Raw genomic sequence first — 144,179 nt, 5'->3', positions numbered from 1 at the left:
ATAAAGAAGACAGAGGAACCAAATAGACACAATAAAAAATGATAAAGGGGATATCACCACCAATCCCACAGAAATACACACTACCATCAAAAAATACTATAAACACTTCTACACAAATAAACTAGAAAATCTAGAAGAAATGAATAAATTCCTGGACGCATACACCCTCCCAAGACTAAACCAGGAAGAAACTGAATCTCTGAATAGACTGACAACAGGTTCTGAAATTGAGGCAATAATTAATAGCCTACCAACTGAAAAAAATCCAGGACCAGATGGATTCACAGCCGAATTCTACCACAGGTACAAAGAGGAACTGGTACCATTCCTTCTGCAACTATTCCAATCAATAGAAAAAGAGGGAATCCTCCGAACTCATTTTATGAGGCTAGCATCATCCTGATACCAAAGCCTGGTAAAGATACAACACAAAAAAGAGAATTTTAGGCCAATATCCCTGATGAACATCAATGCAGAAATCCTCAATAAAGTACTGGCAAATCTAATCCAGCAGCACATCAAAAAGCTTATTCACCACGATCAAGTCAACTTCATCCCTGGGATGCAATCCTGGTTCAACATATGCAAATCAATAAACGTAATCCATCACATAAACAAAACCAATGACAAAAACCACATGATTATCTCAATAGATGCAGAAAAGGCCTTCAACAAAATTCAGCAGCCCTTCATGCTAAAAACTCTCAATAAACTAAGTATTAATAGAACGTATCTCAAAATAATAAGAGCTATTTATGACAAACCCACAGCCAATATCATACTGAATGGGCAAAAGCTGGAAGGATTCCCTTTGAAAACTGGCACAAGACAAGGATCCCTTCTCTCACCACTCCTATTCAACATAGTGTTGGAAGTTCTGACTAGGGTAATCAGGAAGAGAAAGAAATAAAGGGTATTCGATTTGGAAAAGTGGAAGACAAATTGTCCCTGTTTGCAGATGACATGATTGTACATTTAGAAAACCCCATTGTCTCAGCCCAAAATCTCCTTAAGCTGATAATCAACTTCAGCAAAGTCTCAAAATACAAAATCAATGTGCAAAACTCACAAGCAGTCCTATACACCAATAATAGACAAATGGAGAGCCAAATCATGAGTTAGCTCCCATTCACAATTACTACAAAGAGAATAAAATACCTAGGAATCCAACTTACAAGGGATGTGAAGGATCTCTTCAAGGAGTACTACAAACCTCTTCTCAGCAAAACAAAAGAGGACACAAACAAATGGAAGAACATTCCATGCTCATGGATAAGAAGAATCAATATTGTGAAAATAGTCATACTGCTCAAGGTAATTTATAGATTCAATGCTATCAAACTACCATGGACTTTCTTCACAAAATTGGAAAAAAAACTACTTTAAAGTTCATATGGAGCCAAAAAAGATCCTGCATAGCCAAGACAATCCTAAGCAAAAAGAACAAAGCTGGTGGTATCGTGCTACCTGACTTCAAACTATACTACAAGGCTACAATAACCAAAATCGCATGGTACTGCTACCAAAAACAGATATATAGGCCAATGGAACAGAACAGAGGCCTCAGAAATAACACCACACATCTACACCCATCTGATCTTTGACAAACCTGACAAAAGCAAGCAATGGGGAAAGGATTCCCTATTTAATAAATGGTGCTAGGAAAATTGGCTAGCCATATGTAGAAAGCTGAAACTGGAACCCTTCCTTACACCTTTTACAAAAATTAATTCAAGATGGATTAAAGACTTAAATGTACACCATAAAAACCCTAGAAGAAAACCAAGGCAATACCATTCAGGACATAGGTATGGGCAAAGACTTCATGACTAAAACAGCAAAGCAATGGCAACAAAAGCCAAAATAGACATATGGGATCTAATTAAACTAAAGAGCTTCTGCATAGCAAAAGAAACTATCATCAGAGTGAACAGGCAACCTACAGAATGGGAGACAATCTTTGTAATCGACCCATCTGACAAAAGGCTAATATTCCAGAGTCTACAAGGAACTTAAACAGATTTACAAGAAAACAAACAAACACTCTCATCAAAAAGTGGACAAAGGATATGAACAGACACTTCTCAAAAGAAGACATTCGTGTGACCAATATACATATGAAAAAGTGCTCATCATCACTGGTCATTAGAGAAATGCAAATCAAAACCACAATGAGATACCATCTCATGCCAGTTAGAATGGCGATCATTAAAAAGTCAGGAACCAACAGATGTTGGAGAGGATGTTGAGAAATAGGAACTCTTTTACAGTGTTGGTGGGAGTGTAAATTAGTTCAACCATTGTGGAAGACAGTGTAGTGATTCCTCAAACTAGAAATACCATTTGACCTAGCGATCCCATTACTGGGTATACAGCCAAAGGATTATAAATCATGGTACTATAAAGACACCTGCACATGTATGTTTATTGTGGCACTATTCACAGTAGCAAAGACTTGGAACCAACCCAAATGTCCACCAATGACAGACTGGATTAAGAAAATGTGGCACATATACACCATGGAATACCATGCAGCTATAAAAAAGAATGAGTTCATGTCCTTTTGCAGGGACATGGATAAGCTGGAAACCATCATTCTAAGCAAACTATCACAAGGACATAAAACCAAACACTGTGTGTTCCCACTCATAGGTGGGAGTTGAACAACGAGAACACATGGACACAGAGCGGGGACTATCACACACTGGGGCCTGTTGGGGGGTGGGGGCTGGGGGAGGGATAGCATTAGGAGAAATACCTAATGTAAATGACGAGTTGATGGGTGCAGCAAATCAACATGGCACATGTATACCTATGTAATCTGCACGTTGTGCACATATACCCTAGAGCTTAAAGTATAATAAAAAAGAAAAAACCAATTTATTAAAATATAACACATATACAGAAAGCAATACAAATCATAAACCTACAGCTCCATGAATTATCACAAATTGAAACACCACTGCAATCAGCACACAGATAAAGAATAAGAATATTATTAGTATTCAGGATGTTCTCCTTGTTTACATTTCTAGTCACTATCCCTGCAAAAGTAGCCACTATTCTAATTTTTACACCATAAATAGGTTTTGACTATGCTTGAACTTTGATAAATGGGGTCATATGTTACGTATTCTTTTTTTCATCTGGTTTCTTTCACTTAACATTATGTTTGTGGGATTCATCTATACAGATTGTGTGTATATATAGTTCATTTATTCTCACTGCTCTACAAGTATTTCGGTTGTGAATATACCGTATTTATTAGTTCCATTGTGCATTTGAGTAATTTTCACTACAAAAATGAGGCTGCTATGAACATTTTTGTACATATCCTATGATAAATTTGCATATGATTATGCATAAATGGAAGTAGAATTGCTGGATCATGAGGTACACAGATGTTCAGCTTTTGTTGATATTGTTTTCCAGTTTGTAAAGTAATTGTACCAACTTATATTTCTACAGCCAGAATTTGCACTGTGCCACATTCTAGCTAAAACTTGGTTGGCCTTTGTGAGTTTAGTCAATATTGTAGGTGAGTAGTGGTATCTCATTGTAGTTTTTATTGTCCTTTTCTTGATTACTGATGAAGTTGAATACCTTTGTATATGTATATTGACCATTTCTGAAGTACCTAATTTTTCTATTATTTGTTTATGTTGATTTGCAGTTGTACTTTAAGTAGTCTGAATATGAGTTCTCTGTTGAATATAGGAATGGGAAATATCTTCTTTAACTTTGTAGGACATATTTTATTTTAAGTAGTGTGTCTTTGATAAGAAGTTCTTACTTTTCAAATTTTAATTTTATCATTTTAAGGGGTTAGCGCCTTTTTGCCTTTAAGAATGCTTTGCCTACTCCAAGGCCTGGAAATATTCTCATATTTTTTTCTTCTAAAAGTATGATTGTTTTACCTTTCACATACAAGTTTCCAATCCATTTGGAATTTATTTTTAGGTATGGCATGACATATGGGTCAAAATTAATTTGTCTTATGTGCCTATCAACTGACCTAGAACCATTTATTGAATGGTTTCTCCATTTTCTCCATTGTATTCCCATGTCTTGTTTGTCATTAATCAGGTGATAGTCTATGTGTGAGTCTGTCTCTGGGCTCTATTCTGTTCAACTGGTCAATTTGTCTCTCTTTGCATTAATAACGTACCATCTTATTGTCTTAATCTCTCCAGGCTGCTATAACAGAATATCATAAACTAGCTAGGTTTTAAACAAAACAAACTTATTTCTCACAATTCTGCAGGCTGAGAAGTCCAAGATCGAGGAGCCAATAAGTTCAGTGTCTGATGAGGGCTGCTTTTTGGTTTATAGATAGTACTGTATTGCTGTGTCCTCACATAGAGAAAGAGGAAGGCAGCTCTTTGAGGCCTTTTCTATAAAAGCACTAAGTCCATTTATAAAAGCCCTGCCCCCATGACCAAATCACCACCCAGAGGGCCCACGTCCTCATACCATCACATTGGTGATTAGGTTTTAACACATGAATTTAGGGCATTGTTGCTGTATAGAAATGCAGCTGATTTTTGTGCATTAAATTTATTTCCCGAGACTTTCCTGAATCCGTTTATCAGGTCTAGGAGCCTTTTGGAGGAATTTTTAGGGTTTTCTGGGTATAAGATTATGTTGTCAGCAAATGGAGATAATTTGACTTCCTCTTTTCCAATTTGGATGCGTTTTATTTCTTTCTCCTGCCTGATTGCTCTGGCCAGGTCTTCCAGTATTGTGTTGAATGGGAGTGGTGAGAGTAGGCATCCTTGTCTTTTTCCAGTTCTTAGGGGGAATGCTAAGCATTAATTAATTAGTTAATTAATTGAGTCCCATTTCTCTATTTTTGTTTTTGTTGCATTTGCTTTTGAGGTCTTAGTCATAAATTATTTGGTTAGGCCAATGTCCAGAAGAATTTTTTCCTACGTTTTCTTCTCTGATTTTTATACTCTCAGGCTTTACACTTAGTGTTTCAATCCATCTTCAGTTAATTTTTGTGTATGGTGATATATTGGGTCCAGTTTCATTCTTCTACATGGCAAGTCAGTTTTCCCAGCACCAGTTACTGAATAGGGTATCCCTTCCTCATTGTTTATTTTTGTCAGCTTTGTAAAATATCAGTTTGTTGTAGCTATGGGGCTTTATTTCTGAGTTCTCTATTCTGTTCCATTGAACTATGTATCCATCTTTGTACCAGTACCATGCAGTTTTGGTTACTACAGTCACATAGTATAAAGTCAGGTAATGTGATGCCTCTGGCTTTATTCTTTTTTGCTTAGGACCATTTTGACTGTTTGGGCTCATTTTTGGTTCCATATGAATTTTAGAATTGTTTTTTCTAATTGTGTGAAAAATGACTACAGTAATTGAATCTGTAAACTGCTTTGAGAAGTGTGGTCATTTCAATGATATTTATTTTTCCTATTCGTGAGCATTAGATGTTTTTCCATTTGTTTGTGTCATCTACGATTTCTTTCCTCAGTGTTTCATAATTCTTATTGTAGAGATCTTTCACTTCCTCAGTTACATGTATTCCTAGGTAATTTTTTGTGTGCACACAGAAAAAGCATTTGATGAAATATAACCTTTCATTATGATTTTTTTTTTAGAAAACCCTCAACAAACTAGACCTCAAAGGAACATACCTCAAAATAATAAGAGCCATCTCTGACAAACCCACAGCCAACACCATACAGAATGGACAAGAGAATGCTTTCTCCATTGCAAGAGAAAGTTTTGCTCTGGAGTTCCGCAGATTTTGAAGCACGTGTTACTTCTCAGGGCCCAGCTTTTGCAGCAGGCACAGCTATTCCAGTGCCAAGCTCCTGCAGTAAGCCCATGGTGGCCAGCAGCACCTAGCAGCTTTCAGCTTTCCTCAGTATCCCCCAAGGTGGTTTTGTAGCAGTGTGACTCGGGTGAGACATTTCCCTGCTACCAGCTTTCCCCAGTAGCACAGAGTGTGAATTTCCAGCAGTTGTTACCAGTGCAGCGCCATGAGCACTTTTCTGGCGTTTTGTGAGCCACAGTCATGCCCATGGTCTGGCTATCAGCCTACCAGGACCTCTTCATTGTCTAATATTTAAAAGATTTCACTAGCAAAGTCATGGGGGTTGGGGATTTTCTTTGTAAGAAAGTTGTCCTTTAATTTTTGTGTTTTTTTTTTTTGCAATAATTTCACACTTACAGAAAAGTTGAAATACAGTACAGAAAGTTTTCATATACCCTTGATTCAGCTTTCCTTAAAATTAACATTTCTCATAACCAGAGTAAAATTATCAACACCAAGAAATTAACATTGGTATGATATTATTAACTAAATCACAGACCTCATTCAAATTTCATTAGTTTTTCTATTAGTGTCCTTTGTCCCAAGATCCATTTAAGATCTCACAATGTATTTAGCTGTCTCTTTAGTCTCCTCCAGTCTGTGACAGTTCCTTAGTCTTTCCTTGTCTTTCAGGATCTTGACACTTCAAGAATTCTGGGAAGGTATTTTATAATATGTCCTTTAGTTTGAGTCTGTCTGATGTTTTCTCATGATTAGATGAAAGTTATGCAAAAATACCACACAAGCGATGCATTCTTCTCTGTGAATGATAACTGGGGTGCCTGGCATCAATAGGCCCATCCTGGCAATGTTATCCTTGATCATTTAGTTAAGGTGGTATCTGCAGGATTTATCCACTTTAAAGTGACTATTTTTTTTCTTTTGAAATTAATAAATATACCAGGGGAGAGTCTTTGAGGCTATATGAATATTCTATTTCTCTCTAAATTTATACTCATTAATTTTAGCATACATTGCTGGATCATCCTGTAAAAATTTATTACTATAGAATTTACCTAATACTGATTTTCTACTTCCCTCATTTTTCCTGCATTAATTGGAATTTAGAGTTGTGATTTCTCACTCATTTATTTACTTACTCAGTTATTTGTTTATTTATATCAGTATAGATATTTATTTTATTCTATGGGTGATAATCCAATACTCTTACTTTTTTTTTTCTCTCAAATTGTTCCCCTTTTGGTCATTTCTCTGCCTTCTGACATGTCCCATTTGTTTTTGAGCACCTTCTTACTTTCTGGCACAAGAAGATATTCTACGTTCATTTTGTAGTTTTGTGATCCCAGACCTGTAGTCAAACATTTCTCCAAGTAGCCTTGATTCCTTTTATTGGAGATTGATATGACAGGATAGCTGGCTAACACCTTGAGTGACAGACCCTGAGCAGAGTATCTAGCTGAGTCATGCTAGTCTCCTAATCCATGGAAGCTGTGCAATACCATATTTGAATTGTTTTAAAGCCTGTGGATGGTAATAACTTGTTACAAAGCAAGATAAAACTGATACACCCTTTTTTTCCCGAAGACATTCAATTTTGATATGCCATTCCTCTGCTTTTAGAGCCTTAATAACTTCTCATTGTCTTAATGATAAAATCCAACTCAATTAAAAACTTGCAAGGCCCTCTTCGGCCCTAGTCACCTCCCTAGCCCCATTGCTTATGAATCCAATGCTCTCACTCCATTCCAGACAGACTGAAATACTTGGATGGCCCTGATGATACCATGTTCTCCTGCCTTCCTTGCTTTCACTTCATGTCTCAGTTTAAACTTTAATTTGCTAGGAAGTCTTTTACAAGTGCCCCAAGACTGGATGAGGCTACTGTTCTCCTGGCTTTCAGAGAATCTTGTTTAGTACTTAGCACAGTAATTCAGATGTCTGTGCCTGACTGTCTTCCTGAGTATACAGCACTCTCTTTGAGGGCATGATTTTTATTTTAATTTTTATTTTTTAAATCTTACCCACCATTATCCTTCCCCAGGGTCTATGCCAGTGTGGACTGAGTGAAGGGGTAAATGAGAAAATGAACAGCGTAATACCTTATGAATTCAGGAAAAGCTGAATCTTCGTGTGTTTGTTCCAGTGCAGACAGGCTTGGCTTTGAATACCATCCAGTTCCATGATTCTCTCAGCTGAATTATTATTTTTTTGTGCTTTAACAAATAGGGATAGTCATAGTGTTTACGGTATGCAGTTGTTCTGAGGAGAAATTAGGAAAAGGTATGCAGTTACACAGTGCCACGCACAACTCTAAATTCCAATTAAAAAATGTAGGAAAAATGAGGGAAGTAGAAAAATGCACATGAAATGTTCACTATTAGCTTTACTGCAGTTTTTTCTTGGTAGTGATCATTTCATGCATGCCTACATGTGGGCTACAAGGGGACCAGTTATCGTTTTTATGTGCTCAGCAGGATTTGTTTTTTCTTTTGCTCTCTTCCTAGTGAGGAAAAAGAAACTTAGTGGCAGTTGGCATGCTGCCAGCTGAGCATTTGCTGCTCTGAGTTTCGTTTCTTTTCTTTCCTAGAGTCTCTGAAGTCAGGGATCTTTTAAGAAACTTCTGTCTCCAAACCGTAGCTGCTCGATAAATCAGACAGAACAGTTAATCCTCAATTTAAGCCTGATCCAACTCTTAGAAACAGGTAAGCGACTTTTTAATTGAAACATAATATTTGTACATATTTATGGGGTATGTGTGATATTTTGATACAAGCATACAATGTGTAATGATCAAATCAGGATCATTGGGAAATCCATCGCCTCAATAATTTATCATTTCTTTGTGTTGGGAACATTCCAAATGTTCTCTTCTAGCTGTTTCAAAATAGACAATAAATTATTGTTAACTATAGTTACCCTATTGTACTATGAACACGAGAACTTATTCCTTCTATGTAGCTGTATTTTTGTACCTATTAACCAACCTCTTTTCATCATCCCCTTCCTCTGACTTTCCCAACCTCTGGTAACCTCCAGTCTACTCTCTGCCTCCATGAAATCAACTTTTTTTTAAAGCTTCCACGTGTAAGTGAGAATATCACAGGTAAGTGACTTCTTGCCATCCAGTGTTTCCTAGCTGTGTGTGAAGAAAAAGCTTGCTTTCTTTTTTTCTAAAAACGAGCTTCAGAGTGGAATTGCTGCTAATGATCATACTTTGCTCTTTCATTTGTCTTTTATTTTAATGAAAATTTCACACACAGATAACTAGAGAGTATAAATGATCCATCCTGTAATCTGATATAGTTTTACCCGATTTTAAAAATGATTGGCTTTTTAAATTAGAATAGTTTTCTTTTACTTAAAAACAAAAACATTACAAATAAAGTTGAAGAAATCTATGACTCTCTACTATACATTGTTTTCTTTTGAGACAGAGTCTCACTCTATTGCCCAGGCTGCAGAGCAGTGTTGCGATGTCGGCTCACTGCAACCTCAGCCTCCCGGGTCCAAGGGATTCTTGTGCCTCAGCCTGCCAAGTACCTGGGATTACAGGTGTGCACCACCATGCCTGGCTAATTTTTGTATTTTTAGTAGAGACGGGGTTTCACCATGTTAGCCAGGCTGGTCTTGAACTCCTGTCCTCAAGTGATCTGCCATCCTCGGGCTCCCAAAGTGCTGGGATTACAGGTGTGAGCCACCGCACCCAACCTCTCCTATATTCTTTACTCTTCTTTTTATTTCCAGAGGGCAACATTATCTAGACTTTGGTATAAATTATTGTCATAATTGTTTTTATGGTTTTCTGTATGTATGTGTATATGTATCTAAATATGATCTCTAGTATTACTGTGTTAAAATTACTTGTTTTTCCATCCTGGCTAACCTGGTGAAACCCCATCTCTACTAAAAAAATACAAAAAACTAGCCGGGCGAGGTGGCGGGCGCCTATAGTCCCAGCTACTCGGGAGGCTGAGGCAGGAGAATGGTGTAAACCCGGGAGACGGAGCTTGCAGTGAGCTGAGATCCGGCCACTGCACTCCAGCCCGGGCGACAGAGCGAGACTCCATCTCAAAAAAAAAAAAAAAAAAAAATTACTTCTGTTTTTATATACCAGCAAAAATGATTTTATACAATAATTTAAAAAATTAAGAGACATATTAATTTTATTTTTATTGATACATGATACATTACATATTTATGGGGTGCAGGTGATATTTGGTGATGCACTTAGAATGTGTAATGATCAAGTCAGGGTATTTGTGGTTTCCATCACTTTGAGTATTTATTATTGCCACGTGTTGGGAACAAGCCAAGTCTTCTAGCTACTGAAATACACAATACATTGTTTTTGACGATAGTCACTCTGTTGTCGACTAATAGAACTTCTACCTTTTATTTAACTGTATATTTGTACTCATTAACCGACATCTCTTCATCTGTTCTTCCTAGACACCCACCCACCCTTCCTAGCCTCCGGTATTTATCATTATACTCTCCACATTTATAATATCAACATTTTTAGCTTCTGCATATGAGTGAGAATGTGTGATATTTCCTGTGCCTAGGTTATTTCACTTAATATTCTCCAGTTCCACCCATGTTGCTGCAAATGACATGATTTTACTGTTTTTATAGCTAAATAGTATTCCATTGTGTAATATACCACATTTTCTTTATCCATCGACTTATGGACAGTTAGGTTGATTCCATATCTTTTCTATCATTAATAGAATTCACAACAGAAAGGTTGCTGTGATAAACCTGAGAGATACTAGAAGGAATTTTAACATATTGACCATATTAAACAATATTTAACATATTGATTGTATTCAGCTATCTTTTACAATGTGGTGTACAGACCCTAAAATAGCTCCTAATTGTCCCTGTCCTATTTTTTTTTTAATACTCATGTCCATGTATAATCCCCTCTTGCCTGTGGATGGAACCTGTGACTTAACTGTAACATATAGAATTTGGCAAATGTGATATGTTAAGATTATAATATCCGCTATGCTAGGAGATTCTCTCCCTTGCTAGTTTCAATGAAGTAAGTGGTCATGTTAGGGAGACCCATTGGCAAGGAATTAAGGGTGACTTCAGGCCAATAACCAACTGAGAACTGAGGACAGCCTCTGATCATCGGCTAGCAAGAAATAGAGTTCTCATATCTACAACCATAAGGAACTGAATTCTGCTAACAACCATAGGAGCTTGGAAGCATGGCCTTCTCCCATTAAACATAAACATTCTGCAGCTGTGGCTAGCACTTTGCTACAGTTTCGTGGAAGATTCTGAAGTAGAGAACCAAACTAAGTAATGGCTGGATTTCTGACCCAGAGAAACTGTGAGACTATAAATGTGTTTTGTTTTAAGCCTCTAAATGAATGGGAAATTGCTATGCAGTAATAGATAAATAGCACAATAAATTAGTCAATACTATTACTTTATCTGTAGATGCTTTAGGGTTTTCCACATATAAGGTAATATCATCTGTGAGTAGAGATGATTTTACTTCGTTTATCATTCAGGTATCTTTTTCACTTTCTTTTTTATTTTGGCCTACTTGTTCTGGCTAGGACATTCAGTATTATGTTGAATAGAAGTGGTAAAAGTGGATAATCTTGTCTTGTACGTGATCTTAGAGGAAAAGCTGTCAGTTTTTCACTGCAGAATAGGATGTTAACTGTGGACTATTTATACATGGATTTACTATGTTGAGGTAATTTCCTTCTGCTCCTGATTTTTTAAGTGGGTTTTTTGTTGTTGTTGTTGTTTTTTAAACATGGAAAGGTTTGGGTTTTGTCAAATGTCTTTTCTGTATCTATTGAGATGACCAATTTGTATTAGTCAATGTTCTTCAGAGAAACTGAACCAACATTAAAAAAAAAAAAAAACAAAAAAAGACTAAGGAAATTTGTTATGGGAGTTGGATCACATGACTTTGGAGGCAGAGCAGTCTCACTATCTGCCACCTGCAGGATATAAAACCAGGAAAGCTGGTGGTGTAATTCAGTCTGAATCCAAATGTCTGAGAACTAGTGGAGCCAGTGGTGGAACTCCCAATCTGAACCCAAAGTCCTGGGAACTGGGAAAGCTGGTGGTGTAAGTCCCAGAATCCGAATGTCTGAGAACCGTGGTGGCCTCAAGATATTTTTAAATTCCCCTTTGGATTTCTTTTTGATCCACTGCTTATTCTAGAGGGTGTAGTTTAATTCTCACATCCTTGTTAATTTTCTAGATTTTCTGCTATTGATTTCTAGTTTCATTACATGGTTATGAGGAAAGATACTTGATATGGTTTCAATCTTCTTAGATTTGTTAAGACTTGTTTTTTGACCTAACATCTATCCTGGAGAACTCTTCTATAATACATGTGAGAAGAATGTGTATTTTGTTGTTGCTGGGTGGAATGCCCTGTATATGCCTTATTAGGTCCATTGGGACTATGGTGTTCAAGTTCTCTGTTTTGCTATTGATCTTCTGTTTGGATATTTTATAATGGATAAATTATTGTAACCGGGCTATCGAAATCTCCTTCTCTTATTGTGTTGCTGTTTCTACCTTCAATTCTTTCAGTGTTTGCTTCATTTATTTAGGTGCTCTGATGTTGGATGAACATATATTTATAACTGTTATATCTTTCTGGCGAATTGACCTTTTTATTATTATATGATGTTCTTCATAGCCTCTTATGACAGGTTTTGATTTACTGTCTATTTTGTGTGGGATAAGGACACACACCCGTTGAGGGTTACCTTGCAGTTCTTGCAGTTACTATTTCAAAGATGCCCTTATTATCACTTGATTTTCATCGTATGTGTGTTCTTAAGTCTAAGTGAGTTCTTGGAGACAGCATATTGTTGTATTTTATCATGACGTGCTTTGACTCAGTATTACCCTTCTTTCTTTCTTTCCTTTTTTTTTTTTTTTTGGTTTGCTAATATTTTGCTGAGGATCATACCATCTATATTTATAAAAGAGTGGCCTGTAATTCTTGTTGCTTATAACACCATTAACTGGTTTTGGTATCTAAGTTATTCTCTGGAAGAACATGTGTAAGATTGTGTATTATATATTCTTCAAAATTTGGTCGAATTCAGCAGCTAGACTCTGATCCTTGAGTTTTCTTGGGGAAGTCTTAAATTAATTATGAATTTAGTTTTATAAAATAGCTATGAGACAGTCAAATTTTGTATTTACTTTTATGTCAGCTTTGCTAAGTTGTATTTTTCTAGAAATTTGTCCACTTAATTAATTTATTCTTAAGTTTATTTTTACAAAGTTGTTTATCTTCAGACCATTTTATAGTTTATCATTTATTGCACCTGTACCGATATTTTCTCTTATGTTTTTGATTTTAGGACATTCCTTCCCTTTTTTCCCTTTGTCAATGTCAGCAGTGTTTTACAAATTTTGTTAATCCTTTTGAAAACTGGGTTTTGGTTTTGTTAATCTTCTCTATTGTATACTTGATTTGTCCATTAATATTTCTGTCCATTATTTTCGCTTTTATTTTTATTATTTCTTTCTACTTACTTTGAGTTTAATTGGTATTTTTTCTGATTTTTTGAAGTGAAGGTTTATATAATTAATTTTCAGCCTTTCTTCATTTCTAATACATATGTTTAAGCTTATGTGATGTTTGTAACATTTTGTCTTCATTCTATAAGTTTTAACAAGAATATTTTATCATTTAATTAAATTTCATTATAATTTCTTATTTGAATAATGGATTATTTCAAAATATGTTTTTTATTTTCCAACGTATGAGGGGATCTACTAGTTATCTTCTTGTTAAAAAAATGCTGGCTTATACTGTTTGTTCAATATTATAGTACTTTGAAATGTTTTGAGACTTGTTTACTTTTTAAGGTTTGTAGAATATCTCTTCTATACTCTTTTTCTTTTATTCTTGTTTTCTGGTTTCATATATCTCAACGAATTTTACTATATCCTTTAATCCCTTTTGCCCTTTTCTCTTTTGATTCTCTTTTTGTCTCAATACTTCAGTTGGTAAATTTTCTTCTAATTCTTTATGCCTACTTGCAGTTAAATGTTTTCACTTAATTATTAATTTCAGATATATATTTTTACATATAGAATCTCTTTTTGACTTTTTATTGTATTCATTTTACTGTAAATCATTCAATCTTACCTTTTAGCCGTTTGAACATATTAAACATAGTAATTTAAACATCTCTATGGGTAACTCCAGTATAAGTAAGGGTTTGTTTCTAGTGTGTGCTCTTTCCTCTTGGTTTTCTATCATGTTGTTTCATTTACCGCGAAACATGAATGTGTTTATGATGAATGAGAGTCACTGAATAGTTAAAAAATCATAGAGATATTTTGAAGCTGGAAGAATGTTCTTTTCATCCAGACAAGATTTATTTTGTTTCTGCCGTGCAGCTGTGGACACTAGCAACTCTCATTTACTTTAATTCAATTCATGATTGAGAATACTGAAGTATGAAATTAACTTTGTCTGCTTCCAGTTCATACTTACTTCTTCTCTGTAGCTCTTTTCTTAAATTTTTTAAAAAAATTTATTTCAATAGCACTTGGAGTATAAATGGTTTTTTGTTACATGGATGAATTATATAGTGGTGAATTCTGAGATTTTAGTGCGTCCATTATGCAAGTAGTGTACATTGTATCTAATATGTAGTTTTTTTAATCCCTAGCTTCTCTTCCATCCTCTCCTTTCTGAGTCTCTAAAGTCTATTATATCAGTTGTATGCCTTTGTGTACTCATAGCTTAGCTCCCACTTATAAGTGAGAGCATATGGTTTTTGGTTTTCCCTGTAGCTCTTTAGAATCCCAAACTGTAGCCTAAGGGAAAGGTTTCCCAGGTACTCTCCCTATTGCACTCCAAAGTATGATTTTTTTCTCCCTAACTCTATGAGTCTAGCAAATGCTTTGCTTAACTTTTCAGCACCACAAATGCCTTTTCTGAATCTGACAGATGCACGTCAGAAATGTGCTCCCAAATGCCTAGCTTATCTCTCTTTATATAACTTCTCCAAATCTTTGCCAATAGCTATATATCTTAACTACCTTGTTTGCTCTTTAGAGCTTTGTGACACATTTTTTTTATAGTTTATCTTGCTTTTCCAGTTTTTTTAATTGAAATAATTGTTGTGATGACCAATAGTCTATTATGCTGCTGTAAGACTTCTATAGCTGTTATCTTCTTTCATATTTGTTTCTTTATGTGCTTTTTTTTTTTTGCATGAATTCCTAGGCTCCATTTTCTAATTCATACATTGGCAAATGATGAATGTGATATGATGATGATGGCCTCTGTTCCAGCCATATGCTTTTTAAAAGAAAATTTTATTGGAACACAGTCATGCTCTCTTGTTTACATATTATCTATGACTTCTTTTGTATTACAGTGGCAAAGTTGAGTAATTGTGGAAGAGACCTTATGGCCTACAAAGGCTAAAATATTTACTATCTTGTTCATTATGAAAAAGTTTGCTGACTTTTATTCAGATTTATTTTTTCTTTATTCTTTAACTTTCTGAAGTCTGTCAATTGATTTAAAAATTTTAATGACTTTTCCTTTCTAAATTATATATTTTTATATCTAACATTATTGTGCCATTTCTATATTTTTTGCCTTAACCAAATAATATGTTTTAATTGAGTCAGTGAAAAAAGAACTTACTGAAAGTAGAAGTGGAAAGCTAAACTATAAGCTACTATATTATATAAGCTTCTCAACCTATAATTGTTTTCCCATTAGATCTAGAACAATGGAAGTGACAACAAGATTGACATGGAATGATGAAAATCATCTGCGCAAGCTGCTTGGAAATGTTTCTTTGAGTCTTCTCTATAAGTCTAGTGTTCATGGAGGTAGCATTGAAGATATGGTTCAAAGATGCAGCCATCAGGGATATACTATAACAATGACTTACATTAATGAAAATATGATTGTAGCCTTTGTGCTTGGAAATTATATTAATTTACGTGAAAGTTCGACAGAGCCAAATGATTCCCTGTGGTTTTCACTTCAAAAGAAAAATGACACCACTGAAATAGAAACATTATTCTTAAATACAGCACCAAAAATTATTGATAAACAACTGGTGTGTCGTTTATCGGAAAATGATATTTTCATTATACGTCCAGATAATAAAATTTATCTAGATAGAATGATGATAAAAAACTTGAAACTAAGGTTTTATGGCCACCTTCAATTTTTGGAGTGCGAAGTTTTTCGAGTTGAAGGTACGTAAAATTAGATAGTCCTACATCTCCCATTATGATTCTAATCTTTGTGTTTGGTAGGTAATAATTGATCTACAAGAGCAAGGAAAGTGAGAGGAACAGTTAGATTCATGCCAATTTATACTCTTTGATAAATTCTGAAATGAAATGTGGGGAAGGAACATAAAGATTATGAGGTTTTTATCCAGAACATATAGGCTGCTTTGAGAAGAGCAAGTTGAGAAATATATGTGCAGAGACAGAGATGACAAAGGAGTTGGAGATGTGGAGAGAGAGAGATCTTATCATCAGAGCTGGTCTGTTTTGATGTATGACCCAAAGATCAGACCCTTATAACATATGACCCTTAGAACTTCCAGGTGTAATTATGTGAGAGCTTCCAGAGCAAGTTAATGTGCAGAGAGGATAATTTTTTCTCCTCTTCCTCTCATTATGTTGCCAACCCTGACTCCTAATTGAGCAGCTCAGCCCTGGGTTATACAAGCAAACTCAATGTCTTATTTCAAAAGTAGATTTGGCCATATTTAACCAGACAAGTTTTAAAAACTTATTATGCTATGTTTATTTCCTATAGGAACTAAGTATAACCTAGACTACACAAAGAGGATAATGAAAGCCAGAGAGTAAGTTGGATTCTTGGGCTATCTATTAATGATTTTATTTAGACCAGTTGTATAAAGAATGCTGACAAATTAGTAGTAAAGATAAAACTCATGCCACTGGAATGATTAAAAAAAAAGAGTTATAATGTTATTGGCATAAAATAACAAAACCACTACCAACTATGAAACTTTAAATATCTGCCTGATGACATTGACCAATTTGACTTCATTTCCACTTCAGACCAAAATTTTTCAGGTAGAGTCTGGATAACCATTTTAGATAATTTCTCTGAATCCTTTCCTTGAGAAACAGCTTTTGAGAATCCTCAGTAAGTGTCAAAAACAAACTCTCTTTTTAAATTTATAGATAGCTACATTGCATATATTTTATTTTGATTTCTCCTTAATGTATTTTTAGTGAAAATAATAATTTATCTTCAATGTTACTGATATTTCTCATTACATTCATGTGATCTAAGACTAATAGTTGAAAAATTGTTTGGTTGCTGGTTAATATTTAACTTTAGTCAGATGTAAAATAATGCATTTTCTTTAAGCACAAAATGTATAACTTTAGATATTTCCAATCATATTATAGAAGAGCCCATTATCAATATAATAATTAAGTATTGAAAAAATACCCTTCTCAGGAAGAGAAAGAAGCTCTAGGTGACTTGTAGTGTTCTTTACGGTATTCTTTATTGGCTGTTCTTATGCTGTATTTAACCACTATATTTTAACAGGCACAGAAATAAGCTTCTAGCAGACATCAGAGCCTACAAGCCCTATGCAGACTTGGTTTCAGAAATTCGTATTCTTTTGGTGGGTCCAGTTGGGTCTGGAAAGTCCAGTTTTTTCAATTCAGTCAAGTCTGTTTTTCATGGCCATGTGACCGGCCAAGCCATAGTGGGGTCTGATACCACCAGCATTACTGAATGGGTAAGTTATTTCCCTGAGGATTTTATTTTATAGATTACAATTACTATATTGTTTATGTCTTTGCCTTTTTCTCTCAGGGCAATCCTAATATACAATTAAATGCTAAATCAAATGGCAAATAGAAGTAAAATTTTAATCGGAATCACCTCCATTGTGCTATATTATATAAAGAAGCTTTCAAATTTTATGGAAGGAAGAAGCAGTTACATAAAGAATACTTTTTAGTATTTGTGTAAAAAACAACACAAATTAAAAAACCCTATGAAAATATTTGGCCATTATATTTGATGTTCATTTTACTCATGTACCACATGATTTTACCTGGTTTAAAATGTTTTTCTTTTTTGTAGTAAAATAATGAGAATTATGTAAGATAATTTTTTTTTAAATTACATAAGACCATTTTCTAAGACATGGTCATGAAAAGCAAAATAGTATTTCACTTTGGTGGGTCAACTTTGAAGGAGAACTTGAAGTGTAAATCTATGCTCTTACAAAACCTATCTTATGTACAAAAAGATATACATAAGGAAATAAATAGTAATATAGATATCTTACTTGTCACTCTAAAGAACTACAAATTATGATGCAACACTTGTCTAGAAAATTCTTTCTGGTTTATGCTTTTCAATGTTATCATGCACATGCTATCAAACAAAAAAATAAGAAAGGGAAAGAATAGAAAATTTTAGAATCAGGCTTTTTAAATGATTACTACAAATTAATATTGTCATTTGTTAGGTGACAATATTATGCTGTGTATTATCAACATGCTGTGTGTTATCAATGCAAAATTTAGCATAATATGAGACTGCATAATAAGACAGTAATGGTTCATTTTAGCTTTTGTGTTACATCAATAACTGAAAGAATTTTCTAGGACTTTCAAGAATTACATCTTATTACTTGATGTTGGCCAGATACTATGCTCTGGAGTGGCTTTATTTTAATCTATCAGTGTAGTCTCAGAAGCCATGGCAAAGTACAGCAACACAAATTAAATTAATTAAGCATTGATTGAAATGTCTCTGTTTGCTAAATATTTACTCAGAAATAGAGACCTAAATACAAATAATGCTTGGTCCTGTTGCCCAGAGATCTCAGAGACCAATGCAGATAATAAATATGTATCATTCATTGTGATATATGCTATAATAGAGGTACTACTCAAGGCAAAATTTCTCTTTCTTCCTTTTAAGTTTTAAATTCCAAAGGTCTTATTTTAAGAGAAGCTGTAGACACTGAATTCCAATGAAATGCAAATGTTATTAAAATTGAAGAAATATAGCGCAGACTTTTATGAGGGAAATAGAATATTTTATTGCCTAAAGACACTTTCCTTTGAATAATTGAAGTTATAAAGGAAGCAAATCAATGGGTAAGGAAACTATGAAGATGCATATTGGTGCTCCTGAAATTTTACCATGTACTTTAACTCTAATGCTTAGTGTAATTTCTTTCATGTTGAGGCACTGGTAAGTCCTATTCTCCTAGATAAAAATCTTCAGTGGGATTACGCCTATGCGTTTCATGGCCCAATGAGAGCTTTTGACTTTATTACAGACCACAATAGGTCATAGAGGGTTCTCTCCCTTCTGGTTTGAGTGATACTACACCCTTGCCAGAACCACAGATGGAAACATTGTAATTAAAGTGTCTCTGAGAAATCCTTTCCTTTGCAATTCTTCCTAAATCTTCCATATTTTCTTGTGTATGTTGAAAGTATATCTGACCAACAAATAAAATACTTTCAGAATTCTTCTAAAAAATATCCTTGCCATAAGATTGAATGTGTTTATCTAGGAAAGAAAGTTCTGCTGTGCTTCTCAAAGTGAGATTTGTGGACCCCTTGGGTTCCCAGTTATATTTTAAGGGTATCTCTGAGTTCAAAACTATTTTTAGAATTATTCTAAGTTTTTTTTTTGTCTTTCCTAGTGTCTTGACACTTGAATTAATTATACAACATAGTTTTACCTGTTAGCACATTAATATGAATCAAACGGTGGCACCAAACACTACTACTAGTCACTGTATTTCTCCCAATTATTGCACTTACAGGAAAAGAATGCCAGTTTTACTCCTTCATGAATAGTAACAGTTACTGGTTTTATTTAAACTCTACTTTGGAATACACATCATTTTGATATTCAGTATGATAACATGGGAAGTTCTCATAAAGTACTTCTAATGCATATTGAAATTTAGCAGTTGTCTTTAGAAAAAGCACTGGAGCAACTGAGTTGTTAACTGAACTTTTTTTTTATGTGACGTCACTTTTACTGGACAGAACAGACTTACTTATTCATACTTGGATATTTGGCAGGTATCTTAATGAAAATGGTCAAAGCGACCCTGCTAATCAAAGACAAAAACAAAAACTGACAGTGTCTGTTGCCAATAACAAAATTTGAGCTTTTGAGAAAAATCAAAGTTAGAGAAACTTATATCCACTATTCTGAGCCTGACAGCTTTTCAACACTTAAGACTTATCCAATGAGATTAATGGTGGTATTAACAAATGTGATGTTTTAATATTGTATGATGAAATGTGTCAACGTTAGGAAGATCTGGATAACCCAGTGAACCAATGTTTTAAAATGTTCAATAAATTAGGTTAAAAAATCATGCGTGAGTAAAAGATATATTCAAAATATAAGACGAACCAATGGATTTAATGTAGCAGCATATAAAAATGTCGCAGATTCCACTTGCAACTAACCTTTAAGAAGTTATTACTTGTTGAGCTTTGCTATATTATGTTGAGGAATATTCACAATTACCTGAAAGCTATACAGTGAAATATTACCTCCTTTTCATAGTATACATACGTGTGAGAGGCTGTATTTTCTTCACATACATCAATTGAAACAACATATCAAGAGACTGAATCGGAGCCACATATGAGATTACAGTTACATTCTTTAATCCAGACTTTAAAGGGAATTATAATAATAAACCAATGACACTGTTTTATGTAAATTTTAAAAAATGCTTTTTAAGTAAAAAATGTTATTTGATAAACATGTGACAGGTTTATAATTGAATTTTTAATGATTAAAATAACATTTAAGAGGAGGAGGGGCAGAGCAAGATGGTCACATAGGTCTCTCCAGCAATCATTCCTCCACTGAAACATCAATTTGAATAACTATTAACACAAAAAAAATCACCTCAGGAAACCAGGTGAAAGATTACAGTATCTAATTCTAGCACAATAATAATAAAAGATACATTGAAGAGGGTAGGAAAAACAGTTTTACGTCATCTGCATCACCCCCCTCAATCCCAGGCAGCATAGTGTGGAGAGAACTGTCATCTGCTTGGGGGAAAAGAGGGAGTTGAGCACAGGACTTTGCCTGGACTCCAATATCAGGCCTACTATAGTCATATCGAGCACTGGATAGAACTTCATGGCCCCAGACTTTAGGCTGTTATTTGACAGTTGAGCCTCTAGCCCCATGCTGGTGCCAAAGTAAGACCATGTGGCCCTAGGCTTCAAGCTTGCATGGTGGACTCAGTCCCTGGACCCCACCATGGATGGATTATTAGTGGCCCAACCTCTGAACAGCACTTAATGACAGGGATGCCACAGTGGCCCTGAGCTTTAGGCATGCTTCGGTGCTGCACCAGTCACAGTGGTCCCAGGCTTTGGGACTACGCGAGGCAGCGTGCCCAGAATTTTTGGATAGGCTGATTGTTGAAGGACTTTTCCAGACAAAGGCAACCTGCAAAGATTGGAATAAGTACCTACTTCCAGAGATGTTTATACATTGACACATGGTCACAAGAGTCAAGAACAATCAGGGTAATATGACATCATTAAAGAGAGAAAATAATGTACCAGTGACCAATCCTAAAGAAATGGAGATGTATGAACCTCCTGAAGAATTCAAAATAATTATTTTAAGGAAGCACAGCAAACTTCAAGAAAATACAGAGAAACAATTTAACAAAATGAGAAAAATGATGAGTGAACAGAATAAGAAATTTAATAGAAAGGTTGTAATAATTATAAAAAATTAAACAATTTTCAGAGATAAAAAATACAGTGGGTGAAATGAGAAATGAAATAGAGACCATCAACAGCAGAATTGATCAAGTAAGAGTCTGTGAACTTAAAGGTAGGTTATTTGAAAATATAGATAGAGGAGAAAAAAACAAAATGAAAAGGAATGAAGAAAGCTTATGAGATTTATGGAACAGCATCAAAAGAACAAATATTCAAGTTATAGGAGCTAAAGGAGACAAGAAATTAAAAGTAATAGATGTCTTAAGTAAATAAATAGTAGCAAAAAAACTTTTCAAACCTGGAGGATGATGTAAATATCCAGGTAAAGCTGAGAGAAAAGTCCCCAGTCAGATTTAATCCAAAGAAGATTAACCCAAGACATATTAAAATCGAACTGTAAAATATCAAAGACAAAGAGAGGATTCTGAGAACAGGAAGATAAAGAAAGCAAATAACATATTAGAGAGTTTTAATATGACTAGCAGTAGACTTGTCAGCAGAAACTATACAGGCCAAGAGAGAGTGGGATGAAATATTCAAAGTCCTGAAAGAAAAAACAAACAAACAAACAAACACATCCATTGAGAATATTATACCCAGTAAAGCTATCCTTCAGAAATAAAGGATATAAAAAAATTTTCCTGGATGAACAAAAGCTGAGGGAGTTCATTACAATTAGACCTGTCTACTAAACTCTTGCTAAAGTGAGTTTTTCAAGCTGAAAGAAAAGGATGCTTATAAGTAATATAAAAATATCTGAAAGTATAAAACTCACTGGTAAAACTACATGGTAAAATTCAGAATACTCATACTATAATGATGGCGTGTAAATCACTTATATCTTCAATATGAAGTTTAAAAGACAAAACTACTAAAATAATAATAGCTATAATATTTTGTTAAAGGACATGCAACATGGAAAGATGTAAATTGTGGCATCAAAGATGCAAACTGTGGGGAGGAGTGGAGTAAAAATCTGGAGTGTTTTTTTTTTTTTTCTATCTAAGTGGAGCTGTTATTAACTTAATATAACCAGTTATAATTTTTTTTTGTAAGCATCATGATTAACCACAAAACAAATACTGATAGCAGATACATAAAATATAAAAAGCAAGGAGTCAAAACATACCATTATATATATGTGTGTGTGTATATATATATATATATACACATGCATGTTTTACATGATAAATTACATATAATTTTCCTTTTTAATTAAAAAAGAAACATTAAAATTTTTTCAGTTTTAATTTCCAACATTTTAAATATCCATAGATATAACCCACATAAATAACAGATCTTTGGGATTCTCAATAACTTTTAAGAGTCTAAAGGGGTCCTGAGACCAAACTGTTTGCGGACCATGATATTCAAATATTAACCAATCTCTTTTCTTCTTATTGTCCTGTCTTGAATGCTGGGTGATGAATGAAACTTTACACTTAATATATATATTTTTAACAGTATAGGATCTATTCTGTTAAAGATGGAAAAAATGGAAAATCTCTGCCATTTATGTTGTGTGACACCATGGGACTAGATGGGGCAGAGGGAGCAGGACTGTGCATGGATGACATTCCCTACATCTTAAAAGGCTGTATACCAGACAGATATCAGGTAAGATTTCTTCAGTATCCAAAACATTTCAGATCAGTTTCTTCAGTATTTTTCATTGAATTTTTAACCTCATAAGGCAATTTCAACTGCCATAATGTGGTTTCAACATCAATCAACACTATTCTACTTTAAATGAATAAGAATTCATATTAAAAAAAGTAGACTGACTACTGTTCTTTTCTGTAACATTGAAAAATAAAGCCAAAAGGCAGGATTCTATTTATTCACATTCTAGTAAAAGATCAAGGAGATAGTGTGCTTTTATTACTCTTTACAATAATGTAAACTAATAATAGTCACTTAATCCCTTGCACTTTTTGGGTTACATAGACAAAATATTGGAACAAGTAACCACTTTGTGTTGAAATGTGATTTTATACTGTAAATGCTTAGATTTCACTACTAAATACCTAGATTCAAAATTTGGCTCTGCTACTAGCAGATGTGTACCCATAAGTAAGTTACATACTTCTCTCTCTTAGTTTTTTTTTTTTTTTTTTTTAGGTGTGCAATGTTGGCATTAATGGTGTCCATCTCATAGGGTGGCTAAGAAGATTAAATGAGATGATATAGTCTAAGTTCTCAAAAAAGCCAACAATGATTGTTATCTTTCTTTTAGGTGTTGGGTATCAGCCTCAATTTCTAAAGAAGACTCTCTTTTGCCTCCCAATTTTGCTGAATTGAAAACCTTACCTATGTATTCATTTATTCATTCAAAAACCATTTATTATAAACCATATTTGTGCCAAACTCTAAGCCAGTTACTGAAAACACATAGTTCAATAACAACACAATCCTTATCCTCCAGGAGTTCATAATGCAGTCAGGGAAAAGGAGACACACAGATAAAGAGAGCGGGGATACAGCGAAGACATTGGAGAAATCAGGAGCATACTAACACCTTAATTTTTCACAGCAGGGAACCAGTCAATTCAGTCCAACACTGAAATATATAGCTTAATAACTACCTGTTTCCAAACTCTTGTTTCATAATCTATTTCCTTAATCTTAGAAAGATTATTGTCTTGTGGTAAGAAGACATTAACTTCAAAGTTGGTATTTCTTTTATTTCACTTTAGTTTGTTTTTCTTCTATAAAATCAAAATAAATTACAGTCTTTTAATTTAAATAGCATTTGCAACATATTTTTCTTTCTTTTATTCTCTCTATCCAGTTCATTTAAGCATGCAAAATGCTTAGAGAGGAGTTTTAAGTTGTATTTAACAAATGTTAATGGTGTTTATTTCAGGATAGGATTTGATGTTAGCTTTCCCAAAATATTCTTTATACTTTCCTGCAATACTTACAATGGATGATTATCATTTTTACCACAGCAATAAATTGTTTTTTTTTTTTTTTTTTTCCTGCGAGAGAGATATAATGGCATTATGCTCAGTGGGAAGGGAGTAAAGAGGCGGGTGCTACTAATTTGGGGAAAGAATTGCTGGGGAGGAGAGAGATAAGTAGTTACAGTATTAGAAGCATTAATTGTCTCTTTAAGGATTAAACAGAAATTCTCTGAATTCTGAATGTTACCTTATGTTTTTATAACAGTTTAATCCCCGTAAACCAATTACACCTGAGCATTCTACTTTTATCACCTCTCCATCTCTGAAGGACAGGATTCACTGTGTGGCTTATGTCTTAGACATCAACTCTATTGACAATCTCTCCTCTAAAATGTTGGCAAAATTCAAGCAAGTTCACAAAGAAGTATTAAACTGTGGTGAGTGTCACTCATCGTACTTATCCAAAAAAATTTACTTTGATATAATTATAGATTTGCCAGAAGTTGCAAAGAGATTACAGAGATTTCCCATGTACCTTTCATCCAATTTCCCTGTCACAGGTAGAGATCATTCACAGGCATGACTGAAGAAAGACCCCAAATCCTAATTTTCAGTCTTTAAAGAATAGACTAACCATCCTTTTTTTCTTTTTTCGTGTGTGATTTTCCTGAGGCGTTAGATAGGGAAGTCACCTCTTCACACTATGTGGCTACACCAGGAAGACTGAATCCGGGAAACTGATTGCTAACAATGTGTGTTTATAGTTCTATGTCATCTTATCACATGTGTAAGTTTATGTACCCATCTGTGCAACCAACTATTACATCACTTCATAGATTTCCCCCATGGCACCCACTATTCCTCCACCATCCTTAACTCTTGGCAACCACTAATATTTTCTTCATTTCCATAATTTTGTCATTTTGTGAATGTTATAAAAATGGAATCATACAGTATGTCACCTTTTGAGACTGGATTTTTTGACTCAGCCTAATATCCTTTGACATCCATCCAAGATTTTGTATGTATTTATTGTTCATTAAAAAAATTGTATAGTATTCCATGGTATAGATACCCCACAGTTTCACCATGCTCTATCAAAAAAATATTCCAGTTTTTAGCTACTGCAAATAAAACTCCTATGAATATTAGTGTTCAGGTTTTTTGTGGACATGTTTTTATTCCTCTGGGATAAGTCTCCAGAAATGTAATGCTGGGTCATATAGTAACTGTATTTTTAACTTTGAAAGAGATCACCAAGCTACATTCTAGAGGGACTGTACCATTTTACAATCCCACCAGCAATACATGAGAGATCTGATTTTTCTGCATTCTTAGTAGTATTTGCTATTGTTGCTATTAGAAAATTGTTAACGCTTCTGATAGATGTATACTGATATTTCATCAGGTTCTCAATTTGCATTGCTTAATGACTAATGACATTGAATATCTCCTCATGTGCTTATTTGCCTTCTGTATAGCTTGTTCAGTGAAATGTCTCTTCACGTCTTTTGACTATTTTCTGATTGGATTATTTGTGTTTTTTAGAACTTGAATTTTGAAAGATCTGTAAATCCTAAATATGAGTCAATTGTAAGATATATCATTTGCAAATAGTTTCTCTCAGTCTGCAGTTGTCTTACTATTATGACGATTTCTAGCCCTGCCATATCTCATCTCTCTTTTTGGAACTCTGGAACATGAATTCTAGATATTTTGTTATAGTCTCACTGTTTATTTATTTATTTTTATATCTATTTGCTCTTTATTTTTCAGAGTGGGTAATTTCTATTGTTATATCTTTAAATTCATTTGTTCATTACTTTGTCCTCTCCATTCTGCTTTTGAGCATATCTATTGTTTTTCCTATCTTGGGTATAATATTCTTTTAGTTCTAAAATTTCTATTTGATTCTTTTTCATATCTTCTGTTTCTTTGCTGAGACATTCCACTTCCTGCATTTGCTTCAAGCATGTTCCTACTTGGTTCTTAAGCATTTTTATGATGGTTGCTTTAGAATCCTTGCCAAATAATTCTAACATCTTTGTCATCTAATTAGGGTCAGGATCTTCTGATTAGCTTTTCTCATTCAAGTTGAGAATTTCCTGGGTTTTGATGTGACAAATGATCTTTAATTGTGTCTTTGATATTTTATTCTGTGACTCTGGATCTTACATCTTGTGTTTTCGCAGACATATTCTGATACTGGTAGGACGGAAAGTACAGGTTTCCCATGAGTCCTTGTTTGACATCCCTAGAGAAAGGGCACTTTCTTACTGCGCCCCACATAGGATCCCCTGACATCACAGGGCTAGAAGCCTCCTTGCATCTAAGGTTAATGAAGGCTAGAGTTCTAGCTTCTCATTTGTTCTCCTCTGACACTGCCAGAGAGGGAGAAGAGCACCTCATTGCCGCTGATTTGGTGGAAGTCTAGGATCCCCAAGTAGCCTCCCTTGACACCATCATGACAGACCTTGTTAGTATAGTGCAGGTATAAATGTGCTGGCTCCCTACATTTTTTTTTCCTCTCTGATACTACCTTGGCTAAGGACGAAGGTTGGGAAAGGGAAGGACATATCCATGGATCTGGCTAAGTGATTTCTGTGGTGTTTGGCTCAGGTAGTGTGGCTATTTTCTGAAAGTTCTCTGTCTTGCTACACTGCCCTTTTTCTTATGCTTTGACTAGATGGAACAGGTTTTACTTTACTTTTTTTTTTCGTGTTGCTGGCTCTAATTGGCATTTTTCAGTTGTGAGTGTCTCTAAAAGCCAATCTAGGACATATGAAGTAAAAAGAAAACCTAGAGAACTCATCTGTGTATTGTTTCTTGGATCTCAAGGTTTCTAGCCAAATTGCATCCTCTGCACTTTTCAATCTTTATGTTTGATTTATGTATAATGTCCAGAGATTTTAGCCATATTTAGTGTAAAGAAGAAGGAAAAGTGTGTCTACTCCATTTGATTCAGAACTGGAAGTACTCTCACTGAAGTTTGAAAATATTTTCATATAAAGAATTGTTGGGGCATTTATACTCCAAAGCCTCATCACTTACTTTATCAGTATAAATATCACATATTTAGGTTCCGAAAAGTGCTATGCAGTTTAATGTATAGAGCATGGTCTTGGTTAAGTGAACCACATTTTTAAATAGTAGTAAACTTTGACCTTGAGGAAGGTAACTGAATTTCACTGAACTTTAGTCTTCTGTTCTTATAAAATGGGGATAAGTTTTGCATCTGAACTTAACAAACCATCTAACAAATGTCTGAGTAGTGAACATTAGATATACACAATGTAAATATATAAGCTTATATAATCACTTAACAGCTTTAAAATTATGGAGGGTTTGGGGTAAAAGAGAAATGCTAAGTTTTAAAATGAGTTTTCAAGGACGTATGGCAATACATTATGCTTGGCATGCTGGATGGCAATGCTTAATGCAACTAACTGTGCCGACTTAGGACCTCTTAAAGGACATTGTATTAATTTTGAAAGAGAAGAATTACATTGTAACAGAGGTTGAAAAAAATTATAGGTATCAATTGAGAACTGCCCTCTACCAGAACCTAGGTATTAATTGGCCAACTTTGCTAGTTATTCCTCTGAAACCTGAATGATGAGGAAGTAGTAAAAGAAATCATTTAGATTTCGGTAGGAAGAAGGTACTAAAAACTCTGTTAAAAGAGTTCTGGGAGTTTTCTTGACAGGCATTTGAAATTAATCTTATATTTTCCTCATAAGCAGTTGTTAGCATAGTAGAATTTTGATTCGTTTAGAAGTCAAGTGTGATTTACTAATTCAATCCCTGTGGTTTGAGGGAGAAAGGCATAGGTCCTTATTAGAACTGTGAAATCAGTACAGTTTGCTCTCACAAATGCTCATACACAACCCTCCTCACTCCCTCTTTTTCTTGTGGTTCTTTTTAGTCCCCAAAGTCCAGCAACCCCCTTTTTTCCCCTTGGCCAATTTAAAACAAACTAGTTGAATGGAATAGTAGATAATTGCAATTTAGTATGAATTTAGTTGCATTGAAAAATGCTGTCTCATGTTGGAAAAAAAGACCAAAGATCATTTCTCCGCTAGAAAAGCTTCAGGCTCCATATTGAGATGTGTTGGTGATATTTCATTCTTCAGCTCTCAAAATCACATCACCCTATAGAGTTGCTTTCACACGTATTTAATAACTTGTTGATACATTGCTATTTATGGTATAAAATAACTGATTTATCTATTTGATATAGGTGTAGCACATGTAGCCTTGCTTACTAAAGTGGATGATTGCAGTGAGATTCTTCAAGACAACTTTTTAAACCTGAGTAGATCTATGACTTCTCAAAGGCAGGTAAAGAATGCTGATCATAACCAGATACTATTGTAATAGTACCACAATCATACTTGTGTGTGGGGGGGTGTGTGTGTGTCTGTATGTGTATATATGCTCACACAACGTATTTGCAGGGAAATGAAGAATGGAATCAATTGCTTGATTAATTCAAATTTATATCACACTTAAAACTGCAATGATCTGAATTATTAGTATGTTCCCAAGATAACTTATTAAGCCATTGCTTTTTGGGTTTCTTTCTTAAATTGTATTTAAAATTGGTCAAATTTCAAATATTAAATACAAGATGTAAGTATTTTTTAAATATACTTTCCACAGGTCATGAATGTCCATAAAATGCTAGGCATTCCTATTTCCAGTATTTTGATGGTTGGAAATTATGCTTCAGATTTGGAACTGGACCCCATGAATGATATTCTGATCCTCTCTGCACTGAGGCAGATGCTGCGGGCTGCAGATGATTTCTTAGAAGATTTGCCTCTTGAGGAAACTGGTAATCTGGTCCTTTTCTCTCCCTCTCATAAATCACTGGTACCTTTTGAAAAATCTTAAGTTATACATCAGTTATTAGATGGCTGGGGCCCATCTGCATGCCCTAGTCCTGAAAGTTGCATTAGGATATGTGCTTAATTTCCACTCTTGTTTGTTTCATTTTCAGGTGCAATTGAGAGAGTGTTACAGCCCTGCATTTGATATAAGTTGCCTTGATTCTGACATTTGGCCCAGCCTGTATTGGTGTGCCTCAATGAGAGTCAATCTCTATTGACAGCCTCCTTCAGATTTTGCTTTTGTTCATTTTGCCTTCTGTCCTTGGAACAGTCGTATCTCAAGTTCAAAGGCCAAACCTGAGAAGCAGTGGGCTAAGATAGGTCCTACCACAAACCACCCCTCCATATTTCTGTACCATTTACAATTCAGTTTTCAGTGACACCTTTTTAAACCACTCCAGGAAAAATGAGATATGCTTTTATTTATTCTTCTATAACACTCTATATAGAGCTATGTGAGTACTAATCACATTGAATAATAGTTATAAAATTATTGTGTGGACATCTGCTTTCTTAAATAGATTGTGAGTTCTTTGAGAAACAGTGTGGATTTTACTTATCTATGTATTCACAGAACTTAGCACAGTGCCTGGTAATGAGCAAGCATACTTACCATTACTTTTCCCTCCCACCCTCTCCAACATCACATTCACTTTAAATTTTTCTCTATATAGAAAGGAAAACTAGCCTGGACAATATGTGGGATTGTAAACTAGTTCAACCATTATGGAAAACAGTATGGCGATTCCTCAAGGATCTAGAACTAGATGTACCATATGACCCAGCCATCCCATTACTGGGTATATACCCAAAGGATTATAAATCATGCTGCTATAAAGACACATGCACACGTATGTTTATTGCAGCACTATTCACAATAGCAAAGACTTGGAATCAACCCAAATGTCCATCAGTGACAGATTGGATTAAGAAAATGTGGCACATATACACCATGGAATACTGTGCAGCCATAACAAAGGATGAGTTCATGTCCTTTGCAGGGACATGGATGAAGCTGGAAACCATCATTCTCAGCAAACTAACACAAGAACAGAAAACCAAACACTGCATGTTCTCACTCATAAGTGGGAGTTGAACAATATGAACACATGGACACAGGGGAGTGGAACACCACACATCAGGGCCTGTTGGGGCGTGGGGGGCTTGGGAATGGATAGCTTTAGGAGAAATACCTAATGTAGATGATAGGTTGACCACCATGGCACGTGTATACCTATCTAACAAACCTGCATGTTCTGCATATGTACCTCAGAACTTAAAGAATAATAATAATAAAAAAAGTAAAATAAAATATTAATGGCCTTCAAAGAAAAAAAAAAAGGCAAGAAACAATAGATACTGGCTAGGCTGTGGCAAAATAGGAATGCTTTTACGCTGTTGGTGGGAATGCAAATTAGTTCAATCATTATGGAAGACAGTATGGTGATTCCTCAAGGATCTAGAACCAGAAATAACATTTGATCCAGCAATCTCATTACTGGGTATATACCCAAAGGATTACAAACCATTCTACTATGAAAACACATGCACATGTATGTTTACTGCAGTACTATTTACAATAGCAAAGTCACAGAACCAACCCAAATGCCCATCAATGATAGACTGAATAAAGAAAATGTGGTACATATACACCATGGAATACTATACAGCCATAAAAAGGAATGAGATCATGTCCTTTGCAGGAACATGGATGAACTTGGAAGCTACCCTCAGCAAACTAGCACAGGAACAGAAAACCACACACCTCATGTTTTCATGAGTTTCTTATGTCCAGTTATGGAATATTTTCTAAAGCCAAGCTGCAAGTGAAGTTGTGCTCAAGTGAATGAATGTTCAGGAGACACAATTCAGTGGAAGAAATTAACTCTTTAAAAAAGACCTAGGAATAGGAGAACCATGGAAATTGAGGAGTAGGCCTGCAAGTAGATACTGGGAACAAAATTAGAGAGGCAACCAGAAAAAGTCATTTTAGGCTCATCAGTGTTGTGCCTGTTGCAGAGTAACATACCAATACACCAAAACAGCAGGTGTTGCAGTAGAGAAAGAGTTTAATAATTGAATGGCAGCAAATTGAGGAAGGTTGAGGAAACCTCAAATCTACCTCCCTGCTGGGTCTCAGTTTAGGGTTTTTAAGAGAAAGGCAGGTAAGGGGGTGAAGGTCTGGAGCTGCTGATTGGTTGGGGAATAGGGAATGAAATGAAACATACAGAGATGAAAACTGGATTTTTTTTTTTTTTTTTTTTTTTTTGCTGAGGCAGTTCCATGGAGAGGGTCATCAGACTGACTGGTGTCAGCAGACCCATGGGATTCCAGGATCTGGAAAAAGTTTTAGAAAGAAACTTGATGTTTCTTAATGTTACATATATTATCTTATAGAAATAACTAAGGGAAGTTAGTGCCTTGTGACCACGTCTATGTGACTTTTAGGCAGAAAGAAACTATAAGGAAAGGAGCTAACAGTCATGCTATAAGTAGCAGTAAGGAATTGGCTTAAAGGGCAAGCTGGTTAGTACTTAGCTGTGCTTTTATTCAAAGTCTACCTTTTATTTAGTGGTTAATGTTTGCTGTTCATTAGGATGGTTTCACAGTTACCATACAAATGTGGAAGCAACAGGTCCAAAAAGTAGGGCATGATTTTCTCCATGTAATCCAGGGAAAAACCAAGCCTTGGCCATTGTTGGCTGGGAGACTGAAGGTGATTGAAGGCTAACCATCATCCTCACCAACTTTTGGATCATAATTCACCCATTCCTTTGGTGGAGCCTGAAAAAAATCTGGGCAGAATGTAAGACTTTTTATTTTGTTTAAAGGGGTAACAGAGTGTGCCCTTATGAAGGAGATGGAGACCCTGCAAGGAAGAGAAGGAGTAAAGGAGAGATCAAGAAAGAGAAACAATGAGGAACATTTAATTTGACCCAACATCCTTTAGGAGCATAAATGTTGACACTAAGTTCTCCTTTTTGTGCTAAAATGGACAGTATTAGCAAAATGACTGTCAGACCTCTGAGCCAAAGCTAAGCCATCATATCCCCTGTGACCTGCATGTACACATCCAGATGGCTGGTTCCTGACTTAACTGATGACATTCCACCACAAAAGAAGTGAAAATGGCCTGTTCCTGCCTTAACTGATGACATCACCTTTTGAAATTCCTTTTCCTGGCTCATCCTGGCTCAACAGCTCCCCCACTGAGCACCTTGTGACCCCTCCCACCCCTGCCTGCCAGAGAACAACCCCCTTTGACTGTAATTTTCCTTTACCTACCCAAATCCTATAAAACGGCCCCACCCCTATCTCCCTTCGCTAACTCTCTTTTCGGACTCAGCCTGCCTGTACCCAGGTGATTAAAAAGATTTATTGCTCACACAAAGCCTGTTTGGTGGTCTCTTCACACAGACGTGCATAACAATGATACCACAGCTTCTTATCCTCTGGCTCTATATTGCTTTGGAAACACTTAAACATCAAATGGAGTTAAATACATATTTGAAATTTAGGTTAGGAAATATTGGTGAGGAGGCCTCAAAAAGGGGGAGACATCTTTTGTCTGGGAGGATATTTTCCATTTTGTGGATTTCCCTGATCTTTCTCTACCAACCTGAGTGGTAGTGGGAATTATCGTTTTGCTACATTTTAGAGGTCATCCAGGATTTTTGAAACTTTACATACTTTACAGTTAAGCAAGCTGTACAGCTCAGTCAAAGACAGTGCTAAGGAGTATAGCAGATGAACTATAAGTGTGTTGGGAGGTAGAATATCATCCTAAAATGAGAGTGATGTTGTGGAGACAGTTGAAATGTCAGTGCTAGAGCCTTTGTGGTGTGCATGGGTAGGTTAGGTTGTTGCATTAGAAAGTGACTCTTTCCAATAGGAATTTGTAGCTTTGTGCAAATTCACCCACTATCTACCTCAATAAAATATTGAGAAAAGAAAAATAGAGCAGTTTGAGTTCTGTGAGATATGCAGGCCCAGAGAGACATAAGTATGGTCCTTTAGTCTTGCTTCCTGTGTGCCACAGTGCCCCTCCACAACCATAGCTGGGGGCAATTGTTTAATGCCATTTTGTTCCTGACTAGCTGCCTTGCCTATTATCTTCATGTTCTTGGAATTTGATTCAGAGAGCAATTTATAGCCAATTGATAGCTTATGCTGTTTTAATATAAATTCATGGTAAATAACTTAGGAACTGCCTCTTCTTTTTCTTTGAAAACCTACTTGTAACTGTTGCTAATAAGAATGCATATTGTTCAGGGCAACTTGACTCCATGCAGTTGGGTTGTAACTCTCATGCTTGGCCCAAATAACCTCTCTACTTATATCAGTTTTTCCTACACTTCTTCCTTTTAGGTCAAGAATATCAAGAGGAGTTACTGTGCTGGGTAATGTGTAAACCTGTATTTAGTTTAGAAAGATAAATTTAAAGACTATCACATTGCTTTCTCATAAAACAAGACAGGTCCACAATTAATTTATTTTGACACAAATTGATAGGGGGAGCTGAATAAGCCCCGTATGCTTAATGATCAGCTGATGAATAGTTATCTTTTAGCAACATAACTCAATCTAACGCTAAGGTAGCCTTAGGCTACCTTATGACAAGGCTGATCAAAGTCTTCAGGGGGTCCTGCAACCAAAAGCCATGGAAATTTGGAAGCCCTCAAATCCCATTCTTAATCTAATGAGTTTATGGACCAATTTGTGGAGGACAGTAGACTAAATACATCTAATTTTTACCGTCAATGTAAGGAAGATAAAAACCTGCATACCAGTTGTAAACCCTCGTAAAATCTTTCTCTGATGTTGGAGAAAATGCAGGCCACTTGGACCAGTGAGATCATAGATGTGGAAATACAGTCAATATTCAGTTGCACCCTCCTGCAATCCCACTTCCTTCTTCAACACAATTCAAGCAAATAGACTCAAACTGTTTCAGGCTCCAAGACAGGAAGTGCAGTGTAAGCAAAATTGCAAAAATTGAGGGTATGGGGTAGAGGTGGGGAGGTCAAGTAACAAGCTGTGCTAAACAATTACGTGTAAATATATTTTTTCGTTTTTAAAAATTGATTTCTTTTGCACATTCCATGATAATACCTGACAGATTTTTTAAATAAATGCAAAGAAACATATGTTCAAGTCACTGAGCTCATTTGTCTTCTGTTTTGATGAAGTGGTAAAGAAGGAATTAACATGTGAATGGATTGCTGCAATTTAAATAAGCATACAAAGATAAATTAATTTATGGTGCTTTGAGTGTATGAGACCCCCTTCTACCAGAGAGATGATCAGTGTTAGATTTATAGAGAAGGGATTATCAAATTCCCATGGCCAAGAAGGTCAGAGAGAGAGAGGAAAAAAAAGTGATTCATGTGCATGATATAACTGTAGACATTTCAAATGGACACTGTATTAGTCCATGCTCATGCTGCTATGAAGAACTGCCCAAGACTGGGTAATTTATAAAGGAAAGAGTTTTAATTTGACTCAAAGTTCCACAGAGCTGGGAGGCCTCAGGAAACTCACAATCATGGTGGAAAGGGAAGCAAACATCTTCTTCTTCATGTGGTGTCAGGAGAGAAAAATGAGTGCCTAGCAAAGAGGGAAGCCCCTTAAAAAACCACCAGATCTCATGAGAATTAACTCACTATGATAAGAACAGGATGGGGGAAACTGTCCCCATGATTCAATTATTTCCACCTAGTCGCTCCTACAACAAATGGGGATTATGGGAACTAAAATTCAAGATGAGATTTAGGTGGGGACACAGTCAAACCATATCATTCCACCCCTGACCATTTCCCTAATCTCATGTACTCACATTTCAAAACACAATCACACCTTCCCAACAGTCCCCCCAAATATTAACTATTTTCAGCATTAACCCAAAAGTCCACAGCCCAAAGTCTCATTGGTGACAAGGCAAGTCCCTTCTGCCTATAAGCCTGTAAAACCAAAAGCAAGTTAGTTACTTCCTAGATACAGTGAGGGTACAGACATTGGGTAAATGCGTTCATTCCAAATGGGAGAAATTGGCCAACACAAAGGAACTACAGGCCCCATGCAAGTCTGAAATCCAGCTGGACAGTCAGAGCTTAAAGCTCTGAAATGATCTCCTTTGAATCTATGTATTATATCCAGGTCACGCTGATGCAATAGGTGGGCTCCCAGGGCCTTGGGAAGCTCTGTCCCTGTGGCTTTGCAGGATACAGCACCCTCACCTGAGCTGCTTTCACAGCTAGCATTGAGTTTCTACAGCTTTTCCAGGCACACAGTGCAAGCTGTCAGTGTATCTACCACTTTGGGATCTGAAGGACAGTGACCCTCTTCTCACAGCTCCGCTAGGCAGTGCCCTAGTGGGGACTCTGTGTGGGGGCTTTGATCCCACATTTCCCTTCCACATTGCCCTAACAGAGGTTCTCTATGAGGACTCTGCCCTTGCAGCAGACTTCTACCTGGACATCCAGGTGTTTCCATACCTCTTCTGAAATCTAGGCAGAAGTTCCCAAACCTCAGTTCTTGTTCTCTGTGTACCCACAGGACCAAGACCATATGGAAGATGCCAAGGCTGGGGATTTGCACCCTCCCAAGCAACGTCCTGGCTGTACATTGGCTCCTTTTAGCCATGGCTGGAGCGGCCAGGACATAGTCCAGAGGCTACACAGAGCAGCAGGTCCCTGGACCCAGCCCAGGAAACCAGCCTCTAGGCCTGTGATAGAAGGGACTGCCATGAGATCTCTGACATGCCCTTGAGACATTTTTCCCATTGTCTTGGTAATTAACATTCCATTTCTTGTTATATATGCAAACTTCTGCCACTAGTTTGAATTTCTCCTCAGAAAATGGGGTTTTCTTTTCTATTCCACGGTCAGCCTACATATTTTTGAACTTTCATGCTCTGGTTTCTCTTGAATGCTTTGCCACTTAGAAATTTCTTCTGCCAGATACATAAAATCATCTCTCTCAGTCTTAACGTTCCATAGATCTCTAGGGCAGGGGCAAAATGCTGCCAAGTCTCTTTGCTAAAACACAGCAAGAGTCACTTTTGTTCCAATTCCCAACAAGTTTCTCATCTCCATCTGAGACCACCTCAGCCTAAACTTTATTGTCCATATCACCATCAGCATTTTGTTCAAAGCCACTCAACAAGTCTCTAGGAAGTTCCAAACTTTCCCACATCTTCCTGTCTTCTGAGCCCTCCAAGTCTCCAGGAAATTCCAAACTTTCTCACATTTTTCTCTCTTATTCTGAGTCCTCTAAACTGTTCCAGCCTCTGCCAGTTACTCAGTTCCAAAGTCACTTCCACATTTGGGTATCCTTATAGCAGTGCCCCACTCCCTCTGTACCAATTTACTGTATTAGTGTGTTCTCACACTGCTATAAAGAACGGCCTGAGACTGGGTAATTTATAAAGGAAAGAGCTGAGGAGGCCTCAGGAAGCTTATAATTATGTAGGAAACGGAAGCAAACATGTCCTTCTTCACATGGCAGCAGAAGAGAGAAATGAGTGCCCAGAGAAAGGGGAAGCCCTTTATAAAACCATCAGGTATTGTAAGAACTAACTCACTATGATCAGAATTGCCCCCATAATTCAATTATCTCTATCTGGTCCCTCCATTCTCCTGTTCACTGCCATTCTCCAAACTTAACTCTGCTCCAACCATACTGAGCTTCTTACTGCAACAAGCTGCCACAGGGGTGATTATCCTTGCCATTCTCTCTGCTTATAAAGCTCTTTTCCTAGATATTTTCATGGTACTCCCTCTCACTCTATTCAGGACACTTCTCCAATGACATCTCATTAAATAGACCTTTCCTGATTATACTGTCTAAAGCAGGAGATTTCTTCCCTCATCACTCCTATTCCTCCTCTTTTTCTCACTTACACTCCAAAACTCTGTTTATTTATTTGAAAAGCGGCAATAATATTGGTGTCTTCATCAAAAAGTTATTAAAATAAACACATGGGATACATGTAAATTACCTTACGAATAATAAGTCTATAATATTATAATTTTTAAAGCAAAGTAAATAGTACCCCATAAGCTGCTTAAAATATTTTCATTTGATGGTGCTATTGTTTTTAATAGGGCCAGCAAATTAAAAAAACCTTTTTAGGGCAGGCAGGCAATTTAAATTTGTTAGAACCAGTCAGGTATAAAGCAAGAGGGGACAAAGGAGGACTGGAGAGTGGATGCCCAATGATATAAAAGCATTCACATTCAAAAATTAAAAAATATAAAGGTATTGCATTGGCCCTGCAAAACAAATTTGCAGATTGAATTCTGCCTATAGGACACAAATTTATGATCCTTAGCAATGTGAAGTTAGAGAAGGGGCTTTACTGTGAAATTGACATGGGTTGTTTTATGTCTTATAAATGAAGTCTCCTCATTTTCCTGTGGTGAGAAGAGAGGGGGCAAGTAGAAAAACAGAGGAACAAATTTGGAGGCTAAAATAACATTCTATATAAGGAAGTATACTAGTGCAGAATTCATGGATAGCAGGAATTAAGAGATGTAAATTAATTTGAGATACATATTCTAGAGGTAGAATACACAATACTTTTTGTATGTCCATATACAGAAATTGGTTGCATTTTCCTTAAATAAAAAGATTTTTTTAAAAGTCAGTGAGCTGTTATGTTTTCTTCCCTCTGACTTCAATTCCTTGATTCTTTCAATACTATTTTTTATATAAATTTACTGTCTAAAAGCTGGATCAGCTTATGCTCCTTTGTTGAGAGAAGTTGGCATGCTGTCAAGTGGGCTGGGCATACTGAGTTTCAGTTTCCTTTCTCTGAGTCTTTGAAACTTCAAGGCTACAGAATAATTTCCTTTGCCCATTTTGTGCCTGCCCAGCTATCCAGACAGAGCAGCTACCCTCAGCTCTAGCTGATACTACCGACACTACAACAGGTAAATGTCTTTCTGCTTTTCCTTTTTCCTAGCTGACATTAGTCTGTCTCTTTCTCTCTCTCTTAGGTGACAGTGTCACTTGCCAGTCTCTGTTTCTGTTTTAATTTAAAAAGCAATGATTTATAGGAAAAAATTAGCTAATGATTTTTCTGTTCATCCTTGTTTTGTCATTTTTTATGTTATGTAGAATATGTTAGAGGCATAAATGCAAGGTTTATAACAGTATATATTATCTGTTTCTTAATATTTAATGGAAAATATATCTGATTTGCCACTAGATCAAGAAGTATGGCAGTGACAACTCGTTTGGCATGGTTGCATGAAAAGACCCTGCAAAATCATTTTGGAGGAAAGCGGCTTAGCCTTCTCTATAAGGGCAGTGTCCATGGATTCTGTAGTGGAGATTTACTTGACAGATGTTATAATCAAGGGCCTACTCTAACAGTGATTTATGGTGAACATCGTATTATTGGAGCATATGCAGAAAAGAGTTACCAGGAAAGAAAGGCTGCCTCCATCATCCTTTTTGCACTTCAAGAGACTAAAATTTCAGAATGGGAACTAGGACTATGTACACCAGAAAGACTGTTTTGTCATGACAATGTAAAATATAACTCCACAACTAATTTCCAGATAGAGTTAAGAAATAGAAAAGTGATTATGGGCTCAAAGACAACGGAAGATCTTGGACTTGTTCAAAATTGTACTATTTCTATTCAGGATTGTGAAGTTTTTCGATGTGAAGGTAGGTTTAATCAGATTATCCTGTATAGAGTTCTCCCTTGCATGTTTGGTTGGTTTAAACCAATTCATCTCTTTAAGGAAAAATGACCTTTTCACTCAACCATAATTTGGATGGTTCAGATTGAAACCCGGACACAAATTGTTTGCTAAGAGACAACCAGGGTCAATAAAATGTATATTTATAATAAGAACACTTAACATAAGATTTATCCTCTTAGCACATTTTTAAGTATAGTAAATCCTCAGTTAACGTGAACTATAGGTTCTTGGAAACTGTGACTTAAGTGAAACAACTTAGAAGGAAACCAATTTATTTCCCTCATCATTATGGAAGAAAGACATTAGTCAAGGACATGCTATATGTTGTTTTGCGTAAAAGTACAGTTTCCAAGAATCCATGATGATGTTAAGTGATGACTTACCGTATACCAGCAGTGGTCTCCAACCTCTTTGGCACCGGGGACCAGTTTCGTGGAAGATAATTTTTCCACAGACTGGTGGTGGGGGGGTTGGTTTCAAGTGCATTACATTTATTGTGCACTTTACTTCTATTGCTATTATGTTGTAATATATAATGAAATAATTATACAACTCATTGTAATGTAGAATCAGCCGGAACCCTGAACTTGTTTTCCTACAACTAAACAGTTCCATCTGGGGGATGATGGGAGACAGTGAATCATCAAGCATTAGATTCTCATAAGGAGCATGCAGCCTAGATCCCTCATGCACAGTTCATAATAGGGTTTGCGCTCCTATAAGAATCTAATTCCGCTGCTGATCTGACAGGAAGCAGAGCTCAGGCTGTAATATGAGCAATGGGGAGAAGCTGTAAATACAGATGAAGCTTCACACTCCTGCCGCTCAAGTCCTGCTCTGTGGCCTGGATCTGAACTGGCCACAGACAGCCTAGGCTCCGTGGCCCCGGGAATTGGCGACCCCTGCCATATAGTATTGTTGCTGTAGGTACTATGCTGTACAGTAGATCTCTGGGACTTAATTATCTTGCATAAGTAAAACTTTATGCCCTTTGACAAATATATTCTCCTTTCTTCCTTCCCACAGTCCCTAGCAAACCACCATTCTAATTCTGCTTTTATGAATTTGACTATTTTAGATTCCTCATGTAAGTGGGATTATGTAGTATTTGTCCTTTTGTGTCTGGCTTATTTCACTGAGCATAATATCTAATATTGCTGTATTAGTAATTTCAAAGATAGGGGCAATCGGAAATCTAAGAAAAGGCAGAAAGAGTACTTAGATATTCTGTGTGGCTCCCTAAATCTTTCCTTTCCATATGGGACATATGCTTTAAGGGCCAGAAAAATAGGCAGGGGTTTTAAGTGAAGTTTATGGGCCACTTTACATATTGAAAAATTATATAACAGCTTCCAGGGAGGCAAGAATGCCCCCTTAATCCATGGAATCTGTAATTTTTTTTTTTGTTTGTTTGAGACAGAGTCTCTGTCACCCAGGCTGGAGTGCAGAGTGCAGTGGCAAGATCTTAGCTCACTGCAACCTCCTCCTCTCAGGATCAAGCAGTTCTCCTGCCTCGGCCTCCTGAGTCGCTGGGATTACAGGCATGCACCACCATCCCCAGCTAATTTTTTGTATTTTTAGTAGAGCCGGGGTTTCACTGTGCTCACCAGACTGGTCTCGAACTCCTGACCTAGTAACCGCATGCCTTGTCCTCCCTAAGTGCTGGGATTACAGGCGTGAGCCACCGTGCCCGGCCAGAATCTAGATTTATTTACTAAGTAATTCTTAGTTACTGATATCCTGTTAAGGATGTTCAAGAGATGTGTACTATTCCGTGTGGGAAATATCATTAGTCTATTCACCAGGACATAAAATTACTAGCATACTTATTAGAAAATTAGACTTGGTCAGTTGTCTTCCTTTTTTCCCTGAGAGTGTTCCCTGGTAAAGTGAGCGAATGTGTCTGTCTAGCTACTTTAACTCCTACCTTCATAGTGATTCATCCTTATTCTTGTATGTAGCAATAGTTTGTTCCTTTTCATTCATGCAGTATTCCATTGTGGTGCATCCTTCACAGTATTTTATCCAATCATCACTGGTGGACATTTGTGTTTTCCAGTTTGGAACTATTACAAATAATACTGCTATAAATATTATTGTATATATCTTTTGGTTCACACATATAATTGTTTTTTGAAGAAAATATCAATGAAATTGCTGGATCACAGGGTATGTATATGTTCATCTTCACACTGACGACATTTCCCAACATAGTTTTATATCAATTTCTATAACTATAAGTAGTGTACAAGGGTCTCTGTCACCCCAAATTCTTTTCAGCGTTTTGTTTTTTTTTTTTAGATTATGTAACCATTTTGGTATACGAGTGGTGGTATGACATTTAACAAATTTGTCTTTCTTTGATAAAACAAGATAATTTATTTATTTTACATTTTAAAATAATTACTATATTAATTTATCCTTTCTTCAAGTTGTAAAATTTGGTTTTGTATTTTGTGTTTCTTTTTATATTCCTAAGGTCCGTTTCTTTATTCTTTTTTATTCTATTTTCAATTTTCAGTGTTTTCCTTCTTTCTTGTCATTAACGAAATAGGATATTACCATAAAATTGACATAAATGTTCATATTGCTATTTTCTATATATTTGTAATTGTGGTTTTTATTTCTTTTTGGATATTAAAGTTATTTAAGACAGTGCTTTTTAAACTCCCAGGAGATTGCTTTTCCATTTGTTTGTAATTGCGCTTTGCTAGTCTTATTATATTATAGACATTGAGGGAAGTTTTCACAATTTCTACTATTGGTAATATTGTTCACTTTGTTGCCATACATATGACCATGTTTATAAATGTTCCACATGATATTCTTCTTTTGTAACTGAGAGAATTGGTAGCATCGCTTATCCTTATCCTTTCTGTTTTAAATTCAACATAAAAATGTCTCTTTCTAAGAAAAAAATAATTCTCAGCTTGTGCCTTATTGATCTGAATGAAATCCTCTGCTTACACTTGAACAATTTACTGCACTCTGATTGGGTAAGCATGAGTCTCATCTTCTCTTCTGGGGGCAGGAATAAAATTTAGTGAGCTGGAAGTTCCCGGAGTTCCAATTGTTAATTGCAGGTTGTAGAGAAAATCTAGTGCCGTGTTTTCTGTTTGTGTGTCTCTGCACATTATCCCTCTCACACCTATTGGATTATGGAGGGGAAAATGTCTTATTAGACATTTCCACATTTCCACATTAGACATTCCCACATCTCTAGGCCTTGCTTCTTTTCTTTAGAAAACACCCACACCCTCAATTCCCATGTGGGAGTGAGTCACATACCACTGTTGAGTAACTGAATGAGAAGAGATCTGCTGATAGTACAGAGGGTCTACCTTGCCTCTAGTGCTAGCCTCTTCAAATGTTGTTAATGAGATTTATCAGAATTTTCTCTATAAAATTGTTCCCTTTTCACCATACAGGACCGTTCTCATGGAAAAGCTATTTTTGTATTTGTCTCTAGTGAATTCATTGACATTCATTCAGTCAGCCAATCATTCGACAACTTCTAATCTACATTATTCTTTGATTATTTCCTCAGATTTACTGGATGAAAGAAAGATAAAAGGGGTAACTGAGTAAGTCAATGTTTTTAAGATTCTATTATTCTCTTCATTTTCTTTGACTTATTCTATGATAGGTCTCATCAATATAATTGGCAACACATATTATCACACATAACTTGTGGATCATCAAGAACAAACTGTATTTATAATCATAAAATATTTGATAATATTAATGTTAAAACAAAAAGGACACTGAGTAGAGGAAAGGAATTTTTAATGTGATATACTTGAAGAAAAATAGTTATTTGTTTGTATGTCTGTGTTTTACTTAGAATTCTTGCAGTTAATGTTTCAACTACTCTAGAGAGTTGCTAGAAGTGGTTGGCAGGTGGGGAATACCCACCATGAACTTCAAGAGTATGTTAGAAATGGTCTACTTTCATGAACTTTGGAAGTCACATGTATTTTGACTTCTGAAGTTTAGTCTTAAATAATTGATCTTTATGTTTAATACAGCGATTATTTATTCTTAGATGTATGTGGTCTACTAATTTAGTTGTGTATTATTTTTGCTTTTTGTTCTTTTTGCAATAGGATTTCACGTAGGTTCGTCTCATGTTTTTTAAGTAAGAAGGCAAGTTGCTAATAAAAAATTATATCTATGAAAAAAATGAATCCGCAGAAAATTTATAGTAAGGTTTTATGACCTAACCGCAGTCAATTGTTAAAAATGATCATGTCTAAACAGGCTCAGGAAGAGCTTATTGTCTGCCTTGAGAACTTATGAACCATATGGATCCCTGGTTCCACAAATACGAATTCTGCTGCTGGGTCCAGTTGGAGCTGGGAAGTCCAGCTTTTTCAACTCAGTGAGGTCTGTTTTCCAAGGGCATGTAACGCATCAGGCTTTGGTGGGCACTAATAGAACTGGGATATCTAAGAAGGTAAGCACATTTGAGGCCACCTAGCCTTTGCTTCTCTGTTCAAATCAATTATATTTCAAAAGCCTTTTGCAGATCAACTTTATTACGTATAGACTTCATCTCAATTTATAATAAAAAATGAACCTTTAAAATTGCTTTTATCCCCTCTACAGTATAGGACATACTTTATTAGAGATGGGAAAGATGGCCAATATCTGCCATTTATTCTGTGTGACTCACTGGGGCTGGGTGAGAAAGAAGGCGGCCTGTGCAGGGATGACATATTCTACATCTTAAATGGTAACATTCGTGATAGATACCAGGTAAGATTTGACTAATGAGAAATTATAATTGATTTTTAAAATGCTTATTTTTGTACAAATGTATCAGCATTTATCTTCTTAAACTATACTTGCTCAAGGTCCTTTGTCCCTATTTGATTTTTTTTTTTCAAAAAGAATGAAAACATCTTGAGGGCTCTTCCATCATGGCTATCATAACAGCTACCCCACTTTCCATTGCTTTCAGCTATGTGAAACAGAAATCCAACTGCATCAACTTACCTACATAGATAATTTTTCTTATGTAAGAGGAAGTCTGAAGGCAGGCAGCTTGGGACCAGTGTGGCAGCTATCTGAAGTTATTAATTTCAGAGATCCTTCCGATTTTTTGAGCTCCTCAGCATGGGCTGTTAAGATATGCCTCCCCCAAATTTATATGTTGAAACCCTAGTCCTCAATGTGATGGTATTTGGAGGTAGCGACTTTGGGAGGTAATTAGGTCATAAAGATAGAGACCTCATGAATGGGATTAGTGCTCTTATATACATGAGAGAGATGATCTCTTTCTGTCATGTGAAGATATAGCCTGAAGGTGACTCTCTGTAAACAGGAAGAGGACCCTGACCAGAAACCGAATCTTCTGGCACCTTGATCTTGAACTTCTTAGCCTCCAGAACTGTGAGAAATAAATGTTTGTTGTTTAAGCCACCCAATCTGTATAACGTGTCATAGCAGCCCCACCTGACTGAGACGTGTGACTGTTGTTTTTATGTGAAAAGAACACTGAGCACTGTCAGCGTTCCAGGCAAGAGGAAGGGGAGATCAAAGAACCATCTCAGTATATATTTTTTAAACTTCTAGCCTTCTAATGAACATTCAGATCTTGAATAATCATTAAGTTTACTTTGTTCCAAACGATAGTCAATGATGCCAACATCTTTCACTGAATGCCTTTTGTATCTTTTCATTATGAAATATTGGGGTCAATTTTTGTATTCTCTAGTTTTTTCTATTGATGTAGTGATCTATTATTTCATGATAGCATTTTAATTACTATATTATCTAATTGTTTAATTACCATAGTAATCAATTATGGCTTGATAACTTACCAGACAAGTCACATTCATTTTTTTATTACTCCTATTTGTTTTTCTTGGCAATTTTCATACATATACCTTTTCAAATGAGGTTTTTTGTGCTTTGTTTGTTCATTTGTGTTTGATTTCTTGTTGTTTAGATTGAAATTATATTAACACTTTATACTGAAAATTGATTGACGTCTTTACATATCTTGTGTGCCTGTTAAAAAAACACAGCAAGTTTTGTTTTTCTATTCATGCAAGATTCTTTCATTCTTTAGTATAGAGTTGTCTTGTAAGTGCTGTTTATTTTTAAATATTCTTTTTTAAATACAAACTTTTTATCACAGAGAATTTTAAAACAGACAAAATAGTTTAATGGATTCCCATGTACTCAGATTCAAAAATTTTTGACTCACAGCCAGTCTTGTTTCATCTGTATCTACCCACTTTCTCTTCTCTTGTATTATTTTGAAGCAAACCCAAGAAATCATAACATTTTATTCAATACTGACTATACATATAACTATACAAATAGGAGCATATATATATCTCCTTAAACATAGTCATAATACTCTTACCCCACCTAAAATTTACAATCATTCCATAAATTATCAAATACAACTCAATGTTCAAATTTATAATTGCTTTATAAATATAGATCTATAAGTTTGTTTGAATAACATTCAAATAGGTCTATTCAGTCTCTTTGATTGTATGTTCTGACTTGATATCCCTTGCATTTTCCTTATCATTTGTTTCTTAAGAAATCTAGTTGTTTTGTAACTTCTATGTAATCTGAACTCCATTATTTTCATCCCTCAGGGTGGTTTTACATGGTCCTCTGTTTTCCATATGTCCTGATTATTGAGAGTTGAATCTAAAGAGTGCTCCAATTCAGATTCTACTTCATAGATTGTGTTGTATTCTATGAAACTGTGCACAGTTTGGGGATTTATCACTTTTCTAATATTGGTATTAATCAATGTTTAATGCCTAGATCCGTTTATTTGTTAAGGTGTGAAAATAGTGACATTATCTATTATTCTTTCACCATTTCACATACAAAAGAGAAACTTACCCTCATCCATTCTTTGATTATCCAGTGGCACAGTTTAAAAAGAACAACAGCATATATGCTTGAATTTTTTGCCTTTTTACAAGACTTTGAAATAATGACATTTTCTTCACCTTTGCCAATAGGGTCAAGATATTATTTTATTGTTATTAAGAACAACTCAGTATGAATTGAACATATGTTGTGTGTTTCAATCCATTGTAGGTTTTCTCCATACTGATGTAAAATGTACCATCTTGTACCAGTGAGAGCCTCTACAATTTGGATCCTGAGTCCATTTGACATGAACCTAAAAGTCTTTTTTATATTCTTTTATTCTTGCCACAGCTTTTGAGACAGCTGTTTCTTCAAGTAGTCCTGGTGTGGGGCATTAGAAATGTTCATAGCTACTTGGCTGGTCATTGTTTCTTGCCTTTTTTAGTAAGCAGAGTTAAGTAATATACATTTTCATGAAAAAAAATTTATAAACTTATACAAAAACTTCTTATTCAAATTCAGTACTAGAAAGTTTTTACTTACTCTCTTTTCTATCACTTGTATATCTGCTTTCTCCCAAACTGAGAATTCTCATTCTCAAAAACAGTGGCGGTAACAGAATATCATGTCACAACTCATTTCCTTTATCTTATATATCATCTACAGGAACCTCAGTATAAAAGCTCTATCAGTACCATGAACAATCTCATCATAGTCACACTTAGTATCATTTCATATAATCACAATCAAAACTGGAAATAATTAAAACATCTTAGCAGATTTTTATAGTGTATTTAGGTTGTATCATGTATCCTTGGAGGGGTATACAAATTATCGTATTTTGAAGTCAATCAAAATAGTTTATCCCTGTATTATAACCGCAACAGTTCACTAATTCAATTAAATTTAGGAACTGATTTTCAAAGTTAATTTGGTTTTATGTTTATGTTTAGCATTTATATGGTTCAAAGATCAAATCTACAAAATAATGTATATTCAAAGAATCTATCTTCCTTCTCTGCCCCTTCAAATAAATTTCTCCCCTCTTCCTATTAGTAACCATACAAAATTTATATTTTTCTTGCCTTTTTAAATATATAACAAAGTACATATAAATTTGCGGCTACTCCATTCTTTGAGAAGTGGTAGAAAACTGCTTTATTGACGTATCAGACAAAGTTTAATTGATATGGCATTTTTCTGCTACAAATGTTGCTGCAGTTAATAACTTTTGCATATATAATTATGTATTTTTGTCAGTATATCAGTGGGACAGATTCCCAACAGAGAAACTGCTAGCTGAAGAGTAAAGTCATCTCACCTTGAACCCCTTTCCTCCTTGCGCTGTGCTTGATGGTACCAGCTTTTTTTCTGAATTCTCTTACTTCCATTTGTGGGCAGATTGCCTTTCTTATCTAGAACACTTTCAGCCATATCCTTATCCTCTTGAACTCCTGATATTTTAGCTCTCAGATTACATGTCCTTTCCTCACAGATGCCTTACATTAAAGGTGAAAGGACTGCTAGCTTACTTGCATAATGCCTGTATTCTCTATTAAGATTGTTAGCCTCACACTATAGGAGACTTTTCTGTTTTGTTTACCATTCAGTTCACTTGCACAGTGCCTGGTACATAGTTTGTGCTCATAAACATTTGTTGAATTAATATGTTGCTTTATGTCTACCTTACAGTTTAATCCCATGGAATCAATCAAATTAAGTCATCATGACTACATTGATTCCCCATCGCTGAAGGACAGAATTCATTGTGTGGCATTTGTATTTGATGTCAACTCTATTGAACACTTCTCCTCTCAAATGATAGAAAAGATCAGAAGACTTCGAAGGGAGTTGATAAACGCTGGTGAGTCTCATTCCACTTTGCTACTAAGGGTAATTGACTAGACTGTGTTTTAGAATGTATTTTGGACAGGATAAAGAACTTCAGTCATTGCATATTTCAATCTTCCCTAGTCTACCAGCATGCTTCAATGAAATTGAGCTTTCATTAGCTATATGACTTTGTGCAAGTAACTTAAACTCTCTGTGCCTCAATTTTCTAATCAATAAAATTAGTATAATAATAGTACCTACCTTAGAGAGTTTTTTTTTTGTTAAGAATTAAAACAAATTAATGTATATATGAAAGGTAGTACAATCCAAACTACCTGCTACCCCTATGTCCTGGCATGCATTTATTGACAAAGATTGGGCCTTGAGCTTTAAGAATTAGAAAATGAAAAAGAAACATGTCGTAAGGAAAAGAAACTGGAAGGTAAAATGTTTGGTAGAGAGAGGTAAAGAGTTTGGAGAAGGTAACAAGGATCAGGGATTTAGGGTGACCCATTCTGGCTTTTCTTGGTCATGTCCATTTGGAATGAGAAAGAGCCAGTTTATCACTGTTCTTGGTTTTGAAGCAGAGAGTGATCAACTTACCTGCTTGCTGAAATTTAAAACTTTGCAAAGAGGAGATGTGCAGAGAGATGATTGCTAGTATTGTGAAATAAAGGAAGTTTACTTGTGATACTTTGACACATTCTGTCTCTTTCTAGAGGACTCTTCTCCCCCATCTTGTTTATTAGAGGCCTTTGGTCTTTAGTCTCTGTCAAAACACAACTTCTGCACAGAATATGAAATCAATCAGCAATATTGTGGCATAAATTTTAGTTACCTCTTCCAAGAGGTGGTTTCATTTGAGTCCTCATTTGCTACCATGGAAGGCAGTGAAGGTGACTCCCCATGTCAGAGAAATTCCAGATACTAATAAGTAGTCCAGGGGAGTTTTCTGGGGAGATGAGGGTGACCGAGGTGCAGGGGATCTTTCCAAATCTGAAATTGTTCCACAGGTTGCCTATTGCATAACTGATAGTTAAGTAACTTGAAAATACTGATGCTCTCTAAAATGATACAAACAATTCTGTTTGGCATAGGTGTGGTACACGTGGCTTTGCTCACTCATGTGGATAGCATGGATCTGATTACAAAAGGTGACCTTATAGAAATAGACAGATGTGTGCCTCTGAGGTCCAAGGTAATGAATGATGCCCTTCGTAAACACATTTTCTGGGGTATGTTACTACAATCACATACTAGTGTGTATAAAAATAAAAACAAGGAGCTACTGGGTTTAAGAAGAATTATAAAAATTACTTAAATAGGGCCCATTTCCCAAGATTTAAAAGTTGAATACAGTCGTTCTTTGGTATTTGCAGCAGATTGGTTCCAGGAACTTGCATTGCTACCAAAATCTGTGGATGCTTAATGGCATAGTATTTGTACTTGCATATAACCTATGTACATCCTTTGATATACTTTAAATAATATCTAGATTACTTATGATACCTAACCCAAATTAAATGCTATGTAAATAGTTTTTCTACTCTATTTTTAATTATTAATGACAAGAAAATAACCTGTACGTATTCAGTACAGATGAAATATTTTTTCAAATTTTATTTTTTTATTTTTTTGAGATGGAGTTTCTGTTGCCCAGACTGTAGTGCAGTGGCATGATTTTGGCTCACTGCAACCTCCACCTCCTGGGTTCAAGTGATTCTCCTGCCTCCGTCTCTCTAGCAACTGGGATTACAGGCATGTGCCACCACACCTGGTTAATTTTTTTGTATTTTTGTAGGGATGAGGTTTCACCATGTTGGCCAGGCTGCTCTCAACCTCCTGACCTGAGGTGATCTGCCTGCCTCAGACCCCCAAAGTTCTGGGATTACAGGCATGAGTGCCTGCACCCGGCCATTTTTTTTCAATTGTTTTTGAGCCTTAGTTGAACTCACAGATGCAGAACCCATGGATACAGAAGGCTAACTGTCTCTCTTTACACTGACATGGGTAAGTTCATTTATTACAATTTAATTCAACTAGATTCAATTCAATAAATGTTTATTGATTATCTTTAAGATTGAGCCAGTCTCTTATCAGCTACGCAGATCATGAAAAAATTCCCCCACATTAAACATTTTACAATTTTATAGATGGGGGTGAGGGGATGGGAGTGTGGGCTAAGAAAAAGTTGACAAGAAATTATCTATGATTGACAATGATAAATATCATGAAACAATGAAAAATAAAGTGCTTTAAAAGTTTAGAGAAGAAAAATATAGTGTTAAAGGGGTTCGGGAAGATTTCATCAATGGGACAGCACTGGGAAGTGGCTTTCAAGGAGAATAAACATTTCAGAAAATGAAGAGACAAAAAGGGCCAACAAATTCAGCATAAGACAATATATTAATGGAGGAAAAGTCAACATGTTTGGGAAACGTGGAGTTCAGGTTAGTGAAGGGCTGGATCTTTGTAGGGGGAGATAAAATGGGCGACATTTGCATGAAGTAATTTTATTTAATTAGGAGCATTATGAGGAATCACAGCAATTTTTTGAAAGAGTAATGATATGATCAAAGTCAATCAAAGTTATGATCTTCAGAAAAATTAATGTGGCACTGTGCACAGATTGGAATCAAAAGGAATCTGGAAGTGGGAACACCAGTTGGGGGAATGCAATGATAGTGAATATCTGCTGAGCATTAAGTATGTGATAGATTTTCTTAATTAGTCCTTATAATAAGCCTATGAAATGGGTACTATCATTACTGCATTTTACAGGTGAGGAAACAAAGAAAACAGAGTAAATATTTGACAATGTTTATTGACAGTGCTGAGCAGTGACAGATAAATATTTTGAACCTAGGCAGTTTGGTTCTAGAGGTAAAATAGTCTAAACAAGAATCAAACATTAAACTGGTCTAATAAAATCTACTTATCCAGAGAATGTCTTTTAAAAGAAACAGGAAATGTATGGACTGTAGCACAGGTGTCTTAAAATTTTTGCTTCTAAATCATTTAGAATCCACTGCATGTATTCCAAATTACTATTACCAGTGACATTAGAACTTGATATGTGAAGTTCTTCAAGAGTACTTTGTGAGACCAGATCTCCATTTTTTTTCCAATGGGAAATTATTGTCAAGTTCTTACATTTTGATATTGCTTTCGTAATTTATACTGACATAAAATAATATTTTTCACTGTTTTCCAATGTCTTTTTAATTTCTGTATTGCAGCTAGAGGAAGTCCAAAGAAAACTTGGATTTGCTCTTTCTGACATCTCGGTGGTTAGCAATTATTCCTCTGAGTGGGAGCTGGACCCTGTAAAGGATGTTCTAATTCTTTCTGCTCTGAGACGAATGCTATGGGCTGCAGATGACTTCTTAGAGGATTTGCCTCTTGAGAAACAGGTAGACGTGTTTGGTGGTGTGGAAGCTTGAAAGGAGTCAGGTAGTTGGCTACTTTCTGCCTGGATCTGTCAGCTACCTGGCAGCTCTCAGTCTTTTTGTGGGTTGTTGCCCTGTGATTAGTCCTGCTCTTTAACCCACTGTCCGGATGCATTTTTCCCTCCTCACATTTCCCTCTTTTCCTGGAGTGCATCCTAAGAGAATCTGTACTACATTTTTTCCCCTCTTGTCTTGAGATGAAAGCTTTAAAATAATCCACTTCTGTCATTTCCACTCTCTGAACATCCCAAGCTGTATCCCTGGCCTGTTTTCTCAGACTATGTTTCTTTACTTAGGACCTAGAACTGGAATGGATCAGCATTGCTCCTCATCAGATGCGACCTTTGATTATTTGCTCCTTCCTTAGGACCTTACGCTCCCGTCTTTCTTTGATTTGCCTTTTTGTTTCTCTCCTTCATCTTAGTCCTTCTTCATGCAGTGTGGCCTTTGCTAGGTAGAGGTATGTCCTTTTATGGAATGGCCACAGAATTTAGTATTACATCAACTTTCTTTTAACAATCTGTGCATAGTACATGCTGCACTGTTCCATTTAGAGATTTGACAGAGGTTTCAGTTTAGTATACTCAAATCTTATTTTAGTGCTTGGGAAATGAATTCAGAATATCATATCCTCTCCAATTCTCTCTTTCTCAAATTGCTGGGAAACTCTCATGTCACTAACTTCGTTGCTCTAACTCTACCATCTTGGTTTCACCATCCCTTCTCTTCCTCAAGGTACATGTGCTGCTAATATTGCGTTCGTTGAGATCTCCAGTGTCCCAATATTCCTCTTCCCTCTGGTTGCTTTTCCTCAGATAATCCACTAAGAATATTTTGTGTTTCTTTTCTCAGGGAATCAAAGAAAGGTAATTATCAAGTGTGCACAGGGAAGAAAATTGATATGTGAAAGGTTCACATAAATTTCTTCATATCACAGAAGATTAAAATTCCGAAAGGAGAAAACAGACCAAAGAGAAGTAACTAAGACTGAAGGGATGTGTTTTATTAATGTCTAGGATGAAGAAATGCATAGAACATTGTAGTACTTGTGAATAACTAGAGATAGCATGATTTAAAGTCATAATTGTGAAAAATAATAATAATTTTTCTTGGATTTATGTTCTGTATCTGTGAAAAAATAAATTTCTTATAAAACTTGGGTCTAACTTGAGAGTGTGTGTGATTTTGGAAAAATTATGATTTGTCAGTATCTTCTAAAATTCACTGCTTTCACCTTAATTTTGCCTTCTGATTTTATTTCTAAAATATGTGATTTTGGTCTGTATGAATCCCTTCTTAATGTTGTATTCTTTAACCTAAAGCCATTTTTGCTTAATATTTTATACTTACCAAATGTGGTACTTAATATTCATAAGAATTCCGTAAGACTAAAACAGAAAGAGGCTATAGCTTGATTACTTTATAGTTATGACTATTTTAGTTACAAGTGACAACATTCACCCTGAACTATGTGAATAAAAAAGAGGATTATAGTATTGGATCAACTAATCAAACCAAAGAAAGGGCATAAAACTGGCTTCAGAAATGATTGAATCTGGGGATTTAAAAGCTGTTGACTATTTCTCTCTCTCTCTAGCTGTCTCTCTATTTCTGTCTCTGTCTCTCTCTCACACATACATTCACCCCTTCATTACTTCCTTTATGTGTTGCTATCATTCTCTCAGGTTAGCATCCTTGATAATCTTAAGCCATCTTAATTCAAGTCTTATTAATACATCTAAAATTATTAGCAATTACTTTTAAAAAGCTTTTTATTAAAATACAGTATAAACACAAAAGCTGTATGATTCATGTATATGGCTCGATGCATTTTTATAAACTTAACAAACCTGAGAAACTAGCACTCAGATAAGAAACAGAACTTCACCAGCAGGCATCTCAGAAGTCCCCTTTATGCCCCAGCCTAGTTATTAGCCAGGGTATCTACTGTTCTGAGTGTTACCTTGCTGATGGTAAACCTTAGTTGAAGGCAAAGTTAGGTCCATAAAATGGACAAAATTGAAGGCAGTGTATCTGACAGAATAGGACAATTTTGACGCATCTGAGGTAATGCTTGCTATTTTGATTCATGATGTGGTTAATGCCCTTGTATTTAGTGCATATGAGATCCACATGATCAGTCAATTAAAAATACACTGTGAGGAGAATTAAATTATGAAAATCTGTAGTAATTCTGTGGAAGAATTCAAATGGATCATGTTAATGGCCACCAGATAAAGCTTAGTCACTGGCTCATAAGGGATTAGAATACAAAGACTGATATACTGGTCCATTCCTTGGATGTCTCTATTTGGGGACACGAAATAAACAGAGATATTGTCTTTCAAGCTATAAACATTGGTTGGAATCATGACATACTCCTTTAGGGAAACTGCTAATGTAGTAACACAGTGTTCGGAATGCTAACAGAGAATTTCTAAAAGATGGCTTTTGGTAAGATTCTTTGAAAGCAAAGAACCACAGGTAGACTACATAGAAACCTTACGAGTAGCCCCAGGTGTCTTCAACTGGGTTCTGACTAGAATAAATTAATGTTGGGCTTTGACTTTGCTTATACTTTGGGTGCAGCAATGTCTTAGGACAGTGGTCCCCGACATTTTTGGCACCAGGGATTGGTTTCATGGAAGACAATTCTTCCACAGACCAGTGAGTGCTGGGTCAGGTGGTTTTGGGATGATTCAAGCACATTACATTTATTGTGCACTTTATTGTGTTATTATTACATTATAATATATAATGAAATCCTTATACAATTCATCATAGTGTATAATCAGTGGGAATGCTGAGTTTGTTTTGCTGCAATTAGACAGTACCATCTTGGGGTGATGTGTGACAGTGATGGATTATTAGACATTGGATTCTCATAAGGAGGGCACAATCTAGATCCCTTACATACGCAGTTCACAATAGGGTTCACATTCCTGTGAAAATCTAATTCCACCGCTGATCTGACTGGAGGCAAGGCTTAGGCAGTATGTGAGCAATGGGCAGCAGCTGTAAATACAGACGAAGATTCCCTCGCTCACCCACTGCTCACCTACTGCTGTGTGGTCTGGTCCCTAACAGGCCACAAATTCATACTGGTCTGTGGCTTGGGGGATGGGGATCCCTGGCCTAGGACACTATTCAAGATGCGGAACAACAGAATGTGAATAAGCTCAGTTTCCTAGGTTGTATTTTCTCGAATCAGAGTATACATATCTTGTTGCCTATGTTCAAAACTGAACTAAGAGACTCAGCATCATTTGGACTTATCAAATTCTGCATCACCAATATAGCAACAGTTTGATCAAGAACTGAAGTGAGTCATTCTGCCCTTTTTCAACATTCAAGATGTCTAAGCAAGGATGTGGTGGGTCCTCCAGTGTGAAATGCTGGAATTCCCTGGGTTTTCCGATAAGAGCCATGATCAATTGTGTTGACAACACAGGAACCAAAAATCTCTGTATCATGTCTGTGAAGGGAATCAAAGGGCAACTGAACAGACTTTCCACTGCTGGGGTGGGTGACATGGTGATGATCACAGTCAATAAAGGCAAATAACCAGAGCTCAGAAAGGAGGCATACCCAGCAGTGGTAGTCCAACAAAAAAAGTCATACCAAAGAAAGAATGGTATGTTTCTTTATTTTGCAGATTATACAGGGGTCGTAGAAAATAATGAAGGCAAGATGGAAAGGTCCTGCCATCATAAGATCGGTTGGAAAGGAGTGTGCTGGCCCAGGATTGTATTAGATGCTGACAGCATTGCATGATTCTCCTGTGTATTTGTGTTAAAAAAGTAAAAGCCAAGTAGCTAATGAAAAATATTTGATTTTCCCACTCCCCGTAAAACTAACTGGAATGGGCAATTAAACTATCTGTTGATAAAAACTGGTGATGATGAGGACATGAAGGACTAGCTGGCTGGATTGGGTGAATTTAAAGCTGAAAAACCATTGGGAAGGATTCTGATAAATGGTTGTAGGGATAAAGAGAAGTTTGATGATGCACTTGCACAACTTTATCTTTCCAACAAAAAATTTATTTTATCTTGCCAGATCAAGGTGTATCAGGTTTGGGCTATAATAGCATATCCCAGCATAGGGAGGCATCACCACTCAGGATACTATTTCAATCCTGGTGAATTTGACTTGCATCCTGGTAAGGAACAATGGACTTGATAGTGAATCCATCTCATGTATAAAGTAGGACTGGCTGTAAGTGCCTCTCCATTGCCTACAAATGGGGTGGTCCCATCACTACTTATATTTATAGTTCTTCTTCCTGGGGAAGGCCTGGCAGGGCTATTCCAGCTGTTTGCCTTATGTAGGTAAGCAGTAGAGACACACCCAAGGAGTAAAATCTGGTAATAAATAGGTAACAAATGGAAAGCAAATAGGGGATTGTGGCAGATGAGAAGGGTGTGCATAAAATGTGTAATGATGCTGGGAATGAACACATCACTTTTTTCCTAAGAGAGTATCTCAGAACAAGAGAAAAATCACTCTCAGCTGTTTCTCTATTCTGTAGTCCCAAGTAATTGCCAGCTCAGAAAGAAGATCCTAACATTTTCTCCCACTGGAAAGGAGAATGGCACTGAGGTCAAGCTACAAGATTGGGCCAAGAACTCTGTTTAGGTTATTTACTGAAAAGACATCAATTATCCTCAATGACCTACCTTTATATTAACTGGTTGAAATTTTCCTTTGAATCTGATTTTGTTGGTTACATTTATCGTATTGGTTCTGTTGTAGCCTGGAGAAAAATCTTACCCTTGAGCTGAGCTGGATGTATTGTGACTTTCAACTGGGTATGGCTATGAAGAAAAATGTGCCACCACTGCATTTCTAATAGGCTGGAATCCCCTTTGCTCTTTTGAATAAATCACATGTGAATGTGGAAGAAATATTAAACAAATAGAACATTTAGGACATTGGAGTGGGGTCCAAGAGAGTAAATTATTGCTTGATATGATGATCAAATATCACTGATGGATTTGCCTTTGAAACTTTGACAAGAATAAGTATGGGCAGTCTTATGCATATTAAACTGAACTGCGTCTAGGAGTCATGTTCAACTGATAATCTTCTGGAGGATCAGTATTTTGGGTGCCAAATATATACTTGAACAGCACTCACAGCATAAAGAGTTAGTAGCAACTATACTTAAGGTATTAACTTAAACCAGCTCCAACATACTAAGAGGGATTTGGGATCCTTGGGAACTAAATTTGATGTGGTAATTAAGTGTAGATGGCTTTTCTGGAGGTTCATTTTTATGAGAAGGAATTTTAACTCATGGTCACTAGAAGGAATTCTTTCTTAGGAAGGTTGCCTGTGCTAGGTAGGTCAGTTAGACAATAAAACTATTTGAAATTTAAAAAGAAAGAAAAGAAGGAAGGAAGAAATAGGGGAAGAAAAGAAGAAAGGAAGGAAAAGAGGAAAGAAGGAATTAAAGAAGGTAGGAAGGAAAGGAGGGAGGGAGGGAGAGAGAGAAACAGCGGGGCTGGGTAAACTAGAGACTTAGGCTGTGGAAACACAAGTGCCGACCTACTATGGCAAGCTATTACTGGGAATGCAGTCTTTACTGCTAATTTCTTATAACCAGAGTACCCAACTTTAAATGAAAGCCGTATTCTTTTTTTTTTTTTTTTTTTTTTTATTTATTATTATTATACTTTAAGTTGTAGGGTACATGTGCATAACGTGCAGGTTTGTTACATATGTATACTTGTGCCTTGTTGGTGTGCTGCACCCATCAACTCGTCATTTACATCAGGTATAACTCCCAATGCAATCCCTCCCCCCTCCCCCCTCCCCCCTCCCCATGATAGGCCCCGGTGTGAGATGTTCCCCTTCCTGAGTCCGAGTGATCTCATTGTTCAGTTCCCACCTATGAGTGAGAACATGCGGTGTTTGGTTTTCTGTTCTTGTGATAGTTTGCTAAGAATGATGGATTCCAGCTGCATCCAAGTCCATACAAAGGACTCAAACTCATCCTTTTTTATGGCTGCATAGTATTCCATGGTGTATATGTGCCACATTTTCTTAATCCAATCTGTCACTGATGGACATTTGGGTTGATTCCAAGTCTTTGCTATTGTGAATAGTGCTGCAATAAACATACGTGTGCATGTGTCTTTAGAGCAGCATAATTTATAATCCTTTGGGTATATACCCAGTAATGGGATGGCTGGGTCATATGGTACATCTAGTTCTAGATCCTTGAGGAATCGCCATACTGTTTTCCATAATGGTTGAACTAGTTTACAATCCCACCAACAGTGTAAAAGTGTTCCTATTTCTCCACATCCTCTCCAGCACCTGTTGTTTCCTGACTTTTTAATGATTGCCATTCTAACTGGTGTGAGATGGTATCTCTTTATGGTGAAATTGGTTGAGATTGGACAGCTTAAGGATCAACACCATTTACTCTTTATGGGAAACAGATGCTACTTAAAAGTCTTTATCAGTAAAACCTTATTCTGTAAAGGCTGGCATATGTTTTTCTCTCAGACCAGATGGTACCTAGAATTTACTGAGCAGTGGCCTCTGGTAACTATCCCAGTTACAGGAAAATAAATAGCATGCAGAAAATGGAATATTTACTGGGATGGGTAGTAAAATGACACAGTAGTATTATGGATGTGTAGCATGTTCAGCATTATTTAAATTTCCTACCATAACTGTTTGGTGCAATAAAGGATATATAGACTCATTTACAGATGTAAATGAAAATAAAACTTTCATAGATAGTGAACTTTCACAATGCAATGATCTCCCATTTGATTAATTACCTGTGGAAGCTAACTGTCCAGAGGAAGAAGCAAATTTAATTTTGGAAAAGTATACATGCAGTTGAATGCCTCTATCAACATCTATAAAATATGCAATTGTGAATAAAAACATAAAATAGTCCATCTATTAAGAGAAATAAAAACATTGTACGTTGTTTGTTCTTGGTAAACATATTTTGCTGAAGGAATTCCAACTCTATATTTGATGATGCAGATCTTGGTGACCTTCTGTTTTAATGTTTTAGTATTTCTGTTTTTGTCTATTAAGCATTGTTGAAGTTGCTTTAATAAGAATTATAAGAAAATGTCTTAGGAATAGGCAGCAATGATACATTGACAAGTTTTCAGAAAGGAAGCTTTAACAGCTAGTTTTAGGATTACCTGGGGGAATTGACTGTTGGTCAATTTTCTTTGTAACGAATACAGAATTCAAGTTAAAAGAGAATCAAAGAGAATCTGTTCAAAAATTCTGGACCAGCCCAAGTACATGTTATTGAATAATGAGGAAACAGTATTGATGAAGTGTAGCTTCCTCAGAGAGTAGGAAGGGGAGGGAGGGCCTGCATGAGTAGCTGTGTGAAAAAGACAAAGACCTTTCAGGGATAATGGTTTCCTTAAGCTGAGGTTATCCTCAGATATGTAGCCTCCTCTCTCATGTGAAATGACCAAAAAAAAAAAAAAACCAAAAACAAAAAAAAAACAAAAAAAATCCCCAAAATAGCCAGCAGTCTATAAACTAATTCTCTTTGACTAGATTTGGTCCCATAACATAATCCTCTTCCAAGCCTAAGTACGACCAACTCAGAATCCTCTTATGAGCTCATCAAGGCTCAATTAATCACTGTTATAAAACACCAGAAATAACTGGAGTATTGCCAAAAATCTTATAGTCTGGTGTTATTTTATTATTGTAACATTAGTGAGTAGGTTTAATACTTTCTGTATGGGTCAACTTAATTGTTGACACTAGAGTAGGTTTAAAGTGTTAGACCTACTCAGTAACATTGACCCATTATTCTAATGTCAGTGAGTAGGTCTAATGCTGTATGGGTCAACAGCTACTGATTGTTGACATTGCTAATAAGGTATAATCTAATGCTATTGGGTCAACATTACTGATTATTAATATTATTGTGAGACGTGCTCACAATAATGAGTAGGTCTACTTATTATTATGAGTAGTTGACCTACTCACAATAATGTTAGTGAGTAAGTCTAATACTCTATGGGTCTACTTAATTGTTGACTTTAGACTTTATGTGAGTAGAATCACACAGAATGTACTCTTTTTTTGTTTTTTTGCTCTGTAGTTTTTTTAAATGTCCTTTCCTGATATTAGTATTAGGGTGATACTGGCTTTATAGAATGAGTTAGAGAGGATTTGATCTTTCTCAATCTTATGAAATAGTTTCAGTAGGATTTGCAGCAACTCTTTTTTGAAGATCTGGTAGAGTTTGGCTGTTAATCCGTGTGGCTTTGGGCTCGGTTTTTGTTGGCAATTTTTTAAATGACTGATTCAACCTGACTGCTTGTTACTGGTCTCTTCAGGATTTCTATTTTTTCCTTGTTCAAGCTAGAAGAGTTGTATGTTTCCAAGAATTTATCTATTTCCTCTAGATTTTCTCATTTGAGTTCATAGAGGTGCTCATAGTAGTCTCAAATGATCTTTCGTATTTCTGTGGCATTGTTTGTAATGTCTCCATTTTCTTTTCTAGTTAAGTTCATTTGAATTTTCTCTCTTCTTTTTTGGTTTATCTAGTTAATATTTTATCAATTTTATCTTTTCAAAAAACCAAGTTTCAGTTTCATTGGTCTTTTGTAATTTTTTGGTTTCAATTTCATTTAGCTCTGCTCTGATTTTTGTTATTTCTTTTATACTGCTAGTTTTGGGTTTGATTTGTTCTTGTTTCTGTAGTTCCTAGTGGTGTGACATTAAGTTGTCAGTTTGTGATCTTTCAGACTTTTTGATGCAGGCTTTTCGCACTCTAAACTTTCCTCTTAGCTGCTTTTGCAGTATCCCAGAGGTTTTGATAACTTCTGTCACAATGTTCATGTATTTTAAATAATTTTAAATTTGCATCTCGATTTCGTTTTTAATCCTAACACCACACAGGAGCAGGTTGTCTAATTCCCATGTATTTGTATAGTTTTGAGTTTCCTTTTGGAATTGATTTCTACTTTTATTCCACAGTGGTCTGAGAAGATACTTGATATAATTTTTTTTTTTTTTTGAAACGGAGTCTCGCTCTGTCGCCCAGGCTGGAGTGCAGTGGCTGGAGCCGGATCTCAGCTCACTGCAAGCTCCGCCTCCTGGGTTTACGCCATTCTCCTGCCTCAGCCTCCCGAGTAGTTGGGACTACAGGTGCCCGCCACATCGCCCGGCTAGTTTTTTTTTTTTTTTTGTATTTTTTAGTAGAGACGGGATTTCATCGTGTTAGCCAGGATGGTCTCTATCTCCTGACCTCGTGATCTGCCCGTCTCGGCCTCCCAAAGTGCTGGGATTACAGGCTTAAGCCACCACGCCCGGCCACTTGATATAATTTTGATTTTTAAAAATTTATTAAGACTTGTTTTGTGGCTTATTGTATGGCCCATTTTGGGTAATGTTTCTTGTGCTGACAAGAAGAATGCATGTTCTGCATTGCTTGAGTAGAATATTCAGTAAATATCTCTTAGGTTCATTTGTTCTAGAGTGCAGTTTAAATCCCGTGTTTCTTCATTGACTTTCTTCCTTGATGATCTTTCTAGTACTGACAATGGAGTATTGAAGTCATCCTCTATTATTGTGCTGCTATCTTTTTTCTCAGGTCTATCAGTAACTGTTTTATAAATCTAGGAGCTCCAGTGTTAGGGGGATATATATTTAAGGTTATAATATCTTCTTTTCAGACTGATTCTTTTATCATTATGTAATGATATTCTTTGTCTTTTTTTTAACTTTTGTTGCTTTGAAGTTGTTTTAGCTGACCTAAGAACAGCTATTCTTGCTCATTTTTGGTTTTCATTGTGTAAAATATCTACCTCCACCCCTTTACCTTGAGTCTATAAGAATCCTTACATGTTAGTTGAGTCTCTTGAAGACAGCAGATATTTGGCTTGTAATTTTTAAAATCCATTTTTTCTAGATCCTTGAGGAATCGCCATACTGTTTTCCATAATGGTTGAACTAGTTTACAATCCCACCAACAGTGTAAAAGTGTTCCTATTTCTCCACATCCTCTCCAGCACCTGTTGTTTCCTGACTTTTTAATGATCGCCATTCTAACTGGTGTGAGATGGTATCTCATTGTGGTTTTGATTTGCATTTCTCTGATGGCCAGTGATGATGAGCATTTTTTCATGTGTCTGTTGGCTGTATGGATGTCTTCTTTTGAGAAATGTCTGTTCATATCCTTTGCCCACTTTTTGATGGGGTTGTTTGTTTTTTTCTTGTAAATTTGTTTGAGTTCTTTGTAGGTTCTGGATATTAGCCCTTTGTCAGATGAGTAGATTGCAAAAATTTTCTCCCATTCTGTAGGTTGCCTGTTCACTCTGATGGTAGTTTCTTTTGCTGTGCAGAAGCTCTTTAGTTTAATGAGATCCCATTTGTCAATTTTGGCTTTTGCTGCCGTTGCTTTTGGTGTTTTAGACATGAAGTCTTTGCCCATGCCTATGTCCTGAATGGTACTACCTAGGTTTTCCTCTAGGATTTTTATGGTATTAGGTCTAACATTTAAGTCTCTAATCCATCTTGAATTAATTTTTGTATAAGGAGTAAGGAAAGGATCCAGTTTCAGCTTTCTACTTATGGCTAGCCAATTTTCCCAGCACCATTTATTAAATAGGGAATCCTTTCCCCATTTCTTGTTTCTCTCAGGTTTGTCAAAGATCAGATGGCTGTAGATATGTGGTATTATTTCTGAGGACTCTGTTCTGTTCCATTGGTCTATATCTCTGTTTTGGTACCAGTACCATGCTGTTTTGGTTACTGTAGCCTTGTAGTATAGTTTGAAGTTAGGTAGCATGATGCCTCCAGCTTTGTTCTTTTGACTTAGGATTGTCTTGGAGATGCGGGCTCTTTTTTGGTTCCATATGAACTTTAAAGCAGTTTTTTCCAATTCTGTGAAGAAACTCATTGGTAGCTTGATGGGGATGGCATTGAATCTATAAATTACCTTGGGCAGTATGGCCATTTTCACGATATTGATTCTTCCTATCCATGAGCATGGTATGTTCTTCCATATGACCCAGCCATCCCATTACTGGGTATATACCCAAAGGATTATAAATTATGCTGCTATAAAGACACATGCACACGTATGTTTATTGCAGCACTATTCACAATAGCAAAGACTTGGAATCAACCCAAATGTCCATCAGTGACAGATTGGATTAAGAAAATGTGGCACATATACACCATGGAATACTATGCAGCCATAAAAAAGGATGAGTTTGTGTCCTTTGTAGGGACATGGATGCAGCTGGAAACCATCATTCTTAGCAAACTATCACAAGAACAGCAAACCAAACACCGCATGTTCTCACTCACAGGTGGGAACTGAACAATGAGATCACTTGGACTCGGGAAGGGGAACATCACACACCGGGGCCTATCATGGGGAGGGGGGAGCGGGGAGGGATTGCACTGGGAGTTATACCTGATGTAAATGACGAGTTGATGGGTGCAGCACACCAACATGGCACAAGTATACATATGTAACAAACCTGCACGTTATGCGCATGTACCCTACAACTTAAAGTATAATAATAATAAATAAATTAAAAAAAAATAAAATCCATTTTTTCAATCTATATCCTTTAAGTGGAGCATATAGAACATTCACATTCAACATTACTACTGAGATATGAGGTACTGTTCCAGTCATCATATTTATTGTTAACCAGATACTTTCCCCTACCCCTTGAGGATGTGACTATAATGATTATATATTATTGTAATCTAATTTGGCTCTGAGTGCTTTCAACAGTGATAACTCTGTATGAGTTCCCTAGTTTTAGACAGTCTTTCTATGATGGCGTACCTAAATGATGGTTGTAGTAGCAATGTGCTCTGTGTGTGAGCAGATTCACTGTCTCCTGTGGGGTTGAAATGGCTGAGGTCTCTTGATGTTTTTCCTGTTTCCCAGTGGTGTGCTCTTATTTATTTATTTTCCTCAGTATTTTATTTACTGCATTGACCAGTTCAGGCTTCAGGTCAGTAGGGGAGGTATCCGTGAGTGAAAACCAGTCTTGGATAAACCAAGTGGATAAATGCAATACCCAATGGTGGACAGGGGTCCCATCCTTGAGAGAGGTGCCTGGGGTAGCTCTCAGTGAAACACACTGAGGTCTTTTCATGGGGGAAGCGAGGGAACTACCTCAGCCACCCTGCCAAGGCAGCAGGAAAATGATCTGCCTTCTATTCATACTCCTGACCCAGTGTTCCAGTTATTCAGATCAGACAGGCATCTCTTTTCATCTGCAGGAATGCTGATGTTCCACATAGAGAGAGATTGATTCTACCCCTCGTGCAAGCCTGAACCTGGAGGGCACTCCACCTGTGGGGGTGCAGTCATCCTGAAGTGTTCCAGAAAGGCTGTCTACAGGTGTGCCCATGCCAATCTCCTGTGGGAGAAGCTCCAGCTGTGTCTTCAGGGGTGGGTGAGGGGGAAGAGTCCCCTTCTCCAAGGCCCTTCATGAGCACAGGGCTGCCTGACTGTTGGGGTAAAGCTGAGCCCATCACTGCACCTGTGCCTCTGCTGAAAGAAACTTCCCACAAGTGCAAAGTTCTGGGACTCAAATCCTGCTGTCTGGATTCTTTGGTCTCACAGGATGTTATCTTAATGTGGTATATTCTCCCTTTCCCTAGGAGCAGGAGTCCCTGCTGGTCAGACTACTGTGAATGCTGCTACTCCTCTGGGTCTAGCTACCCTGGGAGGCTGCTGCACTCCAGGCTGATGTTGCGGAATGTCTGCAAGGGGTGTAGTGATGTGAACTGTCCTCAAGTCTCCCAGTGGCAGCTACTAGCTCCAGCTCTGATGGGGGTGGCAAGGGATTGCCATAGACTTGGTGAGATTCCTTGTTAATAGCCTTAGTGGATCGGCTTTCTCAAGTGACAGCTGTAATAGTAATGAACTGGTGATATAGACAGACTCAGGACCTCCTGATTAGCCAAGGTGATGCAGGCACTCCTGATAGCTGGGTTCACTCACAAGTTTTCTCTTTCCTGGGCACTGTGCTATTCTACCTGCAAATGTCATACGGGACTGTGTCAGTTGGCTTCCAGCCAGGAGGTGGCACTTGCGAAAGAGCTGCGTTGGTAGCAGTGGTATCCATGCTTGCCTTATGTTACCCAAGGGATGTACTCTGGTGTCTCAGGCAATGGGTGGGGTCTTAGAACTCTCAAAAGTTTCTGTCTTTTGTGCGAAGCTACCAGAGCAGGTTGGAGGGGCAAGCCAGGTTGGGGCTGAGTCAGGAAAGTCCTATGCTCTGGCTTTTCATGTGCAAGCAGTGGCCCCAGTAGGGATCATTAGGCAGTTTTCTGGTTAGTGGGGTAATGTTCTAGGGAGGAGTGCACCTGCCTCTGCTGCACAGAAGAATACACATGGGGAGTTGGGAGTAGCAGGCAACAGTAAGCCCCACCCTGTAGTGTTTCACTAGCAGTAGCTAGCTAGGTTCCAGGAAGTCTGCACTCAGAACTCAAAGCTGCCTCAGGCCATAAGCTTTCCCCAGGTGTTAGCGGCAGAAGGTACCCAAGTCACAGCACCAAAATATGTTAGAGGCAGAAATTATTTGAGTTACCAGTGGTGAATCTGTATAGATCTGCAGCAACTTCAATTCTTGCCTCCTTAGAAGAAAGAGTTCAACTGAGGGGCATAGGGCAGAATGAGACCGAGGCAAGTTTCAGAGCAGGAGTGGAGTTTATTAAAAAGCTTTAGAGCAGGAAAGCAAGGAAAGTACACTTGGAAGAGACCCAAGTGAGCATCTTGGAGGTCAAGTGCCCTGTTTAAACTTGAACCTAGGATTTTATATGCTGCCCTACTTTCAGTGTCTTGTGCCCCTTCCCCTTCATTCTTCCCTTAGGGTGAATGTGCTTGGGAGGTGAGCATATGTAGTGTGTTTACTGGAGTTATATGCATGTTCATCTGAGGCTTTCTTCCCTTTTTTGGTGGGATGCTCCTGGAAAATCATTTTCCGCCATTTTGCCTCTTAATGAGCATGCCCGAGCCCACTTGCCCAGTTCCTGAGATCTTATAGGAAGCTGCTGATGATCAATTTTAGGTGTTTTTATCTACTAGAAAACTGCCTCTTCATGGCGCTTGCTGCAATCAGTTATCATTTAAGAGAGGCAGTGTGACAGCTGCTGGACCATCACTTGATAGTCTCCTGACATTCATGGTAAGTTGAGGGAGTCCTCTCTTTTCCTGCTCATGTCTGACTACCCACCTACTGTAACACAGGGAGATAGAAACCATGGCTTTCAGGCCGTGCCTTTTCAGTCACCCTGTGAAGCAGGGACAACCAGCTCCTGTGCCTGTAGCTACAGCACACTTCCCACTCACCCCTTGGTTCTAGCTGAGGGGATTGATCTCCACTTGAGATTATATTGCAAATCTCAGTTGGGAGCTTCTTTCAACCTGACTGTCACCTGAGTTAGCTGGCCGACTTCCACAAGGTCCCCTGTGAGGTACAATCAGAAATAGCTTCTCTCTGTCACCTCTGGAGACTGGGTGTGCACGCAAAGCACGTCTTGATGCTACTCCTTCTCATAGACTTCCCACTGCTCACTAAATCAGCTCCAGACCTGGGTAGGGTTAAGGCCTTCCCCCATCACCTTGATTGCCAGGTTTCGCAGTCGGACTTTACTTCCCTGAGGCAGTCTCTCCCCTTAGCACACTCTGTGACTTCTCACACTCTGAAAACTCCACCTGGCTCAGGTGTAGGCTGCAGCCTGCCACTTCTTTCAAAGGGTCTTTGATTTGTTTCAGTTTTCCTGTTAAGTATCTGTGTTGCTTTTTGGAAGAAAGTTCAGGGTATGAATTTCTACACACAATTTTGTTTTTCCAAGTGGAAGAGGCATGTTAACAATGCCTCAAATCTGCCATGTTGGAAAGAAAAAGGACAAAAAACAAAACCAAATGTATTTTTTTTATCTGACTTCTTTTATGTAGCCTGAATATTTGAAATTCATCTATGTTGTTGCATCAATCAATAGTTCATTTCTTTTTATTGATGAGTATTATTCCATTGTATGTATTTACTATAATTTCTTTATCAATTTGCCTCTTAGCTGACATTTGCATTGTTTCCAATAAAGTTGATGATATGCAGACCTGATGAGCTAGCTCTTTGACTCTTAGTCATACACCTTAGGGAAACTTTTTGCATGCTTATCTATCTATCTATCTATCTATCTATCTATCTATCTATCTATCTATCTATCTATCTATCATCTTTCCATTATTCTATTACCTATCTCTATCTATCTATCTATCTATCTATCTATCTATCTATCTATCTATCTATCTATCTATCTTTGTGTGTATGTATATATATAAATCTTTGCAGTAACCTTGTTCATAATAGTCCCAAACTGGAAACAACTCACATGCTATCAACAGTAGAATATATAATCATGTTCTGTTCCATTGGTTTATATCCGTTTTGGTACCAGTACCATGCTACTTTGGTTACTGTAGCCTTGTAGTATAGTTTGAAGTCAGGTAGCATGATGCCTCCAGCTTTGTTCTTTTGGCTTAGGATTGTCTTCGCAATGCGGGCTCTTTTTTGGTTCCATATGAAATTTAAAGTCATTTTTTCCAATTCTTTGAAGAAAGTCATTGGTAGCTTGATGGGGATGGCATTGAATCTATAAATCTATAAATTGGTGAGTATGGCCATTTTCACAATATTGATTCTTCCTATCCATGAGCATGGTACATTCTTCCATTTGTTTGTGTCCTCTTTTATTTCATTGAGCAGTGGTTTGTAGTTCTCCTTGAAGATGTCCTTCACATCCCTTGTAAGTTGGATTCCTAGGTATTTTATTCTCTTTGAAGCAATTGTGAATGGGAGTTCACTCATGATTTGACTCTCTGTTTTTCTGTTATTGGTGTATAGGAATGCTTGTGATTTTTGCATATTGATTTTGTATCCTGAGACTTTGCTGAAGTTGCTTATCAGGTTAAGGAGATTTTGGGCTGAGATGATGGGGTTTTCTAAACATACAATCATGTCATCTGCAAACAGAGACAATTTGACTTCCTCTTTTCCTAATTGAATACCTTTTATTTCTTTCTCCTGCTTGATTGCCCTGGCCAGAACTTCCAACATTATGTTGAATAGGAGTGGTGAGAGAGGGCATCCCTGTCTTTGCCAGTTTTCAAAGGGAATGCTTCTGTTTTTTGCCCATTCACTATGATATTGACTGTGGGTTTGTCATAAATAGCTCTTATTATTTTGAGATATGTCCCATCAATACCTAATTTATTGAGAGTTTTTAGCATGAAGGGCTATTGAATTTTGTCAAAGGCCTTTTCTACATCTATTGAGATAATCATATAGTTTTTGTCTTTGGTTCTGTTTATATGCTGGATTATATTTATTGATTCGTGTATGTTGAACCAGCCTTGCATCCCAGGGATGAAGCCCACTTCATCGTGGTGGATAAGCTTTTTGACATGTTGCTGGATTTCATTTGCTAGTATTTTATTGAGGATTTTTGCATTGATGTTCATCAGGGATATTGGTCTAAAATTCTCTTTTTTTGTTGTGTCTCTACCAGGCTTTGGTATCAGGATGATGCTGGTTTCATAAAATGAGTTAGGGAGGATTCCCTCTTTTTCTATTGATTGGAATAGTTTCAGAAGGGATGGTACTAGCTCCTTCTTGTACCTTTGGTAGAATTCGGCTGCGAATCCATCTGGTCCTGGCCTTTTTTTGGTTGGTAGGCTATGAATTATTGCCTCAATTTCAGATCCTGTTATTGGTCTATTCAGGGATTCAACTTCTTCCTGGTTTAGTCTTGGGAGGGTGTACGTGTCCAGGAATTTATCCATTTATTCTAGATTTTCTAGTTTATTTGCATAGAGGTATTTACAGTATTCTGTGATGGTGGTTTGTATTTCTGTGGGATCGGTGGTGATATCCCCTTTATCATTTTTTATTGCATCTATCTGATTCTTCTCTCTTTTCTTCTTTATTAGTTTTGCTAGCAATCTATCAGTTTTGTTGATCTTTTCAAAGAACCAACTCCTGGATTCATTGATTATTTGAAGGGATTTTTGTGTCTCTATCTCAGAAATAATACCACACATCTACAACCATCTGATCTTTGACAAACCTGACAAAAACAAGAAATGGGGAAAGGATTCCCCATTTAATAAATGGTGCTGGGAAAACTTGCTAGCCATATGTAGAAAGCTGAAACTGGATCCTTTCCTTACATCTCATACAAAAATTAATTCAAGATGGATTAAAGACTGAAATGTTAGACCTAAAACCATAAAAACCCTAGAAGAAAATCTAGGCAATACCATTTAGGGCATAGGCATGGGCAAGGACTTCATGTCTAAAATACCAAAAGCAATGGCAACAAAAGCCAAAATTGACAAATGAAATCTAATTAAACATAAGAACTTCTGCACAGCAAAAGAAACTACCATCAGAGTGAACAGGCAACCTACAGAATGGGAGAAAATTTTTGCAAGCTTCTCATGTGACAAAGGGCTATTATCCAGAATCTACAAAGAACTCAAACAAGTTTATGAGAAAAAAAAAACAAACAACCCCATCAAAAAGTGGGCAAAAGATATGAACAGACACTTCTCAAAAGAAGATATTTATGCAGCTAACAGACACATGAAAAAATGCTCATTATCACTGGCCATCAGAGAAATTCAAATCAAAACCACAATGAGATAGCATCTCACACCAGTTAGAATAGCGATCATTAAAAAGTCAGGAAACAACAGGCACTGGAGAAGATGTGGAGAAATAGGAACACTTTTACACTGTTGGTGGAACTGTAAACTAGTTCAACCATTGTGGAAGACAGTGTGGCGATTCCCCAAGAATCTAAAACTAGACATACCATTTGACCCAGCCATCCTATTGCTGGGTATATACCCAAAGGATTATAAATCATGCTGCTATAAAGACACATGCAGATGTATGTTCACTGCGGCACTATTCACAATAGCAAAGACTTGGAACCAACCCAAATGTCCATCAATGGTAGACTGGATTAAGAAAATGTGGCACATATACACCATGGAACACTATGCAGCCATAAAAAAGGATGAGTTCATGCCCTTTGTAGGGACATGTATGAAGCTGGAAACCCTCATTCTCCACAAACTATCACAAGGACACAAAACCAAACACCACATGTTCTCACTCATAGGTGGGAATTGAACAATGAGAACACTTGGACACAGGAAGGGGAACATCACACACCGGGGCCTGTTGTGGGGTGGGCAGAGGGGTGAGGGATAGCATTAGGAGAGATACCTAATGTAAATGACGAGTTAATGGGTGCAGTATACCAACAAGGCACGTGGATACATATGTAACAAACCTGCACATTGTGCACATGTACCCTAGAACTTAAAGAATAATAATAAAAAACTCTCTCTCTATATATATAATCATGGTATATTACATAGAGCATTTCATTTCATGTAGCAGCAAAAACTAAAAAACTGTATACTGCAATGTACACGAATCTTACAAACAAAACACTGACTCAAAGGATAAAGACATAAATGATTAAATACATTATGAATACATGTATGAAATACAAGACTATAGGATGATGGTAGCGTGGCTCAGTTCAAGTCTCAAGACCTCAGACCAGGGAAGCTGATGGTGTTACTTTCAGTCCAAGGACAAAGACCTGTGAGATTTATAGAAATCTCACAAAGGTTTTAAATAAAAGAAAGAGAAGAATGATTATAAAAATGAAGATGGTGATTACCTTTCAAAGGGAAGGAGTTGTGAACAGTGAGGGACTCACCAGGTGCTTCTTTAGCGGTTAAAAAATGTTTGTTTTGAACAGAGTAGTGGTGAAATGGGCGTTTGTTTTACAGTTATTTTTAAGAAGAGTGTGTGTGTGTGTGTGTATGTGTGTGTATGTATGTGTATATTATATATATCTACTTTTCTGCATGTATTATATATTTTATAATTAAAACAGAAAAAATGAGAAGTTATATCTACACAAAATTTGAAATTAGGCAAAACTAGGTCTGAATTCCTACTCTGCCTGATAATTTGTGACCTTCTGAAAGTCTCTAGTTTCCCCATCTGTAGATGAGGATGACAACAGTACTGAATTCAAAGGCATATTGTAAGAATGAAATTAGACAATACATATAAACTAGATTACTGGTGCCCTCACTTAGAGAAACAAACACAGGTGCCAATGGGCATTGCCAGTCCTGTACAACAACAAACTGATAACTTACTATGTCTGTCTTGAGTAAATTTAATTTTATTGTAATTGAAAATAAAGATAAGACTTGGTAGCTCATAAGAAAATGAAAGACTGAGAGTTGAATTACAAATTGGCATTAGGGTTTTCCTTTTCTTATTCGAGTATGTAGTTTTCCTCTGTCTTCAGGAGGATATATCTAAAATAAATTCAAAATTTAAAGAAACTTATTAAATGACTTGGTTACGTCTGCCCCCTAGTGGTCAATGCTCTACAAACTAGAGAGATGCTGAAGATGGATTTCTGGTTTGAATAAAAACGACTAAGGCTAATTCTTAACAAACAACTATCACAAGTAAAACTGTTTAAATTTGTAATGTGATTAAAATATGCAATATTTAAATGCAAAATATTTTCATCCCGGTGTTGAATATGCAATAGTATTCAGAGATACTGTGTTCTGTATTACATTTTGATATTTCTGGCATTAAATCAAACTGATTATTCACGCACGTTTGCACTTTAGGCTGACATTAATGCATCTTATTTTAGCATATTTGTGAACCTGTATAACAGACATTTAAGTATACAATACTCAGAGGTTATAGTGATCAACAAATATGTAAAATAAGTACTTTTGCCATTTACTTTTTCTAACTATGATTCCTTATTACATAACTTTTGATAATAAAGGTTTGAAGTGACTTATACATGCATGTGATTTGTACAGACATTTTTGATCAGAACAAACATACTTCAAGTGCCACTTTCCCTCAGTTTTAATTTACACTGGATTTAGGATTTTTCTATGAGAACCGAGAGTTTGCAAGTTGGTCACTACAGCAGATTGCTATGGAAACATGACAATATGCCAGTGCTTTATCCACAGAGATGTACAATGGATTCCTTTAAGTTATATGGTAGTAATTCCAGACTTCTTAGGATCGTATATCAGTCAGGGTTCTCCAGAGACAAAGAACGAATAGGATATCTATGTCCGTGAGAGGGAATGTTTTAGGGGAACTGGCTCACATGATTATGGAGGCTGAGAGGCCACATGACAGGCCATCTGCAACCTGGAGACTATAGGATGATGGTAGCGTGGCTCAGTTCAAGTCTCAAGACCTCAGAACCAGGGAAGCTGATGGTGTTACTTTCAGTCCAAGGCCAAAGACCTGAAAACCTGTGTCAGGGTAAGAAGTGGGAGTACTTGGCGCTTGTGCAAATCCCGGAGTCCAAAGGGTCAAGAGCTTGGAGTTCTGATGTTCAAGGACAGGAGATGGAAGGTGAGTCAGCTCCAAGAGAGAAAGATAATTTGCCTTTTTCTCTGCCTTTTTGTTCTATCTGGGCTCCCAGCCAGTGGAAGGGTGCCTACTCACATTAAGGGTGGATCTTCCTCACTCAGTCAACCAATTCACACGCCCATATCCTGCTGAAACACTCTCATAGATACACCTATAAATAATGCTATACCTGCTCTGCAGGTATCTTGTAATCCAGTCAAAGTGAAATCTAAAATTAACCATCACAGATGGCTTCTTAAACTGGAATTGATTTCTCTGTCATCTGTACTCTGCTGATTCTTTGTCGATACTGGTTTTAGGTTCAAGCATTATCATGTTTTGTGTTAATTACTTAGCTTTGTGGAATTACGCATTATGACTCTACATGTTAGTTATTTCACAACATGTCTCTGTACTTGGCTACACTTGCTTTTTGTGGTCATGGGTTCAATTAGCATAATTTCTGCACATAATACATGTTCAATACCATTTTGGAAGACTAAATGAAGTGATTAGAAAGCATAAAGGCTTATAGGATGTGAACCTGATTTGTTAAAAGTCAATTGAGAACAACAACAAAGCAACTATTTTTAAATGTAAAGGACTAAAGTAGGAAAAGGCAAAGAGAGATGGAGCTGAGGCCATTACCCTTTTTGTTAGCCAATCTTAATGAACATTTGTGTTCATCAGACTTGAGGCAGAAAATCAAAGCAACTCCGAGTCTTGTAACAAAAGTCATTTAAGGAAGAAAGTTGGCTACAAAAGTGTTGAGGACGATGAGAAGGTAAATCAACGTAGAGAATCAAGGCAAGGTTAGCTAAAACTGGAAGCCGATCACCCTGAGGGCAGGAGGCACAGTGTGAGGAGGTGCTGTTACCAGAACCAAGAAGCTGAAGCTCTTTGGAGGAAACCATAGTGAGAGCTTCCTGGCGGAAAACGAAACTGCTGGGGGTGATGGGGGAGGGCTGCCAGATGGAAACTGTAGCCACGGAGGCATAGTTGTTTCTAGAAGTCAAGGCCAAGGGAGTGAGAGAGGAGCAGACATACCCTAGGATGTCTGCACTCTAGCCCTGCAATATCTAGCCAGTATTTCCCATTGTCCAGACCAAGGCATAAACCAGTGAAGTGGGGAGTCTGGAAAACACAGTCTGCAGGGATGGGCATTCCTGTGAAATAGATCAGAATTGGATGCAAGCCTGAGGAACAGATCTGGAGGCAAAACTGTTACTCCCCGTTCCATAACCCCTTGTTTTCCCCACTCCTTACATTCCAACCTCTCTGGTCTTTGTTCCATTCCTAAACACAGGATTAATGTTCATGCTGCTAGGTGCAGTGGCTCATGCCTGTAATCCCAACACTTTGGGAGGTCAAGGTGGATGAATCACTTGAGCTTAGGAGTTTGAGACCAGTCTGGGCAACACAGAGAGACACTAGTGTCCAAATAATAAATAAATAAATAAATTTATTTAAAAAATATGTCCATTCCTCTGAACCTTTCCCTATACTACTCCTGTATTCTGGAATGCAATCTATATTCTTTCGTATTAGAATTTAACAAACTGTTCAGAACCCAATTGGAACGCCATCTCATGATATAACTTTTTTCATACTACTAACATATTCCGTTGGCATTCCCTGTACTTAGTACTTTGATGATACTTCTCTTGTAGCAATAATTTCTGCTTTACAATATGGTGATTTATGTATATGTCTTTCTTTGCTAATATTAGAGGACATATTTAGCTACTGTTTTGACTGAAAATCCCCAAAGATTCAACACTTTCATTAGTATCAAAATGTCTGAAGTTCTTGTATTGTTATAACAAAAAGTGGGATTCTGAAAAAAATAAATAAATAAAGATCACCAAAACCACAGGAGTTGGAAAATGATTTTCCTCAATGATTCTCGAATTAATATTTTTTTTCGGTTTTTAATATAAAGTCATCCCATCAAATTATGATATTTTAAAATATTTGAGGTATACAGTCTAATTTTCTTTATTTCAGTAGTCTATTACTTATAATAAACTTAAGTCTCTTAAGTTTCTTTCCAAGAGTTTTAAATCACTCAGCCTGAGTTTTTAGAAATCTTGCCTTTTTATTTTCAATTTGAAAATAAAATATGAGATATCTATTAAGATTCCGTTAAAAATAACGGGAGCTTAAAAATTGTGGGAGGAAGTATGTCTAACTGTACGAGGAAAAATAAAAGCCATGTTTTCCCACCTGAGAAATTTTACTCATAGAAAAGACACACTACCCATGTGGAAATTAAGTATTCAAGCATCTATAATTAATAGGCTGGATAATTAGGATGCTGGATATTTTCAATTAATCTAGGTATTATAGATATTCCCCCAGGCCTTACTAGCTTGAGTAGATAAAGAAGCAAAGAATATATGTTGAAATAATAATGCTAACACACACACACAAATAGAAACACACACACACATGCACACACATATGCATTCTCATCTTTGTCAGAACTTATGTACAACACAGTCAACTTTTCCTTTAAAACTATGAGTTCCAGATAAATTCTCTGGGTGCCTCAGAATTTGAATTGTTGAAACTGTTGCCCATTGGGTTCCTGCTTGCATATGTAGAGAAAGCTGCTCCCTAACTCTGAGAAAGCTGCTCCCTAACTCCAGTACCCAACAAGTGACTCCTTCTTTCTCACCAATCCTGATAATACTCAGGGTGGCAGTTGCCAGATTCAGTCCCAAAGTGCCATACCTCAAACAGTCCCATTCTCAGGAAAGCCCCTCTTTAGTTATCATCCCTGATGATACTCTGCTCCCCTGACAGCACTGCATCCTGAAGAGTCATCACAGAGAGCAGGTGTGCCCCTTTGTGTAAGGCTATGAGCCACTTCCATAAGACCTTACCTGATGTGCTCTGCCCCCACTCACAGTCCAGGGACTATGGCATATATTTTATCTTCTTGGGCACCATGGAGGACTTCTTTCAGATCAGAGATGGTAGGAAAAAGACTTTCTCCCTTAGGCATGGAGAAGTTGAAGCTGCAATAGATGTCAAGATTTTGCCTTCACTGTTTTTGGAGAATCCATCATCACTGGTGCAAGTCAAAGTTGTTTACAAAAATAAGTGCATTGATTTTTTTTGGAAAATTGTTTTCTTCTAAATACAGAGACGATTTTGTCTCATCTTCAAGACCAGACTACAGAGGATCAGAAAGGTGTAGCCAGTGCAGTTTTCTTTAATAAGAATGGAGGCTGTATATGTACCACATTTTCTGAATTCAGTCTATCATTGAAGGACATTTGGGTTGGTTCCAAGTCTTTGCTATTGTAAATAGTGCCACAATAAACATATGTGTGCATGTGTCTTTACAGTAGCATGATTTATAATCCTTTGGAATACTATGCAGTCATAAAAAGGGATGAGTTCATGTCCTTTGTAGGGACATGGATGAAGCTGGAAACCATCATTCTTAGCAAACTATCTCAAGGACAGAAAACTAAACACCGCATGTTCTCACTCACAGGTGGGAATTGAACAATGAGAACACTTGGAGACAGGAAGGGGAACATCACACACCGGGGCCTATCATGGGGTGGGGGCAGGGAGGAGGGATGGCATTAGGAGAAATGCCTAATGTAAATGACAAGCTAATGCGAGCAGCAAATCAGCATGGCACATGTATACATATGTAACAAACCTGCACGTTGTGTACATGTACCCTAGAACTTAAGTGTAACTAAAAAAAAAAAAAAAAAAAAAAAATGGAGGCTGATTCATTAGCACAAATGTTAGGGTTGGTTGGTATCTGCAGATGTAGCTTCAAAGTACATATTTCTCAGTATGTCAAATAAAAATGTTCTCAGTACTCTTGGAAGAGATAATTCACCTGTTCCACAACATTCTTTATTGAAAATCCATGTTCCGTGGCCTGTGTAAATACCTTAGGAAGGTCAGTTCTGTAGAAAGCTTGATCCTAATGATCACTGGGATGGTGAGGCTATACCTTTAGAGATGTGTGTTGGAGCTTTGAGTGCCCAGCTTGGATTGAAATGATACAGTCTGATTTCATCATAGCGATGCCAAGGACATGTACTTCAGCATTCATGTCTCTGTCAGTCATTCCAATATCACAATATCTAGAAACTTGCAATTACTCTGTAGTCTCCACAAACTTAAAATATTCTTTCAGAGTCTCAGTCTCTGGGTTTTGGAGGCTCACTGATTTACTGTTCTTATTTTGCTTTTTTTCCAGGTATATTTTGTTTTTAAAACATTTAGCTCTCATTTAAGATACATTTTCTATGTACTCCATATGCAATGAAAATATGCTTATCCTGAAAATCATGTAAGTGGTAAGTTACAAGGATGAACAACTATTCATATTCAAGAAAATTTATTCCTTCCATTCTTCATAATTATTATTCATGAGATTCTCCACTGTGCAGGGCATTGTTCCAGATTCCAGAGTCTGAAGAGTGTAGCATTAAAATGTGACTTTGGAAGCCTAGATTCAGCATTTTTCTCTATTGTTAAGTAGCCCTGTGATTCGAGGTTAGTTTCTTAACTTCTATAAGATTTGGGCTTCTTATTTGTAAAATAAAGGGGTTGAACTTTACAAGATTAATTCTAGGCTCCTTTCCAGGTCTGAAATTCTATGATATTACAACTATAAAAATCCTCATGTAAATATTTGCAAATACAGGATAAACAGTTAAAACTCCGTAATGTATAAACTTCTAACACATGAAGTTCTAAGTGATATAACTTGATTTGGAAAGTATCTTTGATGAGCTGGAGATAAAAAGAAGTACTGAAAAAAAGACTGGCAACCTATAAGTTGCAAATCATCTTTCTCTGACTTTTATCTCACCTTTCTCTGGTTTTGTATTCAAAACAAGTTTTATCACAATTTGTAGCTAAGTAGAATCAAAGTAGGATATAAAATCAATCATGTTTATTCTGTTTTCATACATCATTTAAAATTACCAAATGTACTAAGTGTCTGTAATTGGTCCCAGTTTATCATATTTGGGCTCAAACGACAAGACTGTATGTCCAGAGGCATGAGAATACCATTTCATTCCTTCAACTTGGTTAGGTCTGTGTGACCAAGAAGAGGCAAGCTTGTAATTGGCGGTGACACCTGGCAGTGGGAAGGAAAGGAGAATGATAGACCAAGCAGATAGTAAAAAAATGGACGAGCTGTAGGTGAGAGAAGGGCTGGTTGGGCTGGGAACATAACTGTACTGAGAAAGAATCATCTTAGTGCAACATCTTAGTGCAGGCCTGGGAACTTACATTAGCCATTGTTGATCTGGATGATGGCTAGGTGGCTCTGTTCAGCTGCTAATTTTATCTTTTATCTTTTTTGCTATTAGTCACAAAATGAATCAGTTACATTAAGAGCCAGTATAAGTCATAAAACAACAATACATTAACTATGTTATTTTCCCTGTACAACATTTATTATTGTTGTTTTCCCTCAATGCCAGTTATTATGAATACATTGCAGAAATTTAGAATAATATACAGGATTATGAGACAAAGACTCACAAGGGCTAATTGTATCCCATGTTCTCTTTTTAATTGTTACTTATTAATTTATACGATGCTTCAGGGTAGTCAAATCCCCTCACCAAAATCAAAGACAAGGAAAGCCATCAACCCATACTGAAATGAAATTTAAAATATCTAAAGAAATACATTGTTTACTTCATTCTTCCCAAGTGCCTGCCAAAAATACCTGGATATTCTAACATGTAGAGAATTAGGTAGAATCTTAGGTGTACAAGTCTCCAGTGAAAACAGCCTCCATCACTGGAATCTTTCCTAAAAATGACTCATTAGGAGGAGTTTTATCAAGTGTTAAAGGGGTGACCTGCTGTCTTGATGTGCTACTTCCTGGCTGGAGCTCTGAAGGTACATCAGAAAGAGCCCAATCAAAGCAAAACCATAAAGTCAGGTTTTTATTTGAAATGTTTTCATTTCATATTTCCTCATCTCTCTCTTCCTCCTGCCTTGTTATGGTCACTCCATCTTTTAGCACCTAGCACTTATGCCATATCATTTCCTTTTAGATCTCTGAAAATAATAATACCAATAGTAGCACTTTTATGTGATAAATGCTATAACAAATATTATCTTTATTATCCCTCCCAAGAGCTCTTGAGATGGGAACTATCATTGTTCCTACTTTTCAAATGAAGACTTAAAATCAGGAAGAGTTTTGTCCAAGGTCAGCTAGCTGATACCCAGGAAAGCCAGAACTTGAACACAAATTTGTATGATATTGTTGTTGGAGCATTATTCTCACACTGCGTTCCAGCCTTATTTGTGTGTCTTTCCCTCTGGATCAAGAATATGAGGTGTTTCTCCCCCCCCCCCCCCCACCAAGTGCTTGTTTTGAATAGAGTATTTTTACTAAGGAAATGCCCTTAACCAGATAAATATATCCCGAAATAGTTGAGATTGGAAGAAATAGTTTTGGCTGAAATTTTCTAAGAACTCCTCAAATCATATCCCCAATTCCACTGCTTTTCAAGCTAGCCCGTCTTCAAGTGTGAGACAGAGATAAGCCAAGAAACTAGAAAAAGCATGACTGCTAGATAACAAGACCAGTTCTCTCCAGTCAGTATATCTATATGACAGAGCAAGGTCATAAGCTACATTTACCTTCTGGACACTTGAGCACAGTGGCTTTGCCTCCTGTAATTCACATGCTGCCCATCACTCTGAGTTCTGCTGAGCTGGGCCCAGGACATGAGCAGTGCTACACGTGGCCAGAGCCCTGGCACTTTATTCCTGCTGACCTCATTTAGCCTAATTTCTTTGTCCGCTGCTTTTGGAATAAGGTGTTTTAGAGACCCATATATGGTGTGTGTCAGAATTCTACCAGACAGCAGGGATGAGAGTTTTGGGAACTGATCAATGCATTCTACCCTTCCCCTGGAAAGAAATGAATCTAAATAAATGGAAAATCAAGGCTGAAAAAATTTGACATCTCTAGAAAAAACGGAAAGCATGAGACTCATCCATGTCTGAAAAATGCTGATACTGTGCTAGGAAATGGAGACATCAAGGTAAATAAGATCTGGTCCTTGATGGCATTCACATAAGGCATAAATTAAAGTTGTCAAAAAAGCATGGTCTATAGATATGTACATTTTCAGAACACATGAGTTTGTATTTTTCCTGCAGAACAATGATAATCATTTGTATGACATTTTCCTATTATTTGCTATTGATACTAAAAAAGAAAACTTAAAAATTCACTATCCCAGGTGTAAAACAACGATTAAATATAGTGTACTTACAGAGCTGTTCACAAATCATAATTGTACAGAGCAGTGATTTTTTTCAAAGTCAAACAAACTCATATAATTATTACCCCTGAGAAGTCTCTGTTTCGTCATCTCCTCTCACCCCGTCCCCCTCAGTATTATGATTTCTATACCCTAGATTAATTAAAATGTTTACACTTTATATGAGTAGAGTCATGTTTGCATGCTTCTGTGTCTGGCTTTTTTTCACTCAACAGTATTTTAATTTATGTTATTATAAACCGGTACAACATTGAACAATTAATAGTCATTTAAATTTAGTCTAATTACTCTGTCCACTGCCACTTTACTTCTACTGAAGCTCTTCAAAATAGCGACTTCATTCATTTTTACAATATCTTATCCATGATGCACTGTCTCCCTGTACGTTTACTTGATTCTATGGGACATAGTATCACACTTAACAGTGATTATTGAATTCATTTAAATGATTGAAATTAAAGAACATCTAGAGAGAGGAAAATAAAATAAGAAAGTGGTAAGGGCACACTGAAAGCAAAATCCTGAAAAGTAAAGTGAAGAGCCATAGCAATTAGATTCTCAGCATCAGGAGAATTTTCTCTGTTTATGCTTTGAATCTTGTCAATGTTCCCATCTCGTTAATTATATTCTGCAAGATTTTGTTTGAGGATTCCTTTTTCTCCATGAACCAGCAAAATCTTGCCAAATTGCCCTTTGTGTTTCATTAGCCATTCTTTGTTGGTTGACTTTCTTTTTTTCACACTCTAATCAATGTTCAGCCTTGTGATTTCTTCAAAAAATGTTCATCATGTGCAAGCCTATTGCTCTATTAGAATATTATGAGCTCTATTCAATCTATGAAACTATTATTTATTGCAGAATCTATTTCAAGTTAACAATCTCTCTATATGTTTAATTAAAGAATTTCTAAATTTTTTGCCTTATTCATGAGTCAGAACACCGTACTGCCTATGGCTTGCTCACAGCAAGGCCTGCTTTTAAGAAATCAATGACTCTCACACTGGGGTGTGCCACTTTTCCAATTTGGGAAAACGAGCATTCTATGGTTAGTAGAAGAAAACAATAAAAAGTGAAAGATGGAGGCAATTTGGTTTTGAGTACTTTGTCTGAAGCAAAACTCTATCTGCAATGGAAGCATGATAGAAAGGAAAATGGGGGGTATCCAATGGCAGTTCAGACCTAAGTAGTCATGGCACATTCACACAGTCTCTCAAAGACATTTCATCTTTTAAAGATCTCCTTGGAACACAATTCTCTTCCTATGTAGGTCATACTTTGGACTCTTCCGGGGCACACAGTTGTATTATCTCCAGAATTGTAAAATGCATCCTTTTGACATTCAGTGAAAATATTCTTTATACTATAAAGACCTCTCCCAGGATTTCCAGGCTAAGGTCACTTTTTGTTGGAATGAAGTAGATAGAGTTATTATTTGGCAATTCTAGTAGAAAAAATACTTGAGGCTATTTACTTTTTAAAAGAGAGAAAACATTTTCCACTTCTGATTTTAAAAGAGTAGTTTACCTCAGAATGAATTTCCTGTCTTGGGATAAACAACAAAAACTCTATACAATTTTTTTTTTAAATAAATAAAATAGCTATTTAAAAGCACTGGAGAAGAACCAAGGCAACTAGAAATAAGAAAAAATACACCAAGTTGGCCTGGCACCGTGGCTCACCCCTGTAATCTCAGCACTTTGGGAGGTCCAGGTGGGCAGATCAGGAGGTCAGGAGATGGTGACCATCCTAGCTAACACCGTGAAACCCCGTCTCTACTAAAAATACAAAAATTAGCTGATTAGCTGGGTGTGGTGGCACGTGCCTGTAATCCCAGCTACTCTGGAGGCTGAAGCAGGAGAATCGCTTGAACCCAGGAGTTGGAGATTGCAGTGTGCTGAGATCACGCCACTGCACTCCAGCCTGGTGACAGAGTGATACTTCGTCTCAAAACAAAAACAAAACAAAAACAAAACAACAAAAAACAAAAAGAAAAAATACACCAAGTTGAGTTCCTCTTTCTCTGCAACTTTTACTCCTTGAGGCATTTGCTGATTAACAGTTTTCAAAGTCAACAGCTAAACAAAAGCAGAGACTTAAAGCTTGCTCTAGTCTCATTTGGCTAGTGATATAAAAATAAGAATTCAGAGACACTAAGGAACTCACAACTTCATGAGCAAGGTTTTGAAGAAAAGGCAGCCATAGAGAACAGAATCCATTGTTCTGCTAGCCTCTTGCCCTCATTACAGTATAAAATGAATAAGGATCCCCTTTGAAGATTCTCAGCTTGTTTTCTGTGGATATGCTTGGAGCTTTCTAACTCATTGTTATTAGGTTGGTGCAAAAGTAATTGCGATTTTTGTCATTGAACGTAAGGGCAAAAATTGCAATTAGTTTTGCACCAGCCTAATAGAATTAGCTTTCACAGACTGCCAGAAACCAGTCAAGACTTGCATGTGAAATGTCTAGTATAAGCCTGTTAATCTTTTTGTGTGGTTCAAGGTGAGTCTTGGAAAAGCAATAAGGGAACCTCAAGATTCTTGAGACCAGCATCTGTTGAAGAAAGGATTAAATGTATGAGAAAAGAGCAATGGGTTTTCCAGGGTGACAGGCTGCATTTGTTCTCATGTTTTCCCTGTAAACCCATTCACTGGGGTCTCTTGCTATAATTCTACCAAGGACTTCGTAGCACCTCACCTCTCTTTCATTAGTTTTTACCTAGGGCAGAGGTTAGCAATTTTTTTTCTATGAGGTCTAGTTAGTAAATGTCTGCAGCTTTGTGAGCCAGGTAATCTCTGTTGCAACTAATTAGTGCTACAGTTGTATTATAAAAGCAGCCAGAGATAAAAAGTAAATAAATGGGCATGGCTGTGTTCCAATAAAACTTTATGAGCACTGAAATTTAAATTTAATATTTTCATGCATCATGAAATAATATTCTTCTTTTGAGTTTTCACCATTTAAAATGTAAAATCCACTCTTTGCTCTTAGGTTCTGTGAGAACAGGTGGTAGGGTAGATTTGGCCTAGGGCTCTGGATTTCTGACCCCTGCCTTGGAGCTTCAAGTCTTTCCTGATATTCAGGGTCCTCAGAAGAGTCAGTACTATTTTCCTTTAAAAAAGGCATTGTGGTTATATAGGGTTTGGCAGAAATATTCTGAGGACAATCTGTTTTTGGAATTAACTTCAGCTGCTTAATAACTACCTCGTCAAGAAAGGATGGCTTGTCAGTTTAGTGGTTATTCTCAGTGTTTGTTCCAGAAATAGCTTGCTTGATTTTTCTCCTTCAGAGTAATAGATTCTAAACATGAATGAGAAATTATTCCATATGACTCACGATTCTGTCAAGAAGGCAATGTGGAACGAGACAGGATTCTTTTGTTCTTGTTGAAGTTTTACATTTGTTAATGAATGACTTCTCTTTATGAATAGGTGTAAAACTTGACTGGATTCCTGCACACATTCAGTTGGATCATCAGTAAGAAAGTAAGTGACTGGCTGTCTGGTTGAAACAGCATGAAAATACTGACATTTGTCATCTCTTGACGAGTCAAATCAAAGAATAGTCTGATAAATGAGGAAATTAAACAAGAAAGGCAGGAGAAATGGCAATAAAATAATAAAAACATACGATAATACACATCCAACTGTGAGTCAGATTGTTATAGTACAGAAATGTACACTAGAGTTAAACAGATCCTTACAAATTCCTCCCCCAAATAATCACCAATTTATGCAAATGTTTTAAACTCAAGTGAGAATGTGTTACAAATGCATTTGAGGTGGACATAAAGATACCATCCCAAGGCAAGTTTCCAGCTTTGGAGAAGGAATATCAGCACTGACATTTATAGCAGATTGGGAGATGGTTTTCTCTTTCAGAAACCGTATCCTCTTTTTCACTGAAAGAGTACTTCTAACAAAGGAATTAATTCAGCAGAGTTTCTCTAACAAAGAAAAAACTTAGAACATACCAGTATGAGGGCAAAACGTTGCTTCAGTGCAGATATCTTTAGCAAGAAATTCAGTACTTGAGTGAAAAGACCTTCTGTACTTGCTCCCCCAAAACTGTAAAATTGCTCAAGTCAAACAGCAGGAGTGAGTTTTGGAAAAACAAGTAATTGAAAGGACCAGTAGATGGCATAAATAAGTCAGGATAGACTTGTTGGTTCGGTGAAAGAAACAAGGACAATTTGGCATCTCCTTACTTTTGTGTCTCCCTGTCTGTTTAAGCTTGCACTATTTGCCTCTGTGATCCTAGCACACTGAGCTACTACTATGACTTTAGTTCACACTTAAGAAGGATTCCCTGAGCACAAAGCCCAAAACTTAAAGAAATGGTGAGGTCAGAAGAGAGTTATACTTACTATCATTATTTTCCTACTTCCATCCTCATGCCTTTTTTTTCTTTCTCCCTCCTTTTCTTCTTTCTTTTCATTCTACCTCAAATGCAAATATCTGGGCCACATATACTCCTGGTTTGCTGATGTCATTGGTTGCTAATCCATCTCTGGTTTTTATTTCTCCCCTTTTCTGAGTCTGCAGCACTCATCTCCTTCACAGGTATTGACACTCATGCGTTTGATGTTTACCCTTGACAGTATATGTATGTACACTTATCAAATATGTAGTGTTTTGTGAAGGTGTGTATTTTTAGTTTTCATACATGGTGTTATGTTATTGATTTCTTTGTTTCTTTTTTTTTCACTCAATACCAGGTTTCTAAGAAACATTGAAGTTGCTGTTACTTCCAACTACTGCCTACTATTATTCTATAGGTGTACCTACTGCATTTTAATTGGCTATTCCTTTAGAGATGAATAACATAGGCCTTGGTTATTAGAGAGTAATCTTTTATTTTTTCTTTCCATTTCTTAGAATGTTTTAAGACTTTAGAAATACATTTTGTAAAATGGCTTTTAAAAAATTGATTAGCAGTAAATAAGGCGGAGAAAATAAGGGTGTGTGTGTGTGTGCTTGTTTGTGTGTGTGAAAAAGCCGCCTTACTCCCCCACTACAAATCTGCTCTCTTCCTTCAAGCCTTCTAAAAGAGTTTTCTGATTCTTATTACTACTAATTTTTACATTTTTATCTAGCATAAGTATGAAACACAAGGAAATATGTTTATTTCACCCTTATATTTTTGTCCTTCTTGTTCTAACAATGTATTTGAAGAAAGAACAAAAGTGAGAATGTTATAAAATTTAAAAACTGGTGTTTTGTAGCCCACATAATGACTATTCCTAATATGAATCTTCTCCACTTGTGTAATACATTTTATGGAAAATGAATATATACCCTGTAGCATTAAGCATCAGTAAAATACCTTTGTCAGATAGACAGGCAATAATGGGGTGGAAAGACCATATTCTTTATTAGAGACTAGGCATGGTGAAGTGTTTCTGTCAGGGCTGCTATCAGCTGCATTGTGTCCCCTCAAAATTTATGTGGAAGCCCTAACGTCCCATGTGACTATATTGGACATAGGGCTTTTAAGGAGACAGTTATGGTTAAATAAAGTCATAGGGTCCTGATTCAATAGAACTCATGTCCTTAAAAGAAGATGAAGAGACATCAGTGCATGTTCTCTCTCTCTCTCTCTCTCTGCCATGTGACCACACAGCAAGAAGGAGGCTCTCTACAAGCCAGGGAGGGAGTGTCCACCAGAGCATGACCATGTTGTCACCCCACACAATATCTGCATAAAGGCCCAGGTAATAAATATTTTAGACTTGTGTACATGACAGCATTGCAAGACTTATTCTGGAAAACCTCTCTAAGGAGTTGACAGTTGGTTGAGAAATCAATCACGAGCAGGAACCGGTTACCCAAAATTCAAGGTGTTCTTGGCAGAGTACACAGCAAGTGGAAAGGCTTTGAGGTGTGGGCGTGGCATCCAGCTTGTGGGGGCAGTGAGGTGCTCAGGACAATGATGGGGCCAGCGTGTCTGGTGTAGAGTGTGAGTGAAACAGATGAGATACGGAAGGAGAATGAGCATGGTGAGGTCATGATGAAGACACAGAAAAGAATGTGGATTTTATCATAAGGATTATGAGAAGATTTTGGAGCATGTGTGTGTGTGTGTGTAGTAACTTTACATTTATTTGGGGCATTTTAAAGCCTGAAAGTAACTTGATCTGACTTATTATTATTATTATTATTATTTAATAATGTTGTCTACTAAATGGAGTAGAAACTGGGAGCTGTGGTAGGAGGCAATTGCACACCTGGAACACTGATGCTAGAAGGAACAGGTAGATTTCAGATATTATTTAGATACAGAATCATCAAGTCTTGTTGATGGATTATAAGTGGAAGGCAAGGGAAAGAGAGGAATGAAACATTGTGTTTTGGTTTCAACAATTATAATAAGGGTGGTGTATTTCAAATGGGATAAATAGGGAAGGAATAGTGGTTTTTTTCTGATGAGAAGGCAGTGAGAATTTATTCTGGACATGTTGTGGAATTAATGATTAGGCAGTTATACGTACAAGTCCACATGTCAGTAGAGAATGTGGGTTGTAGTGTGGTCAGAAGCAGAGAGATGGATGAAAAGCTATAGTACTATATGGGATGCCCCAAGAAAGGAATGAGCAGGGAAAAGAAAAGGAGGGACTTGTAGAAGCTGAGCGATGAAGGAGAAGCCATCAAAGGGCACCAAGAAGAAGCTGCCAGTGAGTCTGGAAGAACCCTTACAACAGAATAGCATACAATATGAAAGTGAAGAGCAGAGAGGATTTCAAGATGGAAAAAGAGGCCAATGCCTTTGGATGCTGCTGAGATGCTGCTGAGAGGTTATGAAGGATGAGGACAGAACCGTGATCACAGGATTTGGCAGTGGAGGTTGTTGGTGGACCTGACTAGAGTAGTTTCTCTGAAAGACAGGGATCAAAGTCCTAATGAGAAGAGAATGAGTGTATGGATTTGGAGGTGAGGAAGAAAATAGGATGAATTTCGAATTTGTCTGATAAGCCTGAGAGTGAAGTTGATCTCTACCACTTAATAACTGAATGATCTGGAAAAAAAAGCACTTAATCTCTTAATCTCTTTGAATTTCATCTTGCTTCTCTGTAAATTGTGAATAAAATACCACACACAAATGGTGTTATGAGGATTGAATGAGATAACGTAAGTATCTTAGTTCATTTGTACTGCTATAAGAAAATACTGTAGACTGGGCAATCCACAAAATCAAATTTATTTCCCACAGTTCTGAGGACTGGGAAGTCCAAGACCAGGGAGTTGGCAGATTTTGCATCTGGTGGGGGCTGCTCTTTGATTCCAAGATGGTGCCTTGTTGCTGCATCCTCCAGCGGGGAGAAACACTGTGTTGAAAGGAATGGAATGTGCAAAAAGGGGCAAATTTCCTCCATCAAGTCCTTTCCTAAGGGCACCTAATCCCATTCATGAAGGTAGAGTCTTTACGACTCAATCACTCCCTAAAGGTCACACCTCTTTACACTGTTGCACTGGGGATTAAGTTTCAACATTTTCAACATGAATTTTGGAGGGGATACCATCATTCAAAACATAGCAGTAGGTTAAGTACACAATGCACATAATAGGCACTTTACAAGTGTTATTTTCGTTTTCCTCTCACATTTGATTTATTTGATCCACCCACTCTCCAGGTAATGAATATTTCCAAAGTGCCACAGGTGGCCTTGGCATTTGCCAGAAAACTCTAGCATTGAGTACAAAAACAGCAAACAAAACAAAACAAACAAACAAAAACAGCCAAACAAACCAACAAACAAAAGAAGACTTTGCTTTATCTGTGCATCATGTGCAATAAGCATCGTCATTATTGATCCCTGGGTACCACACACATGGGTGAGTAAGAGGACAGTCACAACATAGTCATAAAAACTCTTTGGGCTCTATCAAAAAGATCTGATGTAAGGTTTTTCACAACTAAGGCATACATTTGTACAGACTGAGTAACAATAGAACATGTAGAAGCCAAGGATGATGCACTTTCATTTGGTAAAGCGAGACTGGCATTATCAAGTGGGTCCTGAGAAGTTCTAGGAACCTTGTGGTATGTTGCCATTTAATTGCATTGCACATGAACATAGAATAATTTAATGGCATTGTACATGCAGTAGAAAAACAGATTGAGAGGAGCCAGTGCATGTCCTTGCCTGAGTCTTCCACAGCGTTGCTTTTCCAGGAGATTCTATTACGTAGCAGGCCACATTGGTGCCTACAATCAAAGGAAAATGAGTTATTCCAATTGAGGAATTTGCCAAATTCAATTTACCTTCTTTTAAGCATGTCTCCTTATTTCTCTTTCTTCCCACTCCTGCACCTGCTACTAAGAAAAAAACATTCTCTTTAAGCTTTATAATTAAAAAATACTTTACTGATTAAAATATTTGTTTATGTAATAACAATAATAATAACTAATTACATCCAGCCCGATGAGTTTTATATCACATTTCAGCCAAGTAGGACTCGAAGCAGCTGAGCTATTAAATCCTGACAAGTGATAATGGAAAAGACTGCTCAGCCTTAACTATAGTGATGCTACCAGCAGCGCTATAATTATAATTTCCTCTTTCATTAAGGACCATAATTTGCCATTGATTTTTATGTAAAACCCCATTGACTTCGATAGAAATTCCTATGCATAGTAAAGGGAAAATATGGCCTTTGTTACTTACTTGAATGTTTCTAAAACATTTAAACATTTATTCTTTCTTTCTTTTTTCTTTTTTTTTTCTTGAGTCAGAGTCTCACTCTGTCACCCAGACTGGAGTGCAGTGGCGTGGTCTCGGCTCACTGCAACCTTCACCTCCTGGGTTCAAGTGATCCTCCCACCTCAGCCTCCTGAGTAGCTGAGATTATAGGTATCTTCCACCACGCTCGGCTAATTTTTGTATTTTTAGTAGAGATGGGGTTTCTCCATATTGGCCAGGCTGGTCTTGAACTCCTGACCTCAGTTGATCTGCCTGCCTCATCCTCCCAAAGTGCTGGGATTACAGGCAGGAGCCACAGTGCCCGGCCTGAACTTTTATTCTTTACAAGCATGCACAGTATGATTGGGGGCCATGCCACATAAATTTTCACCCTGTTCTTCCACATTTTTTTTTCTGTTAGAAAGTATACATAAAATTCCTGCAATTTTTCTTGAAATGTTTATTACTTTTTGAAATAAGTTTGTGTAGAATCATATTCCCAAAAGAAATACAGCATAGGTAACATCTGTTTGAAGATAGGCAAGTTCAAGAGAATAATCTTTTCTCACATTTCATGCCACGTTTTGCTCTGTTTTGTTTTTTTTGTGTATGTATATTTGCATGTTTGATAATGTCTGAAGTCTATTAATTTCTTGAAGATGTTGAAACATGCTAGAAAAGAGACAAATTACCTTTTATCCCAACTATCCACTGACCATTCCAGTCACACACCTATCCCCACTCCACCTTCTTGCTCCCCTGCCAGATATAGACTCGGGCACTTACACCCCTTCTATTACACAGGAACAACTACATTTATTATGAGACAAGCATAGTGCTACAAATTCCATAATAACCAGCATGTAACCATCATGCTTTTGGTCCATTTTCACTTGCCATCAAAGTAGTAGAGCTTAGATCTCTTGTCAGTATTCCTTATGTCTCTCTTTTCTATCTTTTTTTCCTGGTAAGAGCCTGACGCTTGAGAGAATTGGACCCCTGCCACCTTGCTAAGTAAAAGCGATTGCTTGGACAATCTTCATTGTCCTTCAATGGGAGGGAGGACCTGTCTCTATCACCTACTGAGCATCATGGAAGAAGGTCCTGGGGATTGTGCTTGACTGTGGATTCCACCTTTAGGAGAGGAGTTGATTCCAGGCCCATGCAGTCTTGTGAAAAAATGAAATATGATCCCCTGCTCTTTATGAGTTTTTTTTTTAAAGCAAAGTATGCCCAAGCTGTTAGAATTCACTGTGGTTTCAGGAGTATCAATCTACATGTGAATGGGGAGTTCTAGTTCCATTACAATCTTTCCTGGTAAATGTAGTAACCCAACACTCTGGGAAAAGTCACTAACTATTACAAGCTGAAGGCTGAGAATCACTATGTCTGCTATCAAGCCAACTCCAAATTTAAGTGCCAAACAATAGCTTATGCTTGCCCACTTGTCCATGGATAGCCTGGGGGTTATAGGCAGATCTAGGGTGAATGCAATTGTGTGACTCTGCTTCAACCTGCAGCTCCAGTTGGAATTGGCTACTTTTATCTTTCAAACTGTCATTGGAAGTTCAGGGGTACATGTGCAGGTTTGCTATATAGGTAAACCACGTGTTGCAGGAGTTTGAGGTACAAATTATTTTGTCACCCAGTTAATAAGCATAGTACCCAATAGGTCGTTTTTCAATCTTCAACCTCCTCCACACTACACCCTCAGGTAGGCCCTGGTGTCTGTTGTTCCCTTCTTTGTGTCCATATGTTTTGAATGTTTAGCTTCCAATTACAAGTGAGAATGTGTGATATTTGGTTTTCTGTGCCAGCATTAGTTTTCTTAGGATAATGGCTTCCAGTTCCATCCCCATTGCTGCAATGGACATGATCTCATTCTTTTGTTTTGGTGCATGTGTACCATATTTTCTTTATTCAGTCTACCATTGATGGGCATTTAGGTTGAGTCCATATCTTTGCTCTTACTAATAGTGCTGCAATTAACATATGCATGCATATGCCTTTATGGTAGAATAATTTATATTCCTTCAGTCTAATGTCCTCCCAACTGATCCATTTCAGCTTACTGCGAATAATTTATATTCCTTTGAGTATATGCCCAATAATGGAATTGCTAGGTCAAATGGTAATTCTGTTTTAAGTTATTTGATAAATTGCCTAACTTCTTTCCAGAATGGCTGAACCAGTTTACATTCCCACCAGCAATGCACAAGCATTGCATTTTCTCCACAACCTCACCAGTATCTGGTATTTTTTGACTTTTTAGTGATAGTCATTCTGAAGGGTGTGAGATGTTATCTCACTGTGGTTTTTTGATTTGCATTTTTCTGATTAGCAATATTGAACATTTTTTCATATGCTCATGGCTGCATGTATGTCTTCTTTTGAGAAGTGTCTGTTCATGTCCTTTGCCCACTTTTTAATGGGTTTGTTTGGTTTTTGCTTAACTTGTTTAAGTTTCTTATAGATTCTGGATGTTAGATCTTTATAATGTATAGTTTGCAAATATTTTCTCCCATTCTGTAGATTCTCTGTTTACTCTGTTGATAGTTTCTCTTGCTGTGCAGAAGGTCTTTAGTTTAACTGGCTCTCATTTGCCAATTTTTGTTTTTGTTTTGCTTTTGGCATCTTTGTCATGAAGTCTTTACTGGGTCCTATGTCCAGAATGGTACTAGGTTATCTTCTGGAATTTGTATAGTTTTTGGTTTAAGTTTTTAATGTATCTCGAGTTAATTTTTGTAGGTGGTGTAAAGAAGAGGTCTACTTTCAATCTTCTGCATATGGCTAGTCAATTATCCAAGTACCATTTATTGAATAGTGAGTCCTTTCCTCTTTGCTTATTTTTGTGGATTTTGTCAAATTTCAGATGGTTGTAGGTGTGTGGCACTTATTTTTGGTGTGGCACACCATTCTGTCCCCATTGGTCTATGTGTCTTTTTTTTTTGTACCAGTAACATGTTGTTTTTGTTACTGTAGCCCTGTAGTGTAGTATGAAGTCAGGTAACATAATGTCCCCAGCTTTGTTCTTGTCTAGGATTTCCTTGCTAGGCAAGCTCTTTTTTGGTTCCGTATAAATTTTAAAATAGTTTTTTTCTAGTTTATGAAGAATTGGCAGTTTTATTGGAATAACATTTAATCTAAATTGCTTTGGGCAGTGTGGTCATTTTGATAATATTGATTCTTCCAATCCATGAGCATGAAATGTTCTTTCATTTGTTTGTGTCATCTCTGATTTCTTTCAGCAGTGTCTTGTAATTCTCACTGTAGAGGTCTTTCATCTCTTTGGTTAGCTGCATTCCCGGGTATTTTATTCTTTTTGTGTCTATTGTGAATGGGATTGCATTCTTTATTTGACTCTCAGTTCGGATATTGTTGGTGTATAGAAATGCTACTGACTTTTGTACATTGATATGTATCCTGAAATGTTGTTGATCGTACATTGATATGTATCCTGAAATGTTGTTGAAGTTGTGTATCAGATCAAGGAGCTTTTGGGCAGAGACTACAGGGTTTTCTAGGCATAGTATCATATCAACCACAAACAGAGATAATTTGACTTCCTGTCTTCCTACTTGGCTGCCTTATATTTCTTTCTCTTGCCTGAATGATCAAGCCAGAACTTCCAGTACTATGTTGAATAGGAGTGGTGACAGAGGGCACTCTTGTCTTGTTCTGGTTTTCAAGGGACTGCCTCCAGCTTTTGTCTATTCAGTATGATGTTAGTTGTGGGTTTCTCATAAATGACCCTTATTATTTGGAAGTATGTTCCTTCAATGCCTAGTTTTTTGAGGGCTTTTAACAAGAAGGGATGCTGAATTTTATCAGAGGTCTGTTGTGTATCTATTGTGATAGTCATGTGATTTTTGCTTTTAGTTCTGTTTATGTGGAGAATAAGATTTACTGATTTACATATGTTGAACCAACCTTGTATCCCAGGGATAAAGCCTACTTGATCACGGCAGATTAGCTTTTTGATGTGTTGCTGGATTTGGTATACTAGTATTTTGTTGAGGAGTTATGCAGCTATGTTCATCAAGGATACTGGCATGAAGTTTCCTTTTTTGTTGTATCTCTGCCAGATTTTGATATCAGGTTGATGCTTGCCTCATATAATGAGTTAGGGAGCAGTTCTTCCTCTTCAATGTTTTGGATTAGTTACACTAGGGATAGTTCCAACTCTTCCTTATACATCTGGTAGAATTTTGCTATGAATCCATCTGGTCCTGAAATTTTACTAGTAGGCTATTTTTACTGATTCAATTTTGAAACCCATTATTCATCTGTTCAAGAATTCAGTCTCTTCCTGATTAAATCTTGGGAGGTTGTATGTTTCCAGGAACTTAGTCATTTCTTCTAGGATCTCTAACTTGAGTGTACAGAGGTGTTTTTTAATAGTCTCTGAGAGATTTTTTTATTTCTGTGGGGTCAGTGGTAACATCCCCTTTGTCATTTCTGATAATGTTTATTTGTATCTTCTCTCTCTCTCTTTTAAATTAGTCTAGCTAGTGGTCTAGCTATCTTACTAATTCCTTCAAAGAACCAGCTCCTGGATTAATTGATTTTTCATATTTTTTTTCATGTTTCGATTTCCTTTAATTCAGCTCTGATTTTGGTTATTTCTTGTCTTCTGTTAGCTTTGGGGTTATTTTATTCTTGTTTCTCTAGTTCCTCTAGATATGATGTTAGATTATTAATTTCAGATCTTTCTGACTTTTTGTTGTGACCATATAGTGCTATAAACTTTCCTCTTAACACTGCTTTGGCTATATTACAGAGATTCTAGCATGTTGTATCTTTTTTTTTTTCTTATTAGTTTTAAAGGATTTCTTGATTTCTGCCTTAATTTCATTATTTATCTAGAAGTCACTCAGGAGCATGTTGGTTAATTTCCATTTAATTGTATGGCTTTGAGTGATTTTCTTAGCATTGATTTCTATTTTTATTGCACTTTGGTCTGCCGGTGTAGTTGGTACAATTTTTAAAAATATTTGTTGAGAGTTGTTTTATGCCCAATTGTGTGGTCTACTTTAGAGTACGTGCTATGTGCAGATGAGGAGAATGTATACTCTGTTGTTTTGGGGTGGAGAGTTCTGTACATGTCTATTAGGTCCATTTCCTCAAGTGTTGTGTTAAGGTCCCAAATATCTTTGTAGTTTTCTGCCTCAATGATTTCTCTAATACTGTCAGTGGGGAGTTAAGGTCTCCCACTATTATTATGTGGTTATCTAAATATCTTCATAAATCTCTAAAAACTTGCTTTATGTATCTAGGTGTTCCTGTGTTGGGTGTGTATATAGTTAAGATAGTTGGGTTTTATTGCTGAATTGAGCCCTTTACCATTATGTACTTCCTTTCTTTGTCTTTTTTGATCTTTGTTAATTCAAAGTCCATGTTGTCTGAAATTAGAATAGCAACACCCGCTTTTCCTTTTTTTCCATTTGCATGGTAGATTTTTCTCCACCCCTTTATTTTGAGCCTGTGAGTGTCACTGTATGTGAGATGGGTCTCTTGAAGACAGCATACCATTGGGTTTTGCTTCTTTATCCAACTTTCCATTCTGTGCCTTAAATTGGGGCATTTAGCCCATTTGCACCAAAGGTTAGTATTGGTATGTGTGTATGTGATACTGACATCATGATATTAGCTGGTTATTATGAGACTTATTTGGGTGGTTGCTTTATAGTGTCACTGATCTATATACTCGTGTATGTTTGTAGTGGCTGGTAAAAGTCTTTCCTTTCCATATTTAGCACTCTTTTCAGGACCTCTTGTAAGGCAACTCTGATGGTAATGAATTCCTTTAGCATTTGCTTATCTGAAAAGGATCTTATGTCTTCTTTGCTTGTAAAGCTTAGTTTCACCCGATATGAAATTCTTAGTTGAAAATTCTTCCTTTAAGAATGCTGAATATAGGCCGCAAATCTCTTCTGGTTTGTAGGATTTATGCCAACAGGTCTGCGGTCAGCCTGATGTGGTTGTCTTTGTAGGTGACCTGCCCCCTTGTCTTTAGCTGCCTTTAACATTTTTTCTTTTATTAAGATGATGGAGAATCTGATGACTATGTCAGATTCTTCTATCTCAGATGGTCTTCTTATATAGTATTTTGCAGGGGTTCTCTACGTTTCCTGAATTTGAATGTTGGTCTTTCTAGCAAGGTTGGAAAAATTTTCATGATGATATCCTGAAATATATTTTCCAAGTTTCTTCATTTCTTTTTCTGTCTCAGAGGCATGCCAATGAGTCATAGATTGTGTGTTTTTACATAATCACTTATTTCTCAAAGGTTTTGTTCATTCTTCTTTGTTGTTTTTCTTTATTTTTTTCTAGCCAAGTTATTTCAGAGAGCCAGTCTTCAAGCTTTGAGATTCCTTGCTCAGCTTGGTCAACTCTGCTGTTAATATTTGCAGTTGCATTTTGAAATTCTTGTAGAATTTTTCAGCTCTATCAGATCAGTTTGGCTCTTTCTTACAACAGCCATTTCATTTATCAGCTCTTGTATTGTTTTATTGTAATTCTTAGATTCCTTGGATTGGATTTCAACTTTCTCCTGTATGTTGATCATCTTCCTTCATATCCATATTCTGAATTCTATTTCTGTCATTTTGGCCATCTCATCCTGGTTAGGAACCTTTGATGAGGAACTTGTGTGATTGTTTAGGGGTAAGAAGACACTTTGGCTTTTTGAGTTGCCAGAATTCTTGTGTTAGTTCTTTCTCATCTTTGTGAGCTGATGTTCCTTCAATATTTGAAGTTGGCGACACTTGCATTTTATTTTCTTCTATCCTATTAAACATCCTTGAGGACTTGATCACTATATAAACTGGGTTCAACAGCCTGGCTTTACTTCTGGAGGATTTTAGGGGGCCAAGACTCAGCTCAGAACTGCTGAACTATATGCTCTAACTCTGGGTGGCTGGTATAGGGCCCCTGGCTTTGTTCCGTGGTCCCTGGAGGTTAGAAACCTGGGTGGTAGAGGTTGATCTGACTGCTGATCATAACACTCTGATGGGTGGCACCAGTCATACTGCTTCATAGCATGGTGGCAGTAGGATCCATCCTCTATTGCACATGCCAACAGCAGCTGCAGTGCCACAGAATGCATGCTCATTGGCATGCATGCTGCAGAGGGGTGCTGGAGGGTATTCCCAGAGGTGGTGGCAGCACAGTGCAGTGGGACAGGGAGCCAGGGGTGGCAGGGAGTCCCACTGACATCAGTACATGCATTCAAGAGGGCAGCAGTGTTAGCAAGAGGGCTGGCAGGGTACTGGTGGCATGGAACTGTGTGTGCCCTCTGTGCCTGGCTTCACAAGGGTAACAGCTGTCTCTGGGGGTGGGGGCAGATTTGCTGGTCTTCCTTCCTAGTTTCCCATACAAGGCAGTGTCAGTCAGGGCAGGGGTGCTGGTGGGTAATGGGCTTGTGGTTTCCATGGCTGTGAACTCCTCCAACAACAATGGTCGGGTGGAAGGGTTGGAGTTGGGAGGGGCATTGGAAGGGGAATTTGGGAGGGTTGGAGAGGTGGGGTGCACTCAGGCCAGCAGCTGTGGCATGATGGGGTGCATGGGCACATGTGTGCTGGTGGGAAAGGGAGACAAAGTCCACCTGTGGGAACTGCCTGCAGCAAAGCAGTGTCAGGTTGGCCACGGGTGAGGCAGGCAAAGAGGTTCTGGGGAGGCTGTGGTGGCGGGAAGGTGTGGTAGGCTTGTGTCTGTCATCAGGTGCATGCTACTGGAGCTCTCTGCTGGTCAAGTAAGGTCACCAGAGCAGGAGCTATGATATGGACCCCTAGGAGGACCCCTACCTGGGCATCCGAGGCTGCACTACAAGCAGGCACTGTCAGGCTGCTCTCACGGACCCCTGCATGACTGAAGAGGCCAGTGGACCCCGGGGTGCTTAGGTCGAACTGACCTCCACTCATAGGCAATACTACCCTGCAGTGTTCAAGTCCAACAGCTTCCTTGGGGCTAAAGTCTAGGGAAGAAAGTGGAGCCTTGGGCTATGGACATCCCCAGCAGTGCTCCACTACCGACACTCCTGCACCAACCTCACTGGGCTCCACCCTGGCTGAAGTTCTGCCCCCATCAGTTCTCTAAGCAGCTCTCCTTGCCAGCCCAGGGGACCACAGTGTCTCCTGCTGGCAGGACTCCAGAGGCCTGTGGCCAGAGCAGGTTACTCTCCTTGCCTTCTCAACTCACCCCTTGCCCAGGAGTCCTTGGGGGCTAGGAACCAATCCCGGTGTATTACAGCCCCACACAGGATTTCCACCTTCCTCCCACTTTAGCTTGGCATCTGTGTCCTCACTCTGTCCACTCTCAGTGCCTTCTGTCTGAAGATTTGCTTGGAGTGTACCAGTCTTCCCAGTGTCACAGTATCTTGGTGGCAGATGTTCCTCCTAGCTGCATCTGTTTGACCACTTGCCTCTTACCTCTGGAATTGGCTCCTTTTGAGAGTTGAGCTCACATCTGCTTCACTTGTGTTTATTCTGGGCCCAGGTTGAAGGGATACAGATGCTCTGGGGATGCTCTTGTTATGGTGATATCAGAGGCACAGGAATGCAAGACCAATTCTTGCTCCCAAGCATCTGGCAAGTGTCTTATTGTGTGTCACATCTGGTAATAACTTGTTTATCAAAACAAGGTGTGTGGTTTATTCTGAAGTTAAGGTCAGGAGAGAAGTGTATCACTTCCACTGAGGTGGGGAAGGGGAGAGGAGTAATTATTTGTGAACAATAAGAATAAAAGCAGATTTTTTTCTAGATGTTTACATTTCCATTTTATACATTGGTACATCCAGAAAGGAGGGTTTCAATATAATAAATTTTGTAGGGAATATTTTGAATTGTGAAAATGGGGTGGTAAGGAAAAATGAAAATCAAGGTTTCAAAGTGATAATTAAGTGAATGTCATGGAAAACATTCTTACATTGATTTAATTGTTTCTTTCTTTCTCATCTAATGTCTTGATAATATTTATTGATGAGGTAAAGCATTATAGGCATTACTGCTGGGGTCCAGACAGGCTAGATGCATGCAAAAAATCAGAAGTAGAATCTCTGAGTGAAAAAACTCTATCTCATTTTATGTAATGTCTTATCAAAAAGAGGAGCATAGCAGATAATGATTTTTATAGAATAAAAAGCCATTTGTGCAAAAATATAACTTATTTTCCTATAACCAGTCTCAATTTCCATCTCAAGCCATATTCCCATCTGATGGAAGGGAAGGTGTTTGGTTTTCCTTTTACACTTGCAGTTAATTCAGTCAAATTTGGAGATTTTTTTTTTTTCATTTCAAATTTAGACTAAAATGAAATCGCTGTTTTCACTCTCTTCTTTCTTCCCTTTGATTATAATTCTCAGTCCTGGGGCAATGACCTGATGTTGTAGTGTCAATGGACAGAAGGACTTTCCCTGTGCTGGAATCTGTTGAGATGTTTAAACCATCTGTTGGGCCCTTTACGTCATTTGGAATTCAAGTGTACAACAAGGATCTGCAGACAAATTCTTCCATCCTAACTCTGAGAATCTTTATTTTGGCACAGCTCATTTCTATAAACTCATGCAATACAAGAGAAATACAAAGCAGGAAAAACATTCTGCAAACCTCAGACTCCTGTTGGGCTGGGCTGGTACTCTATGAGGATGCACTCTTCATGGGCATTTCTATGCAGTTGCTCTTGATACTCCCCTCTGCTGTCCCCCATGACCCCAGAAGGGCAACAAGAAATATAGCTCTCTGCTCACAGGTCCCCAACTTATCTTGGCTTTAAATCATTCCTCCCCAGGGACTCAAGATAGAAGGCAGGGCACAAGACACTTGGGCCAATGACTAAGGCCCCTTCTCATCCAGCTCTTCTTCCTTTCAAGTTTTGATGATCTTTATTAAGTAGGGTATGGAGGCAATGTTACCTTATTATTATTTTAAATAATTCTATTCTTACACAGGGATTTACCAAAGGATTGGTTTGACCTTTAAAAGCAAGAATTTTACATATTTCTTAAAATGACTTGCCCCTACTGTAATGAGCTACCCTAAGGAAAGATGATCACAAGGCAAAAAGCAAGGAAGAGAAAAACATGCTGGTTAATATATTACCATATCAACCCATCTTAGCACTTTTAGGAGATGAGAAAAATAATATTTCGACAATAATGGTTTACAGTAATAAGACTCTTGTTTTCAAGTATTTTCACATCATCTTATTTAATTCTCACAATGGCTTTCTGGGGCTGGACTCATTTGCTGATGTGGAAGTGTGGTTATATTTTCATTTAATATGCTGTGTCTCCTGGGACTGTTTCTTTAGCAGGGTTAGAAAATACAAGTATACATGTTGCTGAAGTTTCCTTGGAGAAAATCCTCCATCTTTTTACATATTTTTTTTTCTTAATTTTAAATTTTAAATTGTTAGATGGCATTGTACATTTCATGAGGCTTTGCCAGGTATACAGAAAGATATAGATATAGATATTTAGCTTTGCTCAAAGAATCAACACCAAAGGCTATTTAAGTTCACAAGAATACCATTCTTTCTTCTCTACTTTGTGTTTGCTCACAATATTAGCTTATACAATGGGGTGCTCCAGCTGAGCTTAAACCTAGATTCAGAGCTGCTGGTCAGCTGACATATTGGCCCAGGGCTCCGCAGCTCCATTTTGCCTGAATTGATGTAGGATAAATAAGGTACTTACACCTTACACAGCACTTATGAAACTTCTCAGAAGGAAGCTTCTACAAAGAAGCTTTATAAGAGCTGGGGGATAGAAGTAGGAGAGACAGGAAAATGGAATAGGATGAAGCAGTAAGATGAAAGGGATTAATTACAAGGTGCTGTGTCTATTACCCAGTCCTGCCCTTTTGAGTAGTTCTGAGCCTTAGAGAAAGAGAGCTGTCATTAAATAATGGAAGGAGCTCTTGTCAGGAGGGACTTTATAAGATTCTGCTCCAGGTCTCAGGTGATAAAATATATGGAATGAGGAGAGGGTGTTCCCTCAGTATCTGCCTGTAGCAGCCTGGCTTTCTCTTAGACAACACTCAGAAGATGCAATTGTGAGCGCAGCTTAATAGTTTTCGTCGAAGTCCATCCTGGGTTCAGCGTCTTGCATAGTTATAGAGGCTGAAAAGGCTGTGAGGAAAAACAGGAAGAAAGGCTCATCATAGTTTCACAGAAAGGGAAGCAAGTCATTTTCTTTTCTTAAAAACTGAGTGGATCATTTGAGGTCAGGAGTTCGGACTAGCCTGGCCAACATGGTGAGATCCCGTCTTTACTAACAATCCAAAAAATATCCAGGCATGGTGGCAGGTGCCTGTAATCCCAGCTACTCAGGAGACTGAGGCAGGGAATCACTTGAACCCAGGAGGTGGAGGTGGCAGTGAGCCGATATCACGCCACTGCACTCCAGCCTGGGCAACAGAGCGAGACTCTGTCTCAAAACAAAAGAAAACAACAACAACAACAACAACAACAAAACTGTTGTTTAATAGAGCCTAGTTCATATCCTGTCCCAACAGTATGTTAACCATATGACCTTAGTCATTAACCATGTGATCACTTTCTGTGACTCAATTAATAGTTATTTCTAAATTGTAATAAGGTAACTTCAGCAAGATGACTGACTAGAGGTGTCCAATGCACATCCCCTCCACAAAAGGTGACCAAAATAATGAATAAACAACTACATTTTGACTAGAGTAACTAAAGGAGACTGCTAGAGTACACCAAGGGAATGGAAGAAAGTCTTTGGAGCACAGAAACTCAGGATGGCTCTCCTGGTACCAGAGTTGCCGCTATGCACCAACAGTCAAATTGTAGCAGTGCCCCACTCTCCAAGGGACTGAGCCTCTGGAACACTCTTTCTTTCCTGGAACCTCGCCAGTGTTGTGCCCAGATTTCCAGGATTAAAATCATAGCTACAGCCCTGCCCTCTGGGTCTGAACTACTTACAAGTGCCTCAGAGTCACAGTCTTCAGACTTTTAGAGGGGCTGTCTCCACTCATGCCTCAGAGAGTTAGCCTGTGCTGATGTCAAAGGTGCCACAGTAGTTCACAAGACACTGAGCCCAGATCCAAAGCCACTCTGAGCACCTGTGTCCTGAAACACAGTACTGCTGTGGCTGCCTGGGCCTGTGTCAGACCCAACACCAACTGGGATCCCTTCAGCTATGTATTCCTACTGTGCAGAAAATGAGAACAGGAGGATTCTTAAAGCCCTTGCTACCAAGGACCCTAAGAACCTACTCTACCACCAATACTGCCATAAACTCCTGCGGCCTCGGCCACTGAGTCATTCAGAAATTGGAAATTTGGAAATTGAACAACATGCTCCCGAACAACCAATGGGTTGAATACAAAGTCACAGTTAGATAGGAGGAATAATTTCTAGCCTTCTATACCACTGTAGGATGACTATAGTCAACAATAATATATTACATAGTTTCAAATAGCTAGGAGGAAGATATTGAATATTCTCAATGTAAAGAAATGATAAATGTTTAAGATTATCTATATGCTAATTATCATGATCTGATCACTACATGTATTGAAACATCACTACATATGCCATAAATACATGTTAATTAAAAATAAAAATATATTGAGATAAGCAACAATGAAAGCACAACATATTGAAAACTATGGAATGCAGCAAAAGCAGTTTTAAGAGGGACGTTTATAGCAATAAGTGCTATAAAATTTGGAATGTTTCCATTTTAATGTATTTATAATATGTTATATTATAATGTGTTATATTATATAGTAATACATGATTATTATGTATTAGTATATTATTTATGTATTGATATAATTATATATTAATTAATATTCTATATCGTTGATATATATTATCATACAATAAATATATAATACGTTAAAGAAGAAATATTCCAAATAGATAGAATAACAGTACATCTCAAGGGACTAAAATAAACCAAATTAAACACAAAGTTAGCAGAAGGAAGAATATAATGAAGATCAGAACATAAGTAAATCAAATAGAAAACTGAAAAAAAATCAAAAAAATCAGTAAAACCTATAGTTGGTGATTTGAAAAATTTAAAAACATCTACTAACCCTTAGCTAAAATAATCAAGAAAGAGAAAATACTCAAATAAATAAAATCAGAAATGAAAGTGGAAACATTACAAAGGATGCCCCAGAAATAAAAATTATTTTAAGAAACTATTATGAGAAATTCTATGCCAACAAATTGGATAACAGAGGAAATAGTTAAATTCTTAGAAAAATATAATGTATTATAGCATGAGTCATTAAGAAATAGAAAGCATGACCAAATCAATAACAAATAAAGAAATTGGAGGATTAATTATAAACCTCCCAACAAAGACAACGCAGGAGCAGATAGCATCATGGCTGAATTCTACCCATCATTCAGAGAATTATTACCAATACCTCTTAAACTCTTTTAGAAATTGGGATATAGGGAATACTATAAAACACATTTTATGAGGCCAGCATTGCCTTGATACCTAAACCAGACAAAACACCACAAGAAAACTACATGCCAATATCTCTGATGACATTGGCAGAAAAATTCTCAAAATATTAGCAAACCAAATTCAATAGTACGTCGAAAAGATTATATATCATGACCAAGTAGGATTTATTCCTGACATGCAAGCCTGGTTTCCTATATGCAAATCAATCCATGTGACACATTACATTAACAGAAAGAAAGATAAAAACCATGCGATCATCTTAATTAACACAGAAAAAAGCATTTGACAAAGTTCAGCATTCTTGATAAAAATTCCTAATAGTTTATGTATAGAAGGAAAGTTCCATATAATACAAGCCATTTATGAAAAACCTACAGCTAGCATAATCAACAGGGAACAACTGAAAGCTTTTTCACTGAAATCTAGTACAAGGCAAGGCTGCCTACTTTCAACACTTCTATTCAACATAATACTGGAAGTGCTGGAAAGAGCAATTAGACCAGAAAAAGAAAAAGAAAAAAAGGCATCCAATTCAGAAAGAAAGTAAAATTATCTCTGTTTGTAAATGACATGATCCTATATGTAGAATCCCCAACCCCCAAAGATTTCTTTAAAAACCTTAGAACTAGTGAATGAATTAAGTAAAGTTAAAGGATATGAAATCAATATCCAAAGAATTAGTAGCATTTCCATACATGAATAATGAACTAGCTAGAAGAGAAATCAAGAAAACTATTCATTTATAACACAATAAAAAAACTTAAATACTTGGGAATAAATTTAACCAAGGAAGTGAAAGATTTCTATACTGAAAACTACGAAACATTGATAAAAGAAATGGAAACAGATACAAATAAATGGAAAGATATGTTCATGGATGGAAATAATTAATGTTGCTAAAATGTGCATTCTACTCAAAGCAATATACAGAGTTAATGCACTGAATTTGTTGATCACTTTGGATATTATGGACATTTAATTCCAATGGTGTACTTCACAGAAATATAAAAACAATCCTAAATTTATATAGAACCATAAAAAACCCAAATAGTGAAAGCAATACTTACAAAGAAAAAGTTGGAGGAAATACATTTTTAACTTTATTAGAAAATGCAAAGCTATAGTAATCAAAACAATATGGTCCTGTATACAAACAGAAATACAGAGTAATGGAATATGTTAGAAAGTCCAGAAATGAATTCAAACATATATGCTCTACTACTTTTCAGCAGGGTCACCAAGAGAACACAATGCAGAAACTATAGTCTCTTCAATAATTTGTGTTGGTAAAACTGGATTTCTGTATGGAAAAAAATGAAATTGGCTACTTATCTTACACCCTAGACAAAAATCAACTCAAAAGGGATAGAAGACCTAAATGTATGACCTGTAATCACAAAACTCCTAGAAAAGAACACAGGAGAAAAGCTCCTTGACATTGGCCTTGGCAACAATTTTTCGAATATCACACCTAACCTCAGATTACAAAGACAAAATAAATAAATGGGACTACATGAAACTCAAAAGCAAAGCAAACAATTAATAAAATGAAAAGGCAACCCACAGACTGGGGAAAAGGTATTTTCAAATCACATACCTAGTAATGTGTTAATATTCAAAATTTGTAAGGAACTCCTAACAACTCAATAAAAGACAAATGACCCAATTTAAAAATGAGCCAAGAGCCTGAACAAATATTTCTCTAAATAAAACATAAAAATGGCCAACAGATGTGTGAAAAGGTGATCAACATCCTAATTATATGAGAAATGCAAATTAAAACCACTATGAGATATCACCCTACACCTGTTAAGATGACCATTATAAAAAAGACAAGATTGGTATAACCATTACAGAAAATAGTATGAAGTTTCATAAAAAAAAAATTAAAAATAGACCTGCCATATGACCTAGCCATCCCTTTTCTGGGTATATATTCAAAGGAAATAAGATCACCACCTAGTAAGGATATCTGCACTCCCAAGTTCACTGCAGCATTATTCAGAATTATCCAAGGTAGGAAATTAATATAAGTGCCTGTTCATGGATGAATAGATAAGAAAAATGTAATACACACACACACACACACACACACACACACACACACACACACACACACACACGAAAATTAATCAGCCTTAAAAAAGAAGATCCTGCCATTTGCCACAACATAAATGGACCTGGAGGACATTATGCTAAGTTAAATAAGCCAGACACAGAAAGACAAATATTGCATTATCTCACTTATATGTGGACCTTTTTTATAAGGTCAAATATACAGACATAGAGAATAAAATAGTGGTTACCATGGACAGCAGGGAGTTTGGGTGGGAAGGAAATGGGAAGATGCTGGTCAAAGCTGTAAAGTAACTGGTACATGGGATGAACGAGTCTAAAGATCTAAATGAGGACCACAGTTAATTAAATTGTATTGTATTAGAGATTTTTGTTAACTAAGTGAATTTTAGCTGCTCTTGTCACACACAGAAAAACTATGTGAGATGACAAATAAATATGTTAACTTGCTTCACTATAATTACTATTTTACCATCTCTATGTATCCCATAAGACCACATTGTAGGCCAGGCATGGTGACTCACACCTGTAATCCCAGCACTTTGGGAGGCCGAGGAAGGCGGATCATCTGAGATCGGGAGTTCAAGATCAGCCTGACCAACATGGAGAAACCCCGTCTCTACTAAAAATACAAAAAATTAGCTTGGCATGGTGGTGCATGGCTGTAATTCTAGCTACTCGGGAGGCTGAGGCAGGAGAATCGCTTGAACCTGGGAGGCGGAGGTTGCGGTGAGCTGAGATCGTGCCATTGCATTCCAGCCTGGGCAACAAGAGAGAAACTCTGTCTCAAAAATAAATAAATAAATACATACATACATACATACATACATAAATTTAAAAAATCATGTTGTAGACCTCAAATATACACAATAAATTTTATTTTTTAAAATAGTGGTAAGAACACCCGCCTCATTGTTTAGTTAAGATTAAATGGGTAAATACAGGAAATAAACCAATTGTGAATTTAGGGAAAATACGGCATCATATGGCTGTGGGTATCAGGAGTTGGAACCATTTCCTTGCTTCCTTCCTTTCTTTATTCCTTCTTTACTTATTAAGCATTATCATCTTCCACAATTTTTTGATAAAATAAGATTGTTTTATGTTTTAATTGGCCCAACATGCCCCCTCTTCAAATATTACTTATATTTCTCGATTTTTATTTCTCTATTTTAAAAATAAACTTTTTATTTTGGAATACTTTTAGATTTTCCGAAAAGGTGCAATGATTGTGAAGAGAATTTCCCAATACCCTTTACCCAGTTTCCCCTAAAGTTAATGTCTTTCTTAATCATGGCACTTTTCTCAAAACTAAGAGAGAGAGACTAACGTTGGTACATTGCTGTCAGTTAAAGGAGAGACTCTATTTGGATTCCACCAGTGTTCCTCTAGTGTCATTTTTCTTTTCTAGGCTATCACATCACATCTGGTTATTTCCATTTTTAAATAAAAATATCTTCAGAAAATATAAGTCTTAGGAAAAATAAAAACAAACTCTAATATCAATTTATGTATAACACAATGATTTTCATAAATTAGGCAATTGAAATGACAAGAAATTAGAAAGTTTTGATTCCTAAATCCCGTTAATACAACTGTATACTATGTGTGTAATGTCTGAATCAGCTTTTATCTTTCTAAAATATTAGACAAAATAAGCAGAGCAAGTCCAGAAAATATACTTGTTTATTCAGCCAGGATTTTGTAAGGTAACCTTCAGAAGAGATATGGTGTGATTATAAATGCTATTTATTATGTAGAATCATTTAAGTGTTCGGATTTCACCTTAATTGGGATAAATGTTATTTTTTACTTTTAATTTATCTAACTAAGCGAGTACTAAAAATGATATATACATTCTAATATTACATCATAATTTGGCTTTAATTTCATTTTTGGTACTTCAGTATTGGGTGACATTGGTAAAGTTACTTAACTTCCTTTTGCTCAAATTTGCTTATATAAAAATTAAGAGATTGATATAGATCGTCTCAAAGGTCCAATTAATTTTAGAAATCTCCTGGATAGGTAAAGGCTACGGTCCAGTGGGGTTAAATGATGCATCTAGGTAACTCAGTGAGTAAGTGGCTGATTCTGAGACAAAATAAGGACTTAGGACTGCAAGACCAGTGTGTTTTCTATCCCATGGAGTCCTCCTTTGTGAAATACTCTAGGAATAGGAAACATACATGTAGTTCATTAGAGATGGAGAAACACACTTACTTGAAAAATCAAAATGAGCTTTGGATTACCTGCTCTATAGCAGCAATTTTACTTCATTTCCTCCAAGTTTTGAACTATTCTAATGGTTTTATTGTTGATAGTGTTATTTCTATGGCTTCTTTTATTCTGAAAAAAGCAAGCAAACTTCCATTAAACTCAAATAACTTTTGGCCATTTGTGGCCTACAAGAAGACACCATATGACTACCTTTTTGGAAGGGGAAATTGAATACTGGAGAAAGTTAAATGTGTGCATACCATCACCCAAGAGACTACTGCTTTGCGACTGATGGACGGCAAGTCTCTAAGTTTACTCCTGTGTAATTGCTAATGCCTCTCCACTGAGAGCAGTTGTCTGGTCTCAGCACTCTAGTTGCAAAGCATTCCATGGTTAACTGCTTCTTATTTTTTTCCCTGAAAGTAACATATGCAATAGTGAGGCACTCCTATTACTGACAAAACAAGGAACTAGCTGTGTTTTCAAATGCCCATGGTCTTGACTCTCATTTTTCACAAAGGCAAATGAAGATCTAAATTCTGAGGTCTGTGGGAGATGCACTTGGGTTTCATTAGGGCTGATGTACAGAGGCATCCATGCAATCTGTCTTTCTTATAAAGATGTGCAGTCCATCACAGGGCAATGGCACTAATGAGCCTTCCAAACAATCAGGATCATACTTTTTAATAAGGATTGGAAAATGAGATCTGCTGTTTATTGCCTGTCAGAGAGGAAAAGGAATGTGAAAGATATACAAAGTCTTGCCTCATGTAAATTGGTACTTGCCTTTCTAAATGACATTTTTTGCTAGCAAAGTATACAAAGATGCCTTAACAGGTACTGCAGAGAGCTTTATGGTCTGCTGGTTTGAAGCAAGTAATCATAAAATATCTGAACTTGGGGTGGGATAAACTAGGGTCAGGAGAAAGTAAAAACTGCTGTTGTTTTGTCTTTTCACAGACTCCTTTATTGCCATAAGAAACTGTAATTTTGACTGAGAATGCTGCCAACATTTCAGGCATTCTGTAGAATCTGCCCACTATTTACTGGAATGAACCAGAGCCAACTTAACCTGATAATTAATTGTTTATCAACAGAATGGAGCTTGATAAATATGGAGGTAATGGGACACCCAGAAGTTAGGGGTCATTTGTCCAGATGAAAAATAACAGATCAGAGGGAACCACATTGCCAGTACCCAATTTCATCCTCATTATGAAGACAAGCTTTGATCTTAGCTTAAAAAATGCTCTGGGCAAACTGTGCTAGAGAAATGTGAATTGGATGTCTAACATCTCATACAGTGGGTATGAGTTGGTCAATCTGACAAATGGAGAAGAATATTAAAAGAAGCAAACACAGAGTCAAATTCCTTTAGAGATCAGGAACTAGAATTATATCCATTTACTGATAATCAAAATACAGTTTTTGTAGCACAGAAAGTCCCTGAATGCTTCAGGGTAACTCTAACCAGTCTCAATTACTGATGGGCATTATACTTTAAGATTAGTTCCAGGGTTAGGAGTAAAAAGTTGGTATGTTTTTCTCTTCTATGCTGGGAAATATGAAAGAAAAAATGCAGTATTTTGAGTAGGCTAAGTATAAAATACTTCTTACAATGAAATATTAAGCTAACCATCTCTTGTTTCTTTTCATCTGAGTATGAGTTTAAAAGAGGATACTACGATTATATTTTTATATAGGAAACAGGTGAATTTCTCAATAATCTTATGCTCAACTTGATTGCTCTATTGATAAGAAAGGAGGACTTATGAATGTATATTTTATGAGTAATGCATTTGTTAAGCACAGGCTGTCCATAATGCATTAGGTTTTATGTGAATTGCACTGGATTTATCATTCTTTTAGAGCATATTAAAATATTTAAAATACTTTACTACCTCCATTATTACCCCTTTGTAGCTGGGGCATTACTCCATGGTAATAGTGCCTTGGAATTGATCAACTTTTAAGATGCTGTGCAAGGGGGAAAATGGTCAGTATGGCATGCACAATCATTAATCAATGTTTCTAGCCTCCGTTTTCTATTTTTTTCCTTGAACAAGTTTTTTTTTTTCCATGTAGTCTTCTAGTCATTCAAGTTCAGTGACAGATATGTGCAGAAAGTAGGATGATTAGAAATTAACAGTAAAGGAAATAAACAGACCTAAAAATAGCTTGTAGAGGTAGAGTCAAATGTCTCCCAGACAAAAGTAGTATCAAGCTTGATAGGGTGACATGTTCCTTGAAAAAGTGAAGCACCCTCCTGATTGTTCTTTGTTGAGCACAAACAAACTCCTACAGGCAACTGGAATTGGCTTCCACAGTCAACCTTAAAAAGGGGACCATTCTGGAAACGAAGCACCAGCCACCTGTTTTTCCTTAATAATCGCCTGCATATTAGCTAACATATTAGCTCTAATTTTGTTTTAAGTTTATTCCTACGGATAAACCCTTTGGAGTTTTTGAGAGTTTTATAAACTTCTAATTAAAATTTCCTATATATTTTCAAATCTGGCACCACATTTGTCAGTTTTAGCATTAAGTTGACTATGCGACTTTATTATCTGCAGCCTGAATAAGCCGTATCCTTTAATCTAAATGGAATAATATGATTAATCCTTCCAATAAAAAAATCTCAACTGTTTGGAGGTTTATCAAGGTGTAGAGAAGAGTATTAGAGCCTTCATTTAGATTACGTTTGCATAACTAGAATGTGCAAAGCTTCCCTGATATTTTTTTCCTGGCTTTTCTATTTATGAGAAGCATATTGCATATGAAGAAAGCTTAAAACAATTTAAAACAATCCAAATTACACTACCAATTTGGGTCAAGACTCCCAACATCATCTATTTGCGGAATTAAGTGATATTGATGTCATCGTAGAGTTACAATTTTCTGACTGATCTGACCGGAAGGTTTTGAAACATCATAAAATACCATATTACTCCAATATGATGTCTGTCATACACAACGTAATGTTGAGAAAGAGATGTCTAGAAAACATTGGTTCTCCTTGCCAGATCCTGAGTCATTTCATTCGCCTGCCTCTCTTCTCTTCTTCCCTTTATTGCAGATTTTGAACAAGGTTGGCATTGTGTCTTCCTGTGCACAGAAAGATTTGATTGCCAGGGGAGACATATCACTATGTCTCCATAAAAGAAAAGATGACAGCTCTTTCCATTACCATTTCCATATCAATGACTTTTATCTGAATTATTCTAATAATTGCCACTGTGATAGAATATCAGACTGTTTATAGGTCTGCCTATTATGAGCACATTCGAATGTTTTAAATTCCATGGGGGCCCGAACTGCCTGTTCTATTTACCATTATACAGCCATTGGAGGCATAGTTACCGGCACATCTATACACTTAAGAAGTGTTTGTGGAAATGTATGAATGAATGAATTATGTAGCTGTTCTTTGCCATATTTCCTCAATCAGAGTAATTGTGTGGAGTAGACATCTCTGTTTCAGTTGCTATGACTGCACCACAAACCTAAAGCTTAGTGATTTAAAACATCATGTATTTTGCTTACATCACAAAAACTGGCATTCTGGGCAGGGCTCTGTGAGGATATCTTACTTCCTTTTCACTCATCATGGCTGAGGGAGTTCATGGTTGAGTGCAAGAATCTTCTGAAAACTTCTGACTTACCTGTCTAGAGGTTTGACTCAAATGGCTGAGAGCTAGAACAACTAGGGCTCTCTGGGCATTTCTGTCTCAAAGTGGTCTCTGCTGCACCAAAACTTCATTATAGCTAGACTTCTTACAAAGTGGTTCAGAGCTTCAAAGGTGTGTATTTCAAGAAACAGATGGAAGCTGAATTGTATTTTGTATCTTTGCCTTGACAGTTATCACATCATTTAAATTCTGTACAATATTACACATAACATCATTTTAGCTCTGTACAGCAGTGCTATACTCGGCTGGTGGAGGCAGATACAAAAGTCCATGCAAGATAAAGCAGAAGACACAGAGATCCCACCGCTCAGTGGAGGAGCATGACGTTACATGGTAAGCAGGGCCACATATGAATGAGTCATCTTTGGAAAAATGCAATCTGTTATAATTGTCAACCTCATGTTGTTATTTTACTTGGAGATAATACAAGGATTCTTAGTCAGAATTCCAGAGATTCCTCCTTTTATTCTAGAAATGGAAAAGCATTAAAAGCTTAAGTGAATAATAATTTTATTTTCACAAGACCATTTTGGATACTAGCCAATGTGAATTTCTCACTTTGTATTTCTAGGGAGATGCAAGATCATTTACATTTTATTAAAACCTTCACATTTTAATTTTTGATACATTTTAGCTTTTAGAAGAATAGAGAAAATGGAATAAAAGCATTCATATTCTATTTTACTATTATCTAAAGAACATATTATATAAGAACATGAAATAGAATAAATATCTGAAGAACATGACAATTTGATGGCAAACTTTGAAATCATTTTCTGCTATATTATTAGTCAAGTGCTCATCCAATCCTTTAAAATATGTCATAGTGCTGTGATAGTATGCATTGTTATTATACCCTTGGGCTTTAACACAGGTCGAATTGTACTCTACAGATAGTGCCTCTGGCCAGAAAAAATAATCTTCACCACAGTTGTAGGATATAGAATAGCATTTGTCAAACTGTATTTAAAAGAAATGTTTGGTAGCTCATGTCTGTAATCCCAGCACTTTGGGATGCGGAGGTAGGAGGATCACTTGAGCCTAGGAGTTTGAGACCAGCCTGTGCAACATAGGGAGAGACCTCATCTCTACAAAAAATAAAAAATTAGCCAGATATGTTGGTGTGTGCTTGTGGTTCCAGCTACTTGAGAGGCTGAAGTAGGAGGATCACTTGAACAGGGGAGGTCAAGGCTACAGTGAGTCATAATCAAACTGCTTCACTCCAGCCTGGATGACAGGGTAAGAACTTGTCTCAAAAGTAGATAAATGAATAAAATGAATAAAAAAGAGAAATGTTTGTTGAATTTATATGCTAGTCATACAAATTAGTGTGCCAGCTTATAATGGAAGAGTTCACTGACACTGATTGTAGTAAAATCAGAAAATAATTTTTAAAGGCTGCCTATCTATAGATTGTTAGCTTTTGCAACTTTAGAATTTTCATGTTTAATTGACTTTCCACATTTTAAATAAAATAATTAAATGTTCTTCAATTTAAATTTTAAGAAATAATAATGGAAGTGCAAGAATACTTGCATGATGGCAGAGAGTTAGCTTTACTTATGCCTCTACACCAAACTTCAAACTCTGCAATCAGGCAAATCACTTAACTTTTTATGTACTTGGGTTTTCAGAGTAACTGAATGAATGGATGAATGAATAAATGAAAGAAGAGTTAATGAGCAGTGTATTAGTACATTTCACTTTGCTATAAAGGAACACCTAATGCCGGGTAATTTATAAAAGAGGTTTATTTGGCTTATGGTTCTGCAGGTTGTACAAGAAACATGGAGCCAGTATCTGCCTCAGGCGAGGGCCTCAGGAAGCTTTCAATATTGGCAGAAGGAGAAGGGGGAGCAGGCATTCACATGGAGAGTGAGGGAGCAAGAGAGAGGAGAGGAGGTGCCAAGCTCTTTAAACAACCAGCTCTCCTGTGAACTAATACAGTAGAGAGCTCACTCATTAACACAGAGAACCCAAGCCATTCATGACAGATCTGCCTTCATCTATGACCCAAAGACCTCCGACTAGGCCCCACCTCCAACATTCAGGGTCACATTTCAACATGAGATTCAGAGGGGGCAAATGTCCACACTATGTCAAACATGCCAGGGGGATCACAGATCTAATCCATAAGAGACTATCCAACATGGTTAGGGAATAGAACCTTAGTGGAAAAAAAAAAAGAAAAATATGTTTTATTATTTTCAGGGAAAAATTGAATGTAAATGAAAGGAATGTACTCTGATCATTTCTTTTGGGTGGGGCATGAAATCCAACTAGACCTTGAAACCGAATTGTTTTCTAAGATGGCAGGGCCTTGGTTTCATACAGTAAAGGTGATGAGAAGGGACCAAAGTATTCAATTTTGGAGCACTTAATAGAAGAGAAGTGAAGCTCTCTACCATGTAAATTTCATTCTTTACTTTTCCTTCAGTGATGTTTGGTTTCCCCTGTCTCCCTCCCTACATCCTCCCTCCCTTTTCCCTTTCAGCTAACATTTCTTGGTCATTTACCTTGTGCCAGGCACTGTTATCAAAACTTTCCATAGAGTAACCCATTTATAAACAAACACTGGACACTTACTTAATGAATATTTGTTAGCCTGCATAGGCACTGCGCTGGAGCAGTTACATCTGTTACCTCATTTAGTAAGAAATTTTTACTTTTGTCTTGCTCCTGGTCTGGTCTCAGACTTACTAACATCTTGTGCTGAATGAACGGGAACTTCTCTTAGAGCTCAGCTTCCTCACTTCTTCAGGTTTTCCTTGACGACTCATCTTTTAGGCCCTTGACAGGCTAAATTTCCAACAAAAACACACAAACACATTCAGGTACCAATAGAAGAACAATGACAGATACCATTACCATCACCAGTACAAGGAGGAGATTAGTTTCTTTGCCAGCTAAGGCATTATGTAAGGTGAGATATAATACATGTTCTGGCATTATGGCCAGAACCATGACAAAAGATGAGACAAGTGAAACGTCAAGATCAAAGACAAAACTAGAGTGAAAAATGAGCTATTAATTGGTGCTGGGAAGTTAGGAAAGGAGTGGCAGAGATTAGGAACCAGAGCTAATGGGAACAAATTATTACCGTAGTATGAATGAACATTTGTTAAGGAAAATACAATAAATATTTCAAAACTACACAGACTTTGGATAAATTGTTTTTAGACATATGTAAGTATAAAGTTAAAAGTTAAAATGATGTTCTTCATGTTTTTCAAGTGAAAAATATGTCTCTTGTTGAGACAGGAGCCTCTTCTCAGTTTTTCTTTATATTCCTAGCATCTAATGTATTCTTGGCATGCAGTGGAAGGTTAATAAATATTTGGGAAGGAATAAATGATGAAACTCACTTGTACAAGGATTAAGAATACATAGGATAACATTAAAATCAGGAATAATTAAAATTTAAAGTATTGTCTATTAAGATATCACTCTATTTCTCAGTAGTTGATACGTATGAGTAAAATATGGACAGTATTTTCTGATTCTTTTTGTATATTCATATTCCCCTTTTCATTCATTTATTTCAAACTCTCTATTTTAGCATTTGCCATTATCTCTGGCTAGAACAGTGATTGTTAACTGTGGGTTCACATCAGAATAACAGTATTTAAATTTTATAAGGTCCATGCATCCTCTGTATTTTAAAAAGGATTATAGATCATTGTCATAATCGCTTCTTGTTAAAAACCACTAGGCTAACACATCTTTTCCCAGTTCAAACATATAGCTGAGTCCTACTTGTTTTTTTCTTTCTTTCTTTTTTTTTTTTTTGAGATTTAGCAGATGGCTAATATTCAATGTAATCAAAAATTTTAGATATTTTTCTGTTGGTGTTTATGAACAAACACAGATGAACAATACCAGTAATAATAGACATATTCAAAGCATAAAAGAAGCCTCAGGTGCATTAAAATTTTCAATGAACGCTATCTAGTATTAAAATTCAGGTAGATAGGGGCAGATACTGTCCTTTTATTGCACATTAACTCCAGCATATTAATGTGAAGCTTATGTGTCCTAAAGAAAAAAAAATTCGTAGTTTTACAGCATTAAATATTGCATTATACAGCATTAATATATTACAACACACTTGAAAGTAAACTATGATACTTTGATAGTGAACTTTCATTTTCAAGAGAAAATTATTTAAAAATGGAGAAGTCTATAATATTCTAAGAGATCTTACTACCTTACAAATTGTAGTCATATGTGGCTTAATTAACTAGTTTCAAGTTCCTTTTTTGTAGAAGACAATAAAGACAATCCACTTTCATATTCAGAATTACTTATCAATATCAGCATGATATCCAAAGTTAAATGGTAATTCAATGATGCAAAATATATTTTTTATTTTCTGGAACAGAAGAAGTAGTATAGTTGATAGTATTATTTCCAACAAACTAAATAGCTGTAATTATACTTTTGTTATCTGGAAACATTTTATAAATGCCTTTGAAGTAGAGAGTCTAATTTTATAGTCAGGACTCTGAATAAAATCAATATGCTTGATAAATGCACTCTACAGTTGTCAAGAAATGGTCCAGTTAAAGGCCAAATGGTATACAGCAGAAATTAATCCTTATGATCATTCATTCCAAAAAAAAAAAAAATGAATAAAGGGTTTTAGTTAACTAGTGAAAAACAACAGTCTCTAGCTTTTGAATAGTACAGTACAGTTGATTTGTATTTCTAATATTATATGTTATGGTTCCTATTGTGAATTTTGAAACTTTGATAATAGATGTAAGTTTATGGTCATGCACAGATATATTTTTAAACCATCATTAAACTAGCTTAATGTTTATGATGGATCAGTAAATAGGTACACTAGGTCTTCCAGTTTAAACCTAGTTGGTGTTCGTATATTGTTCCTTTTATTTACATTTTAATCTTTCATAAATGCATGAGTTCCTAAAATTGACATGCTCTCATAATAAAATATGAGAAAGTTGTGGATCTCCCCTTTAAGGAACCGAAGGACTGGTAGCTTGATGAGAGAATTTAAACAATAATTACAAAAGAATCCAATGGAAATATATAACAACCCTGCCATATGCTTTGCATGGTCTTGGGAGCCAGATGAAGGACATTTTGAGCAAGGGGCAGAGAAGATTCAAGTAGAGACACATCACAGATAAAAGTGCATGTGTGTAGTTACCTGCAGATCAGACCATCTGAACTATATGAAGCAACAAGATTGCCAAACTGAATTGTTAACTTTCTAGTCAAATCAAAGCATTTTTTTTAAGGATAAGGATAGAACATAGGCAGAGTACCAGTTCATCTGAGTTTTGATATTTTTGTACTAAAGGTCAGCTGTTCTCCTATCCACTGGCTCTTGAGTACAATGTGAGTCATTGTGAAAGTGAGCACCTCTTGCATCTTCTTAAAGAATCAACTTGTTCACAAGCATTAATTTTCAACCAATAATTAACTCAAACTTTGGTAGGAGAGGTCAGGCATTGGTGAATTTAAATATATCACAACAAATTAAATGATTTTAAATGTTCATTCTTTCCAAACTCCTTCCTTTGCCAAGTCAACTAATGGGAATGATGATGGGTTGGGGATGTGGGCAGAGAGCAATCTATGTTGCTCTTTCCTTGCCTAGCATCCATGCAGACTTCTGGTTTTGCTGTTTTTAAATAAACACTTTTTATCAAAATTACTTTTGGAAAGCCAATTTTCTTCCTCTTTTGTTATGCACAGCAATTCAGCTTTATTCAGCTCCTGAGATTAAATTTAGCTGCTCAAGTCTCCACATGGTGGTCAATGAAACACACAATTCTACTGGTTACCTGGACCCACCCTCCTAGGAGGCAGTTTAATCATCACTTTTTATTATGTGATCATTTCTTTGGTGACACACTACAAATGATATTTATTTAAATAAACACATTTATTTAAAAAAATTAAATGCCTGTTAATTTCCTTTAAAATTTAATGTTCTTCTTAAGAAGAATTTTGGTGCATGACATTTTGTCCATCTTATTGCTTACTGCATGCATCTCAAGGACCTACCTGTGTCCTCTCTTACTATATTCACATAGATCTAACGGTCCCCTAAGTTAGGAACTAATTAATATGAGCAAATGAGCACTTCTGTTTCCAAAGGTACTTACAATCAATGCAATTAATTAAGTTACTAGTTTAAGTCAGATATTTCTGTGTGGCTAACATGTGTCAAACCTAACTTCCCCACCAAGAAAATAGATGTACAGTTCTCTTTGCAAAATCTGTGTTACATGCATGCTTATATGGTGTGGGTGTGTATTCTAGTAGAATTTATTTAAATAACGGAATGGAAGTAAAAGTATGAGACCTAGGATCTGATGTTGTACAGTATTAAACAGGACTGAGAGAATAACCCAGTGGGAAGAAATATGGGGAGCAAACTAAATTCCTCATAGAAAACTTTCTCATGTTCCCTGACATTCTCTCTGTCCCTATCATATTCCAGATTACAAGGCTACTGGAAGGCATTTACTTTAGCTTGTTTGACACCAAAATCTCTGCGTTCCTAGAAACTCACCTTAGTGTTTAGTACATATAGCTACTCTGTATTTATTTACTGAGTGAAGGAAATATGGTTGAGATGGGAGAGGCAGGTAGGTAAAAAATGCCAGACTCTTGGAAGTAAAAGAGAGATGGGGACAGGCTAGGCAACAAGTGCCTGGAGTGGAGGTGGGATGGGAAGACTGTGGGATGGAAGTGGAGCCAGAATTGCCATCTATGGGCAAGGAGAAGGAGATTACAGGAGACTGCTCCACGCCTGGCTAATTTTTGTATTTTTAGTAGAGATGGAATTTTGCCATATTGGTCAGGCTGGTCTGGAACTCCTGACCTCAGGTGATCTGCCCACCTTAGCCTCCCAAAATGCTGGGATCACAGGCATGAGCCACTGTGCCTGACCAATATAAGCTCCTTTCTGATGAAAATTTTACATAGCTTTTATTAATCACTGAAATTGTAATTCTATTTTACTTCTTCTATAGAAATTAATTATAATGCAAATTTTATTCCTAAAATTTCTTAATGACCACTCAAATACACTCCTCTGCAGTAAGTATACATAAAAATAATTGTATTTGATTTTTAAATTCTTTTAACCAAAAACTTTAAATATTGAAACTTTCTGCAAATTGAGATTTTATAATTATTAATAGATAATGAATCAAAAGCATATATATAGAGGTTCAAATGTTGATGAACTATTATTAAGCATAAAAAGTAAAATATATCTCTTAATGAGATACGTAAGGCCTTCCTCCAATTATTTTAAGATGAGTGATGGATATGCTGTTTTATATAAAATGGGGAAGGACAATTGTGAAAGAGGAGGTAAGAAAGAAAAACTAGGGACAAAGAAACTCTCGGGCAAATGATTTGAGAGAGGAACATTATATACAGAAATTAAAGATCTGGAAATGAATTTCTTAAATCTTTCTGTAAAAATCACTCCTCGGACAATTTTTACATATTTCACTTTGAAAACATCTAGATCTCAAACTTACTGGTCATGGCACACAATCAAATGAGGCAAAAGACTCTGCAACCCACACATCTTGCCCTGTCCTAGTGGGGCTGTGGGTGTCTAAGTATGGGCACATACGTAGGCACATTAAGAGCTTACTTGAATTCCTTACTGAACTCTTAAAATAACAATGCTCAGAAAATGTTAGAGATACTTAATTTGGTATATAAATACCAAATTTAGAAGTAACATATTTACTGGGAAGTTTCTTTAATCATACAAAAAATGAATGTTTGGAATTGTATGTCTTTCACTATTAAGAATAAAAAATGGACTTGCATTTTTGAATTAATCTATGGCTCTGCAGGAGGACATCATCATAGCGAACAATGATCCTCAGGACAAGCTTTGAAAATTACTGATCTATTATAATCGATGGACTGCATGGTTGCCAAACAATCCTTTGTAAATATCATATTTTTTCCCCTTTAAAACAGAGTTAATAACAAGTTGACTCAAAGGTCTGGTCTCTAAGTATTTTCCTTTTTCTCTGATTCCTCACTAGTACACTAAAGGCATTCTAAGGCCATACCGAAGCAAAACAATGACTCAAAAAAGGATTTCCTGAGATCCAGAAACTTGCCAACAGAACTTATTTTGTCAGCTCTCATAAACCATATAAAACTTGAATTACTATAGACCCTAGACATAGACTTTTTGGATTTTAATCCCAGCTCTTCCATTTATTAATTCTGTGTGACTTTGTGTTAAGTTATTTGTGACTCAATGTCTCTATCTGTAAAATGAGACTTAATTGAGTTCATATTTATTTAAAGACAAATGTGTAGAGTAGTTCTCAGTACATATTAAGTGGTATATAAGGGTTTATTTATTTTAAAATATGTATATGTTCATATAACACTCATCACATTTTATATTTTATTTACAAACCACTCTCACATTAAGTACATTATTTCATTATTTTATTTTACAACATAGAAATTTCAAGAAAGTACAGCTCATTTATTTGTCTTAAAACAAATAAGTACAAACTGACATATTTGAAACTTAAATCCAGATTTTCTAGTTCCATGTTAAGAGATCTTTTTACCAAATGTGTATCTGAATTCATTTTACTAATGGAGTTGTTTTGTTACTTTCAAATTGATTTTTGTATTTAAAGTTTTAGCTTACAGAGCACTTTCATGCGGGTAAAGCAGACATACTTGAATTGGAAATGTCTAGATCTCAAACTTATTGGTCGTGGTACACCTATGCAGGTTTTTCACCATCCTTGTAGCTAATTAGAGATTACACTTGGCTGAGTTTTCCTGGTTCCTAGTCCCACCTAGGTCACTTAAAAAGCCATTATCCAGAAAAGGAAAGATAATTTCAAGCAATACCTGGTGATACTTATATATGAAGTAAAAGGTCTCTTCCACACCTATTTCACTGTCCAGAAATACAATTTTCCAAGTTTCTAGATAAAACTTTTGGTTAATAGAAAACAATATACTCAAAAGCCATATATTCTCTTTCTGCCTCAAGTTTTTTCTAATATAAATTCCATTACAATTTGTCTGGTTGGTAACTATTTTCTCTAACTGTTTGAAGTAAATGATTTTGATAGGGACAGGAGGCAGGAAAATTCTGGACCAAAGAGAGCAGGTGCCCAGTTAGGGCCCCACCCTCAAGACTGGAACCAGGGCCCAAAGTGGAACAAACATTCCTCTTTTCCCTCTTGAATATTGCCTTTTCCAAAACTACCCATGGTCTGCCCTGCCCCCAACCCCCATCCTGTGCCCATAAAAACCCCAGGCCTCGCTGGCAGAGGGAGGAGAAGAAGGGAAGCAGCTGGACGTGGAAGACTGTGGTTGGACATTGGAGAGAAGCAGCTTGACTTCAGAGGGACGGCTTGACGGCAGATCTTTGAAGAGTCCTATGCCGGACTCTGGGAAGATTACCTTCCCGCTCCAGCACCTTTTCAGCTCCCCTTCCCACTGTGAGCCACTTTCATTGGCAATAAAATTCTTTGCATTTACCATCACCAGTCTGTTCATGTGACCTCATTCCTCCTGGATGCCCGATAATTACTCACGTGTGAGTACAAAAGGCTGTCACACTGATCCTCCACTGAGCTGTTAACACTTAAGCCATCTGCGGACGCAAAGTTAAAAGAGCACTGATTATAACACTCTTTTTGGGGCTCCAGGAGTCATGGGCACCCCCACAAATGCTGCCGAGTTTGTTCCTGCCGGTGTCCAAAAGTGCTCGCCCTGGCCCCCGCACCCACTCAGCTGCGTGCTCCCTCCCACTAGGGGTTGAGTGCAGCAGCTTGGAGTGAGTGGAGTTCGTCCCTGTCAGCACCTGTGCACTCCAGTTCCTGCCCTCGAAGGGGTCAGGGAAACAAAATGACTCCTGGTCTAGAAAGATACTAACCTGTCTTTTAGAATCTTAAAGTTTCCTTTCTTAATTTCTGCTATGTTAATTTGGAAATTATCTATAAATGATCTCTCCACTCTTAACTGGTTGGAATTCAAATGTCTCCCAGCCTTGTGTGAACTTTGAGTTTGCTCAGCTTATAGGACCCTGGTAGTTTTTGCCCAGCTTCGTGGAGTTCTATCTTCAGGCCAAACTTCCTGCGTGGGATAGAATTCAGCAACAAACTCAAGGAGACTTACTGTGTTCTTTCTCTTCCTAGCTGCCTTCTTTCTAATACACTGCTCCATAAGTCACTTCAATCTCACTGAACTCTGGTCTCTGCCTCCTCAATATTGTGAGCCTGCCCTGCTCTGCTTGGGTTCTCCTTTTCTGTGCCATGCCTTGAGGCAAAAAGCTTGGGTGATAATAAGGCTGATCTTGTTTGTTTTCCTTCTTTTAGGGATCTAAGTCTGTAAGAGGACTTTGAGCTAAGGGATCAAAGTCCTGTGTTGCTTGTTGTCTCATGTTTGAAAATAACAGTTTCATATGTTTCTGGTGGGATGGCAAGTCTGCTACCTCTTACTCCACTGTGGTGTCTGTCGAAACAAATAATAAAACTTTGGCTTGTGCTTTGCCTGTCTTTGTTATTTTTTTAAGTTTCATTTTACTATTTGTTCTTATTCTACTTTAAAAATATATCAGTCTGTGAGAGAAGGAAAATAAAAAACTGCTTTTAAACACAATAGTTTAAATGTTAATGTGCATACAGATCACCTGGGAGATCTTGTTAAAATTCAGATTCGGATTTAGCAGGGGGCTGGAGTCTGAGAGTCTGACAACCTTCCTCGTGATGTCAATGCTGCCAGTCCAAGCACCACATTTCATGTAGCAATGCTCTATGCAGCAGGAAAACCAAGATTTGAATTCAGACCCATGATAAGCATTGATAACTGGTAGTTCATGTCACCAAAGCAGCCAAACGCATGAAGAAACATTAAGACAGCCCAGGTAAGGGAAGAGACACCTGTTTCTTTTTTCTCCCTTCTCCCTAAACCAACCTTGGAGGAGCCGATCTTAAAAGTGGGGAGTGGCTGGGGGTGGGGGATGGGAAGAGATGATTCAGGTGAAGATCATGTCTTACCTTTACTTGACTATGCCAAGGAGTCAGGGTCCCAGCTCAAGGCTGTACTGTGGCAATTCGCTGGCAGCACATGAAACCCTGATGGAATTCGATTCTATTAAACTTTCAAATACTGAAAGTGATAGAATTGCCCACAATACCATCAAAGCACAGGAAGATTATACAGAATATTACTAAAAGCAGTGATTAGAAAAAAATTATTTCATATTTATGCTTCTCAATCTTAAAACTATTCAAAAATGTAGTTATATATATACATTTGCCTTGAGAAAAATTTTCAACTGCATTTCAAAGTTCGTATAAAAATGAAGTAAACTATAAAATTATTTTTAAATGTTACCAAAAAGCTGTGTTTTTGCAACTCAAAATTAAAAACATCCTGTTTAGAATAAAACACACACATGCACACACACACACATTTTATAATGGAGTCAAATCAGCATTTTTATGATTGGCATCTCTTATCTGTTTAAGGTCGGTCACTTTGTTTATAATGTGTTTACTTTTTTAATACAAACTTATTCAGCTTGCAAGTTATTGAGAGATGTGGTGGTGAAATCTAGGTAATAGAAAACATACAATGTAAGGTTGATTAACTCTAAAGAGAAAAGTTATTTTGTGACAGTGCATAGGCAACAGGATTGGATAATTTTGTGGATGCATAAATTGAATTACAATTATTGCCAAAGGCAAGCAGAACCATTAGAAAGCACATCAAAAAAGTAACCAAACCAGACACACTACCAGCGTTTTTAATGGGTGTGTCAATTGTCCGTGAAGATGTTGCTGAAAAACAACTTGGTGAGGATCTCTTTCTGCTGTGCTTCAGGAAAGGGAACTAGAAAGATATGTATTCCATTGACTTAGAAAACAGTGCATAATTTTGGAGGTTAAGTGAGCCAGCTCATGCAAACATGTAGAAGAGTATGTGCACACGTGTGTGCACACATAAAGAAAGCTTTGTTGTGCTTATTTTTTTGATATTCAGAGTGGAAATATTTGTTCATCAGCCTTCAGCCAGAAAGCTATATTCCCTAAAAAAATACCCGTAGAGAATATTGCTTTTCTCTCCTAATTCTGACATTCTAAACCCTTTTAAAACTTTCCTATATGAAAAAGAGAAAAGGTGACTACTGTTTTGTTGAGATAGATCTACTCCCATTCTTGCTCAACTTTAGTTCCATCTCTTCTGAGAGGTTTTTCGGGCCATTTCAGTATAAAGTGATCTATTTCTTTATCATTTTCACTCATTTATCCCTTATCTATCTATCATCTATCTATCAATCATCTATCACTTTCATTTAAACACTGCTGAGTATCAGTAATTATTACTCTTTGTGCTATTTTCCAAAATAGCTCTTCCAGGGTAAGGAATTAGTCATTTTGGGGTATCTTAGAGCAGTTTCTGTGGTACCCAACATACAATAAGTACTTAATAATCATCATGTTGAGCTCTGAGTATATGCTAGATATTGCTACATTACTCACATTTCCATTAATTCTTATGGTAACAGTGAGGTAGCTATTTTCTCCATTTTCCAGATGAGAAAACTGAGGCTCAGAGAGGTTAAATGGCTTGCTAAACCCATCCATTGTGTTAGAATTTTAGTCTGACTCCAAAATTTTATCCCATTGATACCTGACTTTTCTGGTACCTCTATAGGTATTACCTAATAAATTAGGAGATCAAGTTGTAGATTCTCTAAATAGCTCACTGATTTTGCACTAGTCACTTTATTGCTATCAACTTTAGTTTACCTTGCTCTAAGACAAAAATAAATCCACAGAGCCTACATATGGGTGAACTTGAGAAATAATATTTATTGAACATCTTTTATGTGCCACAAACTATACTAGTCAACCTGTTACATACATCTCCCTTAATTCTCCCAATGCCCCTAAAAAGCATACATTAGTATTTTAAATATTAGATTCAGGAGGTGCCTGTGCAGAGTTCCATGGGTGTATTGCATAACGGTCAGGTTTGAGCCTCCGGTGTACCCATCACCCAAATAGGGAACATTGCAATCAACAGGTAATTCTCAACCCTCACTTCTCTCCCACTCTCCCCACTTTTGGAGTCCCTAGTGTCTATTATTTTCAAAAGGCATATATTATTCCTGTTTTATAGTTACCGAAAGTGAGATTCAAAGAAGTTAAGTAAATTTCTCAAATATTCAGCCTGAAAGTGATAAAGAGGCCAGGCGCGCTGGCTCACGCTTGTAATCCCAGAACTTTGGGATGTCGAGGAGGGTGGATCACAAGGTCAAGAGATCCAGACCATCTTGGCTAACACGGTGAAACCCCGTCTCTACTAAAAATACAAAAAATTAGCCAGGCGTGGTGGCGGGCTCCTGTAGTCCCAGCTACTCGGGAGGCTGAGGCAGAAGAATGGCCTGAACCCGGGAGGTGGAGCTGGCAGTGAGCCGAGATCGCGCCCCTGCACTCTAACCTGGGCAACAGAGCGAGACTCCGTCTCAAAAAAAATAAATAAATAAATAAATAAAAAAAAAAAGAGAGAGAGAGAGAGGAAAAAAGAAAGAAAGAAAGAAAGTGATAAAGAGTCCGGATTTCAGCCTAGGTCTATCTGGCCCTAAAATAATTGTCTTTCAATTCCTCCATGTCAACAACTGGAGGAAAAACTGCTGCCAAGCTAATATTGATGTAGATAAATCACTTCTTATTTAGAGAGAAATGATAGGTTTCCTTAATCCACTTGTATTCCGTATCTCTGTTAGGGCTCAGATTAGCCTTACTTTAAAAAATATTATCCCTGTTGAAAATGTGGTTTAAAGCGGAAGCTAATCAAGTCAGAGTGATTGTAATAAAAAAGATGCAAATTTACCAACATATCTGTCTCTAGATAAAATTGTAACTTGTGTTACTTTTGAGATTCAGCAAAGTGTAGGCAATATCTTACATATCTATTTCAGGGAAATCTGTGAATGCCTTTGACATCATTAAAAACCTTTAGTTTTCCAGTTTACAACTAATATTAGTAGGTATCACTAAGGTGTTAACATGTTTTGTAAGCCCTACCAAAGACATGTAGTGAAGAAATCAAGCTTTCATTCTATAAGCAGACTTTTCACTTGCCCTCTAAATCTAACTTTTTCTTTTAACTGCAGAATTTTTTTCCAGCAACTAATTAGTCAGGGATGGATTTAGGTATTGTTATTACTTGTCTATTTTACTCACTCCAATCTGGCATATGACTTTCTTTTTCCATTTAATTATAGAGTATTACATCTGAATTCAGGGTAGTGAGCTGCATTTATGCTGCTGTTAAAATAGTGTAGACTCAGAAAACCAATTTCCTGTTTGGGGAAAAGAATGAACAAACCTATAACTATTTCTCTCAGGATGTCTCCTAGTGCAATTTTCACCTCGAATTAAACCTTTAAGTCAAAATCTGCAAACACTGCCAGAAATTTTTGGCTTAATATCATATAGCAGTTAAGATTATTTTCTTTTAAAAGATAAGTTAACAAATCTTTTAATTAACAGGAAGTTACTACTGCTTGCCTTTATGTGAATATGCTTTATTTAGCATTAAGGCGGTTCTACAAAAAGCCATCATAAAAATATACATTTTTCTTTATCACATGAAGGTCATCCTAGCTGCTAATCTAACTTTATTGAGAAGGTCTTTTGTGCAACTGATAAACAGAGAATGTGCTTATTTCAACTTCTCCCCACGTCCCGACAGAAAATTTTTCCTCAAGGCAATATTAAACACGTAAGGTGAAGAACTGATGCAAAATTGGCCTTTACATTGTGCAATCTAAATAACTTCTCTACAATAGTTTGCTAATGAATATAGCCCAGGAGTTCATTAAGATCTACATGGCAAGTAGTAGCAACAATCTGAATAGTGTACAGTTCTTAAGGACCACTAAAGACCCTTAGCAAGCCAGAGCCTGAGTTCCTCTGCCAAGCATGTTGAGAACATAGCTTTCATAACTGGAAGTGAGATAACTCCTGCTGCACTAGTTAAATCTGGAAAAAATGCTAAGGGTATGAACTATTCCTAGGCCAACCATCCAGTGCCTGCTTGTACCACACCTGACCATGAGTAATATTTTGGCTATAATTTATCTATTGTAAAAGCGGTTTACAGTCAATTTTATGAAAAGTTGAGCACAGTTTTGTTCTGCTCTACTGCTTCCAGGTAGATGTGTGAGACTACTGGAACATGTCAGCACTCATTGGTCTCCTACGGGTCTGTATCACCTTACCTGTACATTAAGGTAAGATTGGAGGATGTGACATTCTCGATATCACTTGCTAGACTGAATACACAATCTTCTAGCAATCTATTTTGCTAACTTGAAACAACTTTGTTGCTTACAGATAAAATTATACATTTCATATTTATTCTTGAAAGCATGGGATTCAATCTCTACCAAGGGTTAAGCCTAGTAAACAATGTTCAAGCTAAAGTTACCTGAGGGAGGCAGACATATCTCGAGTTAATATAGCTAATCCTATAAAGAAGGCTCTTGGCAATTGCATTGATTTCATTTTACTGAGAGTGATTTTGAGACATTAAAAAGTAATTGAATATTTTACTCCCTTTACACACTCTGAAACATCTAAAAAGGACAAGGATATTTAGGAGCTATAGTACATAAAATGATACACACTCTATAGTCACAGTTGAATACTTTTGTACATTTTCATTCTGCTGTCTTTGCAGAAAATGCATTAACAATCAAAATGTGTCTTTTTTTTTGTTTTCCCTTTTCTTCTTCTCTCTCTTTAGTTTTATAAAAGGATGCTAGCACCAGTAAGCAAACTCTGTGTATTGCATTCTTGGAGAATAAATTTCTAACTGTGGTCAATATATTTCCTGCTGTGTTAGGTTAATAGCTCCTTTCCATTGTTTACTGCAGAAAATGCATTTCACTAAGATCGTTCCTGTTTCATTAACTTACTTAAAAAACGAAAAAGCAGTAACTTCATATGTTAAAAAAAAGTATATTTAAGATGCACATTCCAGTTTTTTTTTTTTTTTTTTTTTTTTGAGACGGAGTCTTGCTCTGTCGCCCAGGCTGGAGTGCAGTGGTGCGATCCCAGCTCACTGCAAGCTCCACCTCCCGGGTTCACACCATTCTCCTGCCTCAGCCTCTCGAGTAGCTGGGATTACAGGCGCCCACTACCAAACCCAGCTATTTTTTTTTTTTTTGTATTTTTAGTAGAGATGGGGTTTCACCATGTTAGCCAGGATTGTCTCCATCTCCTGACCTCGTGATCCACCCACCTTGGCCTCCCAAAGTGTTGGGATTACAGGCGTAAGCCACCGTGCCCGGCCGCACATTCCAGTTTCTACATGAAGAAAGTAGTCTGAATGAACATCGCCGGTCCAAAGTTTTTCTGGACACTTGTGTTATAGCAGAGGGGAGAGAAGTCTCTCTTCCCTGGTGTGAAAAATATTATGGTCACTATTTGCAATACATGATCTGAGCTCCCAGGGCAATAGCTCCTTAGAGACAAAACTATATCAGTTTATACACACACACACACACACACACACACACACACACACACACATACACACACACTCATTGAGTCGGGGCAGTTTCTGTTTTCGCCATGTGAAGTCCCTAAGATCTCAGCAGACAATTACATCTTGCATGAACGTGAACTCAGAACAAGAACTCCTTATTATCAGGAGGATGGCACCATTCATTCATTAATTCATTCAAGAAATACTGAGTGTCTTTTATGTGCTGCACATCATTCTAGGTATTACAGATAGAGTGATGAAAGACAAAGTTCCTGTATTCTAATGAGGGCCACAAATAATAAATAAGTAAAATTCAACAATAGAACTTCCGGTTATATCCTACCTAAAAAGCAGAGTAATGGGGAAGAGAGTGGCATCTAGTTTGGAGGCATGGCCAAAGACTACCCCAAAGAGGTGACATTTGGGCAACTGTGGGCAAAATGAAGGAGTCAGTGATGTGACTATTTGGGACAAGCATATTTCATGCATGGGAGACCCCCCAGTAATAAAGGTGTAGAAAAAGAGCTTGTTTTGTGTGTTTGAGGACCAGCCAAAGGCAAGAATGGCTGGGGTGCAGTGGCTAATGTGTGAAGACTAGAGAGTAAGTTGCAGGACACAGTGACAGCAAAGAGAATGGTGGGAGGATCTTTTAATACTCCAGGAGAAAGTACGTCACTTGGACACCGGTGCTAATCATGGGTGCAGTAAGAAATCATGCTGATTTAGAAAATATTTTCAAGTAGAGTCAAAAAAGTCTTATAAAGTGTGAAAAGAGAAAGAGGAGCAGTGGTGCCATTAATTGAGATTAGGAAGACCGTGGATGTATTAGACCACTCTTGTGTTACTGTAAAGGAATACCTAAGACGAGGTAATTTATAAAGAAAAGGGGTTTAATTGGATCACAGTTCTGCAGGCTGTACAAGCATGGCATTAATATCTGCTTGGCTTCCTGGCAAATTTGAAGGTATTTCCTGAGGCCCAGGCAGATAATGAAGCAGGAGCAGGCACATCACACGGTGAGAGGGGGAGCGAGAGAGAGAGAGGGTGAGGAGGTGCCACACTCTTAAACAGCCAGATCTTGCCTGAACGTGAATTCAGAGCAGGAACTCCTCATTATCACGAGGATGGCACCAAGCCATTCATGAGGAATCCATTCCCATGACCCAAATATCTCCCACCAGGCCTTACCTCCAGCATCGAGGATTACATTTCAACATGGGATTTGGGGAAGACAAACATCCAAACCATATCAGTGGGTGAGGCTCTTTTGTTGTTTCCAGTGGACAGCAGAAGTCTTATGTTGACCATGCCAAGTTTGGGAAGTTCAGTCGACATAAAAGTGGAGATGCCAAGTAGGTATTGGCTATTTGTGTTTGGAGTTCTGGGGGAAGGTTGGGGCTGGGGATATAAACGTAGGAGTCACCTGCCTATTGGTAGTATTTAGCTCCTTGTGACTGATGTGATCAGGGGAGGCAGTGAGACGGAAAAGGTCTGGAAACTGAACAGATATGCTGACTTGGGAGGTCTGGAAGAAGAAGAGAAACCCTGAAGGAGGTTTCACATTGTGAGGACTGATGTCTAATCATGCTGCTGGCCATTCAGATCATACAGTGCATCAGAAAACTATTTTACCTAGTCTTTGAACTATCATGGTTGGAGGGAAAGAATTCTCCATAACTACTAATTCAAGCAATTAAAGAGGGAAGAAACTCTTCAAGTCAGACAGGGTGAATGCCAGAAGATGCACAATCAAAACAACCCTCCTTCTGCACCTCCTTCAAATTAAAGACTGAGACTTCACTTTGTACCATATTCTATAAATTAGTTCCAGAAAAAATATTACTTGAAACTTGTATACATAAGAATTTCTAAGCTAAATCCTAAGATAACTGAATATAGTTTTTAATTTTTACTTCAAATTTAGTCATTTTTAGTGAATCCTTGTATTATTTCTGAAATACCAACGTAGGAGAGTTCCCTTAAGAAGTTATAATCGATTGAATTCAATATTCTATTTCTGATGTTTACAATAGGCAAAATCAGTTGACTTGTTCCTTTATCAGGATAATATCTTACTGTAACTTTTTCTTCTGGGGGTGCACTAAACATTTTACGTGCTCCAAGCAAATTGTCTAAGGAGACGTATCTCTTTGTCAGGATCCTTTGTTAAGATTGCTTTAAGAACAGGAAAAAGAGCACTTAAAAAATATAAAAGAAACCCTGTAGTTACACTAAATGGAGTTATTTTCTTACCACTGAGTTTGCCCTTCATTTGTCTAAGAGTTTTTTACAAGGGTTGAGAAAGCTGACATCTCTCTCTGTTCTTTAATTCTTTGTTTATGAGCTAGTGTAATCAAACAAGAATGTACACAGCATGGCGAGTGGTCAACAACCATTGCTTTGTTATCATAGCTTATAAAATTACAGAATTTCTCAGGAGGTTCACATCATTGTTTGGCACAGAGCATTTTCCCATTAATTAAGAAAAAGATTCACTTAGAGAGATTCAGTAAGCACATTTTAATTATTTCTTCAACATTGTCTAAAACCAAATGAATAAGAAGGTTATGTATTCCAAATTCATTTTAAAGACTTTTAAGTCCACATATCTTTTGGCCCACATTGTTTACATTAGCCTCATTTTTATTATCCATTTGTGGCAGTAAATTCTTAGCAACTAAAGCTGTTGCTATCCCTGCAATGTTCTGTAGAGATGCTACATTTGAAGCATAGCTGACTTTGGAAGCCAAGTGAACGATCTAGTCAAAATGAAACTCATCTCCACTCTTAAAGATGATCAGTGTGTTTGACACCTGTCTCAGGAACTCTGCAAAGAACCGTCTATGACTTGGATTTGACTCTATGGAAACAGTGGATACTCCTATGGAAACTAAGAAACTAAAAATTTACTGGACAGTCTTTAAAACTTGGGTGCTAGATTTGATATCCTGGAACTGCTATTCAAGCTGCTACATATTTGATTCCAAAGGAGAATTCTGCTCATGTATTTGCCCACAACATCTCCTGCTATTTAAATATTGAAACACCAGACTAAGTATTCTTACTGTTACAAAGGACAAGACTGATGAAAAAAATACATGCATATACAGCCCTTATCTGATAAAATTCCTGTTTCCATGTTTAACCCATGAATATCTTTCTCAATTTTGTTTTATACTGGGGAATTTAAGATAATGCTAACTGCAGAAATTGATTGACTAGGAAATGTTCACTACTAGTATGGTTTGGCTGTGTCCCCACTCAAATCTCATCTTGAATTGTAACTACCACAATTCCCATGTGTCATGAAAGGAATCCGGTGGGAGGTAATTGAATCACAGGGGTGGGTTTTCCTGTGCTGTTCTCATGATAGTGAATAAGTCTCAGGATATCTGATGGTTTTAAAAATAGGAGTTTCCCTGCATAAGCTCTCTCTCTCTTTGCCTGCTACCATACATGTAAGACGTGACTTCCTCTTCCTTTCCTTGCACCATGATTGTGAGACTTCCCCAGCAATGTGGAACTATAAGTCCATTAAATCTCTTTCTTTTGTAAATTGCTCAGTCTTAGGTGTGTCTTTATCAGCAGCATGAAAACAGACTAACACAATAAATTGGTACTGGGAGTGGGGCACTGCTGAAAAGATAGCCGAAAATGTGGAAACCACTTTGGAACTGGGTAACAGGTAGAGGTTGGAACAGTCTGGAAGGCTCAGAAGAAGATAGGAAAATGTAGGAAAGTTTGGAACTTCCTAGAGACTTGTTGAATGACTTTGCCCAAAATGCTGATAACCATATGGACACTAAAGTCCAGGCTGAAGTGGTCTCAGATGGAAATGAGGAACTTGTTAGGAACTGGAGAATATGTGACTCTTGCTATGTTTTAGCAAGGAGACTGGTGGCATTTTACCCCACCCTAGAGATTTGTGGAACTTTGAACTTGACAGAGATGATTTAGGGTATCTGGAGGAGGAAATGTCTTTCTTTCTTTTCTCTTTTTCTTTTCTGAGATGAAGTCTTGCTCTGTTGCCTAGGCTGGAGTGCAGTGGCATGATCTTGGCTCATTGCAATGTCCGCCTCCCGGGTTCAAGCAATTCTCCCACCTCAGCCTCCTGAATAGCTGGGATTACAGGTGCATACCACCACGCCTGGCTCATTTTTGTGTTTTTAGTAGAGACAGGGTTTCATCATGTTGGCCAGGCTGATCTCGAATTCCTGACCTGGTGATCCTCCCACCTCAGCCTCCCAAAGTTCTGGGATTACAGGCATGAGCCACCACACCTGGCCACTGGAGGAAGAAATTCCTAAGCAGCAAAGTATTCAAGGGGTGACTTGGGTGCTGTTAACAACATTCAGTTTTATAAGGGAAGCAGAGCACAAAAGTTTGGAAAATTTGAAGCCTGACAATGCAATAGAAAAGAAAATCCCATTTTCTGAGGAGAAATTCAAACTGGCTGCAGAAATTTGCATAAGTAACGAGGAGCTGAATGTTAATCCTCAAAACAATGGGGAAAGTATCTCCAGGGTATGTCAGAGGTCTTCATGGAAACCCCTCCCATCACAGGCCCAGAAGTTTAGGAGGAAAAAATGGTTTCATGGGCTGAGCCCAGCATCCTTCTGCAGTTTGCAGTCTAGAAACTTGATGCCCTACATCCCAGCTGCTCCAGCCATGGCTAAAAGGGGCCAAGGTATAGCTCAGGCTATTGCTTCAGAAGGTGCAAGCCCCACATCTTGGCAGCTTCTATGTGGTGTTGAGTCTGTGGGTACACAAAAGTCAAGAATTGAGGTTTGGGAACCTCTGCCTAGATTTCAGAGGATGTATGGAAATGCCTGGGTGTCCAGGCAGAAGTTTGCTATAAGGGTGGGGCTTTCATGGAGAACCTCCACTAGGGAAGTGTGGAAGGGAAATGTGGGGTCACATGGCCCATGCAGAGTCCCTACTGAGGACTGCCTAGTGGAGCTGGGAGAAGAGGGCCACTGTCCTCCAGACTCCAGAATGGTCTGTCTCCAGACCCCAGCTTACACTGTGTGCCTAGAAAAGTCACAGACACTCAATGCCGACCTATGCAAGCAGCTGGGAGGGAGGTTGTACCCTGCAAAGCCACAGAGGTGGAGCTGCCAAAGCCCATGGGAACCTACCTCTTGCATCAGTGTGTCCTGGATGTGAGACATAGAGTCAAAGGAGATCATTTTGGAGCTTTAAGATTTGACTGTCAGGCCAGGTGTGGTGGCTCATGCCTGTAATCCCAGCACTTTGGGAGGCCGAGGCGGGTGGATCATGAGGTCAGGAGATCGAGAACATCCTGGCTAACATGGTGAAACCCTGTCTCTACTAAAAATACAAAAATTAGCCAGGCATGGTGGTGCATACCTGTAGTCCCAGCTACTTGGGAGGCTGAGGCAGGAGAATGGTGTGAACCTGGAAGGCAGAACTTGCAGTGAGCCGAGATTGTGCCACTGCACTCCAACCTGGGCGACAGAGTGAGACTCTGTCTCAAAAAAAAAAAAAAAATTTTGACTGTCCAACTGGATTTTGGACTTGCATGGGGCCTGTAGTCCCTTTGGTTTGGTCAATTTCTCCCATTTGGAATGGCTGTATTTACCCAATGCCTGTACCCCCATTGTATCCAGGAAGTAACTAGCTTGCTTTTGATTTTACAGGCTCATGGGTGGAAGGGACTTGCCTTGTCTCAGATGAGACATTGAACCGTAAACTTTTGAGTTAATGCTGAAGTGAGTTAAGACTTTGGGGGACCTTTGGGAAGGCATGACTGGTTCTGAAATGTGAGGACATGAGATTTGGGAAGGGTCAGGGGTTGAATGATATGGTTTGACTGTGTCCCTACCCAAATCTTATCTTGAATTGTAACTCCCACAATTCTTATATGTTGTGGGAGGAACCTGGTGGGGAGGTAATTGAATGATTGGGGCAAGTCTTTCCCGTGCTGTTCTCGTTATAGTGAATACGTCTCAGGAGATCTGACAGTTTTAAAAATGGGAGTTTCCCTGAACAAGCTCTCTTTTTGCCTGTTGCCATTCATGTAAGATGTGACCTGCTCTTCCTTGCCTTCCACCCTGATAGTGAGGCTTCTCCAGCCACATGGAACTGTAAGTCCATTAAACCTCTTTCTTTTGTAAATTGCCCAGTTGTCTTGGGTATGTATTTATCTGCAGCATGAAAATGCATTAATACAACTACTTAGTAAAATCAATGTTGATTTCTGTCACATAAAATCCAAATGGGATGTTCTTGATTGGCAGGTAGCCTTCTATAATAAGGACCCAACCTCCTTCCACCTTGGGGCTCTGTCCTTCTTTAGATCCATGGATTTTCTTTTGAATTTTGTTCATGGAGAGGCAAGGAGAAGGTGGAGAAGGCTCACTTGCTTCTTTATCAATTTACCTGGGAAGTGTTACTCCTTACTTCTGCCAACACCTTCATTAAGTACCAGTCACATGGTTCCAGTGATCTGCCAAGGAGAATGGGAAATGCAGCCCATTATTTGGCTGTTTCCAAGTAAAATCTCCACACAGTGCAACAGAATTATGAATCTATGATTTTCCCTGACTTATCTGTCTCAAACATCCTTTACAATCGAGACCATCCTGGTTAACATGGTGAAACCCCATCTCTACTAAAAATACAAAAAACTAGCTGGGTGTGGTGGCGGGTGCCTGTAGCCCCAGCTACTCAGGAGGCTGAGGCAGGAGAATGATGTGAACCCAGGAGGCGGATGTTGCAGTGAGCCAAGATTGCGCTGCTGCACTCCAGCCTGGGAGACAGAGCGAAACTCTATCTCAAAAACAGACAAACAAACAAACAAACAAAAACAAAAACAAAAAAGCATCCTTTACACATACTGAAGTGAGGGTATTTCGTTCAAAGCAAATTTGGTTGGTTTTTATGTTTAAGGACATCAAAAACTAATTGTTACTTACTATGCTCATTACCTGGGTGATGGGATCATCATTCATATCCCAAACCTCAGCATCACACAATATACCCATAAAACAAACCTGCACGTGTATCTCCAAATCTAAAAGAAAAGTGGAAGTTAAAATAAAAAATTAAAATGTTACTCCATTAAAAAAGGAAAAAGAATGTGTGCTTTATATTTTGTTTTCTTTTTTTTTAAATTAGCAGACCAAGAGTCCATTAATTTATTCATTCTGGTTTCTGATTAAAACAACTCCCATGTGCTTTGTAAACTCTCCAATATAATTGCCCATGTGCATTAGACTTCACCAGTCTTCAACATTGGTTTTTCCCAGAAATATGAAGTAATCTTTTTTAGTATCTGAGTCATATTTAATGGCTTTCTCTTCTGCAAGAAAACAGAATCTGTGTAGTTAGGGTACGCTGTGCATTAAAGACATTATTCAGACACCTTGATAGATAATTAAAAAATGTGTTTTTTAAAAGGATTTTTTTTTAATTTAAAATAGTTTTTTCCTTTTTTAAGGAAATATTTAGAGTTAGTGCAGCATTAATTTCCGGATGATTTAACCTATACAAATATTCAGCAGAGGAAAAAAGTCACATTAATCAAGAGACAGTATCTTGTAATTTGTGGCTTTAATTGATTGGTGGTGGTGGGGAAGTATGTGCTCTTTTCTCAGACATTTATTCTCAGCTTCCATTTGAAATTCTAGCTTTTAGGGATTTACTCCATTGATCTTGGAACTTTACAAGAGCCACACAATAAAATGCAATATAAATATTCCTGTACAATAAATATTACTATCATTTAAGATTTACCCTATGAAAAGGCTCCTGGAAGCATAGGCCCCAGTGTAGAGGCCTGAGGAAGAAAATGATCTGAAGGAGCTGCGTAGGATGCTGGAGATGGAAGGATGGTGCCAGTGGCGACTTTCCCCTGTTCTCTAATTGCACTTTAAGTGGGGCTGATTGATTTGGAGTACAGTGAACAAGTGTCAGTGAGAAAAGCAAAGCTACTACTTAATTTTCTCCAAATACATTTCTCCAAATACATTTTCTAAATGCCCACTATTTGCTAGACATTTTGCTAGAATATGAAATAATGAATATGAAATAATGAAGAAGAACATAATAATTCTTGTACTTCTGGAGCTTATCGTTTAGGGTAATTAAAATGGAAATACCTATCCCGGTAAATTGAATCAATAATAACAACAAATAATAGTGAAAATGGGATGATAATACTAGTAGTTTCAGTTTCATTTGAACTGTTTTTGTCTTCCAGTAATGCATTTTAATTTACATATGTAACATTTATATATACATATATATATATATATATATATATATATATGTACTGCTCATTGATACATTTGTATACAGTTAGCAATAGGATGAAAGGCAGGGCAGTGTTATTCACAGGATCCAGAATAATACTTGGTATATAACAGGCACTCAATCAGTGACACTGTATGGATAAAAAACATAGTCCTGGATGGAAAATCAGAAGACTACAGTTTCTACAGAGATTCTACCAGTTTTTTCTTTGTGACATAATAAGTGACTCCCAGTTTTAGTTTTCTAATCTATGTAATGGAATAAAAATACCCATTCTCCACACCTTACAAAGTAGCAGTTCCTTAGGTGGGAAAAAGATAGCAGATATGTAAGACTTGTGAGTGTTATTATAGCCAGTAAACAGTCAAACTGGAGTATTTTCTTACTTAACTAAGATATTTCTCTTTTTTGAAATAAGCTTTCTGATGGACACATTTCAGTGAAGTGAAAATAATTTCATTTTAGAAAATTTAATCGCATTACCATCAGACAAGTATTTTCGTGAAATTTCTAAGAACCTAGCATCTTTTAGAAATTTAGCCTAATAGAGGTGACTTGGGGCTCTATAAGAATCTCAGTGCATCTTTCCCACTCCTTTCCCATTTATGGACAGATGTTTCCCAAGGAAATCCTTGGTTCACCCTTCTACTGTCTGGAATGCATAAAAGAATAAACTATCACTTGAAGGCAATCTGACAACAGACTAAGAGACAGGAGCACACTCAGAAATTTGAGATTAAGATAGAAGAGGCATGTTTTATTCAAAGTTCAATATCCATTTATTTTGAGGATAAGGGTGTCTGTGTTGTGACTCATGCATGCTGTGAAAAAATGCCAAGTGTCTTGATAACTAATGTTAGTAAGGAAAGATTCACCAAGAGGGGGCAGAAACTCATGAAATGCTAATCGTTGAATTCAAGAGTGAGAATCAATTTCAGATTTTCATGTTTTTGGAACATTTCAAATGACTTAATATTTTAGTGAAAAATCCATATATTCTGAGAGTAATGATAAACATATTTCTTTGCTTCGATTCATCTCTGAGGTTTCCTTCCTTTCTTACTGCTTTGGCTTTCCCATTTTGCTTTTGTCTTCTTGCTGCCTCTCATCTTCCCTCTAAGCATTCAGATTAAAATTCTGTTCCTTTACCTTCTTTAAAAAATATGATTATAAATGTGCTCCTTTTATCATAAATGATGAAAAAGCATAAACTTTAAGCCAGAAAGACAGTACTTCCTTTGAAGCCCCTCCTTTAACAAATGATTTTTCAGAGTTTTGAAAAACCCATAAAGAGAGTGTGTTTTCTCCAGCCATTGAAGATACGACAAATGGTACATCCTGAGAGTGAACGGAAGAGTCATTTTAGAAAGTTTGAAGAACAAATACTCAGGCTTAGTTAGGGACTGCACACTAACAAGAGGTGCAAGGCAGTTAGGTGAATGACAATGGATCAAATTAATCCTATAAAATGACAAGGACAAACACTGGGGACCTTCATTGTGAAATGTCTTGGAGTAAAGGCTTAGCAAGAAGTCAGTCTTGCATAAACATAAAAGCCAAACTCTTAAAAAATACTTTACCAAGGATGATTTATTTTTATGCAAGAATGGTTCTTTAGAAATTATTTTAGATCTTTTTCTTGAATATCAATATTGATTTAGCTAATAGGACATGTCTTTTTTTCATCTTTATAAAACAATGACTTCAAAAGAGGAGAAGGGTACTCAGAAGGAGCAATCACAGACTGTGAGCACAGAATGATTTCAAAAACTTCTGCATTTGAACACAAAAGTGAGTCAATAAAACCATAGCCTCCTTCAACTTGTAATTCAAACACATAAAATAATTTGACTTCAATAGGCAAGGCAAATTCTCACTTACTTGGAAATTTCTCAGGTACTACAGAAAGTCAAGGAGAGGACTTAAAGGGAAGAAAACGTTTGACTAATGATTAATAAAACTGTTGTTGCTCCAAAGTATTGTTGAAAGTGGAATCTTTTCAACATCTGAAATATATCTTGATACAAAATGCAATCCTGTTGAATAACTGCAGAAGAAGTGTTGGCTCTGTATTAATAAATCTGTATTTAATGCATAAATAGATGGATTTAATATCTTTGTATTAGACAATTTTGAAAGAAACTTGGTATAGTCAAATTAAATTCATATATTGTTTCATTTGCATCTTGAGTCTGGTAAATGTAGCTATAGAGAAAACATATTTTTTTTAAAAAAAGCAACTGTGCCACTTGCTCTTTTTAAATTGCTTTGCTGCATTTTTAAGAGTTTAAAAAATGGGCACTTGATGTGCATAAAACAGCAACTGTTGCTCATTCTGTCTTTACCTCTACTCCAGCAAAGATATGTTTTGAAAAGGAATACATTAGAAATACATCAAAATACATAATGCAATGGAAATGAGCTTTACTATTTTTTAATCCTCCATTCCAAGCATTTTGTTTGCCCTGCAGAAGAAAATGCCTCTCACAAAATCCTCACAGCCACCTATCACTGTGGCCACATTCATGGCTCCATCTAGGCAATTGGCATGGAACAGGAAATATGATAGAACTGTAAAGAACAGGCTATCCATCATTCTAATAATAGCAACGTTTTGATTGAGAATAAACACAGTTGAATTATTTGTAAGGACGTGGAATAGATGAGCTGGTTAGAAAGAACACTTCTTCAGATGACTTTTTCCTTCTTCCTCTTTCCTCTATGCCACAATAATTCAAGAAGGTCATTTCAGCTAATAAAAAGAGCAAAGTGAAACACTAAAAATAAAACACTTGGATTGCAAAGATGTACTGAGACTTCTTAAAGAAGTTTGAAAGATCAAAACTTTAAATAGAATATATTACAAACCACAGAATTTGGGATTAATCAATGATCAAAAGATCTCTGAGAATTTTGAAAAGGAAGCTGATGAACAATTGTTCCACATCAGTAATATACTCCAACTTATTTTTAAAGAAAGCGAAACAGTGCTATGAGATTTTGCAATTCCTTTTCCCTTTGTTATTTTTTGTTCAAATATACAAATATTTAAATATTTTTAAAAATATAAAAATTATATTTGATATATTTACAATGTGTGTATATATCTATAATACATGTTAGAAAAATAAATAATAAACATTGGTGAACCAATCAACCAACTCACGAACTAAAACGTTAACATGACTTTCATCTACTCATATACACTTTGCATGCCCATCCTCCTACCTTTCCACCAGAGAAAATGACTGTAGTTATTTATTTACATACACACACACACACAAACACACACACACACGCTCATAGACACACAAACACATATATGTAGCTTTTTTGACATATGCATGTAAGTCAAAGTCAAATATAACCTAATATTATTTCTGTTGAGATTTATAAAAATAGTTTCATATCTTCCGTAGTCTTATAGGACTTTTCTGTTTAACATCCTAAGATGGATCCATATTTTTACAAATAGTTGTGTTTCATTCACTTTAACTGCTTTCTCATATTTAATTGAGTAAATATAACACTATTAACTTATTTATTCCTTTGTCATTGTACATCTTTGTAGCTTCCATATTTTATTATTAATCATACTGTTAGGAATATTCTTGCATGTATCTTAAGCACATATATAAGTTTTTCTAGGGTTACTACATAAAGGTAGAATTATCGGTTTGCAAGGCACATGAATGTGTAACTTTACAAAATAATATCAACAGGTTTTCCAAAAAAATGTGCAAATTTGCAATCTTGGCAGCAATTTGTATGAATTTCTGATGATTCACATTCTCCCCAGATTGTTATATTTCTTAATTTTTTTCCACTCTAGGGGGTATACATAATAATTACAAAATGATTTTATTAGTAATCCCTGTCTCATTATAGTCTAAATTACATTTCATTTATTGCACATTTAACAAATATTCTTTGAATGCCTACTATCTCGACCTGCCAGACCTGTATTGATTCTAATAAGAAGGTACTGTGTCTGAGAGACTGAAGAAGAGCCCCAGAGCCAGAGAATGAGACATAAGGTTTATCAAAGGAACTTACATATAAGGCAGTCCAGTGGTGACAGCCTAGACAGGAGAACCGTTTGTAAAAAGATGCAGTTTTGTACCATTTGTAAAAAGTCTAAAGTTTATATAGTTTAGATACATCCACATTCTCAGGGGATGCTTAAGTTATGGCTATCAGGTATCTCTAAAATGCAGAGTCATTCTCAGTATCCTTCATTTAAGTTATTGCTGTCAGGTATGTCTGCCATGCATATGTTCCAGGAACTGCTAATTATGCTGTAGATATAACAGTAATAAAAAAAATCCCTGCCCTCATGAAGATTAAGTTCAAATAGGGCAGAGACTGAAAATAAACATAATAAATAAGTGAATTATATAGTACATAAGAAGGTAACAAATGTCATTGAGAAAAATAAAGTGAGATAGGACTCCCACAGCAGAGAACCAGTTGAAATTTTAAATATAATAGGGTTGACTTTTGTAGTAAGCCATTCTTGCATTGCTATAAAGAAATACCTGAGATTGAGTAATTTATAAAGAAAGCCAGTTTAATTGGTCCATGGTTCTGCAGGCTGTACAGTAATCATAGTACTGACATCTGTTTTGGGGGAGGCCTAAGGAAGCTTCTAAGCATGGCAGAAGGTAAAGCGGGAACAGGCATATCACATGGCCAGAGCAGGAGCTCTTGTGAGGAAGAAAGTGGAGTGGGCGAGGTTGGGGGTAGATGCCACATACTTTTTAACTACCAGATCTCTTGTGAACTCAGAGTGAGAGCTCACTTAACACCAAGGGGATGCCCAAGCCATTCACGGGCGATCCACCAGATGACCCAAACACTTCCCACCAAGTCCCACTTCCAACACTGAGGATTACATTTCAACATGAGATTTGGGTAAGGACAAATATCTAAACTACATCAACTTTTCTGAGAAATAATTTTAGCAAGGACATGAAGTAGATGAAGGCTTTAGCGATGTAGAGGAAACAGCTAGAGCAGGAAGGATACTGGTGTGTTTGAGGAATAGCTAGGAAGTCATTATGTTAGGAGCAAAGTGAATGAGAAGAGAGTGACAGGAGATGTGATTGATAGGTAATTGTGGGGCCAGTTCCTCTAGCATCTTGCAGGCAATTTTAAGGATTTTAGCATTTATTTGGTGAAACGTGAATCTACTGAGGAATTTTGAGCACAATATTGACATGTTCCGAGGCTATGGGTAGAAGTATGGAGACCAACTGGGAGAAAATTAGAAAAAATGTGAAAGATGCTGGTGGATTAGGCTAGGGTAATAAAAGGGGCAGTGGTAGAAACTGAGAAGAGTATATATATATACACACACCTATATACACACGCATACACATATACACACTTTTAACATATTGGGTCTTTATATTCTTGAACACAGAATACCCCTGTTTCTTTAGATCTTTAATATCTTTCAATAAGGTTTACATTTTCTATACTCATATTTCTACACACTTTGTTTCCATTATTGTAAATAGTCTCTTGCTCTCCCTCTTTTCTTTCACCCTCTGCTTTAACCATTGTTTGTTTATTCCTTAATATTGAGATACCACTTGTTTTTGAATAGGAATCTTATGGCAAGCCACCATACTGAATTCTCATTATTTCTATAAATTTGTCTGTAGATAATTTTGGATATTTTATGTGGTCAGTCATGTCATTTATGAATAGTAACCATTTTCTTCTTTTAAATATTCTTCAAAAATGTATGCCTTTAATTTAATTTGTTTTTCTTACTATATTGGAAAGGATCCTCAATAAAAGTAGCAGTTGTTTGCAATCCTTAATTTATTTCAGATTTTGAAGGGAACACATTTAACGTTTGGCTACTAAGAGGATATGTGTGATATACTTTGTTTTTTTTTTTGTTTTTTTTTTTTTTGAGACGGAGTCTCACGCTGTTGCCCAGGCTGGAGTGCAGTGGCGCGATCTCGGCTCACTGCAAGCTCCGCCTCCCGGGTTCCCGCCATTCTCCTGCCTCAGCCTCCTGAGTAGCTGGGACTACAGGCGCCCGCCACCGCGCCCGGCTCATTTTTTGTATTTTTAGTAGAGACGGGGTTTCACTGTGGTCTCGATCTCCTGACCTTGTGATCCGCCCGCCTCGGCCTCCCAAAGTGCTGGGATTACAGGCTTGAGCCACCGCGCCCGGCCTTGTGATATACTTTGATACCTGTCTTTTTTCGGGCTAAGCAGGTGCCTCTCTTCTTAGTTTCCTATTGTTACGGTACACAAGAGATGTTGAATTTTATAACATTTCCGCATTTCTTAGATGACCTCGTGGATTTTTTCCTTTAATCTAGTCATGTAATTTTAATATATTTTCAATGCTAAAAGGGTATTTGTATTCCCAAGATAAGCCCAACTTGGGCATGGTATATTTTTGAATGTTATTTTGGATTCAGTTTGTAAATCTATTGTTTATAATTTATATCTACTTTTATAAATGAAATAAAGCTATGAGTTTCCTTGCTTAAACTGTCCTTTTCTCATTTATAAATGATTTCAGTATTACTACTTCTTGGCTGTCAAATCCAGTATATGGAATTTGTCCATACTAAACTTGTGAACAGTATCTTAATTACTCCTGTGGGTTTTCTACACACTGACATAGCATTCAGAAGCTTTGTGTTTGGGCCACTAGGGTCTTTTAAGATACCAAATACTTGATTAATCTAATGAAATCAGCACCCAGTCAATATATGTTGGGTCCCCTGCGCTTTTGTAATTCATAAATGACTATTATTAATATTTTATGCTTATAGATGAGCAGCATAAGAATGATTTTTCTATTGGGCTGAGATGTAACAAGTTCAATATTGTAGGAAGGTGGCATTTTGAACATTTGATTGTGAAGTCGGCATCACTGTGTAAAGTTTCTACTATTTTGTTTGTGTTTTTTTCTTGGTAACAATTTTGCATATGCACCTTTCCTAGACCCCTGCCCTAGCCATCTGGGCATCTGTTGTTATGTCTGCTTGCTTTTAGATTATCTTTTCTAAGTTAACAGTCTTATTAGTAGTAACTACTTGACTAGTTTACCCTAAGGTCAGAGATTTAAGTTGAAAGGTGCTTCAGATTATTGTCATTTCTAGCTTTCACCAGAGCACAGGATTTGTCAAATAAATATGAATAATTAGGCCCAGAAAACTTTAAAATAACAACTTAGAAGAAAATTTAAACCACCAGCTTCGTAATGTTAAGAAGTTGTTTAAATGGATTAATTATGCTCTTCACAATGTGGACTTAAACAGTTGCTTTAGACAAGTGGCACTGGGTTTGAAAACTTCAAAAATGTGTTTCTTTGACAAATTGAAGTGCTTCTTATATAGCGTTGCCAGATAAAAGCCCCTGCACCTTCTCAGTTATTTCAGGACCAGCTTGAGGCTGAAGAAAAGGCAAGATCCCAGAGATCATGGCAGACTTCATTTGTCTCTTCCAGAAGAGAACCTTCCCCCTACGGATACCGGAAAGGCTGGATACCTCGGTTATTAGAGGATTTTGGAGATGGAGGTGCTTTTCCAGGGATTCATGTGGCTCAGTATCCACTGGATATGGGACGAAAGACAAAAAATGTCTAATGCGCTGGCCATTCAGGTGGATTCTGAAGGAAAAATTAAACATGATGTAATCACTAGACAAGGACAGTCAAAAGACGAAGTCATTTACAGCAAATACACTGTCCTGGTTTCAAAGGATGTTATGAATGCAAATGATCCAGACTTGCAAAGGCCCGATGAAGAAGCTATAAAAGACATAACAGAAAAGACAAGAGTAGCCTTATAAAAAGCTGTATCACAGAAGGTCGCTGCTATCATGCCAGTTCGGGCAGCTGACAAACTGACTCCTGCTCAGTATATCTGATACACACCATCTCAGCAAGGAGTGGCTTCCAACTCTGGAGCTAAACAGAGGGTTAGTCAGATGGTAGAAGTGCAGAAAGATCCAACGGAGCCTCCAAGGTTCAAGATTAATAAGAAAATTCCCGGAGGACCACCTTCTTCTCCTGTACCTGTCATGCATTCTCCTAGCTGAAAGATGGCTGTAAAGGAACAACAAGAGTGCAAGTTTCCTCCTTGTATTTCTAACTGGAAAAATGCAAAAGGTTATACAATTCCATTAGACAAACGTCTGGCTGCCGGTGGAAGAGGACTACAGACAGTACACATACATGAAAATGTTGCCAAACTGGCCGAAGCCCTCTACATTGCTGATCAGAAAGTTTGTGAAGCTGTGGAAATGCGTGCCCAAGTAGAGAGAAAAATGGTCTAGAAAGAAAAGGGAAAACATGAAGAGAAACTTAGAGAAATGGCTCAGAAAGCCAGGGAACGAAGAGGTGGGATCAAAACTCATGTGGAAAAAGAGGATAGGGAGGCACGTGAGAGGGATGAAATCCGGCATGACAGGCGACAAGAGAGACAGCATGGCAGGAATCTTTCCAGGGCAGCTCCTGATAAAAGGTCGAAACTTCAGAGAAGTGAAAATGGGGATATCAGCGAAGTCATTGCTCTCGGTGTTCCTAATCCTTGAACTTCCAATGAAGGTCAGTACGACCAAAGACTCATCAACCAATCCAAAGGTATGGACCGTGGATTTGCAGGTGGAGAAGACGAAATTTATAATGTTTGTGATCAAGCCTGGAGAGGTGGTAAAGATATGGCCCACAGTATTTATAGGCCCAGTAAAAATCTGGACAAGGACATGTATGGCGATGACCTAGAAGCAAGAATAAAGACCAACAGATTTGTTCCCAACAAGGAGTTTTCTGGTTCAGGTTGTAGGCAGAGAGGCTGAGAAGGATCAGTTTAGTTTGGGGAAGATCCTTTTGGTTTGGACAAGTGTTTGGAAGAAGAGAAACAGCACGGTGGCTCTAAAAGACCCTGAGATAGCCGCCGCCCCATGGAATATGAGCATGATGGCAAGAAGAGGAGGAAGGACTAGACACAATTTTCTTCGAAGTGAATGAACTATTATTATCCATAACCCTAATGATGCAAGTCATATGGGGGAACACTTTGTAAATGGTCAGGACAAAAACTGAATCTGGGTGCCAGATCCTAGCACTACTTTTTTGCTGGAGAACGGAGGGAATAGAAAATTCTACTTTGAAGTATGTTTTTTAAAAAGTGGATTGTGTTTGTGCTTCTCCCACCTTTCAGCATTTATAGAACATGCTGCTCCACATACAGAATCAAGACCACTTCCTTTTATGCAACATTAATAGTTTGGGGTTAATATTTTGTGTGAGAACAGCTGCATACGAGTAAAGTTACCTCAACCACAGTGAGTAGGAGGGTGTTCACATATTGTAACGGTCCTGCCAAATAAATTTTGTCCCTATTGTGCTCTGTTTTAATTTGGAGTGGGCAAAGTAAGCTCTTGCTTGGTGCTACTATTTGTTTTAAATAAAAATATTTAGACAACAAAAATGAGATATACAATATTTGGGACATATAAAAAATATTTATTTGTCTGAAATTCAAATTTATCTTGGTGTCCTATATTTTTATTTACTAAATCTGGCAACCTTATTTCTATGTAGATTAAAAACAAAAATAAGCTTTCATAAAAGCAATGTGCAATTCTGAAGCAGCGCTTAACTCATCTGACTTAGTATATTATGTAATTACTTCAATTGGTTAGAATCTAATTAGTAACAAGAAAGCAACACAAGTCAATTTGGGATATTTTGTTCATGTGCATTCTTTATGAATATTTAACTAGAATGCTAGACAACTTTGGTGTATGGAATATCTTTTACACATAAAATGGAAGTAAGTAAGACAATAAAAACAAGTTAGAAGAAAAGGAGTTGCTGGTATTAGGTCAGGATCTTCTCACTTAACAAGGATCAGGAAGTGAGAACTTATTTCAGTTGTCTGGGTCTAAATTCACTTTGAGCAACTAACTCAAGATGATTATGATGTAGATGTATTAAAGATGGATATTAGTGGAGGAAGAGGACAGAACTCCACAACACAGCAATTACCTGAAAAATAGACTCAGGAGTTCAAGACCAGAGAAAACTTGATTAAAAGCAGGTGAAACAGCTGATATTTTCAACTATTCCCTATCGTCATCAGTGCAGGCCCAGCTCACTTAATTTCCATTTCTATCATCTGATAAGAATTCCTGGAATATTTCAAAGTGGGA

The 144,179-nt window shown here is 37.0% G+C and overlaps 2 protein-coding genes and 1 pseudogene across 4 annotated transcripts; all 3 read left to right on the top strand.

The window, feature by feature from the left end:
• The first annotated feature begins 8,377 nt into the window (after positions 1 to 8,377).
• IFI44L (interferon induced protein 44 like) lies at positions 8,378 to 29,922 on the top strand. Of its 2 annotated transcripts, XM_077988298.1 has the most exons (10): positions 8,378 to 8,496; positions 8,831 to 8,897; positions 15,546 to 16,033; positions 16,608 to 16,656; positions 17,379 to 17,574; positions 23,048 to 23,200; positions 24,755 to 24,926; positions 28,730 to 28,830; positions 29,152 to 29,326; positions 29,492 to 29,922. In XM_077988298.1, the coding sequence occupies exons 3-10, from the start codon at positions 15,556 to 15,558 to the stop codon at positions 29,524 to 29,526; spliced, it is 1,359 nt and encodes a 452-aa protein (XP_077844424.1). In that variant the 5' UTR covers positions 8,378 to 8,496; positions 8,831 to 8,897; positions 15,546 to 15,555; the 3' UTR covers positions 29,527 to 29,922. The 2 variants fall into 2 exon arrangements, with proteins under 2 accessions (XP_077844424.1, XP_014998690.3); XM_015143204.3 differs by lacking the exon at positions 8,831 to 8,897.
• An 8,314-nt stretch (positions 29,923 to 38,236) lies between these two features.
• On the top strand, positions 38,237 to 52,394 carry IFI44 (interferon induced protein 44). Its single transcript, XM_015143215.3, has 9 exons — positions 38,237 to 38,314; positions 38,593 to 39,059; positions 42,645 to 42,681; positions 43,358 to 43,553; positions 43,706 to 43,855; positions 47,639 to 47,810; positions 48,877 to 48,977; positions 51,019 to 51,192; positions 52,081 to 52,394. The coding sequence occupies exons 2-9, from the start codon at positions 38,603 to 38,605 to the stop codon at positions 52,096 to 52,098; spliced, it is 1,305 nt and encodes a 434-aa protein (XP_014998701.3). The 5' UTR covers positions 38,237 to 38,314; positions 38,593 to 38,602; the 3' UTR covers positions 52,099 to 52,394.
• A 19,136-nt stretch (positions 52,395 to 71,530) lies between these two features.
• On the top strand, positions 71,531 to 142,992 carry LOC711443 (SNW domain-containing protein 1 pseudogene; annotated as a pseudogene). The gene is made up of 3 exons (XR_013410721.1): positions 71,531 to 71,723; positions 140,792 to 140,847; positions 141,359 to 142,992. The product of XR_013410721.1 is annotated as an SNW domain-containing protein 1 pseudogene (transcript).
• The last annotated feature ends 1,187 nt before the right edge of the window (positions 142,993 to 144,179 follow it).

Source organism: Macaca mulatta, chromosome 1 (assembly GCF_049350105.2).
Source record: "Macaca mulatta isolate MMU2019108-1 chromosome 1, T2T-MMU8v2.0, whole genome shotgun sequence".
Taxonomy (NCBI): domain Eukaryota; kingdom Metazoa; phylum Chordata; class Mammalia; order Primates; family Cercopithecidae; genus Macaca; species Macaca mulatta.
Note: the sequence above shows the minus strand (reverse complement) of the source record. Positions and strands in the feature narration are given on the sequence as shown.

Excerpts from the sequence above, each read along its gene's own strand:
- IFI44L (XM_015143204.3), top strand. The coding sequence starts at position 15,556 with ATGGAAGTGACAACAAGATTGACATGGAATGATGAAAATCATCTGCGC. Across the intron at positions 16,034-16,607 it reads CGAAGTTTTTCGAGTTGAAG|GAACTAAGTATAACCTAGAC; the intron begins GTACGTAAAATT and ends TATTTCCTATAG. Across the intron at positions 16,657-17,378 it reads AGGATAATGAAAGCCAGAGA|GCACAGAAATAAGCTTCTAG; the intron begins GTAAGTTGGATT and ends ATATTTTAACAG.
- IFI44 (XM_015143215.3), top strand. The coding sequence starts at position 38,603 with ATGGCAGTGACAACTCGTTTGGCATGGTTGCATGAAAAGACCCTGCAA. Across the intron at positions 39,060-42,644 it reads TGAAGTTTTTCGATGTGAAG|ATTTACTGGATGAAAGAAAG; the intron begins GTAGGTTTAATC and ends TTATTTCCTCAG. Across the intron at positions 48,978-51,018 it reads GTGTGCCTCTGAGGTCCAAG|CTAGAGGAAGTCCAAAGAAA; the intron begins GTAATGAATGAT and ends TCTGTATTGCAG.